This window comes from Coenobita brevimanus, chromosome 64 (genome assembly GCF_032717465.1).
Source record: "Coenobita brevimanus isolate Jiangsu-jjx chromosome 64, ASM3271746v2, whole genome shotgun sequence".
NCBI classification, from domain to species: Eukaryota; Metazoa; Arthropoda; class Malacostraca; order Decapoda; family Coenobitidae; genus Coenobita; species Coenobita brevimanus.
The window spans coordinates 903,828-1,040,849 of record NC_137017.1 but is presented as its reverse complement, the minus strand read 5'-3'; the positions used below and the strand labels follow the sequence as shown (position 1 = coordinate 1,040,849).

The 137,022-nt window shown below is 42.6% G+C and overlaps 2 protein-coding genes across 2 annotated transcripts in view; one reads left to right on the top strand and one right to left on the bottom strand.

Moving 5' to 3' along the window:
* LOC145404608 (uncharacterized) overlaps positions 1-1,746 on the top strand; it is a 3,267-nt gene extending 1,521 nt beyond the window's left edge. Inside the window, exons 2-3 of the mRNA XM_080276127.1 lie at positions 160-336; positions 1,566-1,746. Coding sequence (XP_080132253.1) covers positions 160-336; positions 1,566-1,703 — 315 coding nt within the window. The 3' untranslated portion in view covers positions 1,704-1,746. The remainder of the gene's footprint in view (positions 1-159; positions 337-1,565) is intronic.
* Positions 1,747-16,183: 14,437 nt separating this feature from the next.
* Positions 16,184-88,514, bottom strand: LOC145404607 (uncharacterized). The gene is made up of 17 exons (XM_080276125.1): positions 88,435-88,514; positions 87,647-87,704; positions 87,264-87,337; positions 86,822-87,016; positions 39,887-40,044; positions 37,722-37,760; positions 35,933-36,074; positions 34,849-34,985; positions 30,862-30,990; positions 30,242-30,358; positions 27,621-27,722; positions 22,331-22,440; positions 20,627-20,772; positions 19,205-19,422; positions 18,146-18,288; positions 17,449-17,562; positions 16,184-16,339 (listed from the first exon to the last, which is right to left on the bottom strand). Exons 1-17 carry the CDS (start codon positions 88,512-88,514, stop codon positions 16,184-16,186), a joined length of 2,118 nt encoding a protein of 705 aa, XP_080132251.1.
* Between the last annotated feature and the right edge of the window lie 48,508 nt (positions 88,515-137,022).

Below are 137,022 nucleotides of genomic sequence, written 5' to 3'. Positions count from 1 at the left end.
ACTAACACACCGTGGTGGGGGAAAAATGCACTGATGTTTCTGAATGGTACCTCACTCTGTCCTTAAGGGAAAAAAAAAATAATAATAATAATGTGCAATGCGTCATAATGAAGGTGTGGTGCTAACGTTGATAACACATTTTCTCTTACCTCTCATCAGATGTACAGCTGCGGTCGTATGATGGTGTTGGTGATGGCGGTGATGGTGGCTGTGGCGGCCCTGGGGGAGGCAGCTCCCTCACTGCAGGGTGACGGGGGACGGGGTATGGCCGCCTTCAGGAGGAGCCTCTACGGTTCCGGCACGCAACGCAGAGCAAACAACCAGTGTACCGCAGACGTGAGTGAGGCCTTGTACCGGGTGTACCTGTGGGAGTGTGGACTTGTACCGGACGTAGGTGTATGAGGGAGTATAATAGGGATGTGAGTAAGGCTTGTTCCAGGTGCAGCTGTAAGAGGGGGATGAGAAGGACTTTGTACTAGATGCAGCTGTATAACTGTACTAGGGATCTCCGAAGGATTTCTGTACCAGGCGTAATCGTATGAAAGGCTGTACTTGGGATGTGAGGACTTTGTACCGGGTGTAGGAGTATGAAGGGGTGTACGTGGGTCGGGGGTGTATCAGAATGATCCAAATTATCACACTGTACTCGTGGCAATGCAAAGTCAGCAACCACAGCACAGATATGAGTGGCAAATGCAGTGCAATTCTTCAACCATTTATGTGTTCACTTGTGTAAACTCAAACTATGTATTATGAGTAAGAGTAACGCAGACCTACAGAGTGAAACATTGTAATTCATAGAGAGGATAATGTTGGTTGAGACAACATCCAGTAAATTATGGGTAAAGCTGAGCTGGAGGTAGGCATGTTTGACTGAGCTGATTAATTTAACACTTCACGTAATATATTTGTTCTAGTGAAAAACGTAGCAGCATGAGGACAGAATATAATACTGTACATCTGCTCTCAGCACATCATACATATATTACCATGTTGAAATAATCCTAAGTAAAGACATCCACATTACCTTGGGGCCGCCTCCACGACTGATCTGTTTGCATCTTAGCAGAAAAGGAAATAAGAAACATGATAAGCTTCAGTGGACAGGTATACAGGTACAGCTCAATTCTGATTCCATGGTAACCGTTCTAATAATGATTTAAAGGTTCGTGCGATCACCGACGTCATCTCAAAAGGTGAACGTGGAAGCACAAACAGATTAGTGAAGCTTTCTGAATCAGTATTTTAACAACAAAGCAGCAACTGTGTAGGCTGTCATAACTCTCACACTTATGGTCGTATACTACAAATCTAGGGAAGGCGTCGGCAAGTCTCATTACTGACGGCTATTTATGAAACACATACGGTATTATATCTGATCACCCGGCACCTCATGTAACACACACTATCCATTTTTCAAGTATTTTATAAATTATCGTCAAAAATTTGAGTCTTGCCTTTCCCTTCGTGAATTAAGATTTGAGTATGCGGCTCTTTAGGTTAGCATTTTGTCTGCTAAGCACCCTTCAGAAAGCTACCCTCTCCCTCTCCTCTCCCCCCTACAGCCCCAGCGACAATACCTGTGTGAGATGTGCGCCAAGGAGACCAAGTCCCTGCAGGTGTACACGCTCTGCTGCAACGGGGCCGACGACGCGCAGGCATGGTGTCAGAGTTTCCTCGTCTACGGTATCAACGGTGTCTGAACCTACTGACACTTTATTTGACACCAGTCTGCCACCATCCATCTTCTCTAATGTTGAATCGTGACTGACTGCTTGCACATCGAAAAGGAAATTTGTTTTTCTTCAGTTTTCAGTGGCAAGTTGTTCACCACCTCCGTGGTCTGGATTCGAAACAGGAAACCAGTGTTGATGCCAGTCTGTAAATGGAAGTACGTTACTGTTTGTCGTTCCAATACTGCATCAGATTTGAAAAAAAATGTGCACGTTATAAAAATCATGGTATTTTAAAAACTCAAGAATAAAGTATTACTTAAGTTTTGTGCCATAAAAAAACTAGTCAGCCAAGTCATATACGTTTGCCAGACACTGTACTTGGAGATGTTTTGATGTTAGACGTTCCAATATTATTTTCCTGGATGCTAAAAGAAAACGAGGCACACGTTACTGACATCAGGGTAAACGTTCTAAAACTGGAGATTAAGGCTGGATTGACTCGACCGCTTCGATCCGGTGATGCAATTTTTTTGTCGTTTTTTCTTGTTCCTACCAGGCGATTTTAAGTATATGAAAGTACCATGTCACTGAAGGGATTAATTAAATCTATCCCTTTATTCCAATACGAAAAAAATAAAAAATAATAAGGAATAAAAGTGTCTGGGGGCAGCAATACACCAGAAAATACATCATCGGAGTGAAGGGTCCTGTCTCTATATGCCATAGAAATACTAGTCAGGAATGTAATTTTACGTGAGCGTCGTGTTGCCATGGTGACTTAAATGTTGATCTTCGGCCTAGGAGGCTCCCCAGCACCTCTGCCTTACCTGTTTATGTCTGGATTGGCACATCAATAGTCTCGTTTAGGCTATTGATGGAAATTTTATCAGTAAATGAAAGAGCAGAACAGAATAAATGTATATCGTTACTAGACTGATTTAAAAATAATAAATTTATATCGATGCTGAAGGTTTAAACAGAATATACCTATATCGGAATTAGATTTAGAGTAAAAACCTATATCGGTATTTAAGACGTGCTTAATTCATATTTGTATATCGGTTTTAAACAGCATAATTGTAGATCAGTGTTTTAAAAATACAAATAGCATAAATCTATATCGGCATTAAAATATATAAATAGTACAAATCTGTATCGGTGTCAATATTATATACATCAAAACTTATATCGGTGTTTAAAGGATTTAAATAACGTAAATCTATAGAGGTGTCAATACAAGATATTAATATATAAACAGCATAGATCTGTATCGGCATTTAACAGAAATAAATATACAGACGAAATGAGATGTAGTATTCAGGATAAACTGCTAAGAAAGAGGTGCTACGGAGCCTCCTAAACTGACAAGAATACGTCCTTAGGCAACACACACACACTTCACTCATATTCCATCCCTCATTGTACTGGATAATATTTTTTAGTTATATTAAAGAGTTGTAAGTTATGTTCCCATTATTATATAAGACATTTGTTATAGTCAATATATTTATCCCAGAGCTGTTTAAAGGATTACATCTGTGAGGACGATGCTAGTGTTATTTTCTTAATTATGTTCCAACAGTTGGTGGTTAAATCCTCAGTGCTCCTCCGTCCCTCCATCCACACTATCTGATGTTCCTCCTGATCCCTTCACTCCTTTTCTTTCTTTTTTTCTTCCATTCGTGCAACTTCCTGATGGCTTTTTGAACTACCTTCATCAATCCTTTCTATATGAGACGCCTTGTAAATTACGAAGCCGCATAAAGATCTCCAAAAATAGCAAGAAACTTAAAAACACCGCCAGATTCAAGGTGTTATCCCCTCCCCCTCCCCGCCCGAATATCATCCTCGAAGATTAATTTTGATGATTTCACAACAGTATTCTATTCATGTTAAATGTTTTTTTTTTTTTTAAACGACGTAGATTATACAAGCACGTTTTCTAGTGTAGCGCATGAAAGTGCTTGCCCTGACGGGATCGTGCAGGCTTCACCGTCACCTGCAAGGGCGGATCTGTCGCAAAGTAAAACAGTGACCAAAACATAAACCTCAGAGGACATCAGTCTAGTCTCTCCCCCTCCCCCACACACACTAGTCTACCCCCCTCCCCCACACACACTAGTCTCCCCCCCTCCCCCACACACACTAGTCTCTCCCCCTCCCCCACACACACATGAACACCGACTAAGTCCATAGTTTGTTTGCAAAACTGTCCTCCCTGGCACCCATATTTCACTCTTGAGCTCCGTCACTGGAGCACTAAATTAGCTAAACACACACCCTCAGAGGTCATCAGTTTGGACCAAGCTCGGTAACTCAACTATTGGGCCCCCAACGATTGTGTTCGCGTTTTCATTAAAAAACGTTTTTCAGTTTGGAGTTTTGTTACAAACTGTACATATAAACCGAAAGTCAAAAGTACAGCTGCTATATACATAAGTACGGCCGACAGCACAAATTCGTTTCAAAGAACCCTTTATATAAGACTGCTAGGGTTACTGCAAAGAAATTCATGCCTCTCAGTAATAATTACATACGGTTATTGAGAGCATATACATCCAACTTTTGCCATATAGTGTTACCAGAGCACGGGTTCCCATCATAAGCAGTGAGCTGAATCGGTTTTTTGCTGTTGTCTGTACGCTAGAATATTAATGTCCCATATTCAGAAACAGACTGACAGGAGCCTCCTTAACCTACAAGAAAAAGACCTCTCTATTCACCATCCTCCCTTGTCCCCCTTCCCACCCCCAAGGCTGGTGTGGGCTGGAGTGGGCGGAGCGGCTGAGGCAGTGCTGACTTATTTTACATTAGTACTTGTCTTCAGCACATCATCTCATGACACATGTCAGCAAGCCGGCCGTAGCTCAGTGCCCACAGGTCTGCCCCATCCAATCTCTCTCTCTCTCTTTCTCTCTCTCTCCACTTAACACCACCGGCCAATTTTAGTTCCACATTACCCTCGCTTCATCATCTTAGAAGTTTCATAACGTAAATTTTCCTGATAAAATTACTGCTTGGCAGGTAGTTCAGGTTGTGCCATTCAGGTTTACGTTACACGATATTAGCATTTATAACTGTTACAAAAAAACAGAAATGCAACTCTGCCAGCTTCTGTTACCTTGCTCTCCTCTGTCCCAACTAGCGAGCACCACACAGAATAAACATGGAGAAAAATTAACGTATATTATCTGTAACTAAAGGCTAAAACAATTTGCACGCAGCAGTGCGACAGTATACATATATACAAGTACATACCTATCAGGTGTGGAATCTATCATGAGAATGCCGCTGAGAAAGTCAAAAACTTTGGAAAAAATAAATAAAAACAGATACCTTGATCAGGTGCTTCTTAATTTCCGAGAAGCACTAATCCTCCACTTAGTTTATACGATATGTTACAAAGTATTTACTCTTTATTACGCTGATGTACAAAATAGGTTCCTAATTTCGTAAATATCGTAGAGTAGTATTTATTTGAGGTTGTATTTATTTCGTGAGGTCTCCGGTGTACGCATGCGCCATGAGATGTCGCGAGGACTAGTTTATAACCCATCATTTACTAATAAAAGACGGACTTCCTGTGTGTATCTTGTATGGTCAACTCTGAAACATCTCTCTCTCTCTCTCTCTCTCTCTCTCTCCTGACCATCATCCTCCACGCTATCCATAATATCCACTTTAACTTTCTATACACCTACCAATTAATCTGCAATTATAGAGGCACAGACTCCTGAGAGGGTGAGAGGAAGTTCCCTCAAACATTTTCTCCACTAAAAGTCTCTATTAAGCTGAACAAAGGTCACATGAGGCTGTACGAATAAGTGAAGAAGTCATATTACTGAGAGTTAATGGATTATTTTTAAACCAAAGGAGCTAATGGATTTTTATTTTGCGATTTCACTGCGAGAGGTTTTCCTTGTGCTAATTATATTCCCCTGACGGTAAGAATAAAAAGTAATTAAAAAGTACTGGTGCGGATGTGGCTGTAGGAGGCCGCACATAACCCTGCCACAAGGAGGGATATTTCCTGAACTTCAATAAAATCACCCGGGAGTATGAAGAATAACAGGAAAAACTCTGTACTGAAAAGGTAAAACACACACACACACACACACACACACACACACACACACAGTATTCAAAGGAAGGCTTCGGAAGAGTAATTATATCATACATATAAAAGGAGGTCAGGTCCTTCACCGAAAAAGACCTCGTACAGACAACTAAAGAAGAAATATAAGTGACAACCTCGAGATGCAAAAAAGAGAATTGGATGGGCAGGGAACAAGGTGGAGGGATGACGCCTGTACACCGGTTAGGCTTGAATGGCATCTCAAGAAGCAACAAAGTGGAGACGTTTGGGAGAGGCTGTTCGTCGTGCAGTGGATCGACAGGTTGTTGAAGATGGTGATGATGCTGTTGGAATGGATGATATATACAAGAACGAAAGTAGCAGACAACACGGAAGGGAAAAGCAGGACTAACTAGATCGAAAAGTTGTTGTTGTTGTTGATGATGATGATGATGACGATGATAATGATGATGATGATGATGTCAACAACAATGAAAGTTGCAGATAACACAGAGGAGACAACCGGAAATAACCAGAGCAAAAGGTTGATGATGATGATGATGATGATGATAATGATGATGATGGTGGTGATGACATACAACAGTCACCACCGAGGAAAGAGTCCGAAATAACTAAACATTCATTGTGGTTAGATGTAAAAAAAAAAAAATGAATGAAAATAATGTGGAGTGGGGGGGGGGAGGAGGAGGTGGGTGGAAGGCACAGGTTGGAATGGTGGTAGGTAGAGGGTCATAACAGGGACACTACACCCTGCTAAGATGTGTGTTGTAGGTTGGGTAGTATGGCCATATTAAAGCTTAACCTCATGACTGTGTTGTGTTTACTGTACAGAGTCGAACAGCTGAACAGCATCGTTCCTTGTAAGCTAGAAGAAAATACGAAGTTATACATTTTATGACAAAACGTTGATACTGAGCTTCAAGTATTTTGAGTGCCCTAGGTTTTAACTGAACATAGTAAAATCGCTTGATGTTATCCGAAATTTAATGTAAAGTACGTATCTCGCTGGTAAAAGATTTAGTTAATGTTTTCTCCATCAACCACGACAAAAATAAAATAAGCACGCAAGACTCATAACTCGTGTCATGTGATACAGGTAAATGACTGACCTGTACCTGATGAGTGGGATGAAAGGTCACAGTCAAGTCACAAGTGTCAAAGGTCACCTAAGACGCTGGGAGGGAGGAGGAAAAGTGAGGGAGAAGGAAAGGTGAGGGAGGGAGAAAAGGAAGTTTACCGATCTGTCTGTCGCATCCATAAAATGAGTGAATTTTTTATATATTTGTTCTTTTTTGAAGGAGGGAAGGGGAAACAGACCCCTAACGATGTCACCAATGCTTAAAAATAAATGCTAATGGCCACTCAAGGGAGCAGGTCACATGTCAACCGAAAACCAGGTCGGCTGAAAATAAGTGAGTGGAGGAAAAGGAGGAAGTGAAGGAGTAAATTATAACAGAGTACTTCTAGGGTCACTGGGCCTATAAGGATACCTGGAAGAGAAAGGCAAACAGAGAAGAGGAGGGAGGTGACCACACAGGGAAGTAAATACAGGGTGATATGGGAGAATGAGGGGGGAGGGGGCTGCACAAGGACGGGGATAAGGATGGGGAAGGTGGGCTGTACCAAGGCCATGTAGATGACCTTGGTTGTACGCGGAAGAGTATGATAGGGTGAGATGGGAGGCTAAAATAGGAGAGGGTGATGTTCATGGCATCGGATGGGGCGGTATGGGTGAGGACTCTGAACGGGAAAGTTCCTTCTAGTACAGTATGCTTGCACCTTGACAGTTTATATCGATGCACACACACACACATACACACACACACAAGCCCTCCCTTTCACATGCACTACTCTCACTAGACGCCCTTTCCCCGATTCGTACTGTAAGTAGCCAACCTGGGAAACGGTTAATTCTGCCTGTTTCTCGCTCGCCACAAAATACGGTCATGTAGTGAACCTTACACAGACCGATACAGATACGCGACCATAATTTTCTCTTTTTACGATAACTCTTTCCTTGTGGTTTCTGAACTGAATAAAATCTTCCATTCCAGATCAGAACAAAGACGCGATTATTACTGGGAAAACAATTAGCCGTGAGTTTTTTTAGATTCTGGGTATCTTAGACTTATCATGAGCACTGTAAATTCGTCTAACGTTAACCTTAATGTGCAAAGTAGGTATTTCGTGGCCAAATGGTTAACTGCAACTAATTAAGGTAAATGCCAGTAATTATCACCATTGCCAAGAACTCTCCCTCCTGGCCAACCCACCCACAACCCGCTTTCTATATGGGTCGGGAAACAGGAGGGGGGTGACTGAACTACTTCCTGGCATTCTTGAAACAGCACCAACCAATCAGCTCACCGCACCGCCAATGGGCAATCTCGGCTTAATTGTTTACTAGGGCTAAACAATTTCGGGGCCCCGATAACTCTCCGCGTGGGTCGTAATTAGGTAAGGTCATGGGAGGTCACGAGGTTAACGAGAGGTGCTTTGAGATTATTATAAGGTCAATGATACAGATGGATGGAGGCGATGGTGTCAGCAATTTTGTCCTGACCTTACAAAGATCCCTAGCTCCTCTCACTTCAGTTGATGACCAAGTGTTGTCAGATGGAATGGGCGATCTGACTAGTAACCAAGGAGATTAATTCTTACCTTATAACCAGGGTTCATCCAATATCAGGCAACGACGATTTAGTGGGCCAATTAAAGCAGCAGGAATACCGCAGTTCCGTCAGGTGAAAACCAACCCGGTAACGTACTGTCACGCATAACAATTTTGGACGAGTCTCTGGAAACTTGACAACGCAAACACGAAAGAGTTCTGTCCTCTGTGTGTGTGTGTGTGTGTGTGTGTGTGTGTGTGTGTGTGTGTGTGTGTGTGTGTGTGTGTGTGTGTGTGTGTGTGTGTGTGTGTGTGTGTGTGTGTGTGTGTGTGTGTGTGTGTGTGTGTGTGTGTGTGTGTGTGTGTGTGTGTGTGTGTGTGTGTGTGTGTGTGTGTGTGTGTGTGTGTGTGTGTGTGTGTGTGGTCACGTCGTTATTCAGACGGCGTCAAGAACGGGGTGCGGTTTGGATTCACCCTCACTAACAGTATATATATATATATATATATATATATATATATATATATATATATATATATATATATATATATATATATATATATATACAAGAGAGAGAGAGAGAGAGAGAGAGAGAGAGAGAGAGAGAGAATGTGAAAGGGCCAGACGGATGTGGAAGAGCGTGAGATGTGTAGGTGTGAAATGCGACAGACGTGGTGTGGTAGGGAAGCTAAGTGTGGTAGTATGCTGAGGCGGTGAATGTTGGGACAGTGCGAAGTGTTACAGAGTGAGATGTGGTAGTGTGAGGTGCTGTAGTGCGTGGTGTGGCCCTGTGAGGAATGATAGCGCTTGGTATGGTAGTGTGAATGGTAGAAGTGAGTGAAGTGAAGGCGAGAGGAGTAGTGTGTGGTGTGGCAGTGTGACATTTCAAACACCCTGTACAAGGATCCATCATCGCGCCAATCAGCGAGAATTTGGAAGGCTTAAGTGTTAAATGAATGGCTTTATGACCAGCTTCATTAAGCCCTATCATCACAGGCTGCCCTACTTACGTGCTTTCAGCTTCCTGTTTCTGCACCTCCCCCAACCCATTTATACTAACAGAAAAAAGGTTAGTGGCGGTGATGATGATGATGATGGTGGTGATGGTGGTGGTGGTGGCAGACGAGTATATTCATCCCATGAAAACCTTTACCAGTCAAAAGGTTAAATTAATAACTCTCATTGCATACGCCGGACGAGTATATTCAGCCGGAAAACTTTAAGTATTCACACACCTAATACTGTTCCATTCAGCTTTTAATCGCGATGACCTCCGTAATTGCTTCTTGCCATCGCCGGACGATTCTAGTCAGATAACCCCTTCGACATTTTTTTCCCCTATCTTCGAACGATATATTTAACTCGAGGGACTTTTTGAACTGAAGGGGTAGGCTACGATACAGCCATCATCAGCCCCTTTACTCCTAGGGTACTCTCTTCAGCTGAATGAAATCGTCTAGATACGGCAAAACTAAAATACGATATACAATACGTCAACACGAAAAAGCGGATGATTTGACTCAGCCGAGGTAGTCTACACTAGTCAAAGGGTTAACTTCCTCAACCTGAAAAAGTCTTATATATTTACTGCAACTACAACCACACGATTTCACTCACCTTAGGATGGACGTCCGCTAATTAAAGGATAACAAAGTCCATTACTTTTTTTCCTCAAAATTTACCCGTAGCTTAATTTAGTCACCTAGGAGTAGCAAGCATGATCTTAACAAACAAACCCTTGACCTGAACGATTAAAACTTATTGTTCCCTTGAAACTAAATTATTTTCGTTTCCACCATCCTAAAAATGACTGCGCTGATTATAAGTTTGTCGATATTTCCATGCCGACTGTGGCAGTGGAAGACAGTATACGAAACATCTTTATGCAACACCAATGTGAATCGCTCCATAAGCTTAAGAGGGAAAGGTCGATTCGACGTCTACGGAGGAATGAGAGACATGGAAGCAAGGACAGTGCTGCCAGAGGATAGTCAGCGAATTTTTGCTCGTGACCGAACAGTAGGACAACAATTTACACGCAAACACGCAAAAGAGGGCGAGATGAATGCAGCTAATCTCCCCAAGCCTTACACACACACACACACACACACACACAAAGATAATAAGTTTTGTGTTTGTAACCTTAATCCCTTTAGCACATGTAGTCTTCCTAGACACACGATTCTATTCACCTTAAGGGATATCTATCGAACCGACTTTATTAGAAATATGAATAAATCCTGTCGCTGACATCCTTTTTTTATTCCTGACTTATCCAAAAGATTATATGTAGAACTGGGAAGATTTCTGGAAGTTAAGTACCTGTAGTTAACACAAATTCCATGAAGCCTTTCAGCACAGTGACGTCTTACTCCATCTTTTTTTTGCAAAACCCTGAAGGAGAAACAGTATGAGGGAGGAAACTGGCGAAATCTGGTAGGTTGTAGTCAGGCCTTTCACCAGCAACTATCCTGGCACCCTGGCAGAGAAGATCCCAACGGGCATTCCCGCGAATAAAGGCCGTTAGATCATTGTAGCACACAAGGTGGCGTGAACAGAAACGTCCATGGCTGGTAGACGGTGCAAGCAGAGAAAAACGAGGGATACAGTGAGAGAGGGGACAGAGGGAAAGGATGGCAGCGTTTAGTCAGGTCCCTCGCAAACCAGTTATCACGCACGCGGCACCCAGACAGGCATTCCGTTGCTGGGTCACAGGGGCGCGCAAGCTCCCCCTGGCTCCCCCCCCCCCACACACACACCACCTCCACGACAAGGTGGCTGCCAAGGGGGTGGGAGGGGGAATGTCAATAAGAGAAGCATCACTAGCCAGAAGTTCCATGAAAATGAACCTGAGCAATACCTATCCTTAAATTTTCGTGTATCTGATACTTTCGAAAAACAATGAAATCACACTGATACCAGATAATAAATTTTCGCGTGGCACAATGCGAAATACTGTAATATGGTTATGATACAGGACTAACACAGGTGTATATTCAAACCTATAAACCCCTTCAAAATTATTATCTTTATTTTATTCTGGCTACATCCGGACGATTTACTGCAGCTCAAGACGGACCTCCCTGATTGAAAGGATTCTTAAAAATCCATTAACCTCTTCACCATGATTATTTTACTTCCATTTTAACGTTACAACCACTACACAATTTTATTACGCTCCGGTAGGACCTCTCGAAGCTGAAGTGCTGATCCTGGGTCAATAAGAGAGAGTAATACTTTTTTTAATCTATTCATTTTTGTAATACTTCAGCCTCAGGGCTTCAGCTGAGCATGAAGGATTCCTCTTCAACGCAAGGACTTCATTCTTGTATCATGTGTTTGTTACTAACCGGCTATTTGACTTACATGAACCCCCAAGTAGCGAGAGTTAATAAAGGCCATGTCAATCCCTTCCATTTCCAAAAGTCTCTACAGTGCTGAATAAATTGTTTGAAAATATGAAAAAATACAGTATATATATACCGTACATCCACACATACGAGTATATAGTCATCGAACTAAAGCGACTACCGCGTTTATCGGGGATATCTTTAATCATTTTATTCGTGCGATCTCATCAAATTCTCTCAGCTTAGAGATTTTCCGAAGTAGGTGTGATAGATGTTTCCTTCATTATAAGAGAGGTCGTTCATTAACTTATTAAAAATCATCCGGAGGTAGCACGAGTAAACCCTAACATATCTTGAGCACATGGGAATTCATGTTACAGCTCTGTACATTTCAGTCAAGCCAGGCAGAATAGTTTACCATAACCCCTTCACTGTGAGGACATCTTTTATATACTTCCTGCCGATATACGATGCAGCTGAGGAGGGGGGGGGGAGCTCTCGAAACGACGGAAATAGAAACTAAATCCATTAATGCTGTCAAAGCCATGACGTTATAACTTTGCTAACACTGACGATTTCATTCAGCTTTGGGAAGTGACATGATTGAAAGTTGGATCGTTTAAATTACTTTTAACTTTTAGTATTTACCCTACTCGCTCTACATCGTCATCCACCCTCTCGTGGTCGAAACAACTCTTTATTGCATTCCTGTGACGCCACATCATTGCATACACCTGAGGGGTTACAGGGGTTCGACTATTAAGCAACGTTAATCAGCTTCCTTGGCTCAGGTGTAGGTGTTGAACAGTGATCAATGGGGAGTGTATTGCTGGCTTAGGAGGATTTAGCGCACTTGTCGCTAATTACATAACTGGAAGTGTCAACATCCCTGTATGACGGGTTAAGCAATGTTCAATAATCGCAGAGCTGGTGTTTATCTTTTATCGCTATCTTCCAGATCATCTTTCTAAACCCCACTATGATGCTTAATCATCTTCATGATTATCTTCATTAGTCATCATCATCATCATTCTAACCTTGCCTCTGACATTAGCCTATGTTATTTCAACCTTCACTATCGACGCACTTTGGGTATTTTGTTTCAGAAGTAATATCAGAATTTTTCTTTTTTCCAGCTAATAAGAACTCTAGCAATCAAAGGGTTCAGTACTAAACCAACCATTAACGAACCGTTTCTTATATTGCTTAATCAACATCGTCAAACCAACCTTCGCTTCCCATATCCTGTCACAGAAATCACCCTCTTCATTATCATTCACCCTTTCATTTATTTCACTTACCAAATACAACACAGGGAGAAAAAAACAAAAACACTACTTTCACCATCGCGTTCTGCAGGTTCACCGTTACAGTTAATCAAGCACTGTTAACAAAAATAATGTAACAAAAATTAAATAACAATCTTACACGTTACATTTCTTATAAAAAAAAAAAGAACCCATATGTTAAGTTTCTAACAGTATAAAAAATAAATATAACAACAAATATATAACAAGAGACCCAGACATACTGAATTACACCAAAACAAACACATTAAAAAACAAAAACGATCACAAGTAAACGTTTTGGCATTAATATTGTACTTTTTTAAATACAAACATAACAGGTAGAAATGTTTTAGTCTTGCCACCGTCAGATGATAATCCTCGGCTTAAAGTGAGACATCTCGTAACCTCTTGAATCCGAGGTCTCTTTTATCTTGCTATTTCCAGACATATTTACCTTAGAGGAGGTTTGTCATACTAGAGGAGTTAGTTATAAATCTCATTTTCCCATTCACTGCAAAAGGCCTCTCCTAAAGGATAAATAAAATCGCCTGGAGGGAGCAAGTATACAATAAAAAGAGCATCAACGTAGTGAATGGATTAAGTCGAGCAGCAATGATACGAAATGAGCCCAACAACACATGGATCCCCTGGTAAACATGTGGACTGAAGGAATTTATGAACTATTTATTGCCCACACCAGACTGGTATGACGCAGGTCTCCCTTAACACTTTCACTTCGAAGGTTTCATCTTTATTCTTATTCAGCTTGGGAGATACGCTCACCAAACTGGATTGGTTTGATATAACCTGTGTTTTTCTCTAAGAATCAGGAAGCCCCTGAGGTTAAATAAAAATAATCCGGCAACATCAAATATAAAATAAAAATGACGTAGACTGGTTCAAGGGGCTAGTTTTTCAACTATTACCATCAAGACTCAGTAACCGTGTCAGGCATATGTAGAGGAAATCTGTTATGGCAAAATGCATGTACCTGGACCAACGAACGTCTTATTCATTATATTCATTAATTATGGTTAACAGTAGAGAATTTTATCCACCTTAGAAAGGAAGTTACCATTAGCTCCTTTGTTTCGAAAGGTTTACCCTTGCTGAATCAAACTGTCAGCACGAAGCAAGAAAAGATGTTAAATCAAAGTGATCTACCTTTCTGCACATCACCCCCAGCGAAGGGGGTTCATTCTAATCTTTGTGATCCCAAATTTTCAGCCTGTCACTGTGTCAAGCAGAATGAGACGGAGAAACCTAAAGGAACATACGACCAACTTTAACCTGTCATAACCAGCTCATGTCAATTGGCACGATCTCATTACACTGCCCTGCAGTAAGGCTGACGTTCCAATGTACCGTTAGCTAAACATCTGGCGTGAAATTTCCACAGCAGTTCTGTTTACGAATGATTCGGCAGTGAGTCTGGTGTAATTACTAACTGCCTATCTCTATTTAATGAATAAAACGTATTAAACTTAAACAATTTAGGGTCGTACTTAAATTCCGTCCTATTGTAACACCTTATATCTAGCTGATGCTGTACTACGGTGTATGTAGTTCTTATATGTATTTAAAAAATCGACAAGCCTATTAGTCAAACTTCAAATTTCATTTATCATCTCTGACAACTCTGTCCCCATGTTATCCACCCCCAATTAAATACAAATACAACTGTCTGAGGACACACTCAGCATCTACAATAAAAGGTACAGTCAGCGAAGAATGCTTGGGCGTTCAGCAGCTACAGAACCTAAGTTAATGTGGAAGGTGAGGACAGGTACAGGCGGGTTACGTGTCGCTGGCAGTAGAAGTTTTGAAGCAATGTGATGAAGGCACGGTGTTATGGGGCAACTTTTTCAATGTCCTTCCCTCTTCCTTCTGTGATATCTTTTGTATTTTAGTTCTCCTGCCACAGGACGATGTTTGCCAGTTTATGGGGCACATTTAAAACTGGAGGGATTACTTACAGACATCATTAATCCTTAAATTCATTTCATTCATTGCCAGACGCCATGTATCCCAAACGGGGTGGCCAAGGGCTCAGAGTTAATTGTTTTACAGGGAGGGGCACTAATCCTCCACCAACCCCACTTGACACGTAGGGAAAAAATTAAGGAAGCAAAATCATCTATCTGTAGTAAAAATAAACAGTGAATATTGTGAAGGTAACACAACATGTGGTAGGTCCAAGAGCTGAAAGGGTTAAGGTATCTGGTTCGGGGCATGGGTTTGGTGGCCATTCACAGGGATCCAGTATAATCTCCCACGTTATACCAGCAGGCGTCACACACCACTGCATGCCACCACTTGGCTACTATATGAAATAGGGCTATGCTGGTACTGTTTCATTCTGGACTGATGTGACTGTATTAGTGGGGTGCTTGTATGACATGTCGGTGAGTCTAGAAAGTTCCCTATGTGATGGCGATGTTTGAAAATTGTATACATGTCGGTGAGTCTAGAAAGTTCTCTATGTAATGGCGATGTTTGAAAAATGATATCCAGGTGGTCGTGAGGTGCATGATACATAGGCTGTGTGGCGATGGCAAGGTGTAAGAGAAAGGTTGTTTACATAGTGATGCGCTAGAGATGATGTTCCTGTGATGATGAGGAGGTGGAGAGATAACTTTCCGGTGAGAGGAATTTATTATATGGTGTTCAGGTGGTGGTAATGTGCTGAAGTGAGTTTGTTAACATGTTGATGGTGATGTGCTGTTAGAGGTTAAATTGAGGTTGTACTGAGGTGTCAGAGATGACGTCTATGAGATGGTGATATTTTGGACAAGCAATATTCTGGTGATGTGGTAGTGGAAAGATGATGTTCAAGTGATGTCGAGGTGTTACAGAGACGTTATCCATGAACTGAAATTGTGAGGTTCATCCCGTGGGTGTCAGTAATTGGATTCTAAATGTGTAAGTAGGACTAGAATTGATTAGGGTCTGATTTCATGCAAGTTAGATTTTAACTGTACAAGTGAGACTGACGTCTAGTGGGGTGTGGTATTAGTCTACAGGTACAGTATGTGTGTTGCTAAATAGAACTGTAAGTGTACAAAATGGATGCTAATTAGGACTACGATTACAAAAGGGACTCAAGGTGCATAAAGTGGCATTCTACGTTTACAACCGGCATTCTATGAGTACGAGGAACCTCTCAAGAGGTGGCCAGTGCGATGAAGGAGGATTGAGGTGTGACTGCCGTGAAGAGGTCCGGGAAATCGAGGTCGCAGCGTCCCCCGCCCCCCAGCACCCCCACCAAGTGGTACGCCCCAGTGCGGTCCCTCCTGATTAGCGGGGAGCCAGGCCCAAACTGGGGAAGAAAGAGTGGAGTCGACGTGTATAGAAAACGCTTTGTTCTTGCTACTGTCAAACGATTTTATTAATCAGTCTGTTACATCAATATCCACATTTTGTTCCTTTACAGATTAAGTGGACTCTATCGGATACGTTTGTGTGAAGCTACAGAACAAGGTGAATGTTTTTGGCCTTATCAGACAGAGCCAGGATTCCAGGGGCTTGAATGGTGAGCGAATGGAAGCGTGACCCATTGGACTGGGCAAATTTGGGCTGTCTGGACATTGCTACTACTGTACTCATCCTGGCCAAGGGTGGGAAAGGAAGTCCGATGATGATGATGATGATGATACTGATTAAGTTGAACATTCTAACTTAACCCTTTGAATATCAAATGTTTCTCTCTGCCTAATACACTCGTCTGGGATTGGGCTGAAATACCTTTGAATATCATATGTTTCTGCCAAATAAACTCGACTGGGGTTGGGCTGAAATAACTAAGTATTTTTACTTTTGTCATTTGACTGTTAGATGTTTCCCTCAACTGAACCAACCGAATTAGAAAAAAAAAAAAACACGCCCACAGAAAACGTTCAAATCAAAGCGTATTAAAGAGGAAATTAAATTCTGGAAAGAAGTGGGTAGGTGAAGTGGAGGAGCTGTTCAAAAGGTCTCTCCTAAGCTGTCTGGAGATAAAAGGAATACAGCATAAAAGACGTCCTCTGACTGAACGGATCAAGGAAGGAAAAGAAGTAATGGAGAGTGGCGAAAGAGATGGTTGGAGAAGCTTTTGCTGCAGCCACCTTTGATGAATCTGTGAATGGGCAATACTCAGATTAATCAACACCCTCAGGGTCATATACTCACTCCCAGTTCAATTAAATCGTCTGGGGTTAGATGAACTACAATGCTACTGTTGTCCCGACCATGAAGTTTGATGGTGACCGTATTAACACTGTTATCTTATGAATCTCACTCAGATGAATAAAATCGCCTGACGTTTGCTGGTTTACAGTACTACGCAAGACGCAGTCATGAAATGTTTAAGGTAAATAAAGTCGTCTCACTGATGGCCAGATAAAAAAAAAAAGTTATAAGTGAAACGGTTAAGGAATATAAGCTTACCTGACATGCTGGTGATGTAGTGCCGGTCGCCATTGCCCTCGTGCACGTAAGCTTCTCCGTCTGGAAGGAGTTCTTGAGCCGTTGTGTAGGGAACGGCACTCTGGCGAGGGTATCCTGCCGGTACGATTCACAGTTTAATGATTTTATAGTTTACTCACATCTATATAGTATGCTATTACGTTTACTTCACCATTTATTTCCCCATAACGAATGTGGAAGGCCGGGGCCAGGCTTCTCAGTCAGACATTTAGGACAAGAGTGATTAGTCTGTCCACTAAGAGGTATTATGCGTGTATTAAACCCACACCTTCCTCGGATTTAAACCCTTATGGACCAGCTAGAAATTTCCAACCAACTAGTGACTATAGATTACCAGGCGCCCTTCCGTTATCTATATAATTACCACCCAACGTATTAAATGGTTTCCCCAGTTACGAGAAAACATTCTGGTTTGTCACTCCGTGCAGTTGCCAAAGGGTTGACCAACATCAAGTGAGTGGAGTATGGTCGCTTCCATGTACCATCGTAAACCACTTAGTTTTATTTGGCAAAACTTTCTTCAAGGACCTTTACCAAGTTGTAGCATTTTTAGTTTATAACTTAGCAACTTTCAAGGGATTTTTGTGCCGAGCAACTTTCAAATACCCTTTGAGAATAAGTTTGGCGACCCCACCCCCCTCTCTCTCTTTAACTTTACCTGGCAGGTATTGCTGGTGAGCACATCCAGGTCAGCCCTAGCCAAAACGCTGAGTGGGCCCGTTTCTGCTGACTTGGCGACGCCCCCTGGCTGAGAAACTCTCCACCCCGTCACGAACCCGTTGTGCCGGGAGAAGGAGTTGTCTGGAATAATCGGAGCAATTATCATCATCATCATCATCACCACCATCTTCACTGTTCACCATCAGTCATCGTTACCTAGAATTCAAAATCGGAATACCATCATTATCGTCGTTACTAAGCTTTACCCAGAAGTGGAACATGAACATCATCATACATTACTGTTATCTAAAACTGAAAATCGGAACTTCATCATCATCACACCCGAAAAACATGACCCCAGTCGGCCTGAACGACATATACATGGTGAAACTCCTCACACATATGACTTGTACTCCACACGACAGGCGAATTAGGCCATAGTACGTAGTTGCAACTACGCTCGTATGAAACGGGTACAGTCTCCCTTTTCCACAAGCAGTCTTTAAATCCAAAACGTTTGTTTAGTAACGTCTTAATTTCCTAGACTCAATATCATGTCTCCAATCAAGACGTCTATCTGGTGGAATATACTGTACGGATACACAACGTTGCCACACTACTACTCGAAAACCGATGCCTGTTTGTAAACGCTATGGTGAGTGGGAGGGGGGGGGGTGATTGTACAGTTGGCAAAGCACATATAACCCGTGACACAATAGTTGTGCAAGATATGCAGTGTAACTGCTGATAAGGAAAAGCACGAGGAACAAAGAAGCAAGGATTCAATATTAAATTTTGTGCCAGACTCGATCAAAAGGTCTGTAGAAATGAGGACGACCAGATTTTAGAGCGAAAAAAAAAAATATCGCCAGTCAGCAAAGATACTGCATTTGAAAAGGTAACTAACCGACAGTCATGCTATTCTAGAGAAACTAATGCACTTTGTGAACTTATGATATTACACCAACTGGGCGATAAGTTTGAGGGTCGGAGGTAGACTGATAGTTATTTCAAGTGCAGGCTGAATGAAAGCAAAACCCCTGCCTACTGTACTTACACTCCACAGGCAGACATATAGGACGGGCTGTATCTGAGAACTTTATGGGCTTTTCGAGAGTGAGTATGGCCATATCGTCCGTGGTGGCCGTGGGAGTGTAGGTGAGGGGGAAGGTGACTTTTGCCACGGTCAGGTTCTGAGTCTCCGCCTCGTCCTGTCGTCCGTAGTCATATTCGCCCAACACAGCACGTATGTCATAGGACCGCACCGATCCTACGCTGCAGTAAAAAGTGGGGAGAGAGATAGGACATAAAAATCGTTACATCATCATCAATATTATCATCAGCATTAATATCATCATCATCATTTTCATCTTTGTGGTAGGTGGTGGCGACCATCATCCACTCACTTGATGTAGTGCTGCCTACTTCTTCCTTAGCCTGTATCATTCTTTTTCTGTGCCTACCCTCCTCACTTCCTATTTCTCCCATCTTTCCTGTCACTTCTTATTGCTCTTCTTTCCTTTACAGGTGGCTTTACATTGAGTGACAAGCCAAATGGTTTCCTGTAAGCCAAGAAACCATTTACAACGCTGGGTGGTAACCATATAACCAAACCATACGTGTTCCCTACGTGTCAACAAGTGGGTTGGTGGAGGGTTAGTGCCCCTCCCCGTAAAACTACTAACTCAAAGTCAAGTGGCCACCCCTTATGGGATTATGGCGTCTGGCAATAGATAGATAGATAGATAGATAGATCATTTTCATCCACCTCCTCATCGGCGTCGCTACCATCACCATTACCGTCATCATCACCGTCCTGACCCTCTCTTTCCCACCTAAAGATCAAATGAGGTAGTCCAGAAGCAAGGATAGACGTATAAGTTGGGTGAACTACCAACAACATGCCCAGTGATGAGAATAACGATTAAAATAATGAGAATGTAGTACGGTACTTCACAAGTCTCAGCTAACCCTACAACTCTAGTATGCCTTTCCAAGCTGAAATAAATCGACCTGCAAACTAAAGGTCCCAGGTTCAATTCCTAGGCCAGCCATGATATTTTAGCCAACTTCTTTATATCAGCTTGTTCATACCAAGAACTGAATAGGGACCTGGACAGGGAACTCAACGGTTGTGAGTCACTGTCGGGGGAAGACTGGGACTTGGTAAAAATTGAATGTCTGTCTTTAAGACCCCCGCTTGGTCGACAGGCATTTACCTCTCCACTCCGGCTACGAATTATTCATTATATTCTTGCTACCTACAGACAATCTAATTTAACTTAGGAGTGACTTTTTTAACTGGACGGGTTACATAGTGCCTTAGTACCTTCACTGCTAGAGGTCTTTCTAGAGCTGAAGAGAATTGTCTGCTGGCGGACAAGGTGAATAATACGTCCGCGGATTGGAGACATTAAACTAAGACTTCTTCTCAAGCCAAATAACTACATCTGAAGCAACTGAGGTATTGTCTGTGTACCTGCGGGTAGGGAAGACACATTTGGCTGAGGTGATGATGTGTCTGTCGTCTAGTAAGGCCCCCGTGCAGGGCGTAGCGGACTCCTCAGCCACCATCTGCAGTCTCGACAGCCCGGAGTTCACAAGGATCTTACGCTGGATGGCAACCTTGGGATGGAGGGGGGGGGGGAGATGAGGTAAATGATCGATAATTGATGGTGAGGGATATGTGAGTAAAGGGCGGAGGTAAGTGACTGTGGGTAGGTAAGTAAAAGGCGGAGGCAAGTGACTGTGGGTGATGGTGATGGTTAGGTAAGTAACTGAGGGCTGTGAGGTAAGTGACACAGGGGATGAGGAGGGGTAGGTAAATAAAAGAGGATAGTGAGGTATGTGATTAAGAGGTGATGGTGGGGATTAGACAAGTAAAAGGGAGTGGTGTGGTAAGTGACCGACAGATGATGGTGACAGCTATAATGGTGAGAGATAGGTAAGTAATAGAAACATGATGTTTAGAGAATTTAAAGATTGCCATCATTATCAAGGGAATGCAAGATGGTATCCATAAAGGAATCTCTACTAAAAAAAATCTCGTAAAAGCTGATAAACAGTTGTATCAGTTCACGATATATATATATATATATATATATATATATATATATATATATATATATATATATATATATATATATATATATATATATATATATATATATATATATATATATATATCTGGCCTTAATGACCAGGGGCTGTGTCCCAGTGGTCGATGGGCCAAAAAAAAAAAATTGCATGTATTCCAGTTTGCGTGTGTGCGATGTGTTAACAAGTGTGTAAATGAGAGTGACTGGGGTGATATGGCGTGCTTGTGAGGAATGACCGTCAGATCCATATTGGTGTCAAGGCTTCACACGAGGATTGGGTACAGGCTCAGCATGGGGCCAAAGGTTGGAAAAGTAGCCTAAGCACAAACTGGGAATGCTGTTAATTTCTTATGGGCAACAAAGGAAACGAGATAAATGGTCGTGTTCTCAGTGAATCTGGAGACTTCGTAACACTTCCCCTTTGCGACTTATTCTACACAAGTAACCTCAATATCCTCTTGAAATGTTACTGATACAAAGTATGTCTATACTCAGAGAGAGAGAGAGAGAGAGAGAGAGAGAATAAATTGCTAGGTTAAGATTATGTTACATAAATCGCTCAGAAAGAGGTAGCACGAAGCTTCCTATGCCCCCTGCCACTCAGAATACTGCCCTTGCTGTTAATCACCTATCGCCTCTTGAGGATTCGAATCGACGCGCAACCTGACAATACTTGTCCTGCAGAAGGCCCAGCATGTCCTCTAATGAGGGTCTGTGTGAAAATTATGAACAAATATGAACATACTGTGTGACACCCATCACTTCAATCAATAGGAAGAAACTGCCCTAGCCAATTTGAGGCAACTGTTCAGACAGGGTCTGGATATGCAAAGTTGGTTGGTCTGGAACACAGCACTTCAGAGCTCGGGTCCTTCAGTCCCATGACGTACTACTTTGTTTCTGCCACCGTCAGACAACTTCATTTAATTTAGAACACATCTTTGGTAGTGAACAAGTTAATGAAGGCTGTATCTAACTCCCCCACTTCCAAAAGCCTCAGTAAAATCATCTGGTGGTAATAAAATTCAAATTCAGTAAACGACATCAGACTGAGAGGGCCCACTCAAATCACTCACACCACTTACCATCCACGGCCACTCGGCGACGTTGGGAAGATTGAGGTGTTGGTCTACGTAGCGTTGTTTCTCAAGGGGTATCACGTTGTACAGGCCAGACTCCACGCCAAAGGCCAAGGCTGTTCGGGCAGAGGGGAGAGGATAAGTGTTGGGGATTAGGGCAAGGAAAGGAAGGAAGAGAGCTGTCGGGAGACGGTCAATGTTGGGGGTAAGGAAGGGGTAGAAGAGGGGAGAAAGCCAGGGTTGTAAAGGGAAGGGGGAAGAGAGTCAGTGCTGTGACGTAAGGCGAGATAGAATTGGGGAGAATACAGGCTTTGATGGATGAGAATCCCATTTTCATTACGACCGTGCTAGTGTGACGCTGTTATGGCTAGATTGCATCCCTGCTTTGCAATCCTCAGGGAGCCATATCGCAATCATCTAGAAAAAAACAATCTAGGCCACAACTAGCTGTGAACATACAGAGAAAGGCTTGGCACAACGCATGACATCTGACAGTGCTGGATAGTAATCCCCAAGATAAGTGGGTCAGCTGCCTGCTGCTACCTGTTAAGACCTGTCATTCCCTGTACTACCAAAGAGGCGTTAACTTTACGGCGCTTGCCCTCCTAGCAAGCCTCCCGCCAACTGTCCAGTGTTTTTCTGTGCATCCAGATATCGTTTGTAAAGGCCCAGTTCCGGTGTCCAGCACGCTGCTTGGCGCCGTAACCCTCGTGTGGGCGATCCTGTTGCCAGTTTTCCTCGTCACTCTTTTGCAGCTTACAGATTGGTGTTTTGTGACATTAACGCCCTCTTTCGGGAGTGCCATGTTTCTCCTTACTCTGTTTTTTTTTTTCTCCTTTCCACCCGTTCTTGGCTCCCTGCTCCACCTCAGTGATGTATGAGTTCTAGAGTTCGGGGCTATGTTGCCCCTTTGCAGAGCTGGTGTGCAGGCTGTTTCTCTTTTCTCCTGCTCTCCTCCCTTTGTCTTCTTGTGTCTCCTGACGGAGGTAGTTCTTCCCCACCCCCCCTCTCTTGTATTCAGTCACTGGAGTCTTGGAGGGGAAGGGGACAGACTATGTCGGCAACGCAGCACAGCTTCTTATCTTGTTTTTTTCTACGACGCAGCTGAGCCTGTTCTATCTAGTCCTTCGTGGCTCCTCTCTCTCCCTCCCACACACACCTTCGGGGTGGGGGTCTCCTGTACTCTTTCCTGTTTTTTTTTTTTTTTCTCTCGTCCCTTCCTCTCTAGCTTCTCCCATCCTCCCGGTGGAGCCGGGGTGGGGGGTAAGAGGTAGGGGTCGTGGCCTTGGGGTTGCTTGAGACTCTTTCCTCTTCGCTCCTACTCCCTCTTTCTTCCCAGCGGCGTTTTCACCGCGGGGCGCCAAGTGTGATGAAAAAAATTTCCAATTGTTTCACTCTTTTTGCATGTTCTGTATAATGCCCATCTCTTTTCCGAGCGACTTCTTTTATAAGAGTCCCCCCCCCCTTTTTTTTCCCTAGTGTGGTCCTGCTTCTTGTTGGGCCTTTGGGGACCCAGTCTCATTTGGTCTCCCCCCCCTTCCAGGCTGTTGCTACCAAGGATGTCGGAAAGACTCCGATATGCCCTTATCCAGGTATTTAGCCCGTGTACCGGGGAAATGTAAGAACGGAGACATGGGATGAGACGAATGTAGTTTAAAAGGAAGACTGAAGGGAGGGGGACCGGGGCAGATTTATGAGTAGAAACGGAGGGAGGGGTAATGTAATAGGGAGAAGAGAATGAGGGGTAAAAGAAAGGAAAGGTTGGGGCAAGGAGAAAAAGGGTATAATGTAAGGGAAGGAGTTGAATGAAAACAGGAGAAAATGAATGTTGGGGGAAAAATGTAATCTGGGAGGGAGACTATACTGGGAAGAGGGAGAGAATGTAATGAGAAAAGCAGGGAACGTAAGGCGGAGGGGAGAAGATGGGATAATGTAAGAAAATGAGAGAATGCAGGTGACGAGATGCTAGGAGAAGAGAGAAAATAGGTAGGAGTCTACCTTGAATCTCAGTTTACCCACCAACCCATCTCTCTATTTATTTATCAAGTTACCCCTTCCTGAATTTTAATCCATCCAACTATTTATCTCTCCATCTATCCACTGTATATGCGATTTTACCATGAGCCCAATCTCTAATCAACAACGAACCCTCCAGTAACAAAAATATAAATATATAAATGAATGTAATACAAAATTCCCCCATTCTGTGATTCCGCCTGAACAGTTTTCATCACTGCATTTTGGTATTATATTCCCAAGTAGTCACTGTAAGTAAATAATAAGAGGAAACATTTTCAACTGACCACTGGGGAATTTTGGGCTACAAGGAAAATAAAAATATAAACACTGATAATTTTCGTAGTATCAACATAAACTGCGTGTCGAATAAATAGCATGAGAAAATAACTTTGGCATAATATCAAGTACTTGCTGAACATTGTTAAGCTTCCACTTAGCCGTATATAAGGCAAGTACAATACCGAAGACTGTCCATCCTTTCACACTGTTCGAGAGCTTGTTACTATTATCCTTAATTACGGTTTAACAGAAACGTGACACTGTAAAGCAAGAATATAATACACTGCCAGAGTTATTTTCACGCGACATTTATCCATGCTACACACAATTTATGCTAACAGTGCGAAAATTATCGATGTCGATAACGAAATTTCCCTGTGGCTCAAAGCTGGAGACTAATTACTAAGCCTGATAATGTGGAGGGAGAGAGGAGTGGAATTTAGCACGAACCTGTGAGTCTTCCATGACATTCAGTAAGTTTCTACAAGTCGGTTCGTAAAATACAATACGATGAAGAAGAAGAAGAGAGAGAGAGAGAGAGAGAGAGAGAGAGAGAGAGAGAGAGAGAGAGAGAGAGAGAGAGAGAGAGAGAGAGAGAATTATTAAACATTTCTCAAAGCATTAAGACATCATTATTTTGTAATTCCTTGAACATCACTGAATCCTGAACAATTCTTTTACTTCCGTATTATCCACTAAACCAAAAATATCCAAAAGTATTTCATTTTATACTGTTCATACTAGACTTCTGTACTATCCCTTAAAGTACTATACAGCCTAAGTAATTCATTTTAAATATTCCCGTAATGTTTCCTAACCAATAACAGACCATAAACATGTCACTCTATGCATTTCTTTGGTATATCCCTCGAACTAGCATATTACTACTACTACTACTACTACTACAACTACAGCACACACACATACACACACACACACACACACACACACACACACACACACACACACCACCTTTTGCAGCTCATACACATCCTTAATCACCCTTCAACCGATCTGCTCGTTTATCGTGGTGTCCAAGGCTTACGGGTGACCTTGTGGACTCAATCACTCTCAGAGGCAATTCATTAAGAGGCTGCAGATGCTGTGGGTGTCAATATGGTTAAGAGCTCCAGTGCGTTGAGTAAATTCTCTTTCTCCATCACTTCAGTACCGGGTCACATAATTATCCCCTTTACTATGATTTGCTCCGAGGCTTCTTGTTCGTAATTTTAGTTTGTTGTTTTCCGGAGAGGGGACACCAACCCACTTGTTGTCACGTAGGGAACACGTGTTGGTTAGTTACAAGACTACGCCCCGCGTTGTAAATGATGATTTCCTGGTTTATAGGAGAGGGAGGGGGAGGCCAAGGATGAGATGGAGGGATAGGGTGGAGAGGTATATAAGAGAGAAGGGGGTGTGAGCTGGGAGCAAGGCAGTGAAATGACGGGGGACAGGGCGACATGGAGGCGATTTGTTTGTGGCCATCTCTTACGGGATTAAGGCGTTTAACGATAGATAGACTACGATTTGGTGTTGTTTCCTCGCCACGAGTCGAACCTTCTGGGTACTCCTTGTATTTCTCTCTCTCTCTCTCTCTCTCTCTCTCTCACACACACACACACACACACACACACACACAAAACATCCTATGCATACCTATCATTCACAACCACTAACTCATCACGGCTCCCTATCTCCTAACGACAACTACATCACTCACTTTCACGTCTCCAAACATGACACAAATTAACCCTTTCAGTACTACTTTAGATCCTACATTGCATTCATTCAACCACCAGACGACTGTATTCACGTGCGAGAGGTTGGAATCGTTTCTCAATAAATCAGATTTATCGATGTACCCAAGCCAAACTGTATTTGATAGTCCAGGAAACCAATTACTGTACTACGCTTGGTGGTAACCATATAACCAAAAAGAGGCGTGGTGGTCTATGGTAACCATATAACCAAACAGAGGTTTGGTGGTCTAGTCATTCAAGGTGCTCCAGACAGATGTTGCCAATACAACTTTACATCCAAGTTGTAGCTGCATATATTACTCATATAGGCTGGTGCTACTCAGGGAAGGGCGAATGATCACTAGCCTTAAAGGCTCAGGGCCATTTCGCTCCTGATGATATAGTAAGGACTGGATGATAGGTGCAGCAGACACACAGCCAAGTCAATGTTGTCATAACAGGATTACCCACCGCGCCTAAAAAACGTAATTCATATTTCATTCTTGCTGCTATCGGTATGTGCTCCGGTAATTAAAGAGTTAATGAAGGTGCATCTAACCCCTTCAGTACAGAAAGCCCCTCCCAAGCAGAATAAGGTCAATACAGCAAATAAGAAAAAAATATCATGGGGGTGAAGGCGTTAATCACCTCTGACATACTACTGTACCACCTTTCTACACTGGACACCAAAATACTATCCCTCCCGCACATCACAAAACCATGCCATACCCTTCTCTCTCTTGGCTCGTTCTTTCCTTCTCATCTCCTTCCCTTCCTATCCTTCCCTCCCCCTCCACTCCCCGGCTTACGCTGAGTAAGAACGTCTTTCCCTTCCCTCTCCTCTTCTCCCTCCATCCCAAGCTTTCCTGCCCTCTCCCCCTTCTATTCCCTCCTGCTTCATCTCCTTCCCTGCTTCCCCTCTCCCCTGTTTACATTGACTGAGAACGTCTGACTTCCTCCTAAGCCTCTTCACTATATCCCTCTTGCGTTCTCTTGCCTTCCTTCTCTTCTCTTCTGTCAGCTCCTACTCTTCCCGGTCGTCATCCCTCCACTTGATTCTTCTCCTTCCCTCCCTCTCTTTTCACTTCCTTCCCCTTCCCCCTCCCTCCTTCCCCTTTTTCATTTTACATCCTTACCTCCCATCCTGTTTTTTTTTTTTTTCCGCCCCTCCTGACATTAAGAGAGAAGTCTGCCCTACTTCGATTTTCCCTTCCCTTCCCTTCCTTTTCGAACCCTTCTCCCCCTTTCCCCTTCCTTACACTGAGACAGAGCGTCAGACTTCCTCCTGAGCCTCTTCACTACGTCCCTCTTGCGGTGAAGATTAATCTTGTTCCACCTCTTGCGTCCACGACCCTCCCTAGCACTTCCCTCCTCTTCTTCTTCTACCTCCTCTTCCTCCTCCGCTTCCTCCCCCAACTGGGTCGATCTTCCCATGGTCTCCATGTTTGTCTCGGCTTCTGAAAAACAAATATGACAGAGGTTATGTCTGATGATTTATTTTTCACTTGAACAGCTGGATACGAGTATATAAAGACGTCTCATTTTTGTATATTCTTGCCACTTCCAAACCATTTTACTCAGCACAGGAAGAATCACCTAGTGTTGGAAGTGTTAATGAAGGCCATAACACATCCCTCCACTTGAGAAAGTCACTTCTAAAGTAAATGAACGAGTGTAGAAGTTGCACGAGTACAATTTAAAGAAGATATCGTTCTTAGAGTTGAAAAGATACTTCTACGTTTTCTTCTCCTTGCATTTCGTGTTCTGCTCCTTGAATTCAAAGATGTATATATCATTAGCCTGCTGGTTGAATTCCAAGATGCAGATATAATTACAGTATTTTCCTGGAAATATTCAACCACGTATTCCTAATGATTCCGCTCTTAGTATTCAGAGATGTATACTACGTGTTGTTAGATATATTCAAACACATTACTTCCGTCACGTTTGGTGATATATTTCCAAACCCTTCGGCCTGAAGACGTTTTTATTTTTATTATCTTCAGGTGTTCTCAAGCTAGCAGGATCAGATTGGCCTCACTTGACCCCTTCACTACTAATGGCCTCTCCTAAGCTTAACAGACTAGCAGCATCAATCATAAACTATAAAATGCGTCCGTGGGTTGAATGAGTAATATTGGACGTACAAGCTAACGGAATGATGGAAGAAAATAAATTATAAAGTACGGCAAAGTTAACATAGAAGAAAATTTATAAACAAAGAGAATGGTAGAAAAAATGGAAAAGTGGCAATAAACAACAATTTATTCCGTTAAAATGTGCAATAAAAAAAAAAAGCCACGCAAAGGTTAATGAATTACAAAGGAAAAATATGAATATTTTGTAGTGACCGGCCTGTAATAAACACTTTCCAATTTATATTTTGTTAACAATATTTCACTCCCTTGAACTTATCAAAGCGCAGAGAACACTGCGTTTATATCTAATGGCTTCATTTACACCTGGCAATTTGACGGGGGTAAACTGCTGACGGCATGATGACTGACGACATTTGATGGCTTTTTCGCGCATTACAGTTCATATTTCTGCTAATTACATTCTCAGCACCCGGAAAGCAGCGCACGTGTTGGATGTGTTGATGTCATGCAAGCTAAACACGAGAATCAACATGACATTATTCTGCAATCTGTGTGGGAATATACACAACTATCCCGGAAATTCAGTAATTTCTTCTTCACTATCAATGGCCTATATTCTCTAAAACATATACATTTTAAACGTCTTCTGCCCGAGGACGTTTTCTCTAAGCTGAATAACATCATCTGGGGTATACTGCAATTGAATATAAACATGAGCGTTCGTTGACTGTGTGACCTGCGTCGCGTTATGATGCCATTAAAAAATGTGGAGGTAAAGAAAGTGTCAAGCAAGTCTATCCTGTGAAAATGAGTGTTGTGTGATTTGTTTTGAGCACGGTGAGTTTACTTCAAAATATCCTCCAAGAATCAGTGTCGGGGAGAAGGTAAGAAATGGACCTGGGAGACAAAGGGATATGTGAGATAAACTTGCACTGTGATGGGAGGTGGGGAGGAGCCATATGAGTATACCCTGTGAAATAGGTGCTAAAGAGTTAATGGTCTGAGTGTTGTGATGGTTTATTTCAAGGTGTTACCCAACAAGAGAATAAGTTCGCGTTGTTTAACATACAAATGGCGTTTTGCATCAAAGCAAACACGTCCTCGGATTTAAGTGGTTAAGCTGCAACACGTCCACACATTTGGTTGTGTGATATTTACTAATTTCACCTTAACTTTACCCAGATATTCATTCTTTTCTAAATTACTGTTCGTTGATTAGTGGTAGAAAAAGACAATACTACGGTTCTACATCCTCTTCATAACACTTCTTCATGACTAGCACCATATTACACTGTTAATCTATTGTTTCATTCCTGCATTCCAGATGGAGAGATGGAAATTTTAGGCTAAGTTAGAGTAAAAACTGCACAGTGCGTATCCACGGTCCGTACTCTCGTGGACTTGGAAGACTTCTTGGTGCCCCTTCTTTCCTGTCTTAGCATGTTACACCTTCATATTCTCTTGTATGTCGTGTATATTTACGGTTGGAAGTTTTATAGGTCTCATGCCGAGTTAACACACACGAGAACATTAACGTGCCATATGGGGAAGTATCTGGGAAGGAAAAGGTGACTCCAAAGCCCAATAGAATAACGCTCATTTATTTGTCTCATAGGCTTGCACTGATTCCTTATACTCTAAATACACTTTGTTTAACCCTCTTATGGATGAGACACATGATCGGCCTATTCTGTTCCGGCTAACACCATACTATATCATACATCTGAATGCCACAGGAGCCTTAGAGTGTTAATGTCTCTATCTGTTATGACTGGCCTTACCTGCGTCCGTGTGGGTGTGGTCCCCGTTGTCTCTCCCCGAGGTGTGGGCGGGGATAGCTGCTTGAGGGTTCGGCGGGGGCGGAGTGCCGAGGTTCTTGATCCCACACACTCGAGGCGCTGTGGGGAGGGGTGAAAGGGTTAAGATAATTATAGTTAGATACACATCAGAGTTACATTAGGCTACAACTCACACCCTTCCACATCTGGCTGTAGGCTACTCCTGCACTCTAACTCCATCACCTATAACTTTACCACTAATTTGGAATGGACTATAATTACAGGTGATGGAGTGAGAGGGAGAGAGCATGGGTAGGTGTGGAAAGGTGCAGAGTGGTCAAGTGTAATTCTAATATGGAATGGTGTATTCAATAGTCTGGTCTTGCAAAATACAGCTCACAAACAGTTCACTATGCCATCAATGTAACGCAACCTCTCACACCATAAAATATCTGCTCATTTTGTGCACTGCTCTCATAACACAGCCAATCCTTCAACATAAGAAAAAGATCTCTGGGAGCTCCAATCTGAAGTGACCCGTTTCATGCAATCCTGAGGAGTCACAAGAGAACACAATGCTCTCTCTTCCCCTCCCCCCCTCCTCTCTCTCTCTCTCTACTCACATCGAAGTGATCTGACGCTGTCACAAGGAACGGTGGTGATGTTAACTCTGAATCTGAAGTCCATGGCAGGATCAATCTGCAGTAGGAAGGTCAGTTGGTCTTGGCTTCTCGAGGGCAGCTCCAGGACCCCTACCGTGCCGAAGAGAAGAAGGGAGGAAATATTTGAGATGGATGTGTGCAATCGGCCATAGTTCGGCCCGATTCGAAAGGCAACATAATTGAAAGCTCCTACGAAATGGTAATGGCCGATTAAAATACTGGCTCACGTATTCAGATGATGATAACGATGAAGTTACGGAACTAACAGCAACTCATAACCACAGACACATAAGCTATTCTGTAAATAATTGTGAGATCAGTCATTAAGCTCACATTTTTTCTCACCTCATGTAAGATTCCTAACAAGATGTGTCACTGGAAAACAGAAAACAGTAAATGGCTGAGACTTTAATGGCATAAGTGATTCAACACCAAACATGTGAAAAGATCTGACATGAGAATGAGATTAATTGAAGAAAATTCATTAGAGTTTTAAAAAAAATGGTTAAAACGACTGAGATGGAAGTGGGATTGGTGACTCATCATCATAACCATCCATCACCACCACCATCATTATTCTCACACTCGGATAGGAGGAGTAAGAGCCAGGAACAAAAAGAAAAAAAAAAAAAAAAAAAAAAAAAAAGAGAGATATCATTAGTGTCCTGGCAATACCTGAGAAATAAAGAAGCAATTAACTCTGCCCCAAATTCTGCTCTTTCAAATAACCTATAGAAGAAAAAAAATGAAAACTCGAGATGGATGTGAGTTCATCCACTGGGCTCCCGTTTCCACTTGTCTCACATTCACCAAAACGTGTGAAAGTTTATTAAAAAAAAATAAATAAATAATCGGGTCAGTAAGATCACGTTGCAGCAGGTGATGGTTTAGGAAATACAAGTTACACGAGGAGTGAAAAAAAAAATACTGAAGAAAGTTCGTCAATACTGCTCTCCCTAGTATTAAAAAAAAATCTGATGTGAAAGTTGTAGCCACTGATCATGTGTGTGTGTGTGTGTGTGTGTGTGTGTGTGTGTGTGTGTGTGTGTGTGTGTGTGTGTGTGTGTGTGTGTGTGTGTGTGTGTGTGTGTGTGTGTGTGTGTGTGTGTGTGTGTGTGTGAGAGAGAGAGAGAGAGAGAGAGAGAGAGAGAGAGAGAGAGAGAGAGAGAGAGAGAGAGAGAGGGAGGGAGGGAGGGAATATAGACTTTAAGATGAGAATTTGCCCATGTGTTCACGTTTACCTTCGCAACCACATAAAAATATTAAAATACATAATTTTTCTTTAATGAAAAGTCTGCATACCGAATGGTGGAAGTGCGATCTATTTTGGCTGGGCTTCCTGATAAGGGATTCAATTCCCTTGTGTTTCTCTTCCTGTTTCTATTTCCTACTAATTAAATCCATGCGATGATAATAATAATAATAATAATAATAATAATAATAATAATAATGATAATGACGATGATAATGATGATGACGATGATAAAAGATGAGGCCATAAATGTTACCGAATTAGAGTTAACTCGTTTAGCCTGAGTATATCTTCTAGTTATACTCTTCTATCTCCTGACGATTTAATTCATCTGAAGTTTTCGCTTTACCAGAACTAAACACAACCTTCATTAACCCTTTGACTAACAAGGTGCTTTCATATGTTAAATTGCTAGGTAGAAAAATGAAAAGCACAGAAAATACGTCAGCTTAATGATGAGGTGTTACTGGAAACGTATACCCTCTGACCTTACGCGGGCTGACGAAATGAAATGAACACTGAACACAAGAGATAGAAAGTGAATGTGTGAGAAAACGGCTTAATTAATGAATGGGGGAACGGCGTTTGACCTAACACGTGTCAGAGAGAGAGAGAGAGAGAGAGAGAGAGAGAGAGAGAGAAGAGAGAGAGAGAGAATAAAATGTAATAAAGCTTAGTTAAAAGAGACAGCTTTAACCTTGAACGCATCGTCCTCTCCTTGACACAAACAGCTCGACACAACCCTATAGCAAAGAAAAACTACAGAAAAAAATGGAAAATAAAACTCATTCAATGGGAAAAGTAAGCAGAAGTATGCAGAGACGAGGAAATATACAAAATGAATAACTACATAAATAAAATGAGGAAAGAGAAATGCAGGATGAGACAGAAGAATAGATTTAAGAATAAGAAAAAAAAACATGCGGGAATACATTTTATACATCTATATCTAACTGTATGTATATCTATCTATTTGTATGCATGTATGTAAGTATGAGAGAGAGAGAGAGAGAGAGAGAGAGAGAGAGAGAGAGAGAGAGAGAGAGAGAGAGAGAGAGAGAGAGAGAGAGAGAGAGAGAGAGAGAGAGAGAGAGAGAGAGAGAGAGAGAGATTTGTTTTAATACAATATTAAAGGAGTCAAGCACATCAAAACTGTGCAGCTCCACTCCAAGGCATGAAACCCCCGGGGGCCACCCCCATATGGTGGCCTGCCCTGGGGGGTCTCACCCCACCTAAAACCAGGCATGATTGGAGGTGTGCTACTGTGCAATATTTCGTGTTCCTAAGAACATATATATATATATATATATATATATATATATATATATATATATATATATATATATATATATATATATATATATATATATATTTTAAACATTAGGGACACATAAACTTTCGCGTACTATTTTAAAAAGAGCTGTGAATCTCAATGGAGTGAAGAGGTGCTGGGGAGCCTCATAAGCCCACGAGAATACGACTCCAGGTGAGGAGGAATCAGCTTGCTTTCAAGTCGATCCGGGACCCAAGGCCATTCCGTCTCCAGTTCTCTCGTCCTCACTAACCTAACCAGATCTAATCTTAATGTAAGCTGACCTAACATAAATTAATCTAACCTAACCTGACCTAATAGTCTTACCTTACTTAACCTAACAATCTAACTTAATCTGACCAAAATCTAACCTAGCCTATTCTTACCTAACCGAACGGACTTGAAAGCAGATGGGTTTTGGGGTTGGGTCGACCTGTTATCAGTTAGCTTAACCGTGACGTGGACTGGCACTGTGAGGTTATCAGGGGAAGGCTGAGTAACCCCTTCAGTACGAATTGTCTCAACCACGTCAGCCAGAGGACGCATTTTTTTCTTCCTTTCTTGCTGCCTCCGGACGACTTTATTCAATTTAGAGGAAATAATTTTAACTGCAAAGGCGTGACAGATTTCGTTAATACTCGCACTGCTAGGGAACTCTCCTACGAAACAGTCTGGTAGTAGCAAGAATACACTAATACACTGCCGGTACGTCATCGTGTTGAAGTGCTTCATTTGAACAAAATCGTTTGGCAAGGGCAAGAATAAAAAATAAAAACATCATCGTACTGAAAAGGTCAACAGGGACCGTTTCTTGCCCTTTCACTATTTTGGGGTCTCTCCGAAGCTGAATTAGTCTGGCAGAGCAAAAACCATTACAATACTACTTCTACTACTCCTCTTCCTACTCCTACTACGGCTACTACTACTACTACTAATAATAACAACAATAAAGAATCAAATTAAAAACTGTAATATAAAAATACAAATCGTAATCGAGCAGAAATTATTAGGGAGACTGTCGTAGCTCTCCAGTAATAGCAGTGCGGTATCTCTTAACCAAAATAAAAGTGCCGGCTGGTCCCAAGGATAAAGCACACCAGACGCCATCGTATTCGAGGTATTAACAGTATGGCGGTAAAAAGAACGTGTGTGCCAAGCCGGTATTTGGGTTGGATTGTCGTGTGTGTGTGTGTGTGTGTGTGTGTGTGTGTGTGTGTGTGTGTGTGTGTGTGTGTGTGTGTGTGTGTGTGTGTGTGTGTGTGTGTGTGTGTGTGTTCAATCACCAATCTTTTCTTCATCTTTGTCTTCCTTTCATGCTTCCCTCCCTCCCTCTCTCTCCTCATGCACCTATCTATCTGTCTATTAAATCATCTATTTCCCTGACCTTGGTACCCGGTGAGGTCAGAACAGAGTGCCGGCGTGACCCCCTCGGAATAGGCCATCTTGAAGGAGGGGGCGCCGTGAGGGCAGTCGTACAGGATCGGTACCGCCGAAGTCAGGTCAAGGTTATCGAAGTTCAATCTGTGGGGGGATGAGAGATAGTGGCTGTTGTCAAAATTATTCAAGGTCATCAGAGGTTAGTTTGTCGAAGGTCAAGGTCAAGCTGTGGAGTAAAAAAGGTTATGTCAAGGTCTTAGTATGGTAAATCAGTCTGTGGAGATAAGGTCAGGTTCAGGTCATCGAAGGTCAGGCTGTGGAAAACAAAAGGGCAGGTCAAGGTCATCAAAAGTCAGTCTGTGGAAAGGAAAGGTGGGGGTCAGGTCATAGTCAGACTGTGGAGATATTTCTGGAGCATCGACTGAAAAAACAAACAAAACTGTCTCTTTTAGGACCATGTTAACTTGCCGACAGTCTGTCTCGTTATACTCTCAATTCTGGCTGACAACCATATTTATATTTACTCCTGTAGTGCATTTAATCTGACGTGCTCTGTGCTCATATATATGCCTCACCGTACTCTCGCAAATGTTTTTGTCATAAAGTGTAAAGTAGGTGACAAAACTAAGTCACTGAAGTATTAATATAAGAGCCGCATCACTTAAAACACATGACGTCTTTCGCATTTGATTCTTGCGATCTCGAGGATAAAATATTTCAAACTTAGGGTGTAATCTAGAGCCTTCGTTAACCCCTTCACTACTAGGCTACTATCTTAAGCTGAATAACATCGCCTGTAGCAACAAGAATTAAATAATAATAATGTCCTCCCAAGATCCTTCACCGTACATGCTACCACTCTAATAATGGTACCCGAGAGCACACGTGTTCTGGGGGGTGTGAGTCTGAGGGTGCAGAGGGAAGGTATGTTGGGCTGTTAAACTTTACAGATCCCACACACAACACTACCTAACCTAATCCAACGTACCGTAAATTCACCTAATATAACCTACCCTAATCAACCCAACCCAACCTAACCTACTATAATGTTATCTAATCTAACCTAACTTAACAAATCTAACTCAACTTACCTGAGAGCGCACGTGTTCTGTGGGGGTGTGAGGTCAAGAGTGCAAAGGGCTGGTAAGTTTCGCTGCCACTGGGGAAAGAGCTTATTCTGCCACACCGCACTGCTCGCCTCAGTTGAGTCCCCACACGACACTACCGCAGCTGCTGCACATACCAAGCTCGAGTGAATAGGAGTGATGAGTGACTGATGAACGACACGAGTGGTGGCTGACTAGTGTGTGGAGAACAGGAGTGGCAACTGACTAGTATGTGGAGAAGAGCAGGAGTGGTAATGTTTGTGATGAATGACAGGAATGGTGACTATGTGGAGAGTTACGAAAGTGGCGAATATGTGATGAAAGACAGGAGTGGTGACAGTTTAGCCAGTGAAGAAGAGCAGGAGTAATGGATATATGGTGAATGAATTAAGTGGGGAATAAACAATATGTGGAGAGTAACGAGTGAACATCTGATGAATAACGAAGATGATAAATAAAAATGTGTTGGGGGAATGAAATGCTTTAATATTCAATACGTCAGATTTATCTCTGCTGAAAAAAGTATGTGTGAATAAACAAGGACAATAACAACATCAGGGTCACTCTCGTCTACCTGGTTTCTCACGACACAGGTAATAAAATATGGGTATACAAGATATCGTTCCCATACTCTTCGTCCCATGTTTCAAAATGTTTAAAGCACCTTGTAACTTTTTTTTTTTTTTTTTTGAGCTTGCACTTACATTCTGAGTCCAGTTTTCATCAATGTGACTCCAATAACACGGCAAGTGAGAGATATACACCTGTGATGTGACACCTGGTAGTTAGGCAAACTTGACCCCGTACCTTATTCTGTCCTTCAAAACTATAGTAAGGCGTGTATTATATTACAGTTCTCTCTCCCTCTCTGGATGTGTGTGAGTGAGTGCGCTTGCTTACTTGTTCATCAGTCACCTCTGACCCTGGCTGTTTCTTCATTTGTCTGCCTACAGTCTTTGTCCCCATTTATTAATGTTATATATATTCATGTCCACACACACCATACTTTATGACCAATATATACTTTCTTAGGATAATTAGAGCAGAGAATGGAAAATTACGTTCAACATACTGAACTGTGTTGAAACTTAAATTCACTACACCTATTTGGTTCTAACATAAGGATCCTGGACCCTTTCAGCCCTATTGAAGGCCGAATGTAGCAAGACCGTAGGGCTGATTTAAATGGTAACCAAGGAGATTCATTCCTAACTAGCACCTAAGGCTAAAGGAAGGATATTGCTTTAGCCCGAGGACCTCCCCCCCCCCCTCTCTCTCTCTCTCTTTCTTGCTTTCTCCAAATATTTGTATTCAACTTCTGTTAGGCTGTTCGAACTGGAGGAGATAAATATAGCATTCGATCACCACGTCATTACCAGGGTATTCTTCTCAACTGAACATAATACATTTCGAAGAAGCAAGAATACACTAAGAAAAGACCATCTTACTAAGCAGGTTAACGTGTCAGCTGCGGAAATACATTGGTGGTGAGGAACAGGTGTCAGGATGCCGATGAAGTCCACAAGAATATGTTCCAAAGTGACTGTACTAGTGTGTTTTCACCTGACGGGACTAGGTCACTCTCAAACCTTCTTTAGTAAGACATGGTTGCAAGAAATTCGATGAGCATTATTAAAGGTATGGATGAGGCTCCTCGGTTACTACTTAAACCAACCTTCCAATCTAACTACAACTGACCACCAACCAAGCTGAAGGGCGTTAAGGATGGTCATCGGATTAAGGCACAAACGCTAAAGTTGGCTTCAAGTCTCACCTGTAGAAAGCGATCGCGTCAGGTAGCTGGTGATGAGTTCTGCGGAAGATATAAAACTCAGATTAGTCTCCTAATACAACACCTTTTTCTACAACATTACAAGGCTTCAACAGTAGTGTCTGACATTTGATAACCTATCATACAGTGCATAACTACTAATTACATGCCGCTTTTTTACAGTTTAAATCATAACCAATTAATATTCTTTATCTTTCACTAGAATCCTCAACACTGTGAGAACGATGGGTGGGTCCTGTGCACATAAAAATATACTGGGTATGAATGAAAAAAAAAAACGAAGTTATACACGTCCAGGAACAAAACGACTGAAATCTAATCCAGGTGTTATGGAAGCATGAAACCAAGAACTAACACGATCAGGAAAAAAGGTCAGAATATTATACAAAACACTGTATGAGCGATAAACGATGATTACTTCCAAAAGGATAAAGTCTGTCTTTGACTCAAACTACTACTGTCATTTTCGGTAAATTCTTGTCTATCACATCCATTTCTAGTTATTTCACTATTTCACTGGTTCATCTTCCCTCTCCTTGTTCCAATAATACATTCTTTTTCACTGTTTCCGTTTGATCTTTCTTCTTTTGTCACGCCCTCCTCCCTCCTGGATTAATATACCTTCTTCCTCATTGATCTCTCGCTCCCCTCCTTTCATCTTTGTTCTCCCTTACTTTTAACCTTCAATTTTCTCTGCTTTCTTCACCCCACATTAAATCGTATCCGCCTTCCTAATTCCACGTCCGGTTGAGCTCAAAAGTTTCTGGAGAAAATGCTTAAATTATCATGTAACCTATACTGAAAGAATACTTAACCCCTTCATTCCGGAGGCTTTTTTTTCTTTCCTTTTCAACTTCCACATGATTGTATTACTTTTGAGTAGACTTTTCGATCTGGAGACGTCATGTACAGCTTTCAGTAACCCCTTTACTGGTACGAACTCTAAGATGAATAAGTTCGTTCTGGCAGTGCAAGAATAAACTACAGTATAAAAGACGTCACTACCTTGAAGGTAGTTATTTACAGTCTTAATTAGCCCCTTCACAAACAGGGACCCTGCTAAGCTAAAAAAATAAATCAATAAATAAATAAACAATACATGAAACTTATAATAAACAGCAAAAACATACAAAAAGATGAAAAAAGTTATGGGATAAAAGAGGTTACGTAATACAATAAATTTCACCATTTCGAAGTTGTTTCATGGCGTTTAGCTTGATGCTCGTTAAATTACAGACGCACAATTATCACCCCACATCACACACACCACCACCCATTGTATCGTGGACTTCTGACCAACTTTACCTATCTCAATGGTTCCCACTCCGATTTCTTCTCCTCTCCTCCTTCTCTCTTTCCCCCTACTTTATTCTTCCAGTTATTCTCCCATTCCTTACCTGCCCCATCTTCTGCCACAACAAATTTCCCTCTTGGCCTCGCATCTTTTATTTACCCCTCGCCCATTTTTTTATCTACGCCAAAGCATCTCTCCCATCCTTTTGTAATTACCATTTAATTCATCCTTATCCTATTCTCCGTCGCCTTTTACCCGTCCTACTTCTCCTCGACTCCTTATTTTCTCCTCCCAATATATATATATATATATAGTTTTCACTCTCATCTTTTAATGTCGGGACCAACTGCCTAGCCCCGGGTTCCTACGCTCCTCATGGGGCAATGTATGTAGGATTGGATGATGGATGGATGGATATAGGGTTCTTCTCCCCTCTCCTCTACCTCTTGTCTACTTTTACACGGCTTTTCCTTCGTATCGCCTCACATCATTCCCCTATTTATTCTCTCTTCCAACCTATATTTCACAGACTCCTCCTCCTCCACCTTCTCCCTCACATGTATCTCATTCCTTTCTTCTCCGTTTCCTACACCAGTTATCTCCCTTCCCCCTATCTTTATTCTTTCATCTGTATCTTATTTTCGTTCTTCTCCCTTTCCATCTACCTTTCACCTACCTCCCCTCTCCCCTATACCGTTCTCTCTTCTCCTCTCCCTCATTTTCTTCCTTCTACCTCTTCTCAATTCCTCTTTCAGCTTTTACGTACTCTCTCTCTCTCTCTCTCTCTCTCTCTCACACACACACACACACACACACACACACACACACACACACACATACCACCAGTACTCACGTCTGTTAGGTAATTGTGGTAGTTGTGGTAATTGCGGTAGCTGTGGCACGGGTAACTGTATAGTTGGCAGCTGCAGGTTTGGAAAGCCCGGCACCTGCCTCTCCTGCCCGGCTACCGAAGCAAGAAGCACCGCCGTCAGCAGCCAACGTACTACCGACCTGGGGATAAGGTTAGATTAGATTAAGTTAGGTTAGGTTAGGTTAGTTCAGTTTACATTAGTTTACGCTTTGAAAATCCACCGTTCCCTTCATCAGCAGCCATCTTAGGAGCCCATCTGAGGAGGTTAGGTTAGGACTGGATTGAGTAACTTATAATGAGAGAGAGAGAGAGAGAGAGAGAGACTAAGGGACTGTTGGAATCGTATGAGTTGCTGTGGGTGTGCTACATTAGGAAAGGAGGTGCAAAGGGGTGCTGAAGAGAGTGGTGGACGACGCTGATAAGGGTGCAAGAGAAGAGGAAGAAGGTGGGAGTAAGTCCTGATGAGGAGACGGAGAGATGTAATAATATGCCTGAATGAGTAAAAGAAGGGAGAAAGTGCCAACAGGATATCTTGAAAAATGGCAAGGGTAAACTGAATGTATGGTTAGTTCCTTGACAACGAATGGTCTTCCCAAACCTGAGTGAAGTGAAAAGGTGGGGTGAAGGTGGTTGGCAACGTGTTGTGTACTGAAGGAAACTCTGTACCTGTATCTCACTTTTCATCTTGATTGCCTTCTCTGTCTCTGTCTGCACACGGAAGAGGAGAGTATTTTGCGCTACCACATTAGAAAGTTTGTCTCGTTTACTCTCTCAAGGCGGGGATACCTCTAGTAGGCTAGTCTATTATAGTCAACACAACTTCTTTTAACAGATAAGTTATGAAATCTCAATGCTATTATATTACAACTACAGCATCTATCACTCTCATGTCTACTTACCTCTCCGTCTCATGACTTCGTAGATCTACCTCCTCCCTCCCTCTCAAGTTCCATCCATCAAATTTCATTCCTCTATTTCGTTTACTCCTCTCTCTCTCTCTCTCTCTCTCTCTCTCTCTCTCTCTCTCTCTCACACACACACACACACACACACACACACACACACACACACAACAACAAAAAATACTCTTCCAAAATTATTAGCACTAAAAATTTCTCTGTGACTGCACCTCCCATCATTTCTCATCTAAATCACCGCTCCTCCCAGCTGCAACAAATCGTGCCATACTTACGACCGCCGACTTTCACCGTTTTCGGCCATTTTTTCTTCAGTCAGGCGGTCTTGTTTTTACCTGTGTTCCTTGATGATATTTGTGGAATCGATGCTATAAATAAACTTCCTTCAGCCCCACGACGTGTGTAATATTATTTCCCAATTAACTTACTGATTTTCTTATCTTTTCTTATCTTTTTCGTTTAGCAGAGATATCTTACAACGATAGGGAAAGCTGGGTGAGGCCAGTGAGTATCTAGCTGATGACGATGATGGTTGATGATGATGATGATGATTACAAAAAACTCCAAATTTCAGAACGTTTCCCCTAAGCTAAAGACTCATCTGGCAATACTAAAAATATTTAAAACTCCAGTAAATCAGACGTCATAGTAATGAAGGGGTATGAGGTATTAGGATGAGGCTGGGGAGTACCTGGGAAGTATCTGAAGGTGGGTGGGGTACAGGGTGGAGTGAAAGGCAGCAACTGAGTGAAAATAAGACTACAATTGTGAAAAAAGTTGCAACTGTGTGAAAATTTGTCTGCGGATATGTGAGAAAATGTTTGATTTGAAGTTGCTTTCGTCGCGGCCACTTTAGAAGAGACCGAGAGAGAGAGAGAGAGAGAGAGAGAGAGAGAGCAGCACAAGTCACCAAGGAACGTTAAAGCGCGTACCGGACATAAATGTGGTAGTGCGATAGAAACACAAACAAGAGCAAAGCTAGGATGTTCACAAGCCTAGCACTGCATGAACCTACAGAGAGCAGTTCGTTAATCTAATATGACACGTTTCAAAGTTCTGGCAAAGAGAGTTAGAGGGAGAGAGAGAGAGGATCTGTGAGTGCGTGAGGCAAGTGTCTCGGATAAAGGGAAAGGTGTGGAGGTGTAGGTGCGAGATAGGTTTGTGGGTGTGTGAGGTGTGTTGGTATGAAAGCGCGTGCGCGCGCGTAGTTGTGCGTGTGTGAGCAGAGGGAGGGGGGGAGGGGGCAGGAGCAGATGATACAGATGAGGCAGGAACGCTGCACGTGGTGAGGCACAGGTGATGATCGTGGTAAGTTAGGTGTGGTTAGAGGCCTGAACACATCACACCCGAGCACATTACAGTGCCAGTCGCCACCAGTACTACAAATACTAACACAACGCAAAGAGGGTTTAGACACACCTACCATCACACCTGGTTCAATACTTTCAGTCATCGATTCCACTATCATCCCTGAGTCCTTCGCCATTTATGGGGTGGGTTACATTCAGAATATAGGCTTATAATTATTACTACATCAAGTTTTCATGGAAACAAGAGTTATTCAAACGAAGAATTTTACCTACCTATTGAAACCGAGCATAATTATAGTAGGAGGGTGTAACTTTTCCATCATCATTATTATCATCACCATCCCAGATTATAATTACCGAAAGATTCAGGCCTGACCTAACTAGCAACAACGTGGTTCAGTGGTAAAACTGTCAGTGAACATTTCCACTACCCTAACCACTTTCCTAAACTTACAAGCATTCTATCTTGAATACTCCCCAATCCTGCCATCTTCCTAATCTTAGAGTATACCTAACCTAAACAATTTCCTACCTTTACCGCCTTCCTTATTTCATCACCTTTTTAACACAACCATCCTGCAAACCTCACCACTTTACTAACCTAATCACCTTCCTAACCCGCCATCAAGCTCGGTTAGGTATCGTGAGGTCCGTTCATACCACTGTACTCCAAATATGCCATTTCAGGTCCCTTCATATTCATGCACATCCAATCAGGTTAAATAAATCCCATTCAGGTCCGGTAAAGGTCAGTCATGTCAGTTCGCATCCAATAACATCCAGTCAGGTCATTTCAGGTCCATTGTCTGTTCCCCCTGCCCACAACCTCCACTCTTTTAAAAGCAACACTTCTAGGTATCGCGAAATGAACGGACCTTGATTTAGGCTATATCTTGCTTGACGCTCATTATAAGCTACCTTCCTCTGATTTACTCTTTTTCATTAAAGAGAAATCAGGTCAAATCAATGTATATCAAGCTAATCCAAGACCATTCACATCCATTCAGACCAAATCGAGTCAATTCTGGTCTGCTCAGTTTACTTCCAAGTCCAATGACATCAATTCTGGTTCATCCATGTAAATTTGGTCAGTTCAATTACTTCAGTTCCTGTTAGTCAGATCAGGTATAATAAAGTCCATTGAGGCAATTTCAACTTCATTCAATCATCTTATATCCACTGAGGCCACCTTTGGTTCATTCTGGTCAGTTCTGTCCTAGTCAAGTCCTCTCAATTTACCTTATGTTCTATGGGCCACAAAAGTATCGGTGCACAACATGCGTGAAACATTTGGGACCACAGAACGAAGGTCACTGAAATATTAGTGTTCGACCAATCACACGTTGGTAGCCCTGATGTAGGAAGGTGTTATATATCGCCAACTGGCAATATCCTCTTGGAAACACACAACATATGTTATGTTTATATAAACAGACACTGTTCATACACAATGAGACGTTGTTAATGTCAGCAATTGATCGAATGTGTTCGGTATGCATCAGACCCCCCATGCACCAATACTTTTGTGACCCATAGTCCATTTAGATACTCCACTCCTACTCTAGCCCAGTCGGATGTATTTCGCTCCCTCCAGCTCATTTCAGGCTGTTTAGGACACAGATAAGTTCATTTAAGACAGATTCCTTCACGTCACGCCACATCTTTTTACGAGCAAGCGACATTTACTCTCAGTTATGTTTGGAAATATGGGGCCCGGCCCGATCCGACCGTCACGCTAAGCAGAAGCTAGTAAATCTACTATGTGAAGTAGAGCTGAAATTCTTTCTGCATGTGATACATTCGTTCAATAAATTTTATCAACTAAAAACTAACCCATTATGCGCAGCAACTCCTTGGAATCTCGGGTTTTTCAAGGGAGTGTTCGGTTCTAATCAGTGAACGCCTCAATTACGAAATCAAATCAAAAATAATTTTTCGTCGTAATACGGTGTTTTTCTCGCATCAGCTCTGGCAATGAGATATCGGAGATTCCGCCTTTAATTTTACATCAGTGGGAAACTGACAACATGGAGCTCGTTCGCTTGTCAGGGGCTCACAAGGCGCACTTTACTGGTTTATTTATTTTGTACTCGCAATGCCCTAGATGAGGTGTGCCCTGCATAAGGAGTTCCTTGAGGTCTCGTCTTTTTTTTCTTCTTTTTTCTTTTATTCAGAATGTCCTTGTAAATAGTGTCCCACTTTAGTAGATTTTTTCGGTTAATGTTGATTAATAAATGTTATATTCACATGAATCCAATTCCCAACCGTTACGGGGCTAGTTACCGAGGATCTTATAGGCAAGAATGTCCGCCTCCCTGATATTCAACCCATAAGGTCATCACTAACTGCAGCCTACGGCTAAGAATTGGACACATGCTGATATGACAATAAACTTAAAATTATCCCAAGACACTCCCTGAAAGCGTGGCACACTTTTCCCTAGACACCCTTAATGGCAAGCACTGGACAAATGCCAGGGTGTTTACGGGACCGCCAGGCACGGAGCGCTTGAAGCCTGTGTTTTCACCGACTCGCAGCAGGTGATGGACGTTGTTAAGCGTCGTTTCGCCTGTTCAGTTTCTAACACTGTAATCGTCTCGCCTACTCAGTTTCTACTACTATCATCGTCTCGCCTACTCAGTTTCTACAACTATCATCGTCTCGCCTACTCAGTTTCTAGTACTATCATCGTCTCGCCTACTCAGTTTCAATCACTATCATCCTTTCCAACTGATACATCTTTCTCTAATCTTCCCCCTTCCTGTTATCGCTTAATCAGTTTGTGCTTTCTTCCTTTTCAACTAGTATCCCTTCCCTCTCTAATCTTCTTCCATCCTTTTAAACACACACACACACACACACACACACACACACACACACACACACACACACACCATTCAAGGTCCATTTACGCACACTCTTCTAGGTCCAGTAGGGCGACTGTATGTTCTGACACATAAATTCAATCTGCATCTCTATCATTCTTAACTTTTATAATTACCCAACCCATCATTTTATTCCATAACATTCCCGTTGGCATTAACACACTTTTATGCAATCCTCTTACATCCTAAGTTACGTGGAAATTGGTTCTATCCTGACAATGTTTCAGGAATATGAAGCTATTATATCATCGTTACCATTATGATGATGATGATGATGATGATGATGATATTATTTTGGGAAAGGGAATGAGAACAAAATGAGAGGGTACAAAGGAGCAAGCGGGATGGACTGACAAAGAGTTGAGTGCTGAGTCGCTGGGGATATAGAGATGGGCATTATATGTTCGGAGAAAGAGGCAAGGAAAATGTCTCTTTCAATATTTCACCAAGAACGAAAACCAAGGGGGAAGTAAGCACGCGACTCTCACATACCAGGCGGTGAGACACTGATCAATGACAAGGGGAAAGCACAGGAGGAGGTCACGGGAGCGAGGTGGTGATGTGTGGAGCAGCGGTACACATGACTCCCAGGCCCCACACCCCATCTCTCTCTCTCTCTCTCTCTCTCTCTCTCTCTCTCTCTCTCTCTCACACACTCTCTCTCTCTCTCACACACACACACACACACACACGTATTTTCTAAGTTCCATTACTTCTGTTCTTCCTCTCATTCTCTCCCTCTCTCATTCTGAAGGTTCCATTACTTATATCATTCCTCTCTCTCTCTCTCTCTCTCTCTCTCTAGGTGCTCCTGGGTACGCGTGCGGTACGCCAGGTATGTCAAGGGTACAATTACCCCCTCCCTCCCTCCCTTACACGGTGCTGCACTCACTGACATCACGCGAGAAAGTTGGTAGGGTGCTTTTTCACTCTCTCACTCTCCTGTGCAAGTAGCCTCATTTCCTTTGCACTCTCTCGCTCCCTAAACTACTAATCCTTCTTCACTCTCTCACTCCTCTATACAGTTAGCCTCACTTGCACTCTCTCTCACATTATACTCCCACTCCATTCCTATTTCACTCTTACTCCCTTATTTTCTCTTCCTTTATCATTTTCTCATCCCTTCCTTATTTTTCACCCCTCTTCCACTGTCTACTTTCCCTTCCTTCACTTTTGCTCTTTTCATATTCTCATTCCACTTATTTCACTCTCTCTCCCTTTCCATTCTCTCATCCCCCATCCTTCACTCTCAGCTCTTCTTTCACACTCTCAGTCCTTAACTTTTAATCTCTCTCTCTCTCATACGTCTTCATTTCCTGTCAGTTTTAAAGTCAGCCTCTCATTGCGGCACTATCCCTCTCACGCTATTGCATTTCTCACTCCCCAAACATACAAAACCATGAATTACCAGCTAGGAGGAATGAAGTTCTCAGAAGATACTCTTTTTCCTATTTCTCTCTCTCTCTTTTTCTTTTCCTGTGCCAGTAATGTCACATATTAGCGCGTCACAAGGTGCTTCCCACACCTTCTTGACCAGATGAAGGAGTCATCTTGTTTCTTTATACCTGTTATTTCTCTTGTCACTATACTTATGTTTTCCTCTGATATTCCTCCTCGTCTTCTTTCCCTCCCCTCCTTTTTCTTTCCTTTCTCCTTTCCTTCCTTTCTTATCTTCTTTCTCCCTTGTCTTCATCTTTATTTATCTTTCCTTTTCCATCCTTACAGGTAGGCGTAAAAAAATATGACGTATGTAATCCCTGTATTGACGACTAAAAGAGAAGGAAATGCAGGTGTGGAGTGGGCCCCCTCTCCTATCCTCCTCCTCCTTAGAACATGCACTGCCAACACCCTTGTACTTCCTACGGCATAGCAGGAGGGTATACTGTACAAATGTGAAAATAAATAACGATTCACTTTATGTTATGTATGTATATGTACTGTGGTGGCCGGCTTACACGACTGATATACACATTCAAGCCGTGTTTTACTGGTCTTGAAGGGCGACTGATTTATCATGCCGAGAAAAACCATACTGTCGCTGAAGAACTACGATAAATAACGATGCGGTGAACAATGACCTGAAACCCAGTGAAACGATTTTCGGAACCCAGAACATTATGTGAGAGGTTCTCGCTCGTTCTGCTAAAAAATGGTGAGATATTACTGTACCATCGACACATTTACCTGGGGTTTGCTTTCTCCTTTGATATGTGTCTTCTGGATCTGGCCACCCTATATGAGCGTGAGAAACTGGGTTACACTGATGAACTTGATTAATGATGTTTCCTCTTCGTTTTATTCTGTTATCTCTTTGTCCTTTGTGTGTGGAAGATTATGTTACATTTCTCATGATGGATGATGATCCTTCCATTTCTTTCTTTTCCTCTCTTTTATTCTTGTTCTTTCTAGCTACGAAAATATAACAATGATGAAGATAACTGATAATCTTCCTTTTTTCTCTCTTCCCTCTTATTATCTTCTTTACTGATCCTAACTTTCTACATGGGAAAGTGGGTTACACTAACGATGATGAATGAGCTGCCTTCTGCCTCTTTCTCTCACTTCTTTAGTCTCCACTTTTCCTTCTTCTTCTTCTTCTTCCCTCCATATATAAAAATGAATTAATCTGTTGATGATGAATGATGATCGTTTCACTTCTCAGTCCTTATCATTACCTCTGTTTACATTAAAATGACCTATCTCCCTGTTCTCTTGTACTCTTCCTGGTTTCTTTTATACCCCTCTTCATTTCCTCGTGTTATTCACCCCCTTGTCTAACATCTGTTCCACCCTTCCAAACATTCTTGAGTTTGGCTACAAGATTGCTTGTTCGTAGTTTTTGTCTTCACTCACATTCTTACCATATAAATAGCAACTTAACCGCTGCAGAGTGAATACTGATTAAAAGAAAATCCGATAACAGTAAACTGCTTTGAAGTTATTTACCCTGAATACAGGCTGATATACAGGCTCCTATGACTCATTCTCAGCTATATAAAACAGTCTGGCGCTACCCGTCACGCACGTGTCCAGATAGCAGTGGGAACTACAATGGATTATATTCTGGAGGGGTCAGGAGGCTTTCCGGCACCTCTTCCTTCACGATCACATTTGAATACTAGTTGCACCTCAGCGTTACCTCGAAGTATATATTAACCCATTCAGTCCGATGACGCCCTATTCACTGTGATCTTATTAACACCAGACGATTTCAGGGGCTTTATTATAACATGAGGTTAGTGAGGGCTATTAAATAACCCATTTCAGTGAGTCTCCCCTAAAATAAATAAAACTGCCTACAGACAGTTAGAATAAAGTAAGAACCTTCTCGTTGCTCATAGGTGATTAGTTTATATGAACAGCTTACACGACAATATAAGCGTGCCATTATGCAGCAATGAAAAGGTATGGATGACATGCCAGGATGTCTTCTAAGGCCCCGTCCACACGAACCTGAAACAGGTTTGGGGATAAGCAGGTCGGCAAGTTTACGAACACGTTTGTGGCATGTTTGGAAGCAAGTATCCTTCATGTTTCTAACATGTTCCTAGCATTGTTTCGGCAATGTTTTATGCACCGCGTGCACGGGGCCTAACCCCACGAGACTCAGAGGTCATGAAGTAAACCTCTGATTAAGGGTGGTTTCCCATGGCTGAAGGAAATCCTCAAGGGTTGGCTAGAATAAAAGCCTCAAAGTTGGCGATCTCGGCAAAGGTTTAAGCGACATAGTTTTCAACCCGATGACCGCATGTGATTTCTCGGAGTTGAATAAAGTTGTTTGAGGTTGGTTATAAAAACTGTCCATGTTTGACAGTCACTGTGAAACGGTTAACGCATTCTCGCAGTAAAGAAAACAGAGGAGTTTGCTTAAAATTCCTTAAGTACGGTACCAGACATCTATACTAAAATTAAGAGATCCTTTGGTTCTATCAAAAGCAAAATAAAACAATTCTTCCCCTGGAGGAGTTAATAACATTCAAGAGATTATTGATGTGGAATAGAGAAATAACACAACCTCTAGAGAATAAAGTTTGGTGTTGCTTCTTACTATGTTTTTCCTTCCTCTGTGTGTGTGTGTGTGTGTGTGTGTGTGTGTGTGTGTGTGTGTGTGTGTGTGTGTGTGTGTGTGTGTGTGTGTGTGTGTGTGTGTGTGACGAGCCCAAGTAAAGATAACAAATTACCTCTATCACCGGGAACGTTTCTGATAGCAAATAACATCGCTTCGAACGTTTCTGACATTAACATTTACATTATGAGTCACACTTGAGGAGCAATGATGTGCATGATACAAGGGCCCGTATTCTCGCTGGTTAAGAAGGCTTCCACCCACTTCTTCCTTTGCGATTTATTTTGGATATGGGGATATGGTTGGTTAATATCCCTTTCTACGTTATTTATGTAGCGCATGGCGATACTGAAAGGATATACGCAACACAGAAGAAAGCATTAAGGTGTCATGAAAATCGCTTAGGAAGAGGTGTTATGGAACTTCCGCAACTGTCGTGAATAAGGTCGTGTTCTAGTACTGTCCCGCACTTGAGTTATGGACAAATTAAGAATTTAGGTCAGCCAATCCCTTACGTTGAACTACTATCTTATTGGTGTACGAGTATGAGACGAGGCGCTTGTCCGTATTCTACTTCTAAGAATCTAAGTGATAATGTCTATTTCCAAGTGACATGGGAGAATTAATCTTCCTTAGCGATACATTTAACACAATGCATATCAACGTCCTCTTTTAGGATATCCGTTTGGTCTTAATAATGACATAGTTTGGAAAAATAACAAACAGAAGAATAATAAGGTGCAGCTAATGGGCAGAGTAAATGGCAAGGGAAGAGGTATTACGAACTCTCCAGAGTCACTTACAATACGAACCTTTTTCCTTAGCGATATATTTGTACATAATACACTTCAATGCTGTCGTCTATGGTATCACGTCTTTGTTAACACTGACATAAATTTTGAGTCAAAATAAATGAATAGGGATGATTTTCTTCTTTAACGCAAAACGAAAGAACCCAGGACTGAAAACTACCCCAACCTGTCACTTCAAAAGAAAACTAAACAAGAAGGAAAGCCAAATTCAAGATCTGCTCCTTTCTAGATGCCTGGGCACAATGCATTTCAAAGCTTGGAAATCATAGGCACTGGGAAAGGCAGACAGAGAAAGACAGTTCCAGAGTTCGCCAGATGCATGATGATCAGCTCAGGACAACTTTACAGTTACATCTATTATATCTTAAGCCCGAGAATACGGCTCATTGCAAACATAAGATCTTGTCAAAACACAAGATCTTGCGAAACTATTAAGAAATCATCAAGTAGTGTAGAATTTCACTTTACTCTACTCGGTGTGTTCACCTGTAATTGATCTCAAACTCCTTTCAGTTAAACTGATGGCTAAATGTAGTAAGATTGGAGAGTTGATTTGTCTAGTAACAAAGGAAACTCATTCCTGCCTCATAAGTAAGGTTCATCGAATTTCACGTAAACACGAAAAATGTATTTAAGTTGTACGTGACCCAGTTCTGTCAGAGGAAGACAAACCAGCAATAACTAAGAACGTATAAAGAGGGTTACAGCCGCGACTGTATGTGTGGCTGGTGCATTAATCTGTACAATATTTTCGAAAGGTTCGTTTACGTCACCATAAGCGTAGGATACTTGGCTTTTAATCCCTTCGGTACGACGACAGCTTGTTTATTTCTGCTACTGTCTGACTTGAGATTTCTCGTGGTGAAGGTGAAAAAATTTTCTCCATTACTCCCTTCACACCACGCACTGTTCACTTACTACTTGTTTCAGCCAGACGATTTCATTAAATTTTCCAAAACCACCAACCCCCAAACCATACCATCAGTTCCAAAATCACACCACCAACCCCCCCAAACCATATCATGAATACCAAAACTACAACCACTCCATCAATCCCAAAACCACCCCTACCGTCCCGACACCAATCACTTTAAATTAACCCCATCACACTACCATTCCCACAGAAATTCAAACTAAAATAAAAAACAAAACAGCTCTAAATACCACCAAGCCACTCTTAAAACCACAGTGTCACTCCCAAAACCGCCACGTTATTCCAAAACGCCACTTTACAAATCCTAACACCCTGCTAAGAATTTTAAAAAAAACACCCAATCAATATATAAACCCAGGCTATTAGACATTAAAAATCAAAACCAATCAGTCAACCTCAAAACATCTATCAGTTCCAATGCCACACAGTCAAAGCCAATCACTCTTTAACTCTCAGGTTCCTGTGACTCACTCAGCTGATACATTCGCTTTTCATTAGTTGAATAAAATACTAGTGTTGTCCCGACCATGAGTGTTTATTAGCCCCCACACTACTTGCAAGTCTCTCTCTCTCTCTCTCTCTCTCTCTCTCTCTCTCTCTCTCTCTCTCTCTCTCTCTCACCTGGTGTCCATGTTGCCCCCACAGCGTCTTCAGGTGAAATGTCCTTCGAGCCACACCCGACCCCCTTTTTTATAAGTTAGGTGGCCGAGGAGAGAAGGGGGTGCCACATGTCGCCTGCTGACCACCCTCGATGTTTTCCTCGCAGCAGCCTCACCCACCCTTTCCTGTGCAACAAATTCACCTTTGATTAACCACCTTATCTTTTATGAACCCTCTGTCAACAACCGGTATCACTAGTTTTTCTTTCTTAATATCAACTTCACCTTCTCTTTCTGCAACAATATCAACTCATCCCTTCCTGTGTAACACATCCTTTCTTCTGGCACATTTTAACCCTTTAACAATGATGACGTCTCTGCTATTCCGTACTTGCTGCGGCCATACTGTTTAGCCAAGTGAAGTCCTCTCTTAATTAAAGAAGATAGCAACAAACTCCATTAGCACTTACAGTCAGAGGAGGGTCACTTAACTTTTCATTTGATACAGCCATACTTTAGTTTGCAAGTTAAGAAACTCTGGTTAAGATTCCTTTTAAGTTAACGGCGGTATTGGACTGACCAGGCAGAATTTCTGATATTTTATCTTTTGCTAAGCATTATACTAACCCGCAGCATTTTTTTAAAACAAATTGACGACAGTAAAGGTAAAAAAGTTGGGTTTAAAGGATACTGTGGTTAGGTATGACGGATGCTAGAAATTTGATCCGCAGAACGTAGCTTTCATCGTTGGTTTAAATTGGTTAGATTTGGTTTGCGTGTTTTCTCCAATCTCTTTCCTTTCAGAGATTGGAAAATATTACTTTCGAACGGCGTCAACATGCAACTCAAAGAATGGTAAGTTTATACCAAAATATGCCCAGGTATGGTTCGAAAGAAATTAAGGTTAGGTCCTAGCTAAGGTCATTTTCCGGTAATGATCGCAATTCTTGGATAACATGCCAGATAAAAAAAAAAAAAAGGGGGGGGGAGAATTTTTACTTTGAAATGAAGGTCATATTTACACGCAAGCCAGTAGGGGAAAGCAACCTTGTAGATGAAAAAGAATTTACCAATTCATGCATCTTGCAACTGCTTGTACGGTCAAGGAGGAGGGGGGGGGGGCAGCATCAACAGAAGGTGGTGCTGGAGACGATGATGGGGTTCGAAATAGGTGGAGCTGCGCATCATATGTCACGTCAGTTGCCCTTGATCGTGAAACAGCGCCACCATCTTCCCGGTAGTTGGTCAAATTTCACCCCAACAGGTGGTGTGACTTTCTCCGACCACAGGCACAACACCAGCAGCGAGGAGTAAGCACGATGGGGTCCGGTGCCGCGAAGGGTGTGGGGGAGGGGAGGGGGAAGTGTGGCAGAGTATAACAACCGTATTTTCAGGACGAAGCATGCGAAGATGGAGGCAAGCTCTACCTGTATGACAGACAATTTCAAAATACCTGGTAAGAAATGGAAATACTGCATTCTGTTCTACATAACACTATTTACAACGACGTAAAGGGTTAAGCTTCTTGTATTCCAACGTAAGTTTCAATCACGATGCAACAAAAAATAAAATTTGGCATTCCCCTGTGCGATGACTGATTTAATGGCACGGGTGTGGGGGAGAACAGTTGATGGGGGGTGGGAGGTGTAGGGGTGCCAAGGATAATGGTCGGAGGGGGAACAGGGCGGAAGGTGATAGGATATATAATGTTAAAGAGCACGGAAAGGGTGGAGGAAGATACAGTGTGTAAAGGAAGGTTAAACGCGGGTAAGAATTCGGGCACAGAAAGTGCGGAAGGATTTACGAGTAAGATGTGAGGGAGGAGGGGGGGGGGGACTGGGGGGGTGTAGAGGATGCGAGATACTGAAGAGGATGTGGGATAAGGCAGAGGATGTGGGATAAGGCAGAGGTGTGGGGAAGGATTGAGAATATGGGGGAAAGAACGGCACATGATCTTCGGAAGGGTAAGAATGTGGAGGGGATTAGTGAAAGTATGGGAAGGTATGTGGTTGGAAGGGTGGGGGACGCAAGTGGTGGGGGAAGTGGGGAGAGGGTAAGTAGGGGACGGTGTAAATGAGGTAAAGTCCGTAGCCACAAAGGGAATAGAAAGAGTAGGGGAGGGGAGGGGGATGTGTGGGAAATTAAAGGGTTGCAAGGAAGGAGACAGGAGAGGAGGGTAGACGAGTGTAAATGAAATGAAGTCCGTGCCCACAAGAATAGTGCTGTGGAGGAGGACTGAGGCAGGTGCGAGATGAGATTAAGGGCGTGGGGGAAATACGGATGATGTAGGGGGTGGCGGGAGGTGCTGGAGAAATGAGAAAGTGTGTGTGGGGCGGGTAGAAGGGATGATATGACACGTTGGGAAGAATCTTTTAAAAAACGTAGCGGAGGGCAAGGGGCAGAACAGCATATATAGGAATGGATGCAGGCCCCCCAGATCCTGAAAGAAAAGTATTGTAATGAGGGTGGCAATGAGCTTAACCAACGTGGTCCCGATGACTGGCAAATAACGTACACAGAATGAAAAATTACAATATGCCATAGGAATGACAGATTAACATGGCGACGAAAAAAATACGAAATAATAATAATAATAATTACAATAATAAGGAAGAGGAGGAGAAGAAGAAGGAGAATGCAAAGGATAAGGGGGAAAAAATAGCATATCCAGAAGGTAGCAGTGTCTGTGTTCCAATGAAAAGCTTTGAGACATCAATAACGATTCCATTCGCATCAGTCCTTTCAGCTAACGTCGTTCATTATCTTAAACGATGTATATATCTTCCTTAGGCGCTTTTAATGAGGTGCATGTTCACAACAGTGGTCGATGATTGTACTCGTTACTAGAGCAGTTGTTGCTTTTTTTTTTTGGCCCAAAAATGCGAACACACACACACACACACACACACACACACACACACACACACACACACACACACACACACACACACAAAGAGAGAGAGAGAATGTCGTTCCCATTCCACCTCTCCTCCCAAAGTCGACCGATTTCTAAAAGCATCTCTCTCTTCCTTATTACTTTTATGACGCGGTTGACAAGCTGGTTGAGCCAACACGTATAACTCGTTACTACAACTACTGCTGTTACGTTAGCCTCGTCTCGTTAGCATTCCGGGGGCGAGCAAGGGTACGAGAGGGAATTAGCGAGGCAAGAACGCGGATCTCCAACATGGGTATATTGGGGATCGATCTTCTGTTTGCGTGATGAATTATGGGACTGAATAATAAAGCTGGGCAACACGATATACTCTCTCTCTCTCTCTCTCTCATTTATCTATTCAAATCCTTGGGTCGCTTCGCGGTAAGTCCGATAAGTCCACATAAAGGCAACTAAATGCAGGGAGCTAAGCAAACCATACTCTACTCACTCTAACTGGGCGTAAAACTGCCATCTCTCTGGTTTTAATACTGAGCTAGAACAAGAGATCAGTACCAGAATTGGGTGCTAGTCATGAAAAAGTGCTAGGAAAAGAATGCGGAGCCGTAGCACTGCCCTGTTCTGCCACCGAGCTACGAATAATAGGCTGAAAAATGAAAAAAATAAAATAAAAAATACAAATCTCGGCCAAGTAAGGGTGAATGAACTGCGCTTAGTAGTATATCGAAGGGCCGCTGAAAATACTATAAAGAATCCAATAATCTGATCTGATCTAATTCTCCTTTTAACTCCAGCCCCCTTCTCCCTACACACACACACTCACTTTCTCCCACATACTCCCTCTCGCCTGATGCAGAGAACACCACCACCGGGACATGACTATATCCCCTCCCTCACACTTTCCATCATTCCACTCCTTCCCCACTCTCTCCATCATCAATAATACTTTCTCCATCATAATTACCAATACCTTCCCCATTCTCCCATCACCACCATTACCTCTCCTCACCTTCTCCATCACCACCCTCAACATTACCTTCCCCAGCGTCTCCATCAACACCACTAATATCTCCATCCTCTCCATCATCACCACGACTAATGCCTTGTCTCTCCTCTCCACCACCACCACCACCACATACATTCTCCATCCTCCTCCACATCACCACCACCACCACGATTACTACCTTCCAGGCCCTCTCCATCACCAAAACTATTTCTCTCCACTCCACCACCACCACTGCCACCTAAACCCTCTCCATACCCATCACTGCCACCAACACCTTCCCCTCTCCCCTCAACACCAACACTCTCTCCCTCTCCATCCCCAACACTACCAGCAATACCTTCCCCTCCCCTCTCAACACCAACACTCTCTCCCATCCACTTACGCACCCCCTCCCTCCCCTCAATTATACCATCTGGTGTAGGTGCTGATCACTGGCTGGTGTGACGGGGGTTGGGGTGTAGGATCTTATCTTCCTGCACCAAGTCTCAGTTCCAAAGCATGTTCACTTTTGTTTCACCTTTTTCTATATAAACATCGGTGATCACTTGACTCTCTCGGGTTCGTGGGAAAAAAATCTGCGGAAAACGCACAGGGGAAAAAAAGGAAATAGAAAGTAGGATGCGATCTGTGGAAATGACAAAACGATGAAACCCCACCACAGAGGAGAAGAGAGTAAACCTAAAAGGAAAAAAAAGTGGGTGGTGGAGCCGTCATCTCATGATATATTAAACGACTAAAAGGCAAAAAATGTTCAAAAAGAAAAAGTAAAGGAAAACACGAAGCCAGAGAAGGATGAGAAAGGTATCGGTAAAGGAGCGGGAAACTGTGTGTGTGTGTGTGTGTGTGTGTGTGTGTGTGTGTGTGTGTGAAAGAGAGAGAGAGAGAGAGAGAGAGAGAGAGAGAGAGAGAGAGAGGACGATGCGGGGGATATGAAACAAACACGAGATAAGTAAAGACAGTCAGCACACAAAAATGCACTGATTATTTTCTTCCTTCTGATGAATACAAGGAATTACGGTCAGGAAAATTAATTAGTTTTTATCCGATTTCGTGATGCTACGTGCTATGTACGGTGGCAGACGAACTTCCACTCATAACGGTAAATAACGAATAAACACTGACCCACTTCATAACGGTAAATAACGCATAAATACTGATCCACATCATTACGGTAAATAACGCATAAATACTGATTCACTTCATAACGGTAAATAACGCATAAATACTGATCCATTCATAACGGTAAATAACGCATAAATACCGATCCACTTCATAACGATAAATAACGCATAAATACTGATCCATTCATAACGGTAAATAACGCATAAATACTGATTCACTTCATAACGGTAAATAACGCATAAATACTGATCCATTTCAAAACGGTAAATAACGCATAAATACTGATCCACTTCATGAAGGTAAATAACGCATAAATACTGATCCACTTCATAACGGTAAATAAAGAATGCGGATCCACTTAACAGTAAACATCGAATAAATTAATACTGATCTTCATAACGGGAAATATCGATCCATTTTATAATGGTAAATAACGAATAAATACTGATCCACTTCATAAATATTTGGTGGAGAAGGACGCCTTCATGTGGTGGCACCAACATGACTGAGCGGTGGAGCTTCCCAGTTATACAAACGTCCCTTCTTCCCCTCCCTATCCCCCAGGAAGAGGATGGTGAACTAAGCAAGAGGTAACTTTGGCCTGCAGTCTGCTGGGTTCACATTAAGATGAGCCTGGGACTGCGCCTACTACTACTACTCCGGTAAATATCGACACTGTGAGTAGTGACTTTCCAAACGCAGTGATGCAATCTTCGGAACACAACCAGGTTCTCTGAATATTCTGTGCAAGTTTCATATCTGCTCGATTACTGACAAAAAACACACACACACACACACAAAAACACTTTCAGTGATGAAAATAGTTCTGTATGTCTTCCCTGTCATCATCACCGCCATCGTCTTCATGAGCAACAGCATCCAAGCCCTAATTCCCATCTAAGAAATGGCACAGTAGGATTAAGAAACCGAGAGAAAAAAAAATCAGGACGATAAAATAGTATGTTTAAAAACTGTGTAACTAATATTCATCCTGATGTCATCAAATTTAATAAGTGAAAGCTGAAACTACACGTCATGACTGAAACGGTAAACTTCTGCCTTGTACTTCAGAGTTTATGCCACAATGAAGACTGTGATCCATTTATTTTTATTTTTTTATGGGTTTATGGTGATGTGACCAATTATCACTGAGAACTTTAACGACAGCCATTCTATTATTGTGTTATCCCTCTCCATTTTTCTGGACCCTGACTATCCCGTATAGAACTGCGTGAAAATAATGATGATGATGATAATGATGATGATGATGATGAGTCGTTTTCATTAAGTGACTAGTTCCGGTAGGCATCTGTTCTCACCCTTCCTCTACTTAACTTTCGTTCCGACCACATCACACAAAGCCGCCACCATACATTTGACACACACACACACACACACACACACACACACACACACACACACACACACACACACACACACACACACACAAAGAATGGATAAATGTAGATATGGAGGTGAGACCACATGCCTTGCTCAGATTCTGTATACTAAGACTATGTAAACACACACACACACACACACACACACACACACACACACACACACACACACACACACACACACACACACACACACCTCCATCCCATCTCTCTCTCTCTCTCTCTGACCAACCAAATCGGCCATTCAATTATCATGCAAATTTCCAGCGATCATAAATTACAAAGGCAAAAAACCACCTGAACTAATTAATGCAGAAAGTTTGGTCTGGTGATGGTCAAACTTATGCCGTATGCTAGTGAGCTTTGGATGACTTTTAGCACCCCATACGGATCTTACTATTAACCCCTTCAATCCGATGACTTCTTTTATTCTTGCTACTATTACGCGATTTAACTTTACTTCTGAAGGGCTTTTCGAACTGGACAGGTGTGATACCGTATACCTATCATCTTCGCCAATGCAGTAGGTGTCTTCCCAAAACTGAATAAAATCGTCTGTAGTTGGCAAATATAAAATGTCATCTGACTGAAAGGATTAAAACTGAGAGAGCGAAGGCGTGGAGAAGCCCCCTTTTTTTTGACGAAAATCTCTGAAGCACGTGACGACCACTGAGTACCGTATGTCTGATGTCTGTACCATTACTGATGACACTATAATATGGGATGCTGGTTTATCACATCTAACAACATGTTCCATAAATAACCATGTGAATTTAAAGGCCTGATTACTCCCTAAGGCTCTAAACTTTAATAAAGTAGCCGTTAGCGCGCTGTATTTTGTATATCATGCCATATTATTGCCTTAAATGATATGCCTGTTAAATGGGTAGTGTATCGCATAAATGACATTTCGGTACAAGAGATTACGAACCCGTCACACACACATTATACTAGAAAGGAAGCCGGACTAATGAGTCTCCTTTGTCAAGAGAATACGGCATCTTGTGACTACTGCTTGTATTCGTCATATTATAAGTTTTCTGGCCCCACTCCCTTACTATACTGTTCTTCGTTCAACAACCTGGTCCAGTATTTTATCATTTGCAGCTTGTTTCACAAAGTCAGGCAACTGGAAAAGACAGTGCTACAACCCTACAACCTTTCCATGTCTCCTTTTCGTGACTAGCATCGTATTCCGTATTAATATATTGTCACAACTCAGTAAATCAAGACAGAGATGGGAATTTTAGGTCAAATTACTTGTGCAAAACTTTAACGATATTAAGAACGCATGAATAACGTATGAGAAATAAGAGATAATAGAAAACCTAATTCACAAAGGCTTACATTAATACTTATCGACTACATAAGTCATTCAAGTCTCAGTCTTTCCCCTTGAATACCCCCCGCACGGTCGATGTCATATCTCGGATAGCCCAGTACCCAAGTATACTGTTGAGTGAAGAGGGACAATGCCAAAAAAGCACAAATCCGGACCTCGTAACTATCGCTTTCTTCCCCACGGCAGCCACCCTCGTACAGGTTTATCTATCATCCTGACTTGCGACACCACATGCTGCTGTTTTCCATTTATGCTGTTAGGGAGGCTTAATAGTTTAATGTGTAAAGAGTGTATGAGGGTGGGAAGCGTGAGTGGCGGGAGAAAGCGAGGGTAAGTCTGTGGTGGGAAGAAGTGGTGCTGAGTGATGAGAGAGAGACTTGGAGTAGGGGAGTGGTGACTAAATGTGACATACTTAATGCTGTGAGGGACATATGAAGTGTGATGACAGACAGGCCTGGAGGATATCGGCCACGCTGGATGAACTTTGGAATTTGGTGGCTAGCGATATACAGAGAGATCAGTTTCCAACTTCCCAGGCATCGCCCTGCAGGAAAGCTCTTGTGAACTAAAATTAAGTGTTATACAAGGGAGGGCGATTGGTAAAGGCGGAAGGTGGCTGGTGATAAGTGGTGCTGAAAAGCCTTCAGGCGTTCCAGTGACAGCTAGCCTGTATAAACGCCAGGCTGTGGCGTCTATTAATAGTCATTTCCAACGGCAACTTCTTAGTTTGCATGACAAGGTAGTGCAAAAATGTACAACGTGTTAATAACTACATTTAAATGCAATTTAAATAATCATCTATCTACAAATCTATCTGTCTATCAATCGCTTGACGCAGCATCCTGTGAGACGGGGGAGGGGGGGGAGTGTTTTCAGTGAAAAAACTCATCTTGACCCTAATCTGCGACAATGACTCCTAACTCCTACACACAACCATCACCACATGACCCTCTCTTACCACATCGCACTACTTTCTCTCACCACACTACACCAACCTGACCACAGCATATTCCTCTCACCACACCACCCTCCCACAACCAAGTCCCTTCCTTATCCCTCTACTTTATCCTAGAAGCTAATATCACCGACTTTCTACACTGCAGCCATTTCTTACATAAGTGACGCCATCCTCCTTCATAAATTTCCCCATCTTGTCCCTACACCTCATCCTACCATCTGAAATCGGTGATGTAAAATGGGACTATATTACCCCTAAGAACTTCACCAACCTCTCATACTCTCCTCCATATTGTTCCATTTCGTTCTCGTATCTAAAATCGTAAACATGGCGAAGCGTTACTATCCTCTAGATCTGCGCCACCACGACACCCTCCCTCAACGCCGTGAGAGCCAGGGTACCGTAGATAAGCATGGTTAGTTCCGTGGTCCTTGCTGGGTACTCCTTAACAAATCTGGCATCCGGACAGAAAATGCCGGTGTTGCTACTGATGCCAACTCTCTCTCTCTCTCTCTCTCTCTCTCTCACACACACACACACACACACACACACACACACACACACACACACACACCAGGAAATGAGTTTTCTCTCAGTCAGACTTGAGGCATCCTGAGGACCGTAGAACCTATTAATTTCTGCCTAGCCTCAAGGTCAAAGAATACTACCTACAAATTCCTATGGGTCATAAAAGAAAGCTAAAAGGTGTGTGTGTGTGTGTGTGTGTGTGTGTGTGTGTGTGTGTGTGTGTGTGTGTGTGTGTGTGTAATGGAAGGCTGGAACCTCCTCCTTAACCCATTCCACCTAAGCCACTTTCATTCATGCTGCCTTCAGACGGTTTAGTTCAGCTTAGGAGAGGGTGTTTGAACGTGCTTGGATTAACCTCTTCATACCTATCGATCTCTAAGTAAAACCGTCCGGATGCAGCAAGAAAAAAATCCGCCATTAAAGAGATAGGTACTGACGCAAGGGGTAAGACAATAATACCGTCCAGTATTGGTGTTGTAAGAAACCTTGCACCTCCTAGGACGCAAGGGGAGATCGTTACTGGGGCTCTCTTTTCTCCTCTGATTGATGTCCCCAGTGAGATCAAAGGCCTTGCTTTATATCCCTGCATCCCATGAGAACAAGGGATAGTAGGCTGGGATACTAGATACATACATTACCTGTTGGTACACTGTCGTATGTTATATGCTGCTCTCCTAAAGTGTCCACAAGAGTGAGGGTGCTCTGCATATTTTGATGAGTGGCCGAACTTTAAATTCAGCAAGATAGTAGCCCTTATTATTCCTCCGAGGCATGGATGCAAAAGACACATGGGCACGGATAGCAAACCAAAAGCAATATGACTCACGATCTGTTACACTGGTACTCTTGTAACTGATTCAAGATCCTTATTTTACTAACCATAAGAGCAATGAGAGGAAAATCATGAAAGCAATACTGTACTGGCATAAATGCGAACCAAAATATTTATTAATACACACACACAAACACACACGTATAACAGATATAAATGGTACTCACTTCATTTACGCAATGGTGCTGGACCGAAATTGCAAGCAGCCCTTATTCGGCTCCCTGGCCAATGGGTGGACACATTTTTATCCGAGCTCTGCAACTGTTTTCAGGCCGAGGCGAGGACATCACTAACGTCTGAAATAAACAAAGTAATGTTGGCTTACCTACTGTTTGTCAAATATCTGGCTGTGATTCTAACATAGGCTGAATCAACGACAATACAATGGTCTCCAGTTTCCGAAGCGTGTCTGACTGACTGCATGGTTGACAGACATTATCGTCCTTGTGTGTGTGTGTGTGTGTGTGTGTGTGTGTGTGTGTGTGTGTGTGTGTGTGTGTGTGTACATTATGTATCTATCTATGTACTGTATATATCTATACATATTTACGATGTGCAAATAGATAGATTGATTCACAGATAGGCAAACAGATACAGATATATATACCCGTAGATATTCAAACCTCGTACTTAAGCAGGAAGAAAGGTTAGGATGTTGATGATGATGAATTAATACCACGAACGCAGACTCGCTTGTAGCCGCAAATTCTGTATGTCTGATGTATTCACCTCTCTCTCTCTCTCTCTCTCTCTCTCCTCGCCAGCTGACCCCCGCGCACACACACGAGAGAAAGCCACCACCACGAAGGAACTTTCTGACCTGATTCTGGTGCGCCACTCACTCTCTCGCTCTCCCAGTGATAATGTCCAGAGCCACCCCCTCCCAGCCACCCCTCACCAGGCCCCGCATTGCTCAGGGACGGCATCTCATTATAAGGAACATTATCATAATACGAAGGGGACAGGAAGGGGCACATAGCCTTTCACTATTACAGGAATGGGCACATCCTCAATTCTCACATCTCATATGCAAGTGTTCAACTCCAACTAGACACTTTACATCGCAGACGCTGATTTTTGCAACTCATAAAATAATACCTTACATTCTACCTGCCACCTCATTCCTCACATTTAGCACTTCACAGCTTTCACCTGATCTCTAAACTGACACCATCCATTTCGCACCTCACACACAACACATATTCTGTTACGTGGGTACAATTCACCTTTCACATGACACATGCTGTACACCTTACCTCTCTTTTTCATGCTTCAAATATTGTACAACTCATATGTCTCGTCTTGTATCTCCGAATCAACACCACACACCTCACATCACGATCCTGGTGATGATGTGCACTCACCCTACCTCCACAATCCTGAAATGACGCAACTCGCCATAACTGTGGAGCCTATCACTCCCATGCAACATCCACTGCGTCGCACAATTCATATTCAACACCTCCCATCCCATCCCACACACAAAGCATCCCACACCATATAACTACACCTCATACCGTTCAATAACATGACAGTTTTTATTAATGTCACCATTAGGCAATGTTTTTAAATTTCAATGAAAACCTCTCGTAGTGATGGGGCTGATGAGCTATACGAACACGGAAACTCCCAATGGTTAGAGGACTGTATTCATTATAATGACCTCATGACCAAACCATTGATAATAAATTAGTATGACGCATGACTGTTTTTCGAAAACCGTTTATGAGCCTGATTATTATTCTGGCTGACCGGCTTACATATATATTACTCATCCCTTTGACAGGCAAACACATGCTGTGGTAATGGGTGAATGTGCTGATGAAGGCGGTAACGATGATGATGATGATGATGATGATGATGATGATGATGATGATGATAATGATAAGTAAGTGGGCCGTTAAATCACTACCCACACCACGGAGCTTCCGGGGATCTGAATTATAATGATAATGATCATCATCATCAATATCTTTGCACAGTGGGATGTATATGGTTATTACTGACGACGACGACGATGACGATGACGATGACGATGATGATGATGATGATGACGACGACGACGACGTCTTCAGTAAAAGGCGGTTCATCTTGTGAACGAAATCGCCTGACAGTATAACGGAAAGAAAAAAAAAATGTTTCATCGTACATCAGAGGTTAATTTAGAACAAGCCAACACCTTCAATTTGCTGATGTGTTTTATATATATATATATATATATATATATATATATATATATATATATATATATATATATATATATATATATATATATATATATGGAAGTGTGCATGGAAATATTTGACAGGAATGATTGTTTTTGATTGGTGATATGAATGGTAAAGTAAGGAATGTGAAGGTGGATGGAGTAGTTGGTGAGTGGGGTGTGCCTGCTGAGATAGATGAGAATGGCAGTGCTTCAGTGGACATTTGTGCCGGGAGGGGGTTGGTGATAGCCAATACCTTCTTCAGGCACAAGATGATCCACAGGTATACATGGCGAGTGACAGGAGGGATGGGTGGTGAACTGAATGAAAGGAAGACAATGATTGATTATGTGTGTGTGGATGAAAGGATGCGAAGATGTGTAATGGATGCAGGAGCATACAGAGGTTGGAGAAGTGGACTTTCTGACCACCACCAAGTGGAGGTCAGAATCAAGGTCCAAGTAAAATGGAGAAATAGAAGAAGGGAAGGACGGGAGGAAGGAGTTGATGTAAGGAGAGTGGAAAAGTTACAAGAGGATGAGAAAAAGACAGAGTATAAGAGAGAAGTGGAGGAACGATTGGGTATATATGAATTGGAGCAGATGGGGGACGTGGAAGGTGTGTGCAAGATATTCACAGAGGAAATATGTGCAGCATGTGAGGTGGTGTGTGGGGTGAAGAGAAGACGAAAGGGGGTGCAAGGAACAGCATGGTGGAATGAAGAGGTGAGACAGGCTGTGGCACAAAAGAAGAAAGCATAAAATGAATGGATGAGAAATAGGGGCGTGGAAGAAGTTGAGAGACGGACGAGAGAGAGAGAGTTATATGTAGGAAGAGAGAGCTGAAAAGATTAGTAAGAGAGAGTAAGAAGAGAGTGGATGAGGAATTTGGACGGACTTTGAGTGTAATGTGGAGAGAATGTATGAAAATGTTCTGGAATGAGGTAAAGAGAGTCAGACAGGATGAAAATGAAGTTAGTAGGGGAGTGAAAGATAAAAATGGTAGATTACTAGTTGAGAAGGGAGAAAAAGTGAGCAGATGGAGAGAACACTTTATAGAAATGCTGAACACAGAAAATGAAAGTAATGCGAGTATAAGTGGCTGAGGAATGGCTGGGAGAAGGAGGGAGGTGAGAAGACAGGAAGGAATCAGTACGATGGAAGTTGTGGAAGCATTGAAGAAAGTCAAAATGGGGAAAGCCCCAGGAATTGATGGAGTGTGTGGTGAAATGCTGAAGCATGGGGGAGATATAGTTGTAGAATGGATGTGGAAGACGTGCAGATTGGCCTGGGAGGAAGGTAAAGTCCCGGATGATTGGAAGTCAGGTATAATCATTCCCTTGTACAAACGGAAAGGGGAAAAAGAAGTGTGTGGTAATCATAGAGGTATTTGTCTTCTTAGTGTAATAGGAAAAGTATACGGTAGGATACTTACTGACAGAGTTAGGGAAATAAGAGAGGAATTAATTGGAGAAGAACAGGGAGGCCTTCGGAAGGGAAGAGGTTGTGTAGATCACATAGTCACTCTTAGATCTTTAGTGGAAAAGTGTCTAGAGAAGGGAAAGAAGTTGTATGCGGCCTTCATGGATTTGGAGAAAGCATATGACAGGGTGGATAGACAAGGATTGTGGAAAGTATTAAGAATATATGGAGTAGATGGGAAGTTGTTGAAAGCTGTGAAGAGTATATATGAGGGTGCTAAGGCTGCAGTGTGTGTGGATAGTGAACTGAGTGAGTTTTTCTATTTGAAGGTTGGGTTGAAACAGGGATGTGTCATGTCTCCATGGTTGTTCAATCTGTATATGGATGGGATTATAAAAGAGATACAAGGTAGGGTAGTGGATGTTGGAGTGGCCCTAATGAGAGAGGGCAGTATTTGGAAACTTCCTGTACTGTTATTTTCAGATGATAATGTGTTGTGAAGTGAAGACGAAGGGGAGCTGCAAGGCTTGGTGGATGAGTTTGGGAGAGTGTGTAAGAAACAGAATCTAAAGGTGAATGTAGGGAAGCGTAAAGTGAGGGTCTTCGAGAGAGGAGAAGTCAGTGAATATACAGTGAGGTTGGATGATGAGGAGATGGAAAATGTGAGTACGTTTAAGTACTTAGGTAGTGTGATGAGTAAGGATGGAAGTTTGGAGGGTGAAGTGCTTGAAAGGGTACAACAAGGAAGAAAGGTTGCTGGTTCCTTGAAGGCAGTGATAAGAAATATGGAAGTGAAAAAGTTATTACATGACAGTATTGTGATACCGACTCTGACGTATGGAAGTGAAGCTTGGACGTTGTTGGAGGGACACAAGTCAAGAGTGAGAGCAGTGGAAATGAGTTATCTGAGAGGAGCGTGTGGAGTCACATGGAGTGACAGACTGACAATAAGGATGTGGAGGAGCGTTGTGGTGTGGATGTCGATGTAATAGGAAGCATTAACAGAAACAATGAGGTGGTTTGGCCATGTGGAGAGGATGGAGAGTGAGAGACTGACGAGGAGAGTGTATGTGAGTGAGATGGAGGGATAGAGAGGGAGGGGAAGGCCAAGGACGGGATGGAGGGATGGAGTGGAGAGGTATATGAGAGAGGGGATGTGAATTGGGAGCAGGGCAGCGAAATGGCGGGGGATAGGGTGACTTGGAGGCGATTTGTTTGTGGCCACCCCGTATAAGGGATTAAGGCGTCAGGCAAAAAATATATATATATATATATATATATATATATATATATATATATATATGTGTGTGTGTGTGTGTGTGTGTGTGTGTGTGTGTGTGTGTGTGTGTGTGTGTGTTTGTGTGTAAGATAATAAAGAGGTTAGAACAATTATTAACACCCATGCTACAAGTGCTCATCCCTTCGCAAGACGGAATCGGTTGGTGTTGGCAAGAAATTGAAAAAAAAAAAAAAGTGTCGATGTGATTCCCTTTAGCTATTACCACCTGTGGTTACCAGGAAATATATAAAAAAAAAAATAGTGAACATCGTCTTAGCTAAATATAACAGTATGGCGTTAGAAGGCATAAAATAAACAGTGTGGCATGGCTGTGAATCTCCTCTCAGCAAAATGAAATCGTCTGGCGTTAGCAGGAATAGAAACTCATAGTAGTGAAGGGGTTAAAAATATACTGTGACAAAATTCTTCACGAATTCTGGGTTTAAATACTTGGGAAAACTTACGGGGAGAAAACAATGCTTTGGTTCCACTCTGTTGAGGAGGGTCTCTCTCTCTCTCTCTCTCTCTCTCTCTCTCTCTCTCTCCATACCTACGGTTTATAGCATGCAATACGCATTATTAACATACAAGAGGATACAGACAGTCAGGCTCAGATGACTCGGCTGAATAATATGCCTGGCGTTAGTTGGAATATACTGTGATGCTACTGCAGAGTTGTCCCTACCATGAGAGGTTAATGGTAACAATACTAACACTCTTATGGTCCTTTGAATCACTCTCGGCAAAATAAAATCACTTGGCGTTACCCTGGTCCAGCAGCCAGGTATGCAGACATCAATGTCACCATATCCAGAAAAATCTGCGGTGGACCCAACGTCGCTCCCTGTGTACTCTGCCCCACCCTCACCCTACTTCATCCTCTCCGATCCATGCCTCGCCTCAGTCTGCCTTAACCATGCTTTCCATCTACCTCACCATGTCTCTACCACTCCTGTTTCCAATCCGCCCCCCTTCTACCTATCCACACTCTGCCTCTTCACCTCTGTCCCTACCATTTCTTCGCTCTCCTCCTGCCTCACCCTCATCCCTTACCGCCATTTTACTTCTGTCTACTGTAACCCTTCTTAATATATGCCATCTTCGACCCTTCCTCACCCCCACCTGCCTCACACTGTTCCACCCGCACCCTGCCTAACATCTACATCTACTGTCCTCCTCTCCCCTCCCACTAATCACTCTGCTTCACCTGTGCTTTCCACTACCCTGACCACCCTCCCTGTGAACTCCCCTCCTCCCTTCTTTCCACATTCTCCCCCTCTTCCATATCATTCTCTCGCTCTCTCTCTCTCTCTCTCTCTCAGGTCCTCTTCTCCCTCCGACCCTTGCATGTCATAAAACTGCTCCTCCACACCTTAAATTCCTTCAAGCCATAACTTTCTTTTCCTAGTATATCCCAAACCCTTTTTCTCTCTCTCTCTTACAGCATCTGTCACATGCTTTCTCTTCAGCCATCTTCCCCCCCCCTTCTCTCTCTCTCTCTCTCTCTCTCTCTCTCTCTCTCTCTCTCTCACTCACTCGCTCACTATTTCTCTATTTTTTTCCTCCGTCTTGCGCCCTAGTTACTTTCATTTAACTTTGCCTGTAAATTCCTCTGGTGGAGGGGAGACAGAGAGAGAGAGCAAAGTTTCACCTAGCCCTGCCCACACCTCAGAAGGACTGTATCTTTGGCCTTAGGATCTTACGGAGATTTTGGGGTATGGATTCCACTTAAGGGGAGAGAGATGCCCCGAATAATCTTTTCCACATGCCGGCCAAGTACGAATGGGAAGGAGTAAGTAGCAAAAGTATTGTGGGTGAGACTGTGTTGTACTGGTTTCGTGTGTCAGTCTATATCATCGGTATGAAGTGACAGGGGGTCAACAAGTCTCGTATACGGGTGAACATACAGCACCCGCGTAAATGATCGCCGAGGCTGATATCTGAACTCACGACCAACGCATATGCACTGACAGACAGGCAAACATGGTAACCAGTAGGAATAATTTTGCTAACCACGCTTTTATCCTCCCCCTTCCTCTCCCTCTCTTAAATTATCAAGCAGATTAACTCTCTCCGTTCCCGCCCTGGCCCTGTCGCATCCGCCAGTTTATCAATGTTTTTACCCTCGTCCACGCTGACGTTGTGTCGTGGCCACAAAAACCTGTGTGAACGATACTGGAATAGGATTTTTGCTCCTTCACACACACACACACACACACACACACACACACACACACACACACACACACCTCTCTGTGTCACTGAAAATTCTAGCTGTTGCCAACCGCTTAGCAGCAAAGTAACTGCAAAATATTCATGATTATTTTTTCAAACTCACACAGCTTGCAACCTAATCTTCGCTGACCTGGGTAAAATCGTCTAGCTACTGCCACTCGCCAAATCCCAAACTTCATCCATGGAGGCCAGAACAAGAGAACAAAACAGAATATGAATTTTGCTAATTCACACACCTTGCCATATCTTTTGAATATGCATTAAGCCACTCTAGAAATCTTTCATACAGGTAGTTACAGTCAAACGCCTTTAACCCAGAGTTCATCTAAGGATGCCATGACAAAATACTGAAATATTTTTACTCACGCTCACAAACAGCACTCAACCGCTATAACACCTTCGCTGAACATGTACCTCAAAATCGTCTACCTGCTGCCAAGCGCCCTATCCCAGAGTTCATCTAAGGCAATCACGGTTAGATAATGGAATATGTTTTTTCGTGCACATGTACAGCCTGTCACATCGTAGGATCCCCTTAGAATCTGTCTGGCGTTCGTCGACTTTAGCTGTTGCCAAACGCCTTAACCCAAACTCCATGCCACAACGAGGTACTAAAATAGAATTTTCGGACAAACAGTTAGTCACCGTCTTTGAATCTCCACGGAATATAGTGTGTGCGTGTCTGGAAACTGTTTGAATATCCACTGCTTGAGTCCTACATCCCTGAATTCATTCAAGATGGCCGCAACAACAACGTCTTCTAGCCTCTCCAACACCACTAATACTTATACAGACTTCCCCAGTCTTTCTGTCACCACTTATCACCACTCCTCCTGACCACCCAAAGCATCCATCTCCCATGTATTCCTCAATCAGATATCCATCTCCTCAGTACTATTCCCCTGAACCACCCTAACCTTCCTTTCTCATATACTGCTCCACTAAAGTTAGCACTCAACGATGATCCAAGTTTCCTTATACCTCCAGTCTATCGTATCAAGGGAGAGGTTATGCGCTCCAAGCACATCAAGCCCCCCTCCCCTCCCTTCCTGTCATATGCTCCACCATTAGGGAACGTACTCCAGGTGTAACTAACGGCAGAAGTGGCAGGCCTTCATCCTGCATTGGACTGTCTAGGGCTGATGACGATCACATGACTGTGCTGGTGGAAAACGCAAGTGTTATTTTCCACTTTCCCCGTACAATTCATTCCAAGCCATATGTAGACAGCATCAGTATTACTGTCAGGTGGCTTTCAAGTAATAACTGGATGAAATCCTCCTGAAATCTGTAATAGTATACTGTTCCATAAACATGGAAAGATCCAGTGTTGTGGGAGCTGCCACCAGGCCGGATGGAAGGAAGGGGACAAGGAAAGGAATAGGTGATGAAGTAAAACTTCAGGATAAGGAACTAGCCTAGTGTGAGGATTTAATTTAATCTAACATGCTCAGTCAATAACTTGTGCATACGGAACTATTACAAGCATATACCGGCGCATGTGACAAGGAAAACTTCCACGCATTCCCCAAGACTACCACACCCACCCACAGAACTACCTGCTCTTGATTCTTGGTATGGCACAGACTAGGGTATAATGAAAGTTTAGGTTTATATCAATCAAAAACGAGCGGGTCATCACGGCAGACAATCAAGTTTTGCTAAGTCGCAATCTTCCCTTGGAACACGACCCGCTGTAGTCAGCTTATATCCAAGTCCCTTACAGTACTGCTGGTCAAACAAGGACGATGTGACCAGTCCGAATACCGAACTCAGATTCCTCTAGTTGCAACCTGGAAGTCTTAACCAATGCACCACCGGCTTCCCTACCGTGATGATATTTCTCTCTCTCTCTCTCTCTCTCTCTCTCTCTCTCTCTCCTACACACTGCAGTACTGACGATGCGGTTATGCAAATTAGGCCACTCTGACCTCTTGCCTGTCAATCTCCACTTTTGGCATGCATACTTCCTTAGGTCAGACAGGCTTCGTGATGAACTGTAGTTACCTTATGTCAAATGAATCTAGTACCACCATAACTCTGACAAATTGGTATCAGGAGGGAGATTAGCTGAGAGGCCAACATGGGTAACATCTACCGCATATTTTAACTTCTGTGTTTTGGAGTGCAAAGTGATATTAACCTACTTACTTTTTAACACACATCTCAGCCCAATTCCATCATGATCACACACACACACACACACACACACACACACACACACACACACACACACACACACACTCTCTCTCTCTCTCTCTCTCTCTCTCGCTCTCTCTCTCTGCAAGTTTACCACAGCTAAAAATAACAACACAAATTCCAGTTCGCTCAATAAATGCACTGCGATCATTTCTCAGACTGAAACTATCAAAAAATAAGGGTATCTTAGAAAGTACATCACCTCGTACTATTGATGTTTTCATTCTCTTTCCTTTCTATAATTATGCACCCTCCAGTATCAAGACCACCACATCCTGACTGCTGGCGTGGGTTCTCGTGATTAATGGCAGCAAGAAGAAGATCCTGCTGCGAACTTGACGTTAGGAAAGACTTTGAGTAAATATTTGTTTGACTTTCGGCGACAAATGTGTTTTCATAATATTCTCCACTTCCTGTGACAAACATGCTTTTTACAGGCTCGACTTTCTACAAAATTTATGAATTGTAATATTTTTAGTTTTTAAGATCAACACTGCATTATACCTGATAAACAATTTTTACAACTTTCTTCTACTCTATATAAAAATACTGCATTTTCGTTACTGGCAATTATATAAAAGTATTTTAATCTTCAGACTATTTTCTTTGAGAAAACCAAATAAATATATTATTATTTTTTTTTTTTGCGATAATAATTTTCACAATCATTTTAGTTATTATGAAATCTCTCTCTCTCTCTCTCTCTCTCTCTCTCTCTCTGTATCTCATGCATGTGGCCACACTCGATCAAACTTCTTCGCCCACTTTTCCCGCACATCCCGTAATCCGTCGTTCTATCCCATCCCGCTTCCTACATTATGCTCATAAACTTTCTTCTCCCTCAGCTGAATCGCTAAGCCACTTCGGTATGACGGCGTCTTTAATGATGAATACTTGCCACCACCACTTGATTTTCGTCTGGTTAAGGGAGATCTATTGCAGTGAATACGCTTCAAATAAGATCCATTTCTCCCTGCAATGCGGTGGAGTGGTTAGGTTTGTTACCAGAGGGCATTTTCTTCATCTTAAAGAGGGACCTCAAGTACTAAAGGGGTTTAAACACTATGGTCTCCTTCCCATACTCCCCTTTCATTCCATTCCACTCTGCTCATATAAATACATACCCCATTTACTTCAACCCACTCCGCCCTCTTACATATCCTTCCACTTTCATTCCATCCCTTTTAACAACGCTATTTCTTATACACCTTTCATATCATTCCACTCACCCCTCTTACACATATGACCATTTCATTCCACATCTTTCAGCCCACATATTCCCCCTATTTCATCCCTTCTATTATTAATCTCTTTTTCCATTCTATCCAACTTATTCCTCCTTCATATTCCATGCATTTTATTCCAACCATCCCTCCTTCATTCCATCCCAATCATCCCTAATACGGACACTCTGCTTTCATTGTATCCAACTCATTCTTCTTACATATACTTCCCTCTTCTTTAATCCCACTTTCATCCCTCCTTTGTATACACTTCCTTTTCATCCCATTCCACTCAGTCCTCACCACTACATATGCTCTACTTTTCAGCCAAACCACCAGCAATCCTTCAAGCATCCCACTCCACTCTTTACGCCTACACTCCTTCATCACACCCTCCTCCACCACCATCCTGCATATAGTTACTTCCCGATCATCTCATCCCACTCCGTCATCCAACACTTCTCTTCCATTCCATTCCACTCCACCCTCCAACATAATATAAATACTTAAAACTCACTCAACTGTAGTCCTTCCATATACCCCCAAAACACTCACCTGATTCACCTTGCACTCCTCTCATCCACCTCACACTTCTCCTCCGCATCAACTCCCCTCCCCTCTTTTTTTTTTTTTTATCCTACTCCACTCTTCTGCATATGGTACTTCTTCCCAACACACTTCGCCATCCTGCAATATACTGCATTCCTTCCGTATAATCCTCAACCTTTCCTGATTCAACGTGCAATCCTTTAGTCCATTCCTAATCCTGCAAATCCACACCAATATCCCTCCATCTCACTCTCTGTCTGCCTCTCCGTCTGGAATCCGCCCCACGGTTGTAAACTCATTTTAGACAATCCCAGCTTTTCCATGTAACAAACTGCCATGGTGAAATTGCTCTAGTTACTCCCTCCAGATCGGACTGTGTGTGTGTGTGTGTGTGTGTGTGTGTGTGTGTGTGTGTGTGTGTGTGTGTGTGTGTGTGTGTGTGTGTGTGTGTGCGTGCGATGAGTGGTGCGATCATGAGCGAAAGTTTAGTAGATGTAAGGTGGGAGCACAATAGCTTCCATACTTAAAAAAACAAAAACAAAAAACTATGCATCGTGGTCGTCGCCGTCATTGCCCAAACCCTCTTCCCCACTTTCATGAGGTGGGAATATCCAAAAACAGAAAGACGAATAAAAACAAAAGTTATATGACTGACGGACAGACTGGTGTAACTGTTCCTGGCATCACAAAAAGTTGGAGGACTGTCAACTGAGTGCCGAGCGAAAAAGAGCTAAACTCCACGCACTCTTAAACAAAATTAAAGTATCAGTAACTGTCCAAACGTTCTGAAATAAAGAGGAATGTTGAAATGTTGGTGTTTGGTGCGGGGAATGGACGGAAATTATGTTGTGGTGGTGGTATGCGGGTGTGGGTGTGTAGTGGTGGTATTGTGGGCATGATGGTGGTGTGTGTTTGGCATGAAAGTGCTTGGCGTCATGGTGAGTGAGAGTGTGTGGGTGTGACTGACTGATGGTGGGTGAGTGTGTGGGTGTGACAGACTGATGGTGGTAATGGGTGTGGCTCGCTTAACGGCAAGTGGGTGGGCTGGCTGGGGAGGGGTAAAGGGGAATGAAGAGAACTAGGACAGGAGTTAAGTAAGCACTTCAATACGCTGGCTTTTATTTATATTTTATTCTTGATGCAGCCAGATGACTTTATTAAATTTAGAGACTTTCTGAACTGGTGGTATTTGGTATTGTCTTAAACTCCATCAACACGGGAGACTTTTTGTACGCTAAATAAAATTATGTGAAGGTAGCACGTATAAAACAAAACTACGTTACCTCAGTCCAGGGGTTAAGGTCAGTCAGAACTCTATACTGGTAACATATGACCCTATTTTATGGATAATATTACCTATTAAATTTCATAACTTTATTACCTAACCCTCATTTTCAACCCTGGTATTTGTCTACTTATTAACCCTTTGGATCCAGTGACGCCTTTTTTGAAGTTCCTGTAGACGATTATAATAATTTTAAGGGGAAACATTTCAAACCCCAGTAATAAGACATCCACACTCAATTCCTTAAGTACTTCAAGTGAATAAATACGTGTAGTTGGATAAAACAGACTGTTGGCCCTGTGATTAAAATGTATAACTCGACACTGTAATGATGAGGTTAATCGCTTCCGCCCATTACCATTGATTCTCATAAAATTTGTCCTGTTACTCTCAGGCTGTCTTATTCAACTTACGAAAGACAGCCCACAGTGAAGGGGTTTATCTTGCTCATTTCCTTACGTCTGTGGAGTGTCTTGTCTCATTTATAATACTAACTTATGTTTTCATTCATACTTTCTACCATATATATATTAGAGGATAATTCCGGGAAGTATGATTCTCTCTCTCTCTCTCTCTCTCTCTCTCTCTCTCTCTCTCTCTCTCTCTCTCTCTCTCTCTCAGCATGTGTGGCTATTATCAAGCCTCGCCACACAGCTCTCCACTTAGCTATTGTTCCCTCCATTTTCTTTTGCTTCTACAGTACGTTGAACCCTATATCTTAAAACACACACACACACACACACACACACACACACACACACACACACACACACACACACTCCAAAGTATCGCCGATGTTGTTATAAACTTTTCCATAGACTTTCTCTCTCTCTCTCTGACAATGCCCTGTCGGATTGACGTTCCTGTCTTCATAAATAAAAGCAAAGACAAAACTCTCAAACAGCAGCTATTACTTTGTTTCTGCACCTAGTAAATACGGTTCTGATTGTCTTTCTTTTCTATACAACTCTCCACTTATTTTTTTTTCTTTTCCGTTTCCTTTCCTTTGTTTTTCTTTCTGGAATTATATTCTTGGAATGATGTTCGGTGTGGAATATCTATGAACAATTCTTTATGTTTCCCTTTCCTCACCAGCATAAGCTGTTATATTAATTTCCCCGTTTTATCGTGTTATCAACTAGGTACTATTATTTTCAATTATATGCATGCACCATCATTTTATTTTCATCTTTAAATTTATCCTTTGAATTTTTTTGTGCCATGATAAAAGTTGACATTTTTTTTGTTTGTTTTTAAATACAGGCGTGTGTTATTTTACCGGTACCCCAGGATTTTCTTATTTCGAAGGCTTTTCATTTTGTAGGCACGTATCTAATTCTAGGAACACTTACCCAGATTACGACGCCTTCACTCTTCGTTATCTCTCATTTTCACTTTACCCTCTCCTTCCTTCGTCATGTATATAGAGATTCCTTGCCTATTCTTACGATAACCAACTCGCCATGAAAGTGCATGATGACCAGGAATTGATGTTTTGTCTTTTTCACGTTACTATCTACTCTGGTTTGGTTCAAGACGTATTTGGCAGATGAAGTTAATAAACGCATAAACAAACGCAGCAGTGACTTAAGAAAGCTTATGCATACGGCCCCCTGCTCGTCGGTTAGATTGTCCGTCGTCAAACGCCTAATCCCAGAGTTTATCGAGCAATAAAAACTCCACCTCCACGCCTATCATAACGCAAACCACTCCCCCCCCCACCACCACCACCCCCGCGGCACACCCTGCCACCCGGACTCACGTACTCCATTTTTCTTCCTTCCACCTCGTTCTCATACTTTCCCCCATTTATTCTCCCATCGCCTGCGCCTCTATACATTCTCTTGTTAACCTTTGACCCCGTTGCATTTTTCTCTTTCTGTTACGGAATCCTTCTTCTCCCTTCATTCCCCCTCTCCTCTCTCTCTCTCTCTCTCTCTCTCTTTCTCTCTCACACACACACACACACACCTCACCAGACACAAACTTTCACTCCACCTTTCCCTCTCTCAAACTCACACCTCACAACACCCACAGAGACCCTCCCCCTCCCGCCTCAAACACACACACTTTCCCCCAACACAAAAACGGCGCAGTGACCACAAGGAAGTCCAGTGTCGGGAAAGCCTAAGTGCGGCACAGTAACATCCTCGGGGCCGAGTTCTCATGGCCTTAGAAGACTCACTGCCAACTCTTCCGTATCACTTCATTTCTTAGTATGGGAACGTTAAAATAAAAACGTCTCTCAGCTGCTTCCCAATCCCCCGAAAGGATGATGGTGGAATATAGGAGAGGAACAGTCTAGGCATGCAGTCCATCAGCTTCACATTTCGCACGAATCAACAACAACAACCCCTTGAATCAATGTGACGTCTTTCATACTTAATTCCTGCTGCTACCAGACGATTTTACTGAACATACGAGTAAGAAAGGCCTCACATATTGCAGGACATTACTTAAAGCTAAGAGTAACCCCCTCCAATTCGAAAAATCTATCCTGAATTGAATCGTCCAGAGATGGCCAGCATATATAAAATGAAAGAGAGGCCTTGGTGTCACTGGAATATTAATCATCTGTGTGTGTGTGTGTGTGTGTGTGTGTGTGTGTGTGTGTGTGTGTGTGTGTGTGTGTGTGTGTGTGTGTGTGTGTGTGTGTGTGTGTGTGTGTGTGTGTGTGTGTGTGTGTGTGTGTGATTTAAGCAAAGTACGTAGATACTGTAAAAGATATTTAACACTTCAGAATATGAAGGTGAAATACGCAAAAAGGTGTTAGAAAGCCACCTAAGCCTGCAAGAATACGAACCAGCTTCTACACTACCTAAGGAACAGAGGGAACATCACACCCACACAACATATAATGCCCTTTCATCTTAACGAGTAACAAAACAATAATAATAATAATAATAATAATAATAAATAAATAATAATAATAATAAATAATAATAATAATAATAATAACAACAGCAACTACAAATCCCTATTCATCATCCACCAATACCCCATAATTGGTATGATCTCCAAATAACGTTGGGTCTGGTTAGTACTTGGATGGGTGACCACCTGGGAACACCAGATGCTGTTGGCATCCCTACGTGTCAAGTGGGGTTGGTGGAGGATTAGTGCCCCTCCCTGTAAAACAATTAACTCTAAGCCCTTGGCCACCCCGTTTGGGATACATGGCATCTGGCAATGGATGGATGGATGGATCTCCAAATAATTCGAAAATCATATTAAATATTATAACCCTATTTCCCCTTTTCACAAACAAGGTGGTGACTGGTGAGTATCCGAAGTTTTATCACCCAAACCCTATACTCCAATCATATAGCAAATGCTCTGGGTAGGTACTAAAAAGCGACACACACACACACACACACACACACACACACACACACACACACACACACACACGAGCTATCAGGTTGCATATAGTGAACTGGGTCACTGAATCTCACATTTTAACCATCGAAATAAAACACAACTGCATCGTAAGGAGGTACACGTTCAAATAAAACTGATACCATCCAGATACAGTTACAGGCTGCCATGATACACTGACATAACGCAGTGCAAAGTTGCAAAACCTGTATGATGAATAATGAACATACAAGAACATGGATCCCCAACTTTATATATTTGTGCGATTTGGCCCTGACCGCCATAAATCGCGTTACAAAGCCTACATAGTCTCTGGGATTACTGTGCAAATGAACAGCTGTACGAAGTCTGAAGCGAATGAGCAATAAATGAATGGCGCTAAAAAAAAAAAAAAAAAAAAAAAGGGAAACAAAAAGAAGAAACCGAGTAAATGTTGTCGGCAGAAAGAAGAAAGTAGGAGGAAATGAAGGCAAAGTTTTTTTTTTTTTTTTATCTCAAGTACTACGGTACTTAACCATCTGCTGCTCCTAGTACGTGCCAGCTTACACACGGACGCGCACTTTTTTTAGTCACTCACACACACACACACACACACACACACACACACACACAAAGTGGGGGAGAGGTGAATAAGCAAAAAGGAAAAACGAAACATGAAGCATATACTGCACATCACAATACAACACATTATAGGTCATATAAATAGAATATGACATGAATCTGATTAATTAATTACTCGATATTTCCAATTATATTGAAAGGTACTAGACACCAGACACAAAGCTCTCCCATCGAATCAATGTGAAATTTGCCTATTACCGTACCTTGTTGACCGTAAAACGTAAATCGGAAATGAAGGTAAATCTAGTTAAATAATGTGCCATGGACACAACAGCAGCAGCAAAAGAAAATGTATAGAGCTTGGACTGTCTCCTTAAATGTCAGTTTAGTCCTTGTACTTGAAGAAAACTGAAGTCACGCTTATGTCCTATAGTTCAGTTACTTTATTCTCCATTCTTACTGTTCATACACAGAGCCATACCTCCAGTGTAACCTAAGCACTTTATTATTTTTTTTCCAGGCCCCCAAATCACTGCGGGTATTGCTTTCCTTTAAGGTCTACCTCAAACATAATTTTCTTTCACTCCTACTAGTACGAAGAAAACGGGTTTTCTAGACAAACCATTGTACTGCTTAAGAAGTCGATTATACTGCTTTCACTCTAACCTGGCTCAGATTTTCGTCCCTTTGCAGCTTACTTCACAAAGCTCAATAGCAGAAGCCAATACTATAGCTTTACATCCTGTCCACAGCACTTCTTGACTAGCATCATATTCTAATGTTAATCTATCGTACCAACACGGCATTCAAGGTGGAACAATGGCAATTTTAGTCTGTCAGAGTAAAATGGGTATAGTTTATCCGACTCTGCCGAACAGTCCTTCTTCGCCTAATGCATCATCCTGAGAAGTGATCTAAAAAATGACCTAGAATTATTCCTACTCCCCCACTCCATAACACCTATACACTCACTCAACTCGTCCCTCATTTGTTTTCATTTTACTGAGTGACTACTGACTATGCTTTGGCGGAAAATCGCTAATGATGACCATGGCAATCATGATTATAAATCATTACAACTGAAGAAAGTGTGTGTGTGTTTTGGGGTGGGGGGGTGGCGGCGCAAGAATTAATTTTTGTCACACCACAGGGGGACCTCCTGGTATTAATTAACTGTTTTTCTATAGTTTACAAGTCATTTTGGTTTCATTTGCTGTTACTGACGCATTACATGAAATACACTTTCCACTGTCCTGATAAACCACTTAATATTTCAGAAGGTTACAGCGACTTGGAATATGGATGTAAAAACTGCAAGTGTGCTTTTTTTTTTTTTTTTTTTTTTTTTTAAAATCCCACATCCCTCCTCTCACTGGATATAACAAATTTAATAATAATCTCTTTATGACATTTTGAGTAATGTATTAACACATTTTCGAGAGGGTCCCTGCAATTATAATTCTATTTTTTCATAACTACCCCGTCCTCCCTCTCAACAAACTGAGTTGAGGACGTTTACGCAGTGGAAACTACCTTTCAAGATTCCTAAATACGCCCTTAATGGATGGGGGAGGGGGCACTTTTATTCAGTAACTTTTTTATCTGGGATAAACTGTTACATAGTGCACTTGGCGAATCCACTGTTGAAATAAACTATGCAACTGCAAAATCCAAATAATACAATAAGCGTAACAGTTGCTGGTACCGGACTGTTTTTTTTTTTTTTTTAACTGATTTCGAGGAGAGTGGGGATGGAGGGGGGACAAAGGTGTATGCATGGATAAGAGTAGTGTTTTAAGGATAGGGAGAGATGAGAGGGAGGGATTCACAGTTTCGTAGCTGGGAGAGGGTTAAATTTAGGTTACGGCCGTCTACTTTCAATCTACCCATTTTTTTATATATATAATTATACACCTCTGACGAAGCATTTTGGTGGTATTTGAACCACGCAGTGCAACTAACCATCAGACAGATGAGAGTAATACTTGTGTTATCATACTTGCACAATTTTATGAGATCGTAATGAGGGTGTGTGTGACCCTGTCTCTCCCTGCACTTCCACCCCCTGGCCTATACCAATATGAAAATCTATAAATGGAAAACTCGATGGAATGGGTCACACTTGCATTCACTTCCCACTCATGTTTTCGCAATTCATGGCACAAGACCACATCAACTCATTCAGGGATCACCTGTAGCTCAGGTTTCGTTTGTTATTAAGCATCACTAGAGTTCATGTTGTTAACTATCAGTATCTTATTGAAGAACGTCTATATATCTGTTCAGGATGCTGGTGCTCCCCTTTTACATTTACGGTTGTATGAACAGTACACAAGGAAGAGTAACTACTGCTATTGTGCAACAGTGCTAGATTTTAAGAACAATGAAACAAGGAGTCTACTTCGTCACTGCCATCCCCTGTTGGATAATTCGAGGTGTCAAACCATTAAAGATGGATGACGATGATGATGGAATAGTCAGCCTAATCGAAATGAATGACGATTTATTTAAAACTTCACGAATTCGCTGTTGACGGGTCTACATTAGATTCTTTAGATATCACGTAAAATAACGTGTATAAAGGCAAAGCCAGCGGAAGAAAAATGAGACGATGACCGAGAAACGGAGTGAAAGATGAAGCAGAGTAGCACTTCATCCACTGAGCACCACGGCCTGTACGCAAGCAAGGGAAACTCATTTTCGTTTGTATGAGTCCGTGGCATTTCCTGGCCGATTTGTTTTGCTTAGCTCATCTCTATATACCGTACTGTCTTGTACGTTATTTATACCTTTTTTATAAAGACACAGTTGACATCAGTAACACAATAGTATATATTAATCCCATCACTCCGATGACGCCTTTTATATTTTATTTTTGCTACCTCCAGACGGTTTTATTCAGTTTAGGAGGGAAATTTCGAACTGGTGGGTTTCCAATAAGCCTTCATTAGTTTCCTCTCACCAAGGAGGCTGTCCACAGCTGAATGAAAGTGTAATGGCATCAAAAATATAATATACTTCATCGGACTGACTGGACAGATTATTGGACAAAATAAATCGCTGAGGAAGGGGTGTTGCGAAATGTAAACCAAGAATACGACCCGCATACTCAGAGGAAGGGAAAGAGGCTTGAAGTGGCGGGAGGGAGCAATGACGAGTGACGACAGAAGGGCTTGGAGAGGCTTGCTAATCAATCAAGGTTACCCTGTAGGAACATTAGGATGGGCAGAAAGGTGGTGTAGAGGAGTTCTTTACCCCTTCTGCCAGAGGACGTAATTTTTGTTTTATTATTGCTTCCTCTTCAAGGTCATTTTCAGCTTCAGGGAGAGTATAGTAGTGAAATGGTTAAAAGGCTGTATCTAATCTCGCCTGTTCGAAAAATCTTTCTTAGGCAGTCAGAATCGTTGGGGGTAACAAAAACAAAAAGTAGCTATCGGATATCATCGGTTTGAATGGGTTATGACTGTGAGCTTGTCAGGTCTTTCTAACACCTCTTTCACAACGATATATCTTGAATATTGCACCTCGGTATTCTCTCCAACCTCTTCACTAAGACAGATTTCCATAAAGTAAAAAAAAAAAAGTCTAGAGGAAGCAAGGATAAAAATATGAACGACGTCCTTGGGCTAAAGAGGATAACTGGACCAAAGTAATCTGTCTTCTCAAGAGGTTAAATAAAAACGTCTAGAGGAAGCAAGATCCAAAAAAATGTCCTAGGGTTGAAGGAGTTAACTGGGACAAGCTAATCCGTCTTCTCGAGAGCCACTTAGGGTTATATTCTCGTCAGCTTAGAAGTTCCCTTACGGTACCTCTTCATTTGAAAATTTACTTTGCTTGTTGCCCACTGACATTCCCATGAGGTATGGAATATAAAGCAAAGCAACATACGAGGGGATGTTAGCTACAATATGCAAAATTTTCATCCATCCATCCATTATCCAATCCTTTACTGTCCCACCAGGAGCGCAGGGACTACGTTACTCAGTCCAGACATTTTAGGCACGAGTGACCAGTCGCTAACATCAGAGCAGCACTGTGAACACTATACCCCTATCACAACTCAAGAAATATAAAAGCCACATTCGTTGGAACCCCTCACCCACTACACAACCAAGTGACGAAAGAACATTTGCTGATTACATGGTTACCACACAATGCAGGAAATAGTCTTCTGGATTATAGGAAATCACTTGGCTTAACACTCTGTGGAGTCACTTGTACGTACCGATACAGTGAGTAAGTAGATGGTGCGGGCCCCCATCTACCAAAAAGAAACTGATCAGAAGCTAAGAAGTCCCTGATCTTATGATACAACAATCCTTCGAATGGAGCACCTGCTACTCCTCTGGGGTATGAACCGTCTATTTGATCTAGCTGTCTGGCAATCATTCAATCAACCAATAAAACTATGTACCTATCTAATACAAAACAAATGTCATCCTTGTGAAGCGGTTCACTCCTCTTTTACTGCCATGATAAGCTCGCAGAACAAGAGAAAAATATAATGCAAGAAAAATAAGGCTTAGCCCTGACACCATGAATGATGGTTGGGAGGAAATAAAAACCCGAAAGGATGATCCTTCATACCAGATAAGCGACGTTCAAGCCCAGGCCTCCCTCCTCCATTCTGCCTTCTTTAGCAACCTCCAGGCCTCTCTCTTGGCGCCACAAGGCAATATGAAACTAAAATATTGTCCTCTCTTCTTCCCTTCCTCTCACGGCATTCGCACGATAGATTAAACGAAAATAGTGCCGTCTCTTTCTTTTTTCGTTTCCCTTTCCTTTCCTCTCTCACAGCTTATCTTGGCGATCTGTGTTGGTAAAGAAATGAGAAAGTTTCCTTCTCTTCCTATCACTCCATTCCCATTTCCTTTCCTTTCCTTCCAATCTCACTGCCACTTTGCGCAACCTGGTTACGATACTGAAATACCGCTTTCTCTCTTCCTTTCGCCTTCCACTGATGCCGTCGTCATGAACTTGTTTAAGACCAATTCGATTTGTCAGAGCTTTTGAAAAACGTTTGCATAAAATGTACAGGTTCATCGATCGTTAATTTTTAATCGTAAATAACCCCTTTTGCGTGAACTACCACAACAAATGAATTCTTCCATGATGTTGATATTGCTTTGATATAATGTGTTTTGTTAATGATTCTGCTGGTAATCGATCCGGAGACCATATTCAATTCCTGCTTGACATTTTTCGTTCATTTCAGCTTTAGTTAATTCAAATGTAGTGCTTGGAAAAATACAAAATCACCGACATAAACACACACACACACACACACACACACACACACACACACACACACACACACACACAAATAAAGTGCTCTACAACTACGGTATAACCTCCGGGTTTCAGTTCTGAGAATGTCAAACACTCCAAAACTGTCCCCCCCTTTCGCAGGACCCACAGCCACAATAACACAAAACTACCCAACTTCAGGCACAAGCACACACAAACACCAAGGCACAAAACCACCAAATATGTTCTGGCATTTTGGGGGTAATTAGTTTCAAATTATGGTATGCATGAAGTGAGAAAAAACTAGCACCAAGCCTAGAAAGGCCATGTGGCACTAAGGCGGCAAAGAACGGAGATCAATTAAATCAGATACAGAACACGCAGGGCAGGAAGAAAAAGCTTCTCTTTACAATGTTCCGCCGTGAGAATACCCACACAGAAAGGCTGCATGCATCTTCCTCAAAGTGAATTTTGTATGGAGTGCATGACAAGGGTCTGGTACTCCATTATAAGTGACAGACGTCCGATTGACTGTCTGATAGGTATTAGTTATACGTGTGGAGTCAGGATTCCGTAGTCTTTAATGGTAAATGAATGAATGTGTCCAAATTCACTGGGCATGCTGCGAACTGACATCATATTGTACAGGAAAGCCACAATACCCTGATCTGATATCCGAATATTCCCTTGCACGAACTGAATAATCGAACACCAATTCTCACAATACAACTGTATGGCCATTTACAGTATACGAATCCTCATTATAGAAAATATCCACATGTAAGAGTATTCCCCCTTGTATAAAGCGCTCAACAATACAGTACTCAGCAGACACGCTGGTGTGGCTTTCTGGACGTTGCACATCCAGAGTTTCGTTTGATAATCTCTCATGCTCCTCTGTTTATCATTCTGTTTGTCACCTACATTCTACCTGCCGTTCACTTCCAAGCCACAACCGTGTCAAGTCCATCCAGGTTACGATATCCCCTACATAGTATTTTTTGAGATGCGCAATGATCATTAGTGCATGAATTAAAGAACTACTTTAACTACAGGTGCACTGCTTTCCAATGATGATGGATAATAATAATGGATAACGATGATGGATAATAATAACGATGATGGATAATGATAATGATGATGGATAATGATAATGATGATGATGACAATGATAGTGATGATGATGATGATGATAAACAATGTAAGCAACATTATCATCGTACCAAAAGACCTTACTTGCATTGATCAGCACACTCCCTGTTCAAGATGACTTATATCCGTATGTTTATCAGAAAATCGTACTTTCCAACCGGCCCTCCATCATTACAAAGGTAACTTGAAAAGATGAATGATGCACCACTGCCGTCCTGAAAATATTATCTGATAAATGACGCAGCACTACCGTCCTGCAAAACATATCTGTATAAAAAAATCACACTTTACTTAATTAAGCAACTAATTTACGGAACTACCCCTGGACATAAGTGCAAAAGTACCTCTCAAGTTTTCTCCATACTGAGCTTTGCCCCAGTACAGTACCCGATACTTTGGACAGTGCTAAATAAAATGCCAAAACCACCTCACTGTTTTTCAACAGAATCCTTCAAATGTTTGGGGAAAAAAATCTCTTACATGTAATAATTTGCAACAATGAGTCACTGCTTGGACTTTCTGGGTTAATGTACCACTTCAGGGTAACCAAGGCTATTTTACTTCGCTTCAACCCACATATGGCCATGGTAGTACCCGGTACTACCCGAGTCTATGTTGTCACAATATACTAACTCCAAACTAACGTTTGCACCCAGAGCTGAATACGGTAATTTATGGTGAATGACAATCACCACACAATGAAAACCAATTCTAAGAACAGTAGTAAAATATCATTTTAATCTACATTTGAACAAATACCGGTATACTTAATGTAAAAAGCATTTAACATTGCTGGCCAACTTAGTTGACTTTGAAAAAAATCAACCAACTGAACTTGTCATAACCCCTACTCACCCTTCAATGAATATATTGCCTATTCTCAACAACAGATACCTCAAGAAAAGTTTTATGCCCTCATCAAATTATTTCTAGTCCAGTGATGCTGCATAACAATACATAACTGCAATACCGGTACTGTACTGAACTTCACTAACATATGACACTACAATGGCAACGCTTTTACTAACCAAATTTCTACTGATACCAAAAAAGAACCTTGGTACCAAAGTATGCAACAAACATCTATGTAAAAATTATTTTCTCACCTGAAGTCAAGTGGGCAAATCTAGCAGATGATGCATCTCCCCCATCAGTACCTCGTCAGTGGTCTGGTAGCTGGCTGATTCACACCTCATCGGAACCATGAACTGTACCTGCTACTTAGCCAGAAATAACCATACTGTAGTACTTAACCTGTAACTTAACCTGTATCTTCCACAATGACACTTCAATTTTCTGTACCGTACTAGCCTGCTTATTATTCTAAATGCCTAAACTTAGACTACTATTAATCCTCCCCTCCACCATAGACTCACTGTCCTTTCGTTCTGAGTTCCTACATCATCGCCATACCTTCCCTCTGCCACCTTGTCTCGTAAGCCGCTCCCTCTGCCACCCCCACTCGCAAACCGTTCCCTCTGCCACCCAGTCTCGCAGGCCCTTCCCTCTGCCACCCCGTCTCGCAAGCCCTTCCCTCTGCCACCCCGTCTAGCAAGCCCTTCCCTCTGCCACCCCGCCTGCAGTCCCCTCTGCCGCAGTCTTGCAAGCTGTTCCTCTGCACCTGTCTCAGTGTTTTCCCTCCATCCACCTCCATCATACTATCACTCCTTCCTTCTATCCTGTGCCATCACATTTTTATTTTCAGTGCAATCTTAACCATCCTTTCCTTCTGCTATCCCATCTAAATCCCCGCTGCTATCACATCCCACTGTCCTTCCCGCTGCTATCACATCCCACCGTCCTTTCCCTTTGTTATCACATCCCAGTCTTTTCCCTTTGCTATCACATCCAACTGTCTTTTCCCTCTGCTATCACATCTCGCTTTCCTTTCTCTGGGCTATCACATCTCGCCTTCCTCTGCTATCACATCTCGCCTTCCTTTCCCTCTGCCATCATACCTCGCCTTCCTTTCCCTCTGCTTACCTTCCTTTCGCTTTGCTATCGCATCTCGCCTTCCTTTCCCTCCGCTATCACATATCGCCTCCCTTTTCCTCTGCTATCCCATCTCGCCTTTCTTTCCCTTTGCTGTCACATCTCATCCTCCTTTCCCTCTACCATGTTTCACCTGCATTTCCCTCTGCTACCATGTCTCGCCTTCCTTTCCCTCTGCTACATGTCTCGCCTTCCTTTCCCTCTGCTATCATGTCTTGCTTTCATTTCCCTCTCCTACCCTGTCTTGTTCATTCTTTCCCCCCTGCTGATCTGTCTGCTTTCTCGTATTCATTTCCTTGACAGTTCTACATAACCACACCAGCCCTTCCAGGTCTCTACATAACCATATCCCATCCAGATCAGCATTCCATCCCTTCCAACTTTACAGCACCACGCCATCCTTTCCACCTCTACATCACCACTATCCCTTAAAGCTCTACAACTCGCCTTCCAATCTGGTTTACAACCTGGTTCTCAATACACCACCCGATCCGGCAACGCCCGTAACACGCCACCCCACCCAACACTGCCGCCCCCGCCTCGCGACCCCCACCATGCCATCCTACTCGACGACTACCTCACCACGCCGTCCCCACCATGTTCCCGCCCGAAGTCACCGCCCCGACAGCCCGCTCTGCGACCTGTCTGTCACGGACCTGAGAGCCCTCTCCACCACCTGTCACGGGCCCGAAACCCCACTCCGCCACCTGTCTGTCACGGGCCCGAGAGGCCGCTCCACCATCTGTGAGCAACCAGCCTGAGAGCCCGCTCCGCCACCTGTTAATCACAGGCCCCAGAGCTCGTTCCATTACCAGTTAGTTACGGGCCATTAAGCCCACTCCACCACCTGTTTTCATGGGTCCAAGTGGCTACTCCGCCATACGCAATCACAGACGCACTGCTGCCTCATCCAGGACAATGAACCTGGAAAGAAATTAAGTGTTTTTATTTGTTCAGGATTTTTTTTTATAATCCTACCTCCCAGCAGTCCTAGCATCCTAGCAAAATGTAATTTAACACTCACCATCTGCGACGCTGTCGATGCTTTGTGAAACGAAGATGTGAAGAGGCAGTGATGACGCCAATAGCAAAGCTTACCTGCAAGGAGAAAATGAAATCATTGCAACCAAAAGGAAAATTAAGCCACTGAAACCAATAAAAATTTCCCAATATATTAAAATTACAGATCTCATTTACAGAGAAGAATTAACCAGCACAGTCAACAAAATATGTGTTCTCATCAGGTCTGTTATTACCATTCTACAATCCCACTACAAAGCTGTCTGTCCAACAGATATAGCAACAGTTCTTCACAGCCTACTCTAATGCACTCACAGCATGTAACCACATCAATTGAATTAATACAATATTCTTGCTTATACATCTTCTTACTTGAAAATGACAAACCTGAGCCACGGTCAATACAGTAATGTCGCTTGTAAAGCTTGTTTTCACTGGCTTTGGTCTGTGGAACAAGTAACCATAAATTTTGAAAGATAAGTGCCCCACATAATTCTGATTCATACGTGTAGGAGGAAATAGGAGCACCTATAAATCTGATAGGCACAAACATGTATGCATATTCACTAAAATGAAATGCATTTCAAAACTTGCCTACAATCATTTCTTAAGGTACTTTTTTCAGCAATTTACAAATGAAATCTTTCAGAACTACTCTGATACTGTGTTATACATCTAAAACGAGTCATGACATTCTAAAGACGGTTGAAAAGTCCTATTCTTTAATATGCTCTTTTGGTTTCAGGGCAATAGTAACAATACATCAATGCATCACATTCTGACGTTCATTGTAAACTAAAGGAACACAATTATATTTGGGGGTTAAGTTTCCCTGGGTAGGGCTATATATAAAAGCTCTGAAAACTATGTTCCAACCTTTAGAACAGACCAATTTACTTCACTGCTACGGAAAATGCCATGATTAGAACTAGATATGATTACAGTCTGATCCTGTACTGCTAAATTTTATTTTCTTGATCTAACATCTTCCTCTACGCTAACAAATACAAGCTAACTCATTTCCAATTTTTCCTTCTGCCACTCTGTAGAATGCTTTCCCTGGGCAAAGTAATCCCAATGTTAACTCCCATACAGTGTCCCATTCCCTTATCACATATGTTAGTTTGCTCATTTCAAGATTTTCCTTCAGCAATTTCTACTGTGCCAATTATTACCCCACACTGTTCGTGTTCAACTTCTTTTCTACAGTCTGCAGTTTCTTAATCTGAAGCAAATACCATATACAGTACGGCATGCAGCTTCCCCCATAATAAATGCAAGCTCATTTTTTTTTTTTTTTTTTTTTTTGCAATTCTTTATCGTTTCAAAGGTTAACACATACCCTAAGAAAACAGGTCCCCCCAAAGTAACGCCCAGTCAAATCACTGCAAGACAAAGGTTTCTCAGTCTCCACTCAGAACAATTTGCTGTTAGCCTTATCCCAGCGATTTTTAATTTCATCACGTTCTCCCTACGTGTGTGGGGTTGGTGGAGCATTAGTGCCCTCCCTGTAAAACAATTAACTCTAAGCCCTTGGCCACCCCGTTTGGGATACATGGCGTCTGGCAAATGAATGAATGTTCTCTACTTGTCCTTATCCCTGCTATTCTGGTGCAGGCAGCTGCTGCCACAACTATCCATCTACCCCTTGTGGGGTGGTAAAAGTAGTACGAAGGTTAACCAGGAAAGTTTACTGTGGCAATCTGGATAACAGTGGCCTTGTATCCCAGGTTATGAGCAATTAATCCACCAATGCGATATAAGCACCGGAAGTTACTTGGCAGAATTCTAGTCAAATACCCTGTTTCTTCTGGTCATGCTTAATCAGTGTTGCCAATAATACAGTAATCAGTTTTTAATTGCTCATTACTGTCATTTCCACTTAAGCTTTTTTTTTTTTTTTTCATGAAATTTTAAAAGTGGTTTTGTGAATCCACAACAAACGACACTGATGACAATGATCTGTGGATGTAATAATAATAATTAAAAACTGTCGCTTGCTTCTGAATACCCACGCTTTTTTTCGAAATCCATAGAGACTGAAGCTGGAAGGGACGACACGACATTCGGTGCCAACTCTTCAGGCTAACGCTGGACGATTTTACTCACTACTGTATATAGAAACCAACACAGCCCGAGTCAAAATTATATCGATTAAGCGCGGCGAGGTACGTCTTAAAGCGTCTTGGTGTTGATGTAATCTCTTAGAATGTAGGCCTATAACAAGGATGATAACACGATAACAGCTCCGATATACGATCCGGTACACTGATAGCCTGTTTAATAGAGGTTACTGAGTCCGGGGTGTACTGTGGTCTGCTGGGCGAGGTCCTTCAATTCTTTGTACACATTATGTAAATAGTTTATACCATATTGTTCAAGTTGTGCTACTTAGGGCCGACAGCTGACGTATATGGAAATGTTCCTGACTCGTCTGGTTCCCTTTCATATACTGATGTCCCCTACATTAGATTGTGCCTCGACTGATAGTCACCAGGTGATGAGTGCAGGTATGTAATGTAGAATGGCATTACATATCTGCAGTCGATGGTGTTCTGTTAGTCGAGGTATTTTTACCATTAGTGTAGGTCTAGCTATTTGTCTCCGTAGGATTTAGTATAGGACAGCGATTTGTCTGTTAGGTGATTAGTTTTAGGATCTTTAGATTAGTTTGTCTTTATAATATAAGGTATAAAAAAATATAAAACCAAGAAAAAAATAAAAAATAAAAATACCAAAAAATAATTAAAATAAAATTTATTATATATATATGTACGTGTGCATGAAAGTGTGTCTGTATATATGCATGAAAGCGTGTGAATGTATGTATGTATATATATGTGTTTGTATATATATGTATATATGTTTATAAGTATATACATATCTATATCTATCTATCTATCTACCTATCTATCTATCTATCTATCTATCTATCTATCTATATATATATATATATATATATATATATATATATATATATATATATATACGGCCTTAATGACCAGGGGATTTGGCCCCAATGGTAGATAGGCCGAAAAAAAAAAGAGAAAAAAAAGGGGGGGTGTATTTCGCCTTAACTACTTCACTCCCATGACGTATTTCTCATCACTGCTACACGGTGACAATCTAATTAATCTTAGGAGTGACATTCTGGAGCCTCTCATGGTAGGAACATCTTCTAGTATATTTTCAGCTAACAGTAAGTGTGGAAGCCTAAGTTTTAATGATGTGCTGAAGCGGAGACAAACGGACGGATGGATGGATAAGAAGATAGACACATGGATTGATGGATGGATGGATGAAGAGATAGAAGGATGAGATGATAGACGGATGGATGGATCGATAAGAGGATAGACTGATAGACACATATATGGATGGACGGATGGATGGATGGATAAGTAGACAGGCAGATAGACAAACTGATAGACTGATACACATACACAGAGAAAAACAGACAGAGAGAAAGAGCAACCACCACATCAACACTCCTACCACACAATCCAAAACTCAAAATCGCAAATGAACAAAACTGCATAATAAGCAACATGATACTGTCTCGCTCGCTGTTACTACCACTCCTCAACAACTAGCTCTTATGTGTAATCCTTAGACAGACAAACAGCCAGACAGGCAGACACAGATATAGACAGACAGAAAGATGGACAGATGGATGGACAGACAGTGGCAGAGATAGATCAACAGACAGACAGGCAGACAGATGGATTGATAGACAGACAGACAGACAGATGGATTGATAGACAGACAGACAGGCTGACAGATACATAGACCGACAGACAGATAGACACAGATAAATTTAGGTACAAGCAGAATGAGGTTGATAAAATACTGTAAAGAACTAAAGACAAACAGACAATCCTCTACCACCACATCTACCACTCGGTCACCACCTCCACCCCCACCAATGGACTAAATCGCATAATAACCCACGTCAACCGCCAGTCTCGGGAGCTGTTACTGTACTTCTTTTATCTGAACTTGAGCCAGGTTTTTGTCCATTTGCATCTTCATCTCAGGTAGCTCCATGGAGGAACAAGACGATGTCCTTTCCATGGCACTTCTTCATGATTAGCATAATACTCTACTTCCCACACCTCGAGGGCAGTATAAGACAATGCTGTAGCTCCACGTCATTTCCACTGCACTTCTTCGTGACTACACTCATATTCTAGTGTTAATCTATTGCTAAAACTCGGTATTCAAGATGAAGAGAGAGCAATATTAGGCCAAGTTAGAGCAACAGAAGTATACAATTCCTCCACAACCAGCTCCTACTCGTGATTTTTTTTTTTTTTTGACTGATGAATTTTCTTTGACATGTAGACGATTTATATATTCGATCCTTCACTACGAGGACGTCTTAGCTAACAGTAATCTAGCTACCGGTACTTCCAAACGATTTTATTAAACTTAGGAAATAGTTAAAGCTATACCTGACCCCCTCCTGTTCGAAATATCTCCTGAGCTGAATCAAATCGTCTGGAGGGAATAAAACATAAATGATATCCTCGGACTGAAGGTGTTATTACTTATTAATCACTACTAACAAACACACACACACACACACACACACACACACACACACACACACACACACACACACACAAACTCTATTCACTTAAACTCCCGTCACCATTTCCTTCATTCAAGTAGAAAGTGGAACTCAGGTGCGAAAGTCCGCATAAAGTTTTCCCTTCACAAAAGAAAGAGGGATAAAAGAATGCCACTATCCAAAATAGTTCAAGGTACCTTAACACACTGCAATCAGCCTCTCTCTCTCTCTCTCTCTCTCTCTCTCTAATTACACCCACACGCCACCACCACCGGGCCGACAACGAGCTCGAGTGATATACAACGGGAAAAAGCCGCGCTAAGTTTTCTGACACGTTGTTTTCCTTGTAATTAGTTCAGATGTCAGACACCTCCTTCATAACTCTGTCCGACTCGTGTTCTCTCTCTCTCTCTCTCTCTCTCTCTCTATTTATCTCTACCTCTATCCTTCTATCTATTTTCTGTTAATCTCTCTACCTATCAATCTATTCATTCCTTTCGTTTTTTCCGTCTTTCATTTTTCTCATTTTCTATTACTAATCTGCTCTCATTACCTCGGACTTACCTCTCATCATATTTCCTTTTCTTTTGACTCTCTCTCTCTCTCTCTCTCTCTCTTCCTCACACAGTTTCCCAGCATGCGCCATTCATTTATATTCACTAATTTTTAAGCCAGTCACGAAACTGCTCACCTCCTAAATGAGGCAATAACTTGGCCTTTCTTAAAACCTTACAATTTTGCCTCCAATTAAGGTGAAACAAAGATGTGTAGTTTTACTAATTCGATACCTGATCAAAATAACAAAATCATCCTTGGACACATTCATTACCTCCGCCAAGGAGGTTATATTTTTGCCGGCTTTGGTTGTTTGTCTGTCTGTTTGTTAGCAGGATTACGCAAAAAGTTATGAACGGATTTTGATGAAATTTTGTGTAATGGTGGGCGATGGGCCAAGAAAGAAATTACTAAATTTTGGGGCGGATCCGGAGTAACCCGCACAATATCTCCCAAAGTTCTCAATGAATTTCAATGAAATTTTGTGGAGGTGTGTGCCATGGACCAAGACAGAATTTATTAAATTTTAAGCCGGATCCGGATCCGGATCCTATAATCACGGATCTGTTACCAGGATTACTCAAAAAGTTATGAACGGATTCTGATTAAATTTTGTGGAAGGGTGGGCCATGGGCCAAGGAAGAAATGATTAAATTTGATCCGGATCCGGAGTACCCCGCACAATATCTCCAAAAGTTCTCCATGAATTTCAATGAAATTGTGGAAAGGTGGGCCATGGACCAAGAGAGAATCAATTAAATTTGGGGGCGGGTCTGGATCCGAATCGGGATCCTATATCTACGGATCAGGATCCTTTTTATTGGCATTGGCGGGGGTTTGCGCTTTGTGAGTGTTTTCTAGTTTATTTATTTATTTACTTATTTATTCTCTTATCTATTTATTACTATCATTATGACGATGATGATGATGACGATGATGATGATGATGATGATGATGATGATGATGATGATCATTATTATTATTATTTTGGAGGGGGTGGCGGGCCTAAGCAGGGACAAGGAAGGGGGGGGGGAATATATAGTACACCTCTGACGGCTACTCTGGTTCTAATAATCACATCCCACCTTTACTTTTAGTGTGGCCAGTTCTGTAGGAGGAATTTGATGACACAGACAGAAAGATCAACAGACAGAAAGAGATAAACTGATATACAGTATACGAGTAGGCAACCACACACGCACACGCACACAGACACAGACTGACAGAAAGACAGACAGACAAGGATGAACAGATTCAGAGAGAGAGAGAGAGAGAGAGAAGCACAGACTCAAACGAATAAGCAAACAGGTAAACAACTTGATTCGGTGATGAAAGGACACAATTAAAGAGATTCTGAAGTGTCTGACTTTTCTTTGAGCACCTTTTTTAATTCTGAGCTTCCACGAACCAAGAATTGCGCGCACGTGTGTGTGTGTGTGTGTGTGTGTGTGTGTGTGTGTGTGTGTGTGTGTGTGTGTGTGTGTGTGTGTGTGTGTGTGTGTGTGTGTGTGTGTGTGTGTGTGTGAGTAAATTACTGTACATACTGATGTTTTATTCATGTACGTCCATATGAATGACCTACTTACAAAAACACACATACACTGAGAGGTGTGCACATAAACGTACATGAATACATTACACAAGCACCCACTCACCCTTCCGCCGTGTGTACGCTTGTAATTACGTAAGCTAATATACACGTACGTCTGAGGTGAATACATACATACATATATACATCCACATATAAAAGTACATACATACATCCATATATAAAAACACATACATACATACATACATACACACACATACATAAATACATACATACACATACTATATATAAATACACAAATACATACATATATAGAATGGCTAACTCAATACACATTCCATGCTTTACACACACACACACACACACACACACACACACACACACACACACACACACACACACTGAGAGAGAGAGAGAGAGAGAGAGAGAGAGAGAGAGAGAGAAATATTGTGGTACAGTTCCTTGTTTCGTCATAGTCCTCTCTCTCTTTCTCTCTCTCTCTCTCTCTCTCTCTCTCTCTCTCTCTCTCTCTCTCTCTCTCTCTCATTCCTGGCATCATATTAATAAATTCACTTAACCCGTTCTTACGAGCGACAAGTCCCCAGATGCCAATTATTTCAAGGATGCGTGTTGCTTTGTTGTATTTTTCATTATTATTATTATTATTATTATTAGTAGTAGTAGTAGTAGTAGTAGTAGTAGTATTGTGTTACTACTACTACTCCTACTACTATTATTTTTGTTACTGCTTGTGTTATTATTATTATTATTATATTTATTCATTTATTTTTACTATTCACCCCAATTTGGTTTTCAAATATTTGCCGGACATACGAGTAAAGACAAACGAAAAACAATCTTTATACAAAACTTATACTTAAGAATATTTATGAACACGTCCCTTGGTTCTTTATGCCCTCTCCCCTCCTTCTCCCCCCCCCCTCTACTACTATCTTCCTTCCTCCCCCACCCTCACCCATTCTCTCCCCCTCCTTCCGTCTTTTCATCACCCTTCCTCCCTCCTCCCCGCTCCTTCCCAACCCCTTTCTTTATCCTATTCATTCTTTCTTCTGTCATAAGCAGGGGTGCCAGGTGCGCGCGTTTCGCGCCAGATTGGGCGACTTTGGAAGATGATTTGCGCTTGAATTTGAACGGCTGCGCGTTGCGCTTTTTTGGGCGCTTTTTGAAATGACTGAGAGAGTATTGGGCGATTTTGTGTTATGGATACGATGTTCATCAAAATAAGAAAAAAAGTAAGAAGACACAACGTATGCCTGATGTACTAATACTCGTATGACTCAGTACTCCTTACCCTGCCTCTCCCCAAACGCATTGTGAAGCCTCAGCCAATTAGCATCTCTACCTGACCTGCCTCTCCATGACCCCAAGTGTGTGTGTGTGTGTGTGTGTGTGTGTGTGTGTGGTAGCCTTTTGTTTTAATCCTGAATCCTCAAGACTCAAGGCTATGCCTTTCTAGTGAGTGTAAATTTAGTCTTCTTAGTCTCTCTTCATATGAAAAGTTCTGAATATCAATGTAAATTTTTGTCATTCTTCACTGTGTATTTTCGAACGAATTTAAGTCCATCCCTATACGTTGCTACTACAGCGCTAATGTCCATCACTTATGTGTAGTACAATTAGCACCAGAGTCATAATGACCACCCTGTTCCTCCCCTACATCTACCTCTTTGTCTGAACGCCTCACACCCTTTACCAAGCCTGCCCATCCAACCCTGATCCCATAATTACTGACGACGCAAAGCTATCCCTCTGCCCCATCTGCCACTCCATACCTTCTGTATTATCCTTCTCTCTCTCTCTCTCTCTCTCTCTCTCTCTCTCTCATCCAGATTAAAGTCCACTGTCTCCACTTATCCTGTTATCCCCCTACCACCTCCTTGTAAATGTTTCACAGGCGCAGCCGTCTGACCCTCTCTCACCTGACCCCACTCCTCTGGTCTGACTTTTCGACCGCCACCTATTACAACTACTACTACAACTACCAACACACACACACACACACACACACACACGCTACGGGTTAATAATAGAGAAGAATGACAATAACTGGCTCTCACCACTCCCAAGACTGATGGAGGAGAGGTGTGTGTGTGTGTGTGTCATTTGCTGTCTGCGCTTTTTGGGCGCGTTTTCGGGATGGATTGGGCGCCAACAGCACCCACCGACCTGGCAACACTGGTCATAAGAGAGGGAGGGATGGAAGGATGAAGACAGGAGGGAGGGAAGGATGAAGACAGGAGGGAGGGAAGGATGAAGGCAGGAGGGAGGGAAGGATGAAGGCAGGAGGGAGGGAAGGATGAAGGCAGGAAGGAGGGAAGGATGAAGGCAGGAGGGAGGGAAGGATGAAGGCAGGAGGGGGGGAAGGATGAAGAGAGGAGGGAGGGAGGGATGAAGACAGGAGGGAGGGAAGGAGAGGAAGGGAGAAAGGGAAGGGCTGGGATGGGATGATGAGGGAATGAAAGAGGGAGGTTAGTAATCATGGATAATAATTAAGGAAAGTAGTAAGCAAGAAAAAAGGAAGGAAGGGAATAAGGAAGGAAGGGAGAAGGAACAAATATCGGTGATTGAGGGAAGTAATAAGAACGTGAGAGAGGGCTTAAATAACAGAGGAAGACTGATGAGAGAGAGAGAGAGAGAGAGAGAGAGAGAGAGAGAGAGAGAGAGAGAGAGAGAGAGAGAGACAGACAGACAGACACAGACAGACAGACAGAATGTGGCTGAGAGGAGGGAGGGGGAGAGCAAATGTGGTTCGGCAATTCATTCGGTTTGGCACTAGCCTCCTATTTGGGAGAGGCTTTGACGTAGGTATGTGCCCCACTGACTGACGCTTTGTAGGGTGGACACACTTAAACTAACGCCTGTCAGCAATATTTAAATACCTAAACATACACCATTCCACTATTTAACATCACCTTTTCCTTTTTCACATTCTGCATCACTTTAACACATCGCTGTCTACTAACACTATCATCCTTTTCACAACTACCTGTTATTACTACAATTTGTTTCACAGTCTGAGCCTTGTACGTCTACCACACCACTGGCTACTATCTTCATCATCTGTTTCCACCATTTGTGCCATGAGTCAGTTCTACCCCACTTCTGACCCCTCTCCGACTTTTTAATAGGGGGTAGTGGATAGGGGTAGGGAAGGGGGATGTGAGGGTCAGGGATAAGGGGAGGGAGGGTAAGGAGTGTAGGTTAGGTTATTGGGGAAGGATAGGGAATGAGAAGAAAGAAGGAAAGGAAAGAAGGCGGTTGTACTGGGAAGGAGAATAAGGAATGATGGCAGGAAGCAAGGCGATGGTGAAGATGGCTAGCTGGAAGTAAGTCATGGTAGGAGGGAAAGTCAGGTAGGAAGGGAGACTGGATAGGGAACGAGGCTAGGGAACAGGGAAGGGAGAATGGGTGGAGAGTTGGATAGTAAGGGAAAGTAGGGATTTCGTAGGAAGGCTGAATAGGGATAGGAGTTGTTGGATAGGAGTACAAAAGACTGGGGAAAAGGGCAGGCAGTGAGGGGTCAGGGGAGAAGAGTAAGGAACTGAGTGAGGTGTTCGGGGTAGGAGAGAGGGAGGATGGATGAAGGAAGGATGGGGGATAAGGAGGCAGGAAGGGAGGCTGGTAGGGAGTACCATTACTACAGTATTTTCTGTTTCAGATTCAGAACTCTTTCCTTCCCACTGACCTCCCTATTTAAACGGAAGGAGAGAAGGAGGTGGACTGGTGGGGAGGGAGGATGGCAGAAAGGGAGGGAGGACGGACATGTGGACGGAGGGGGCAAGGACGAAATAAAGGTAAGGAATAAGGAATGAAGGCTAGTACAGTAATAGCGAATGGAGTTAAGTGGGTAGGGTTGGTAGTGGAGTCAAGGAGGAAGTGTCAAGGGATAGGTCAGGGGAGGGGATAGGGCCAGGAAAGGAGTGAGAATGACGCAGGGAGGGTTGGAAGTGAGGTTGGTCGGAAATGAAGAAAGGAAGTAAAAGTCAGGGAGATGGAGAGGGAGGATCAAGGAGGGAGCTTGGTATGCAATGAAAGTCAAGGAGAAACAGGAAGGGAGACTGACAGGGAGTGAAAATCTGGGAGTATCAGGCGGGAGGGAGGCAGGCAGACATGGAGGGAGGGAGGGAGAAAGAATCAGGGTAGGGAGGGAGGAAAGGGGAAGGGGGAGGAAGGCAAGACCAAGGGAGGGTACTGAGGGAGGGAGGGAGCCAGGAGCCAGACCAACACAGCTACACAGTCAGTCTTTCGCCTCGCCGTACTGGGGTCGGTCGGTCGGTAGGGCAGGGGCACTGGTGGGTCTAGTGACTCGCTCCACCCCTCTCACACGCTCCACTTCAGCTATCAGGGAAAGACTTGTTGCGCCCCACCTACCGCTACCAACAGTCTCCTCCTCCACCACCAACATCACTCAAGCATCGGACCCGCAGGAGCCACTACAAGTAAACCACATGGATTTTTACATGCATTTATCGTCTGGCCCAGATGTGCGTGTGTGGTGTGTACTTGTTTTCTCAATGTGCTGTTGGTCCTGTTATCTTGGAATAACCACACTCAACGTGCGTGGTCTGTGGCAAAAGATGTTCGCGTGATGTGCTTTCATTTTTTTTTTCAACCTGTGTGTCGTGAGACAAAGATCTTCCTGTCATGTATAGCTGTTTCGATGTAATAGCAGTTCCGCTCTCTAGGAATGATGTATACTGAACTAGTGTGCTGTGTGGCAAGATGTTCGTGTGTTTTCATTCTCTCAACCTGCGTATCGTGCAATAAATTCTAGTATGATGTATATTTGCTTCGAGGTGTTGTTTATTAAGCTAGTCATACGAGTAAATATCAGTATTCACTGTCAATACTGTGTACCATTTTCTTTTCACCAACCACAGCCACCACATGTAGAGCACTGGGCTCTTACTATTTACAGCTTAGTCCAAATGTTAATAAGATGTGTGTGTTCTCACTTCGCTGTGCTGGTCATCCCGTTTATCCCGTGGCGTACTGTGTGGCAGATATTCGCATGATGTGTTCTATTATCCCGTAACTTAGGATTAACTTCACGAAACCTGCCTGTACTGTGACATGTTACCCTTTCTCTATACTGTTGTTTCCGTCATCCTGAGCTCACGACACTAAACCTGCGTGAATAAGTGGCAAAGATATTCGTGTAGTGTGTTCGTATTTCGTTGCCCTCTTCATCCCGTTCTCCAGCATTATCTATACTCAGCCTCTGTGTACTGTGTGGCCCGGATGTTTGTGTGCTGTGTTCTTTCGCTGTCCCTTTATTCCGCAGCCTAAGACTAATCCTGTTCAACTTGTGTATTGTGTGGTTAAAACTATCGTGTGCTGGGATGGTGAAGGTCGAGTGCTGGGATGATGAAAGTTATGTGCTGGGATGGTGAAGTTTATGCGTTGGGATGGTGATGTTCGTGTGCTGGGATGGTGATGTTCGTGTGCTGGGATGGTGATGTTCGTGTGTTGGGATGATGAAATGTGCTGTGTCTGTGTTTACCTGTCATGTGCAAACCCTTCCTTACGAGAATTCTGAAGGACATCATTGACTCTCCCAAAACCATTCTGTGCAGAAGAAAAAAAATCGTGTGCTCGTGTGTTGGTGTTCTGTGTTGTGTACAGTATGTGTTTCGTCGTGATGTGCTACCCCTTCCCCACGAGAACCTCTAAGTATAATTCAATGGCTATCCTCAAACTATTATGCTGTGTGTGTGTGTGTGTGTGTGTATGTGTGTGTGTGCAACTTCTTCCTTCAGAGGACTTTTGGCTATACAACTCTGGCTCTCATATAAGAACAAGTCTACTGTTTAATTTTCATGTCCTGTAATGTTTGTGTGTTGTGTTTTGTGTTTTCCTGTGATGTGTTATTCGCTTCCAGGAATTATGTCCCTGTGTTATGTGTTGTGTATCCTAGTGATGTGCTACTCCTTCCCTACAAAAGGCTTTATACATAATTTTGGCTAAGATTCAAGGAAATTTTTGTGTGCTATGGGAGTGATGATGTGTGAGTTGCATCTGCGTTTCCTTGTGTTGTGCAACCCATTCTCTACGAGGAATTTTACGTACGATTGTGGGTATTCTACGACGATTAGGTTCTGGTCATTTTCGTGTGTGTGTGTGTGTGTGTGTGTGTGTGTGTGTGTGTGTGTGTGTGTGTGTGTGTGTGTGTGTGTGTGTGTGTGTATTCTTGTGCACTATGCGCGTCCACAATATGTATATCATCTACCTTTAGCTGGAATCAAATACACAGTTCTTCTCCCCGTAAGCTGTAGGACTTCTCTCGGCTGAATAAAATCGTCTATGGTCAGCCTGAATATAATACCTAAGTGCCTTTGTACGAACGAAAACGTCAAATGCGATAGGTTTGAAGTCCTTGTCCAGCGTGACGTAATTGTTAACTTATTCCTGCTGCTGTCAGACTATTTTATTCACGTTCGGAAAATACTCTCATTATGATAGGGTTTATTAATGTTAGGTATATGTATCATCTCTCCAATTCGAAAGTCCTTCCAATGCTGAGTCAAAGTTAGACTACAATGACTAAGGCATCCGCGGTATCAGTGGGTTAATTCTCTGACTGGTGGGATGTTCAGTATACAATGAACCAAATTACCTTATGTTAGTCTGAACGAAGTACCTCAATCCGTAACACCAGCGAAAGGGTTAATTCTCTGCCAAAACGTTAATCAAGAGAGTTTTTACTACGGTGCCTCATATTTTCCTGATCTGAATACACTCCTCTGACATGGGCCGAAATAAAATACTGTATAAATCAAGGTTGATAATTCAGCAACCCTTCTACAAGAGCTATTCAGATTTTATTCATTCTTCTGTGGGATAATGTTCTTTCTGGAGGAAGAACAAGACACACGGGCAGATTCTACGCCGTCCTTGTGAATGCTGCCAAAAACAATGGTGAGTTACGAGAGGGAGACGACTGCAAATCTGTTCGGTAAATCCCGCCCCAATTCTTCGTATGATTACCGTACGACAGAATTATTTTTAACACACTCACTACACTGACGCCTATTATATTTCCTTTTTGTTACCCCAGGACGATTTCATTCAGATTAAGAGCCTCACTGTTGTGAGGGGATTAATGAAGGGTTTATGTAATCAATTCGAAAAGACTCGTAAGCTGAATAAAATCGTCTGGAGATAGCACGACTAGGATCAACACTGCTTGGGTTCTATAGCATTCTGGAAACATGTAAGGGCAGATCTATTGGATTCAAGGAGTTCTCTCTCTCTCTCTCTCTCTCTCAACCCCTGCCCTACCCCGACAACTTCTTCACTGCATTCTTACCACACTGAGACCTTCCATTCACCTTAGTCTCTCGTAACCTGCTGACCTCAAGTGGGTAAGAATTATGTGTTAATCAGTGAATCTTTCTGTGGAGGCAATTTTGTGGTGAGAATTGGAACTAATGGGAAACAGGGCTGGGATGATGATGATGATGATGATGATGATGATGATGATGATGATGATGATGATGGTCGTCGTCGCAGTGTTCTTGGTAGTGATGATAAAGATGATGATGATGATGATGATGATGATGATGATGATGGTCGTCAATGCAGTGTTCTTGGTAGTGATGATAAAGATGATGATGATAATGATGATAATGGTCGTCAACGCAGTGTTCTTGGTAGTGATGATGATGATGATGATGATGATGATGATGATGATGATGATGAATGATTGGGATGTGACGGGGGTGATTGTGATGATGTTAATAATGGACTACGATTGATAACTACTGTGATATGAAGTTATTGTGTGTGTGTGTGTGTGTGTGTGTGTGTGTGTGTGTGTGTGTGTGTGTGTGTGTGTGTGTGTGTGTGTGTGTGTGTGTGTGTGTGTGTGTGTGTGTGTGTGTGTGCGTGCGTTATGGCAAGCACAGATATTTCTCACCAAACCCTTTCACCTTAAGACAGTTTTACCCATTTATTCTACCAACCTATTGACGTTTTTGTTCAACTCATGACGAAACTCTTCCCGTGGAGGAATTAATGAAGCTTCTGGTTAACTCCCAAATCGAAAATTCTCCCTTAACATGAATAACACTGACTGGAGATAACGGGAATGAACTAATTAATGACGTGACCGTATTGAGGAGGTTAACGAGCCGGAGATGTGTAGGCAAAACCCCAGCTTCAGGTAGAGACAGGTTGAAGTGAGGCAATACCGGCACCGTAACCTACTGTCCAAGGCCCGTACTCTCGTCGGTCAAGGAAACTCCCTAACGCCTTTTCCTAAGCGATTTATTCTGCTCATTACACCTTTCCATCCTCTTCTCTGTCATTTAAGATTTCTTTTGCTTATTACTCCTAATTGTTCTCTTCCGTCTCATTTTAAATCATTCATATACGACTATACTCATCACAAAAGACATGGAAATTAATATTAACCTGCCGTATCCAAAAATAAATCGCTAGGGATGAGGTGTTAGGGAGCCTCCTTAACCGATGAGAATACGTACCTCATTGTACGTAGTGTGTCCAGGCATCTCAAAATGATCGGATCTTGAATTTGGCTCTCTATTGTATTTTGTTTTTCTCTTGGATGGAACTGTTACTGCGGGCTCATGGCCTTTGGTTCCTTCTTCCTCGCATTAAAAAAAAAAAAAAAAAAAAAAAGAAAACGAAAGCTCGACACTTGTCTCTTACCCATGACTTTCACTGCCTCGCCACCTGATTCTTCCTCTGCCCCCCTCTCTCCTTCTGCCTTGGTGGTAAACGCAACCCTTCCATCCACCCACTCATAAAAAATAAATAAATAAATAAATAAACCTACTATTTTTCATCATTTTCTTCCTCCTCCTCCTCCTCTTCCTCCCTCTTCTTCTTCTTCTTCTTCTTCTCCTCCTCCTCCTCCTCCTCCTCTACCTCCTCCTCCTCCTCCTCCTCCTCCTCCTCTACCTCCTCCTCCTCCTCCTCCTCTTCCTCCTCCTCCTCCTCCTCCTCCTCCTCATCATCATCATCATCATCATCATCGTCATCATCATTGTTACCATCATCATCACCATCATCCAACACGATCCCCATTTCCGCTCAAGGATGAAGTAACTTACGATCCAGAAACAACGAAAGAGAACGTACGAAAGCGGGAGAACCATCAGCAGCATGGCCAGTGAAGTACATGGGCCACACAGTCATTCACACATCATTCTAGCCCCTAAAATCCTGACGCTATTTCAAAAGCCAGACCTAGACGAGACTGAAGATTTATTTGTGTTAGGCTACATAAAATTACACTAAAAATCATATGCAGCTCTAAGTGATAATATTTGGTAATGCGTAACAAACTTCATAATGACATAACTTCAGTCTAAGCCATTATTTTAATCCTCTGGGGACTAAGATTTCTCAAGATCGTAAAAAATCATGTGGTGTTAGTTTCTGGGATTCTCAAACATATTTACGATATATTCCCTGTCGTAACTAAGATATATTTTTACAGGAGGAACTAGACGAGGGATGATATTAAGATTTTGCACTCCTTTCCCTAGCCGTCCTGCAGAAAACAACTGTACCCTGCAGTGATTTTCGTCTCGCACCTATGATTTACCTATGAAGTTAGAACAGGAGACAGGGAAAGATTTGACAGCCTCCTTGTTCTTCCTGCAAATCAAAGTCTGAGTTACGACAGGAAACTGATCGTAAATTTGCATATCCCGATCCTGAATGCTAAGTCCAGGTGAATGCATATCAGCTCAAGAATTACTCACAAATATTTTTAACTTTTTTTCTTGGACACCTCTAAGTTAAATACAATCGCCTGGTGTCTGCCTGAATAAAATAATAAAATACCGCCAGCGACAAGGTTAAAACATATTTTTCTTCCAACTTTTGACTCCTACGATTCGTTTCAGCTGTACTAAATAATCTTACGTTAGCCTGAATAACAAAGAAATAACTATCTTACCAAGTTCCCTCTGAAGAAAAATTACAACTGGCGAAATACAATGAAAACCCTATCTTTATTAGTGCGTGTTTCAAATGGTTCGACTTTTTCGCGCTACATTCGTCAAACCTTAGGAAGATGCAGTACTTGCGTCTCTGTACACTATTCCTCTGCAGCTAAAAGGCTAATCGATACATGAATATTAATAATTTTGGACAGATGGATGAATATTAACAATGGAAACAGAACTAAAGAGTAAGTTTTTTTTTTACTGACGCTTCTCTTGAGTTTTGTTACCAGCCGCGATGGCGAAGCTGATATTGTTATCAGTTTGTCTGTGTGTCTGTTAGCATGATAGGCTAACTTCGCAACCGCTCAAGATATCATCAAAAAATTATACAGGTGTGTAGTAGGGGAAAAAATCGATCACAAGTTCGGAATTGGTGAAAGTAGGTCAAGGTCTGTGTGTCTGTTACCACGATAACTTCGCAACCGCTCAAGATATCATCACAAAATTTTACAGGTGTGTAGTAGGGATGAAAATCTGCAGTTCGAAATTGGTGAACGCTGGTCGAGGTCATATTCCGAGCCGCGCTAGATATGTATCGGCTAGTGTGATTCATTTTCCCCCTTGAGGGGCCTCTAATTTCCTTTGTTACCATATAATAACTGATAAAGTTGAATCACGTGATATAATATAGTTTTTTAACATTCTATAAATTCCATGAATCCTCACAGCTGACAAAAAAACCCTGACTGTATGTCGATAAAATAACCAAGCTCAATTATTCCTCTCAGGTGGACAAATTTATCTAACTATAGTATGCAATAAGAAAAACAAAAAAAAAAGAAAAAAAGGAATGAAAAAGGGAAAAATGCAAATGATTCAGACAAAAAAAAGCCTGTACAAGTTTATCTGTGACGGGCATGGAGGGGGACTGGAAACTTATCCCTATTTTCATCATTTCTGTCTGGCCGTCACCCCTCACAGCATGCAGAGGCAGGCAAAAGCATCATCAGTTTGGCTCGTGTGTGTGTGTGTGTGTGTGTGTGTGTGTGTGTGTGTGTGTGTGTGTGTGTGTGTGTGTGTGTGTGTGTGTGTGTGTGTGTGTGTGTGTGTGTGTGTGTGTGTGTGTGTGTGAGGACATTTGTATTTGCTTGTTCACATGTGCGTTTGTACGTATGTGAGAGTGTCTGCCATCCCTCAGCCACTCACTCACAGGATGCGGCGTTGGGTAAAAGCATAATCAACGCCTTCTCGTTTGCGTCGAGGCCTTCGTAAACTAGCACGGGGAAAGTGTTGCGTCAGAGAGATGTGTGTGTGTGTGTGTGTGTGTGTGTGTGTGTGTGTGTGTGTGTGTGTGTGTGTGTGTGTGTGTGTGTGTGTACTTTATCACATACTTCTTCCTGGTTAACAAATTTGATAATACTGGTAGCTGTCAGTCTCTCTCTCTCTCTCTCTCTCTCTCTCTCTCGTGATGAATTAGCAGCTGTCAATTGGCTGTCTCGTTTCTCTCCTTCTTCTTTCTTTTTCCTCCTCCTACTCTCTCTCTTTTTATTTCCACCTCGTCATTATCTCAGTACCCTATCTTTGTTTTCCTGTCTTTCCTCCATCCATTTCTGTCTCTTCTCTCTTTTTCCTTTTTCTTTATATCCCTGTCTTCCTGTCCCTATCTCTTTTTCCAGCTTCACTCCCTTTCTCCCTCTCTCTCTCTCTCTCTCTCTCTCTCTCTCTAAAACTCCCTGTCTTTCTCTCCCTGTCTCAATTTCCTCTGTCCTTCTCGCCCCTCTATCTCCTCTCCACCTTCTTCCTCCATCCTCTGTCTCCCTTCCTTTCCCCTCCCCTGTCCCTCCCCCCTTCCCTTTACCCATGCCCCCCCCTTCTCCCTACCCCTTCTCCCTCTTCCTTCTACCTCCCTTCCCTCCTTATCCCTGTTACCCCAGCAGTGCAGTTGGGGACCTGGATGTAACAATGATGGTTGTGGGTCATATTCTAAAGGAAGACTGGAACTTAGAAAAACAGATTGTCTTCCTTCAGAACCCTCGTGTAGTCGAAATGTATTAATTTGAATTTTCTGCATTATCACGATCATCATCATCATCATCATCATCATCATCATCTTTTTCTTCCTCTTTTCTTGTTGTTGTTGTTGTTGTGTTGTTGTCATTGTGCTGTTGTTGTTGCTCTTCTCCTCTTCTTCTTCTACTTCCTCCTCCTCTTCTTCCTCCTAATCTTCTTCCTCCTCCTCCTCCTCCTCCTCTTCTTTCTCCTCCTCCTCAATCCCTTTCCTCTATTCCCTCCCTCCCTCCTCCCCCTCCACCTCTTTTCCTTCCTCAAATGAACGCACTACCTTCTATACCAACTCAAACAAACCTATACACACACGCAGGCTATTTGCACACACAATAAAAAGGGGAGTGTGTAGATGTTTAAGAAAAGCTCGTATAAGACGTGGAGTACTTTTCAATCTCTCTCTCTCTCTCTAATCTGCACAAACAAACAAACAAAACCTCAAGGGCGTAAATATCAAAACAAAACAAATTTCCGGTATAAGATGTGGTTTGTTTGTTTGTTTGTTTTAACCCCTATAGGAGCATCTTTTTTTTATTTATTCTATTCTAATAAACAACAGACGATTTTATTCAGCCTTTGTAAGATGTTCTAGGGATTGTGACTGATTCTCTCCTCTCCCCCACTTTTTAATCCTTCCTTCTTCCGTCAACACTCTCTCTCTCTCTCTCTCTCTCTCTCTCTCTCTCTCTCTCTTCAAGCAGGCATTCATTCTCCCATCAAAATAAGTACATACGCACATTTCACCCGACAACCTCCTGCCAACGGCTGATGAGCACTTCCCACTCCTTCATGAGAGACAACGCAAGAGGAGGGGAGGGGGAGAGGGAAAAGAGGGGAGGGGAGGAGGGGAGGACGAAGAGATACGAGGCTGTAATTCCATGGACGGAAGGTAGGGGCGGGTTGGGGGGGGAAGAGTGGGGAGGGGGATGAAAAGATAGGGGGGAGGGAAGGGAAGTAAGAGGAGAGGGGAGAGGGAGGGAGGGGGACAGAGAAAGGAAGGTGCGTGTCCGGGTGTATGGTGGGGGGGAGGGGGAAGGGAAGAGAGACGTAAGGGTGAGGAGTGTGTGAGCTGAGGGTGGGTGGCGGGCACTGAGGGTAGGGAAGGGGAGGGTGGGGGGCATTGATGGTTGTAGGGGAGGGGAGGGTGAGGACACTGAGGGTGTGTGGGGGACATAGAGGGTAGGGGAGGGGAGGGGGAGGTGTAAAGGTGTGGATCCAGTCAAACCTGTTTTTCCTGGCGGTGGGGAAACGCTTAAGACCTTTGCCGCCTCTAAGATAAAAAAGAAAGAAAGAAAGAAAGATTAAAGAAAAAAAAGATAAATACCGTACATTCACAAACTCACAAGAAAATTAAAAAATGAATGAAGACAAAACTGTTATAACAGCCATAAAAACACGCACACAAAGGTAAACGCTCACGGCAAGGATGAATGCTCACACAGAGAGTAAAGTACATCCACAAACACGATAAAAAAAAAACACACACACACACAGAAAACAAAACAGCACGCACACACATACATACACACAAGCACGCATACCTACCCACCCTTCAACTCACACCATTATCCAGTTGTCGAAAGTGCACACACACACACACACACACACACACACACACACACACACACACACACACACACACACACAAGGCCGCCAACCCTACTGACCAAGACTACCCAAGTTTAGTCACCTTCCTGTACGATGACGATTTATAATGCTCCTCTTGCTACTACCAGACGATTTTATACAGCTTAGGAGAGGCTTTTTGGAATGGGGTGTCGCTGATTAGAAAGAGCCTGCGTTACCTTCACTACTGTGTGTTCTCAAGCTGAAAAAAATCGTCTGGAGATGGTGAAAATGAACTGAAAACCACGTCCTCGCGTTGAAAGGATTAATCTGTTACCACCAGAGGATTTAATACGGTTCAGGAGTGACTTTTCAAACTGGAGGGGTTAGATGCATCCTCCATTAACCCCTTCACAACTAGGCGACCCCCTAACTCTGAATGAAATGGTCTGTTAGTAGCAAGATCAACCCTTTCACCACGATGACGCCCTACCGTGGTATATACACGCTACCTACAGACGGTTTTATTGAATTTGTGGAAGAAATTATGACTCCCTACGTGTCAAGTGGGGTTGGTGGGGGATTAGTGTCCCTCCCTGTAAAACAATTAACTCTAAGCCCTTGGCCACCCCGTTTGGGATACATGGCGTCTGGCAATGAATGATGAATGAATGAATTATGACAGTAGCTGAAAAACCGTCTTGGTGTATCCGGTAAATAAATTTTCGTAGCGATGGAGTCAGTGCTCTCTCTCTCTCTCTCTCTCTCTCTCTCTCTCTCTCTCTCTCTCAGGGCCGTATTTGTAGACGGCCTCGGAGAACTCGCAACGCCACTTCCTTAGCGATTTATACTGCACATTGCACCTCGGAAATCCTTTTGTATGTTGCTGGTTAAAACTATGTCGTACACATTAACTTCTATACGGCCAACGCTTACGGGGTTATGGGGTCTGGCAATAGATAAAGATAGACTGACAGAGATAGAGAGAGACAGATAGACAGATATAGATAAACAGATAGACAGATATAGACAGACAACATGGGCGACACTGTGGTGTATGATGCAAAATACATTGCTAAGGAAGACGAACCACAAAGTCTCCTAAACCCGTCTCTATGAGGGTCAGAATAAGAGTAATATCTAGGATCAACTCTTCCGCATGCTGACCAAGAACGAATGCAGGGAGGAATTGACGTAATGGGAGCAGGGCGCATGAAAGCTGGAGTTGTAACGACGATGCTGATGTATGTCAATTTGTGTATGTCGCTCGGGGGTGGGGAGGGTTGGGAACATGTGCTAGTAGGGGAAATGCCACGTGTTACCAATTCCACCTCATTTAAATGTATGCCATGCCTGAAATCGAACCCAGTTGATGTAACCTAATTGGTTTAAACGGAGAGAACATTCTGAGCTTAACATTCATTCTCTGTATTTCTTTCTGTCTTCTATGATTGTATTTTAGTTATTTCTTCACTGGTCCTTGTATCTCCTCAACTTCCATTCCTTACCCTTTCAAGCATTTCATTTACCACACCCAGTCTTTCACGCCTCCCCCCACACTCAGTCTCACTCACAAGCACCCTTTTCACAGCCCTATGTATATCCGCTTATCTCTGTGTGACCATACCGTCAACGCGCTATTTTCATCTTTTTCCTCTTTTTTTTTTTTAACTCAATGGATTTTCTTACTATACACCTTTCACGAATCTCTGTTTCTTGTTTTATCCAACTTAAGCAACCCATATAAATATCTTAGGATTCCCATTTCTTGCCATACTTTTAAGATTCACGTCATCATTAAGGGTTGTATGGGTAAACAAAAACCTACATCGTTCCGTATTTGTGCGGCCGGTGCGTTCCACAAGAGGACTCCACAATTTATTTAGGCATATTACTTTGTGTCGAGCGCGGTGTCCACATTTTCGTTTAAGTATACGACCATAAATCTTACACTCACACAACTACGTACATGTGGTCACTAACACCCCACCATGCAACCCTCCTTCAGTCCCTGTACTTTGTGGTTTCGTTTCAAGGCCTTCTTGGTATCACCTATTTTTTTTTTTCCTCCTTGCGCCACTCTACTCTCCATTTCCATTCAACATTTATTTATTTATTTTGCCAGTGCAATCAGGTACTTAATATTTACCATCATTTCAAGTTTCCATTCACTGCAATATTTAAATCGGATTCTCTCCCCCCCCCCTCTCTCTCTCTCTCTCTCTCTCTCTCTCAAAAATCATTATTATATCACCTCTTACCAATGCTCGGACAAATGTGTGGAGACCTAGAGTCGCACTAGACACTGGTCGATATGCTTAAACACAATGTGGAATCCACACCTGTGGGACGCCACATCTGTGCTACCTTTCAATCCTAAAATTACTGGAAAATGTGAAGCTCAAGAAAGTGTCTTCACAACAGTTCTCAGACACATACAAAATAATGATGTACTATAAAACCACATCTCTTATGCCATTCTATTTACCACTATCACCCCATTCCACTGCTGTGACTACTCATTTGGACAAATTGTGGAATCCACTTGGGGTGCGCGACTGCTGCACAAATGTGCCATGCCACAATTTTGGTTTAAGCATATCACCATTACAGTCACATCTCGCCACTCAAAGACATCCACAAAACTCTGAGCCATTCTGCAGAGATCCCACCCACTATCAGCAAAGCAGCACAGCACCATCCGCATACAGCATATCTAAACTATATCCCATCCCACACCATGCATCACCGACCTCACCACCTTATCCCTGACTCCCAGTTCTGATGTCTAATAGCTCCATCCACCTACAGGGCATATACAGTACACTCGTGCAGCAGTGCCGATTGCTCTGTATAGGCGTGAAGCGAAGCATCCTACACGCCAGGGACCGAAAAGGAATGAAAATATTGGAAATGAAGTGCTTATGGTCTTCATGTGGTGTGAGGGATGGTCTGACAGTGGGTAATGACACGGTATAAGAGAGATGTGGAAGTGGAGCTTGTATAATGGAAAGAGCTGACAAAGATGTGTTAAAATGGTACGGCCACAGGGAAAGAGCTGTTGACGAGAGACTGCTGATGACGATATACAAGGACACAAATATCTTCCCAAAGACTGACGTATACATAGCGGAAAAAAATGAACCATATGACACACTCACTAGTTGAGATACGGTTTTTATTGTATTTCGCCAGCTGTAAATTTCGTCCTTCTGGGAAGATAGTTGTTTCTCTGAATGTACAAGTGAATAAAGACATAAGGAGCTGACAACCTTAGAGGCATCACACACTCGCCCCACTACAACACTGTCCTAGAACCACTCACCCAAGCATTCATCACCCTAATCCACGATCATACTTTATAAGATCAGCTCTATGGTTCAACTCCACAGTGCTCTTACCCTAACAAGTCCACAACCTAGACCCTTATTTAGTTTACTGTCTTTAGTAACAGGGCAGGAAAAAGCAGAAAAACACCGTAGCCTTGAATAACATCGGACCTGCCCTGTAGATCATCACCAACACTACATAATTCATTCATCCCCGCTCCACCACTGATAATGAACCGTTCGCTCAGACATCCACCTACCCTTATCTACACACACACACAGACACAGACACACACACACACACACACACACACACACACACACACACACACAACAAAAACAACAACAACAGTATGAGGGTATAATATTAATCCTTCCGTCACCACCACACATAACTGATTCTCCGCTTACCCCATACACATCCATCTACCCTTACCTAATATTACCCACAAATAGAAAAGGAAAACAAAGTAGCGGCCTATCCCAATTCATTATCCAACTTGTCCTCTCCATCACCGCCTCCCATGATCGACTATCGAAACATTTATTCCCACACCAACAAAGATGGTGAACTTCCTACCCAAACCTCCCGCTACTCTTATACACTAATTTGAAAGGAAAACATTATCGAAATTCTGTGCTGTACGTATCACCACCCATTTAATCCTACAACATAATGGCCTTTGAATGGGAGAAAATTAAATTATTATTATTATTACTATTATTACTAATTACTGTTATTACTATTCTTATTCTTATTCTTCATCATCTTCTTCCTCTTCGCCTTGTAATTAATACCACTAGTACTATTACTACTACTACTGCTACTACTACTACTACTATTATCATCATCATCCTTTACAAATACATAAGGCAAGCCCTATCAACCTTTACTTTATATATCACCACCTCACATGATCTGCTACTATATCATCATCGCCTGACGCCTAACACAGCATTAGGGCATCTGCGGACGTGCGTGGAGTAGGGAGAGCGTGATTTGGGGGCTACGAGGCTATTGGTAGTCCGGGTAGGCTCTTTATCCCTCCATGTGTGGCCTGTGAATGAACGGTGTGGGGAAGGGTGGAATGCTGGCTACCTGGTCTGTCTGTCAGTCTCTGTTTCTGTCTCTCTTCTCTCTCTCTCTCTCTCTCTCTCTCTAAACCACCCCAGGCTAAACCATGTGTGTGTACCTTCACGTGGTGGCATGCCGTGCGTAGAGATGGAATCGAATATTAACCCCTTTCAGCTGTCAGAAGATTACTCCTATCTCTGTTAGCTGTCAGTTATAGGCTACGCTAAATGCGGACTGTCGCTTTGAATACTACAGTTCTTTTACACAAACTTGGTCCAAAATTTCGTCCTTTTGCAGATTATGTTAAGTGGCAGAGTAAAGACAATGCCACGGCTCTGTATCCTTGATATAGCCCTTCTTCGTGACTAGCATTATAATCTAATCTTAATCTACTGCTACGAGAGATGGCAATTTTAGGCCACGTTGAAGAAGGAAAAGGTAGGGTCATTTTCTCTGCTCTCATTTACTGCTAGTCAAATTACTGCATGCCTTGCTAAATGGTTGTGAATCTGCTGTCAGTCTGGTTGTAGCCACTCTGTGTATTGGGTGTTGCACTGAAAGCTCATAAATTTCCTGTCATTTCCCTGCTACTCTAATTACTTGCTGTCCTGTTGAATATTAGGTGGAACAAAAAATACGTTAGTTGTCAAGTTGAATGTTATGCAGATCAACTAATGTCAGTTTTTTAATATTCTAAGTTGTGTGAGTCTTGCTGAATGTTGGATAGGGCATTCAATTTGTCACTTTTGTGGTGCTCAGACTATGGGGTGCGTTAGGCTAGTGTGCGTGCTTGGTGTTGTGTCAAAGGTACGCAGGTCTTTAAATCTGCCGTCTGTGTGTGTTTGTGTGTGTGTGTGTGTGTGTGTGTGTGTGTTAATGTGAGCGAGGGCGTCGAAAAATGCTACGTACGTCTTTATTATATATATATATTTTTTTTTGCGTGAGTGCTGGGTGTCGTGATGAATGCCAGAAAGGTAATTACATCTGGCCACAGCATCCCATTATCACGTCACAATATATCCCCAGTTGGGTTATTTATGACGATGCTTTTCTTTTTCTTTCTTTTTCTCACACTCGCCAATACGGAGGAGTACGATAAACCATTTCTGCCCCGGGGTGACTCCTTTATCCCTAACATCTCGGGAGGATTTTCACTGGTGAGGAAAATCGTCTGAAATTAGTTTGAGAAAGATGCGTGAATCGTCCCTTGAGGTTTAAATGTTAAGATGAAGGTAATCGTCTAGAGGTAGCAAAAAATAAATACATAAAATGGAGAGAGAGAGAGAGAGAGAGAAACATGGTATTGCACGGATATTACGACACTGGATAAGTCAAGGTGAATGTGTGGGACGATGCAGTCTCAATATATAGCTAATTGTGGGTGTGGCTGGGGATGAACTGGCAGCACTCGTACTGTTATCCTTGCTCACACACACACACACACACACACACACACACACACACACACACACACACACACACAGCACCAGAGTACCGGTAGTTCACGTGTTTCATCCATTCACCACGAGAGGTGTGTGTGTGTTGGGAGAGGGGGACAAGAGAGAAGGCGCTTACCCCTACCTGGAGATATTGCACCTTTTTTTTACACCAGTCTGGCCCAGATTTTTCCCTTCTGTAGATTATTCCACATAGCACAGTGGCAGCAAGATACACTACTACGGCTCTATGTCCTTTCCACTGAACTTTTTCATGACTAGCATCGTACTCTTTTGTAAATCTAATGTTTCAACTCGGCACTGAAGAGAGAAATATGGCAATTTTAGGCCAAGGAAGTGGAGAATAGCAGAGGTATAAGGGGAGAAGGGGGCAGGAGAGAAGTACTTATTCCTCCCTGGATAAACTAGTCATGTGGTATACTAAATTTACACTAATAATCTGTCAGCAATCGGATATTTAACCTTGTGATGCATGAAATTAGGAGTGTGTCTGTCGTATCATAAGCCATAATACATGTCTACGCCTCGGTCCTGACGGCACTGTGATATCATGTCCAGCCACACACACACACACACACACACACACACACACACACACACACACACACACACACACAATTATGAGTAGTGATGGCGCCGCTGGGGACAAGACGCTCGACATGACATGAAGGAATCTGGACAAGCGAGCCTCTACTGCTGTTGGTAGGTAGTTTCTCTCTCTCTCTCTCTCTCTCTCTCTCCGCCGCATCCTGTAAGGGGATGGTCACGACGGAGGGACCTCCAGGCGTTTCAGTCCCTACGCAGTAACATCTCCCTCTTCCCTATAGCGCACACACACACACCACGGTCCTTTACACAATACACCCTCCCTTACACACTCTCCTCTTTATCCTCCTCCTCTACACTCCCTCTCATCCTTCTCCCAACCACCTCCCATACTCTTCTAGTCAATATCTCACTATACATTCTGGTATACCCTGGTGAATATACTGTAGATAATAAGGGTTACGCAGGCAATGTTCTGACACTAGTCCTGCCTTCAAAGATTCAGTAGTATTTAGACGGATCAATTACCTTCCATACGTACACTACATAGCTTAGTAAATTATCCCTAACTTTGATTATATTGCTTTATTATCTTTACTCAGAATATTATTTGTGATTTCACAGTCGTACACGCAGGCTTTCAATATAATAACTCAAATACCGCCAGCATTAGCTCTACTGTATCCTCTTCTTTCAGAATACAAAGAAAACCTGCTTATTCCTCAAACCTTACGGGACATTTTACTCTCTCTCTCTGACCTTTTCCTCATCCAACTATTTCCCTCCCACCAACAGAGTTATTATATATATATATATATATATATATATATATATATATATATATAAACGCGATTAACTCGGAGCAATAACAGGCACCCCCCCCACCCCCCCACACACACACAACCCACACCCACCCACCCACACACACACACACACACACACACACAACCCACACCCACACACACACACACACACACACAAAGCGCATTACGAACACTGAGCTAATTATATGCATACCATTTTTCACTTTTTTCACTTAGATAAAAATAAGCACAACACAAAAATACACAGACTCCTGCAGATAAATGACCTTAATTATTTGTTCAGTGTTATTTTATTCGGAGGGGGAAAAATGAGATTCTTAAATGGGTGTAAATTATTTGATGCTTTATTTAGGGGACAGTGATGAAGCGCCATGTCAGGGGTTATTTATAAAACGGTGTGATCAGGTAAATGCCCACACTAAGTTCAGACGTTATGTCCCGCGCGCGCACCCACCCACACCCACACCCACACACACACACACACACACACCCACACACCCACGGGGGTAAAGTTGCTGCATCCATTCTACCGGGCCTGCATCCTCGTGGGCCTCGGAGCCTCCCTGCCACCTCTTCCCTACATACAGTACAGTATTATTTTCTCCGTATGACACATTAACATTCCCTTTTATATTCTTTGCAGTAATTTTTTTGAGAATATAGAAGACTTAAATAATGTACAGAAGAACGCTTTCCTTTTAATCCCTAAATAACATACAAGAGAACATTAATCCCCTGAATCCCCAAATAACATACAAAAGAACACTAATCCCTTGAATCACTAAATAACATATAAAAGAACATTAATCTCCTGAATCCCTAAGTAACGTGTAAAAGAACGTTAATCCCTTTCGTCTTTGTTCTTATCCTTGGAATCCCTAAATAACATACATGGGAACATTAATCCCTTAAATCCCTAAATACCATACATGAGAACATTAATCCCTGAAACTCTAAATAACATACAAGGGAACATTAATTCCTTAAATCCCAAAAAGCATACAAAAGAACATTAATCCCTAAATAACATACAGGAGAACATTACTCCCTGACCCGTAAATAACATACAAGAAATCGTTAATCCCTGAATAACATACAAGAGAACATTAATCCCTAAATCCCTAAATAGCAAATATGAGAAAATTAATCCTCTTAATCCCTAAACCCTAAACATTAATCCCTAAACTCCTAAATAACATACAAGAGAACATTAATCCCTTAAATCCACTGACATTTTTTACTTTATTTCTGCTGCTTCCAGACAATCTTATCTTTTTTTCTTTTTTTCCCCCCAAATTTAGCAAAGGTCTCTCCCAAAAAGTGGGTTAGTAAATTTCATAGCTAATCCATCCAGTATCGAAAAGTCTCTCCTGAGCTGATGAGAGAGAGAGAGAGAGAGAGAGGTTTAACTCGTCTAGCTCAAAATCTCTCCCCAGCTCTATACATCTCTCCGGTGGCAGGAAGAATAAAAACAAAGGCAATAAAGGAAAATACACAGAAAGTAAAGTTCCAGTCAGCCGTGTCAACTTATGCCGTGCCTGGTGTCATTTCTGCCACCCCCCACCCCCTCACGTGTGCCACTGCAATAAATCCTCCGTGCTTCCCCCCCGGCCAGTTTGTTCAAGGGCTGAAGTGAGGTAGACGGTTTTAGGTACCATTATTCCTGATGGCTGGGGTAGTTTGATGCTTTTAGTGCTATCGGGTCGTTCTAGATTGGGGCCCTGTTAAAGCCAGACGATTTTATTCAGCTCGGCCTATTAGAAGTGAAAGGGTTGGAGAATGACGCTATAAACAGTTTCAGTAAGATTGATTTCTGAAGCTAAAAAGAAAAAAAGAAGAAAAATCGTCTCCAGCTGTCAAAATAATAACAAGTATCACCGCACTGAATGACTTATATTATCAGGTCGACGATATTTTTTTCACTGTTCCCTTCATCAGACCTTTTTACTCAGCCTGTGACCCTTCCGTAATGCAGGGATTGTCTCGTACCGCGTTGTTTTGTCTACAGAACTTTGCATTTAGCCGAGGACAGGTCTCTTACGTGAGGGTGTTAAGCTGATGTGTAGGTTTCACTTAAATAAGCCGTATTTTTTGTTTTAAATCCTATAACACGTCTATGGTCAATGAAAGGATTTATATGTACAAGTATACCCTACTTTTTAACCCACTAACTGCTGCTTCTCTGTGTGTGTGTGTGTGTGTGTGTGTGTGTGTGTGTGTGTGTGTGTGTGTGTGTGTGTGTGTGTGTGTGTGTGTGTGTGTGTGTGTGTGTGTGTGAGAGAGAGAGAGAGAGAGAGAGAGAGAGAGAGAGAGAGAGAGAGAGAGAGAGAGAATAACACGTAACAAGATGACAGGCCAAGTGACACGTGGCAAAGACATCGGTTCACTCCTGTCACCCCTCCCACGTCACCCGCGCCTCGTAAATGCCCCACACTAAGGTAAACAAACACACACACGTGGCGTCCCATGTCAAGAGCACACCAACTTTATCAGCACAGCAATCAAAACTACTGCCTTTGATGACTGTGGGAACTTTCTTTTCTTCCTTTCACGGCCAGTTAGCGATAAGTACTCCGTGATACTAAATTCCTTGCACTGCGATGGCGTATACATGCAAAGCGCTGGGGGTACGAATATTCTCAGGCTCCCGCGACTCATTCTCAGCGGAATAAAATCGTCTGGCTTTAGACGGATTAGAACACCAGCCTTATCCCGAGCATGTAAAGCTTAATGGTAACAATATCAACACTCCTGGACTCCCGCGACTCACTGATCAGCTGAATAAAATCGTCTGCCGGAATATAAACACGCGAGGCGGCCATAAGAGAGTATGAGCATTTCAAAGCATGTCATTAGAGTCTTGCCAGTGGCCTGTATTTTCGTCGGACATGGGGAATCCCGAATACCTGTTCCTTAGTGGTTTATTTTTGGATATGGCTGGTTAATATCCTTTTCCACGTTATCTGTGCAGAGTATGGCAATGTTATGGTGAATTATGCAGCGCGGAGACGGGCAGTAAGGTGTAATAAGCAAAATACGTTGGTTTGGAAAAGGTGTTAGGGAGCTTCCTTAACCGACAGGATGCCAAAGACGAAGATAATCAACCCCTTCAGCCCGAGTTTGATTTTCTTGCTATTTCGTCCTTGCCGCCTCCAGACGATTTTTCCCAGATTAAAGGATTTTCTTGTCGCGATGGGGTTTTACTGATGGTCATATCTAACCTCTCCTAAGTCTCCCCTCAGCTGATTATACACGTCTGGCAGTAACATAAGAATTGCAGTGAAGGAGTTAACGTTGGGCAGAATAAAGTGTGTAACAGGTGACGCTCCAGGTGGAAAGGTCAGAGGTCAGAGTTTACGTGTGTGTTTAAATTACTAAGGTCAGAAAATAGAGTTTACAGATATATTTAGATTAATAAGAGGTGGAAATTTGCAGGTGTATAAATTACTTAGAAATATGTTAGATATTTTTCCAGCCTTAATCAAGTTAGTAATTTAATTCAGTATTTATGGGAAAACACCGAAAAATGTGCCTAGACCAGAAAATTTAAGGTTAAGAAAAAAACCGTATAGACTTTTTCATACTGATGTACTGGGCCTAGTTTTCCCTAAAGGTCTTTGTCCTTCAGAAATGATGGCAATGTCGTGTCTTAGCTGAACTGGATAACACCTTCACTCCTATTTTTTTAGTTTATTTTTGTTTTTCCCGCCGGTTCTAGTCACATCAGGGGAGACTTTTCGCACTGGAGAGGGTAGATATGACCTCCCTTGACCCCGCCACTACAAGGCAACTCTCGAAAGCTACATACAGACGTTTGGATGAGAAAATACTACTACTGCTGCTACTACTACTAATAATAACAACAACAACAACAACAGCAGCAGCTTCAACAATAACAGCATCAATAACCACAATAATGACAAATAAACAGATAAATATAAACGTTCAGAAAGCCACTTTATTAAGACGATAAGCAGAAAGTAACTTGATCTAAAACGAGCTTGATGATATGTCGGGCCAATCAAGTGACCAAGCAAGCAAATCGACAAATAAACAAGATGAATAAACGACCGCTCCTTAACCCTCTGAGCGCAGGATGTCTTCTTCACTTATTCTTGCTTTTTCCTGCCGACTTTTTTTTCAGATCGAATTGGATGGGTTAGACAGAGCCTTAATAAGTCTCTTCAATACCCAAGGCCTTTCTTAAGCTGAAAAAAATCGTCCGGTAGCAGGAAGAATATGCCCAAAAGTGGTTAAGGTTTGTGGAGGAGGGATGGAGATGGGACTGAGGCGAGAAGTGCTCCTGTAGAAAGGAAAAAGGAAGAGGTGGAAGCTTGGAATACCGCGAGTTGAGGCTTAGGATACTAACACATGCACACACAGGCAAATGCACTCATAAATACGAGCAGCCTACACACACACACACACACACACACACACACACACACACACACACACACACACACACACACAAAACAGTCACTTGTATATCTCTCTCTCTCTCTCTCTCTCTCTCTCTCTCTCTCTCTCACACACACACACACACACACACACACACACACACACACACACACACACACACACACACACGGAGTCACTTATATATCCTCTCTCTCTCTCTCTCTCTCTCTGTCACACACACACACACACACACACACACACACACACACACACACACACACACACACACACACGCACAAAACAGTCACTTGTATATTCTCTCTCTCTCTCTCTCCTTCTCTCTCGCACACCCACCCACCCACCCACCCACACACACACACACACACACACACACACACACACACACACACACACACACACACACACACATCAACGCCTTCTTCCCCCAGCCCACGTAATTTACGAGCGGTTTTGCTTGGTTAAGAATGAGGGTAGAGCGAACTGCAGGCATAGGGGAGAAGATCAGAGTGCCACACCATCACGCTACCATACATCACGCACCTGTACACCACACTACCACTACCATACCACCACTATACCACTACCATACCATCATACTACCACACACCACACTACCACACCATTCTAGATGACAAGACTACTGTAACATTTCACTGTAAGTCCTACCGCAGAAATGAACTAATACACTACACTACACCGACTCCACACCACACCACACCACACCACATCACACACTGCTCTACTCTACCACACCACACACCATACCACACACAGTCCCACTCCAACACACCACACCATATCACATTACACACTACCCTATTCCACGCCACACCACACAGTAACCCACTCCACCACACCACACTACTGTACACACTACCGCACTCCACCACACCACAACACAAACCACCTCACTCCACCAAACCATACCACACCACACCACACTACACGACACACTGCCCCACTCCACCACACCACAATACACATTACCTTATTCCATCACACCACATCACACACCACCTCACTTCACCACACACACACACACACACACACACACACACACACATCAATCTCGCCACACTCCACGGGTCTAGGCCAAGAAGAGAGGGAACCCTGTGTGTGTGTAAGTGTCACAGCAAGAATTAACTCCAAGAACACTTATGTCTCTACTTAAAATGCTAGAAAAACTTGAGATATCTGTTCATCTGTCTGTCTGGTTGTGTGAACGTGTATATATTTATCTGTTTGTCTGTCTGTCTGCCCGTCTGTCTAAATTCACCCATCAATCCGTCTATCTATCCATCTATTTATCTATCTGTATACATGGCTGGACGATCTGCGTATGTCGGTCTGTCAATCTATCTACCTATCTATTTATCTATCTATCTCTCTATCTACACATCACCAGACATCCAAGACCAGAATACTGAATGTCCAGGGTGGCCAAGGGGAAAACATCAAATCACCCCGCCTCCTTCCCCTCCCCGCCTCCTTCCCTCAGTCAAATTATATTACACTTCTATGAGAGAGAGAGAGAGAGAGAGAGAGAGAGAGAGAGAGAGAGAGAGAGAGAGAGAGAGAGAGAGAGAGAGAGAGAGAGAGAGAGAGAGAGAGTTAATATTCGAATACAACCTTGTCATAAACGAAATACTTTATTTTCGCGACACACGTAATAAACAAAATTAGCGTTTCAAAAAAGAACAATTTAGACTTGCTCCTCTATGGCAGGGGATGGCTTTTAATAAACAAATGGAAGCTGGAATTTCATATTAAAACTTATATAAACATTCCTCTTGGCGCTAAGACTCAGATTTTACAACACCCTCCCTAATATTTTGATTCACACTGAGGGCAAACAGTTTTATATCAACTTTCCTTTAGACTTTATAAGGATTTTAATTTTTTCTGCTCTCTCTCTCTCTCTCTCTCTCTCTCTCTCTTTTACGGAAGGTCAGGGTTATGATGGTTGATATGCTGGGAATATTACTCACGGCTTATAAATAAAACTGAGTCCGCGAGGGTGTAAGAGAGCCTCTAACTTTACCTGGATATTTATGGCTCACCTGTAATTAAGAGATGGCCAGGTAGTCAGCAACGATAAAGGTCAGGTATTTTCTATCTTCATTACGTTTCAAAATTTATCGCCCAAAAGGGATATTTAGAGGTGTGTGTGTGTGTGTGTGTGTGTGTGTGTGTGTGTGTGTGTGTGTGTGTGTGTGTGTGTGTGTGTGTGTGTGTGTGTGTGTGTGTGTGTGTGTGTGTGTGTGAATGAATGACAGTGTACAAGAGCAAGGCCCGCACAGCTGAACGAAACATTTTAGGAACAAGACTAGTACAGGTGTGACGTCCTCGGGCTGAAGGTGTTAATCTCAGGTAATTTTTATACTTAGGTTCATGGGATCTATTCTAAGGTCATAACCACTTCAGTAAGAGGACGTATTCTCTCTCTCTCTCTCTCTCTCTCTCTCTTGTTGTCTGTCTGTGTCTATCTATCTATATGTCTATCTAGTTACCTATCTTTCTGTTTATCTATCATTCTATCTATCTGTCAGACACACACACACACACACACAAACGTTAAGAAATGAGGTAGTGGAGGAGAGACTGAAGCTAATCACCTCAACTGACCAATTACCAGGGATTTTAGCAGGTAATGCGTTGAGATGAAAGTGACCTGATTACTGAACTTGTTGAACAGCCACGCAACCCAAGGTCATGTAAATTGTGTGTGTGTGTGTGTGTGTGTGTGTGTGTGTGTGTGTGTGTGTGTGTGTGTGTGTGTGTGTGTGTGTGTGTGTGTGTGTGTGAATAAGTGTACAAGAGCAAGGCCTACACAGCTATACACACACATACAATAACCTTTCTATCTTCCGCCTCAGCAAAATCACTGAGTGCAATATCCAGCATCCATTTCAATGCCAGACACTTTCTCTAGCTATCACGGACTCTGAGCACGGGTAAATAAAACTCCTGTGACGACTAATATATATGTCAAGCACTTCATATACCTCGTTACCACATTATAAAAGGACAATATTAGACTGACTCTCTCTCTCTCTCTCTCTCTCTCTCTCTCGCTAGTTCCTATGAAGCAGCTTTTGTCTTTTTTCTTCAATATCAACGTCGTCTGGATACACAATACATAAAGGACTATAAACCTGCCGATTAAAGATCAAACTTATAAAGAAGAACTGCTAGGAGGACATCGTAAACCCATCACCCAAATTACGTAATGTTAAGTAAGTTCCCTCCGCCTCCCAGACAACATTATTCAGCTTAAGAAGAATCCCTAAGTCAAGGTGGGGGTAAAGAAGACTGTATAGGGTCCTTCCAATTCAATGTCTTCTTCTAATCAGGAAAAAAAAAAAAGTCTTGAGGCTATAGTAACAGAATATATAATACGTCATCGCGTTAAAGAGTTAATTCCACAACAGCCTCCCCCATAGATATAATTTCAGTATAATAACTTCAGCATAATAACTTCTATAAATTACAACAACAGGTTTAAATCAGGGTAAAGTTTCCATAAAATAACAGGCTTCGACACCAGACACAAAAACCAGTTATCATTCCATTACGCCTAAAACTATCACTGTTCTGCCCTGCCCTGCTGAAGCTTACCATGATAGGGACTCTCTTCGTTGAGATATAAATAAAGAGAAAAGGAGAGAAAGGAAGAAAAAATTAAAGAAAGAAAGAAGGAAGGAACAAGAAGAGGAAGACGAAGACGAAGAAGATCTGTGGAACCAACCCCTTGCGCTTCCTTTACGTAACCTAACTTTCTAAGACGGCAACCACAGGGACAATTAGGCTTCTATTATGGTACTATTACGTCTAAAGCCATTCTGAGACAGCCATCGCCAACACAAATAGATGGCAATTCCGGCTAAAGGTCCCGCTTCAACCCAGCCATTTGTCAACTAGATAACCTCCCCCTCCCTCCCACCTCTCCCCAATCACTTTCCTCCCTCCTATCTCCTCTCACTCACTCACTCACTCACTCCTCTTCCTTCTCCTCACTCATTCACTCCCTCCCTCATCTACTTACCCACTCATTCATTAGGAGTTTTCACCTCGCTCACTCACTCCTCTCCCGCCGCCTCATTCACTCATTCTGGCGGCGGTTAGACTGGGTGGGGGTCAGGGATGGACTGGGTGTAGTTGGGCTGATATGGGCTGGTTCAGAGGTTGACAAAATGGTCTCGAGATGCGCATATTCCCAGTGTCTAAGGTTCGAACACCAAGCCCCGGCAGGCACTTCAAGTAGGTGCCAGTAGTATGTCCTTTCATATCCTTTCATACCGAGATGTGTTAGCACCCTGTCTGTTCTATCAGCGACGTGGACAAATTCTGACACACACACACACACACACACACGCACACGCACACGCACACACACACACACACACACACAGCTACTACATCACTTGGCCAGTCACATTTATCATTCACCCTACGGACAAACATTTCTTTTCCAATTCGTACTCCACTAGCATGAGGAAGGGTTAATTTTGGCTGTCACTCTCCCTTCGGTTGGCTGGGTTGGGTTAGGTTAGATTTGGTTGGCGGCGTGGATTAGGATGTTACGCTGCTTAGATTAGGTCAGGCTAGGCTGGGTTGGATTAAACTGAGCTAGCACAGGTTGAACTGGGTTAGTCTGAATTAGCTTAGGTTGCGATGGGGTATGATGGTTTAAGCAAGGCTGGGGTTGGGTTAGGTTTTGCTTGGTTAGATTATATTGGGAAAGATAATTTGTTTGGGCAGAATTATACATCAAATCAGAACATAACCTTCATAATACTTTACACCATATCGTTATCTTAAGCAGTATCTTCTTTATGACTTAAGACGCTAGAGGAGAATATTAAAGACGTACGCGAACACCATCTCTCAACTTCCCCACTATGATCCCCACAGAATTACCCTTGAAGATACACCATGCAATGGCTCTATCTCTAATACAGGGATATAAATGCACTCATGACGCCTGAATGGACGGGCCAGTTTTAGACGCGAGGCGGTGATGATGTTTGTGGAGTGGTGAGTTGGATATCAAGAGGGTCTTCGTGTTGGAGTTACTTCTACCGGGAATCATGGTGACGTAAAGGGGGATATCACCTGCCACACCCCTAACCCCTTGCACATACATACATACACACATACACGTAAATACTTTGGATCCATACACATATACAAGAAAGTATATTGCATACATACACACATGCACGGAAATACTCTACATCCACATACATATACACGGAAATATACTGCCTACGAACACACATACACGGAAATACTTTGCATACACAAACATACACAAAGGAAGACACCTAATACATTATAAAAATAGCTCATACACACACACAACTACACCTCACGCACACACAGGCTATATATATACGTGCGTGCTCATGAACTGACAAACGTTCAGCACACACACACACACACACACACACACACACACACACACACACACACACACACACACACACACGGATCGACATGATTACCCTCACACACACGAGAGAGAGAGAGAGAGAGAGAGAGAGAGAGAGAGAGAGAGAGAGAGAGAGAGAGAGAGAGTGAAATTTTGTGGAGAAAGTTTTATTTACTCTTTAACCTGAAGCTTTAAAAATTCAGGTTTCGTAATGGTGGAATATATACAATGTTTTCTCAAGGCATTAATAATCTTGTATTTAGGGAAGTGGGACAACACATAGGGCGGATGAGTATATTTAACACCACCTCCCACTGTCTCGCCCTCCTCTCTCTCTCTCTCTCTTATACACCACCTTGATCTTTACCCTTCCCCGAATTTCACCCTATCTCACCCCACCATTGCCTCTCTTCACTGTCCTGTCTTACCCCACCCTCCTTCCTACCATGCCCCATAATCTCACCCTGCTTTTCCACACCCTACCCTCCTCTCTCCTCCTTCACCCTGTCCTGGCCTTCCCTGTCTCACACCTTACTTAACCCTGTAACTTGCTTGCCTCGTCTCTTACCCTGTCTTGCACTTTCCCAGTCGACCCTGCCTCTCCCCCTTCATCTTGTCCAACCCTGTCCTATCACGCCAAGCCTTACCTTTACTTTACCTTGTCGCGCCTCACCTTGCCTCGCCATGAATCTCAGCCCTTCACGCATTGCTCTGAACCACATAATTACACCTCTCTCCCTAGCTCCCTCTCCCTTCTAGCCTCGCTCCCTACCCCTTCCTCACCCCTCTCCCTACCTCCTCCCCACCTATCCTCCCTCGACCCACGTAATCACATTTCACCCCCTTTCCCCTGATTCCGTCTTGTTTTATGGTTCTCTACCTTGTTCTAATCCATCCTAAGCATTCTTACCTCACCTCAGGTTGACTTCATTTGTCTTCAGAATGCTTTTTGGCACTTTCTTTTTTTTCTGGCGATTTAATGTATTGCATCATATTATTCTCGTGAATGCTGTATGTCTTTCATATCGGCACAGATATCATAATTAACATACAACAGAGTACAGTATAAACGTGTCATGGGAAGAACTACAGTGGTAAGGAGGTGTGAAGTAGTCTCCACCAACGAGAATATGGACCCTTGTATTGTCCACTCCAACCATGCTTCTTTGCTACCTCCTGCCTCGCCTTGCTCCCCCTCCCTAACCTGTTGTTCTGTATCCCGTTCTGTATCCCTCAAACTTACCCTACCCTAACTCTTCATTCACAATAAATCATAATATATATATATATAACACGATATTTCGTGTTTCTTTTTTCCCCTGCGGATATCACCATATATATGGTAAGTAGGAAGGTAAGAATTTGATAAAGTCACAGTTTTCTTTGTAACAAACAATCTCGAAAGGCATATTAGGTCTGTTGTTGTTTGCTGTCCTTTGTATCTTCCTCTGTATCTTGTAAAGTACAGTAGGTGAAAGTTCCTCAACGCAAATGTCATCCCAGAATAAAAATAATTCATACGGTCCCTCTCTATGCCTTCATTCACCGGCTCCCTGCACCCCACGCCCCAACCACCTTGCCATACTTTACCATCCTCATCCCTCCCTTAGACCTCTCTGCATACAATGACCTTCCCTGCCCATTCCAACCCTACCCTTCCCTACCATCACACAATCCTGCACGGGAATATGCGCCCCGCCCCAGCCACCTAAACCATACCCTTCCCTCTTCCCCATTCCTTTTTTATCTTATCCTAAGAAACCCGACGCTGCCCTGTCTCCTCCCACCATGCTCCTCTGAGTCCATCCCTGACCTGCTCTACCTTATCTCTCACACGCCCCCTCTCCCCTCTCCTTAACTTACCCTCCCAACCCTACCCTACCCTACACTTACCCTACCTTACCCTACCTTTTCTTACCCTCTTCTACCCTACCCTACCAACTCTACCTTTCCCTCATCCTTCCTACCTTACCTTACCCTCCTATCCTACCGTACCCTACTCTATAATCATCCCATGCAGCACTTCCGAACCCTTCTGCTTACTTCTCCTTGACCTTCTCTTCTCTCCTAGTTCCTACCCTACCGCACCATCCCATCCCGTCTTAACCATTCTAATTACACCCCCCTCTTCCCTATGCCTTTCTCTACTACTCTATCCTACCCTAGCCTATCCTACCCTACCCTACCCTATCCTATCCTATCCTATCCTATCCTACCCTACCATACCATACCATACGCTTTCTCGTTTCGTCCTATCGTTTTCAGCCTGTTCCTGACCTACCCTCCTCCTTTATCGTACCAGCCTATTTCACCTCGCCCACCCTAACGATGCTTCCCTATTCTCCCCCATAGCCCTCCACTCTACTTCCCATAATTCCGAACTCTCTCCCCTCTCTCACTTCTCCCACCAACAGTATCCTTCACTCCCCCCATTACTTCCCTCCTTCTCTCCCCTATAACCCTCACTTCAACTCTTCCCCAAGACTCCCCACTGTCTCCCCTCGCTCCCCAATTCTCTCCCCCGTCTCCCACCAACAATACCCATCACTCCCCATGTCATAAAGACTTTGTAACTCCTTTGTGGTTACTTGTAGCTGAGTTATATATATATTAGACTTGTGGACGAGCGGTTGTTATACTTGAGTAGCTTCGTGAGTAGCTAATCTTCTTTCCCATTTGTCATGTAGTGACAGGAGAGGTAAAGAATAGTATGGGACTATTTTTATTTGTCTTGGAAATATTAACAAGTCTCTCACACAAAGCGAAGTATAGAGTCCCGCTAGCTATCTCTCTGTCTCTCTCTCAAGTTGCTAAGCCCTTCTCCCTGCGACCTGTCTGTTCTATGGCTAGCTTCTTTCTGCCCTCTCTTTCCTAAATTCTGGTGAAACAGGAGACGTATCACGTGTGTTCCTTGTGAGTGGAAAGTTCTAGAAGCCTGTGTGTGAGTATGTGTGTATGTGTGTGTATGGTCACTAGGCGCTGTCGTGTGCCTATAAAGCATTCCTTGAGTTAAGAGTGTGTAAGCATGTTTAGCATTGCTCGATTCTCGTAGACACAATACCTTCTCATCATCTGACTCCCTGCTTCTATCTGTCTCTCTATCTATCTATCTATTATGATTTGTAATTATAATATGGAGTCCTAACACCCACATTTCCCATCCTCTCCCCTACAGCCCTAACTTTCCCCATACCCCTCCATTAATCCGGTCATTGCCCCCAGTCCACCGGCGCTGGATCCTCTCGTGGGCAATGTGATCCCTGCAATCCGGTGCTAAGACATGATGATGAACGTGGATCACCCGGGGGTTGGGGGGGTTGGTGTTGCGCGACGGGTCACTGTGGGTGGGGCGGGGTTATGACAGGAGGGTCACTGCGAATAGATGACTCTGTGGACGGGTCAGTGAGGGTAAGAGGGGTCAGGGTAATGGATGACGGGATATGAAGCGTTAATTGAAAGGTGGGTTAAGTGGAATGAAATATATGAGGGTAATTAATGATGGGTTAATGAGAGGCTAAATATAGGGTGGGTATAAGTGGAATGAAATATAAGCTGGTGTCAGATGATGGGCTATGCAGGAATATTTATAGAGTGGGTTTGAGTGGAATGAGTTGCATATAGACTTACACTCGCTATAGTCGCCTCTCATCACACCAATGAAGTCTATGATGAACACTGGAGCGTATCAATGGACGGGTCACTGTATCCTCTAATTAACTAACCGATATCAATTCAGCACATCAGTTTGGTCCGAGTGGCTGTGTGGATGGTCTGGCGTACTTAGGCACCGCTGACTCAGCCTCACTGATTACACGCACAGAGTAAATTCAATAACTGCCATGTGCATACTGTTCCCAGGCCAGAGTTCTCACCCGATGCTGATGTATTGCGACGTAATATAAATTTCCACAAGGATGTTACGGCGTTATCCCTTCACTGCCCCACCACGAATATAATGGCTTGGGGTTAGGCTATATGGTTCAGACAATGCAAGAATGACTAGTCGCCTATCCTTGAGTGGCATTATGTGACCAATAATCCCTAACCAGTCCTTGGATTGAAACCCTACATGGGACACATTCGATTAGAGTGCGTTTACCCACCAGACCACCGGGTGTCCATTTGTTGGCTACATGGCTACCATAATACGTAGTAAATTGTTTCTTGAGTTACAGGAAATCACGTGCCTTGTCACACACTGGAGTCATTTTAAGGCGGCAATATGCTGACATACCACCCACCTAACAAATTACAACCGTCCAAAGATACAGAGTTGAAAGATGAGTGACAACTTGGGTGAAATTCTCTGGTTAGATACAATACGTAAGAGACACTGAGCGCGTGTTACTTATTTTGACTCAGATTATTTACCATTCAGTACAAGTCCCATCACGTTATCGATGACAGTCAAGCAGGAATGGGGTGTGAATAATATAACATGTGAGTGACCTACTGCATGGAATATCTGAGGGTGATGAGACGCAAATGAGTGTAAGGCCAAGATATGAAAATATTTAAAAACGAAACGAAGAGAGCAAGTTAAAAAGAGTTTGAGGGTGAGAAATCTGTAAAGGATCTAAAGATGTGTACGAGGGTGTTGTAGAAGCTGGAACTGTGACGTTGTGCCCGTGAGTGAAGTGGGCTCTTGTGGTCAATGGGTGGTGATGAGTGGGCCGCATTAGCTGCGATAACGAAAAAAGAAAGAGCTTCGAAGGTGGAAAGACGAGATGGGAAAGGTCTAAACAGTATGAGAGATAATAAGTGGAGAGCACTGAGCGTAATAAAAAATATAAGAGGTGGATGAAGTGGAGAAAGGAGTGGAGTAATATCCAAACAACATGAGAGGTAAAGGAATGGGTATGTGGATAATATCCGGTAAGATGAACAAGATCAGCAAAACTATGCAACCACACTCACAACAGGTGACTATGAAACACAGGGCCTTACAGCAAATGCAAATAATACCACAGGTAACCATGAAAGATGTTCCTAACTATACCATAGTCAGCCCTAATTGTATTTATTTATTTACTTATTTGGGGGGGGAGGACGCTCCCTCTTGTTAAACACCGGTTTCTTCTGAATCCTCCTCTATCCTTCTCCTTTCCCTTGGGAAAAGGAAAAAGAAAAAGAAGGAACATCTTGTCCCACGATTCGTGCACGAGGCTGAATGGGAAAAAATAAGTGGATCGAAGGAGAATTATGTGGAGAGAAGAGCAGAGTGAGAGCCAAAATAGACAGCATCACGTCGGATAAAAATGTAGGTAGGTGAAGTGGACAAAGTAGTGGATCTTAAGGTGAAGGATGATTGACAACTAATAAATAATTGCTGGGAAGAATATGGATTAACCCCTTCACTACGACGAGCTATTTTTTTTTTTACATTTTATTCTTACAACTTTGGACGCTTTAATTAGCTTGGATAAGACATTAACCCCTTCAATACGAGTTTTTTCCTGAGATGAATACAGAGGTCTGGAAGTAGCAACGATATACAGTACTTTACTATAGTTCTTTCACCTCAACTTGGGCCAGATTTTCGTCCTTTTACAGTTTATGTCACATACCTCAGTGATAGAAGACAAATGCTATGAGTTCACATCTTTCCCATGGGGCTTCTTTGTGACCAGCATCATATTCTTGTGTTAATCAACTGTTACAACTAGGCATTCAAGATGGGGGAGACAGCAATTATAGGCCAAGTCAGAGCAAAACAACTATAATACGCCATCGTACTGGAGAGGTTACTGACGTCCTTCTATACTACTTAATTCTGGCCACTTCCGGACGAATTCATTAAAAAGGTCCTCTCAGATTGGAGGGGTGTATAAGCAACCTCCATCAACCCTCTCACTACGAGGATCAATCTTCGGTTTCGTTCTTGCTGACTCCCAACTTTTTTTTTTTTTTTTTTTTTTATCAAGGTCAGGAAGGACCCCTCGTAGTAAAGGGGATAATGGCGAGTGTTACGGAGGTTGCAATAGGATGGATCTGATGGCCGTTGAATTTGGATCTGATGGCCGTTGAATTCGGAGTGATCGTGACGTCTCCCTTTCAGCGACTTATTTCTCACATCACACCTTAATATTGTTTATGTATGCAACTTATGTCGATGTTAAAAAGATACACACAACCTGCAAGAGAACATGGTGGTTGAGGTAAATATAAACGCTGGTTGGTTGACTGGGTGAATGAGTGAGTGATGGAAAGATAAACTGCGTTGGGAAAATCAGTTATCTTTGTATTAGTGTTCTGTTATGTCGCTATATGAGGGACAATGGCCTGAAAATATTGGGAGAATCCAGAAACGAGGACAGGGAGAGCACAAAAGCAGAAGACCTATATATCTGAGCGAATGCGCAGTGAAATGGGCCACAGAGGCATCGTTTTTCTCTTCTTCATAAAGAGAATTAATCCGCCAGAGGAATTTGTGATGCCAGAATAATGTGAAGTGAACGACGATGGCGCTGCATATAAAAAAAAAAAAGAAAAAAATAATAATCCACGGCGAAGAGGGCGGCACACCCATATAATTTTTCCCTTACCTCTTCAGACAACAGATCCACTTAAGGGGTTAGTGATAAATAAGATGGTGAATTGAATGATGACGGGCTTTCACAATGGGACGGACCCGAAAAATGGGGAGGCGGTAGGGAGACGAGAGATGATGATGATGATGATGATGATGGCCATTACTCAAGGGGTCGGCAACCTTTATGAACCATGGCGGTGGTCCATTGAAGAGAGAACCTGTATTTTTACACAGGAAATTTCTCTGGTGGTCCATTGGTTAGCACGTCCAGTTCGCATGTGAAAGAACCCGAGTCCAATTTTCAGCCAATGTTAGTTTTCCTTCTGTCACTCTTCCCCCAGCAACACAACTGGGGACCTGGCTGTTACATCAACTACTGCGGGTCGTGTTCTAGATGATTAGGACTTAGCAAAATGAGCCTCAGGTAGTGGACAGGCATTAATCTAAGCCATCATTTTTCAGTTCTGCCTAAAGGAATTCTTGTATACCCCGAACTGCTTCTCTTTGGAACTCACTTCCGCAGAACAGTTTCCCCTCGAACTTCAACCAACAGCAGCATAAGTCCAACTGTTACATTTTTTTTTTTTTAATGAATGGAGGACACCTGTAATGTGGTGTATGGAATATTATTTTTATTTGTTTTTCTTCTTCAACTTTTACATACACAGTATACAAAAATGTGCCAGCCTACAATTTACCCCTATGGGCCAAGAACGCCTTCCCTAAGTTGAATAAAATTGTATGGAATCAGCAATACCATGGGTAAAAAAAACTTATATACTGATAATGCTAATAGAAACTGTTTGACATTCTTACTATAATGAGTCCCTCCTAAAGCCCTGCAGCTCCGTAAAATAATTTGTGCGTTAATATCCACGGGGTAAAAAGGTTAATGCCAGAGGAATTTGCTTACAACCCTGAATGCTAACAATAATTTCCATTTACAATTTCCAAAACAAGTCTCCCCTCTACCTTCCTTCTCCATACAAATCAATGCTTGTTAGTCATTATATAACGCAAAGGGTTGGATATCCTCACTAAATCGGTCAAAATTACATATATAAATGATTTTGTCCAATCTGTTATAGTAGTTTGACAATATTTACATTCTCTCTCTCTCTCTCTCTCTCTCTCTCTCTCTCTCTCTCTCTCTCTCTCTCTCTCTCTCTCTCTCTCAGGGGCAAATTCACAGCCCCTGACATAATTTTTACACACGATATTGCTCGGCTATGGAGACATTTTTCGAACTGGACAGGTCAAATATATCCTTCAATAACCCTCGTCCCTCCACAGCTTCCCCATCCCCCAAAAGGAGGATGGTAAACAACAGAAGGGAAATTTACGCCTGTCGTCCACTTAGTTCTCATATTATCACACGAACACGAGTCTACAATTACTAGCATTACTAAAAAAAAAAAAAAAAAAAAAAAAAAAGCTTTTTACTGAGTTCAATATAATGTCAGGAATTAGCTGAATAAACTCACTAATTACGTCATCTGATTCATGTTTTAATTATGGGGGTACTTCAAAATTTATACATGAGTTTCGCGACTATGAGCTCGTAAGAGATGGGAGGTACGCAAAGGCCTTCCTCGCAATTATCACGTGCAGCCATTTCAGAGAGCAATGCGTTAATTAGAAAGTTCTAATGAGGGCTCCATTCTCTCTCTCTCTCTCTCTCTCTCTCTCTCTCTCATCAGGCCACCAACGCCCCCTCGCCTCCGCTCGTGGGAATTAATACGCAAATACTGAGTCGCCAGCTGCTCTTAAGTAAGCAATTATGACGGTGAGAGAACTGGATGATTAGAAGTGTGTGTGTGTGTGTGTGTGTGTGTGTGTGTGTGTGTGTGTGTGTGTGTGTGTGTGTGTGTGTGTGTGTTATCCGTGCGCGTGTGTACAGTCGCGGTCATAAACACTAATCCACTCCATTACGATAAATTCCGATACAACGATCAATGCTTTCCGAAATACAGCGATATAATCTATGCATCCCACCAAATTTTTCACAATATTACGCAGGTGTTCCATTATTATTAGATCCCGTAAAAAAAAATGCAGTAATATTTCCGTCCGTACGCGCACATAAAAAGCATAATTCGCGAAGCTCTGAGGGGGCGTAATGAGAGGGGTAATGAAGTGTTGGGTGTAAAAGGTGACACATCTGGGTCAGTGTATTTTAACAGCTGCCTTGCTAATTAGGGGACGAAGAGACGGCTAATCAGGAGGGTAAATAATGATGATGATGATGATGATGATGATGATGATGATGATGATGATGATGGTGGTGGTGGTTTTGGTGATTGTGGTGGTGGTGATAAAAAACAGTAGTAGTAGTAGTAGTAGTAGTAGCAGTAACAATATAAAGCTTGGAAACTGGACGACGACGACGATAACGATGACGAAGGAGGAGGAAGAGGAGGAGGAGGAGGAGGAGGAGGAGGAGGAGAAAAACGAAGAAAAAAAGAAGAAGCATTCAGCGTCTTCAAACCAAAGATGTGTTTTATATTTTACTCTGACCAACGCCAAATTATGTCACTCATTTTTGGAGGGACGTTCTCTGGCTACAAAAGTCTGAAATGTTAACAAAAGTAGGGGAAACGTGGCTTTGTTTTGGTCTGGCAATTATTTAGAAAGGATCCTCCACGTCCAACGAATCCACCAGCAATATTTCAACAACGCATCACACACACACACACACACACACACACACACACACACACACACACACACACACACACACACACACACACACATCTTACTCCAGGCATAAATAAATATGAGGTGGACAAAACCTGTTACTGTCCCGCAACACATTTACAAAAACGAAGTCAGTACCTTTAAAAATATATACAAATCCGGAATCCAAATCGGATTTCGTTTCCTCTTAGACCCACCGGCATACAAAATATAATGGAAAAATAATACTTTCGACCCATCTCCACACTTAAGCAAAAATTTAAGCTGCTTTGAACAACGTGGTCGTACAGAATGGACAGACAGACACATAAACGAAGACAGAGAATGTAAAAAATTTCATTCATTTTTATTCATCTCTTCAGTCGTTGGATGCCTATTTCGTTTTATCCTGCTAACTACTGGGTTTGTTACTCAGCTAATTTGGGACGTTTCTGGATTCGTGGAGTTAGATATACAACATTAATAAAGTAGATGTGCAGAATTCGTGCTTTGAAGTTTGATCAAAACTGTATCCATCCATCCATCATCTAATTCTGTGTTGTCCCATGAGGTTAAGCAGACAAATTAGCATAACCAATCCTCTACACACACACACAATATATATAATAATCAATCTATCTGTCTTATCTCTATCTACGAGTATCTATCTATATAATATACCTGTATATCAATAACAGGATAACATCATACCAATTCACACATGATTCAACCTCTCTGCTCTTATGACAAAAATGATGAATTAAACTTTCCTAACAAACCCTCGTCGATAACTATGAAGTCTGTCCTCATGACTTCACTTCTGCCTTGTTATCCATTACCTGACAACCTTTTTACATTCCTTGGTTCCAATTTGTCCTGTTCGTTACACGCCACTTTGCCCTCGCCTCTGCTCAGTCCTCCATGATTCATAACCTCCTCTGCTCACTCTTTCCTCTGTGCCTCTGGTTGATTCGCTTTGATTAACCGAACACTTTCGATAGAAGGCGGTAAGCTGCTATTACTTAAACGTTTGGATAAGCGAAAGCAGGAATTTGCCAAGGCTGAAGGACGACAAGGTTATGTACAAAGGACGCTAGTTGAACATTTTTATTTTTCTCCGCTGATTGGTTACGCTGTTCAGCTTTGGGTGGGCGGTTTCCCCTTTTACTCGCTTTCAGAAGGCTGCGGAGGTTAGGTCTAGAGGACGCCAAGGTTAGGTTCCAAGGATGGCCAGAGCGGGTCGCAGGGCATATTTCTCCGGTAAAAGACGTCATTCATGTAATCAGATCGTTATTTATTAAAAAGGAGATCGTTAAAAAAAAAGTCTTTAGATGGGAACAAGGGACACCCTAATATGCCAGAGTAAGAAATCAGTGAGTCCTAATACGTGGAGGGGGTTTTCTCATGGGCAGCGCCTTGCAGTTTGTGTGCCCGCCGCCAAGGGCCCAGGGAGGCGCTGATGATGCTTATGCGCTACGCCCGACGCCCGCGCCCTTTCAAATCTGCCAATGAATTCGGAAAATATAGTGCCACGGTCCACTCCTCAGCTTATGTAAGCAACAGCGAAACATAAACAGCAAGCTAAGAACAGTGAGGAGGCGACGAGTGCGGGTGTCTCAATGTGGCGGCCAAGGTCACATGCTAGCTGCAGAGATAGCCCCTTCCCCCATATTACAAAGCTCTGTGGAAAAAGTACTGTATCAAATTAACCCTTTCAGATCGATGCTGTCTTCTCCCTTTGTATCAGGCCACCACCAGACGGTTTTATTCAACCTACGAAGAACTCAAAAAATGAAAGGGTTACTGAAGGCTCTATATCAAAACTGATACTTAAAAAAAAATTCTAAGCTGAATATAATCTCCTGAAGATGGCAATAAAATAAATAAATAAATGAATGAATAAATAATACGTTGACGTAATACATTACGTAAAAATCGAATCTTCACCCCACCTCCTTCTCTCCTCCTCCTCCTCCCTCCCTCCACTTCTGCTGTGTATATCTTCTTTATCAAACCCTCATTATTCATTCTCCCCATTTGGCCACACAGCACTTTAGCACCCCCTGGTCAGCCCTCTCCATGCCTACTTCCACGCCTCTCCCTCACCCTCTCATTAATCACCCCACCAAGCCGTCCTGCCCAACACGCCTGACCTTAACCGCGTCGAGTTCTGTGACGTCCGTATTGTTTCATTCTTACTGCCGTGTGTATATTATAGTCAGTTAAAGAGCGGCCTCGTACACGGAGATCTGAAACTTCAATAATCGTTTTGGTGTGGTATTTTTGTTCTTATTCCTGCTACCACCAAACGATTGTATTTAATTTAGATGAAACCCGTAGTACTGAAGGGAGTAGAAACTGTCCTCGAAGCATTAAGTGTGATGATGATTTTTTTTTTCTCTCTCTCTTTTTAGCTACAACCGATATCGATTAAGTTCAGGTGAGACCCCCATCATAGTGCAGAGATTAATCACTTGAAATTCTCTCTCTCTCTCTCTCCCTCTTCTTCACAGCACTGAGAACCCACGCCCCACATCCACCCAGCACAATCGGCCCCACTATGCCCACACACTGACCTATCTCCATCCGCGGCGAGCAAACACACACACACACACACACACACACACACACACACACACACACACACACACACACACACTGACCTATCTCCACCCACACACACACACTCCTCGCTGACCTCAATACACGCAGTCATCATTAACACTTAAAGGCTCCTATGACTCAATCCTGACTGAATATATCCGTCTCACGTTCGCTGGGCTTTAGGTCAGGATGTGCTCTAAAATATCACATCTTTATCTACACAACTGATGCTCTAAACTGAATGTACTGGCAAATCAGCTTTATAGATAGAATGATAACACTGATAGGGAATTTTACTATCTTTCTTGATTTATGGCTAAAAAGGCAAAAAAAGGCGATTAACAACGTAAGTTTACGGATCTGTTGGTCCTTCTCTCACCACCCTTTGGCTCACCTTAGACACCTGTTTTCTACCTGCTGATATACATAAAGACACTATCCTATTAATCGCACTCTTGCATTGTCACATCCCAGCTTCCTACTAAATAACAAAAAAACATTATTCTCTGAACATCTCTTCCTCGTACATTACACTTTACAAATCTTTACCACTTTCCCTCACTCTCGTACTTTTATATACCACATCACTGTTACATATAATCACACAAGTTTCATGCAC

Bases quoted from the DNA above. Each gene is read 5' to 3' on its own strand.
- LOC145404607 (XM_080276125.1), bottom strand. From the start codon at position 88,514: ATGCCGTACTGTATATGGTATTTGCTTCAGATTAAGAAACTGCAGACT. The intron at 40,045-86,821 runs GTGAGGTAGTCG...CCTTATCCCCAG, and splicing joins AACATGGTGGGGACGGCGTG to GTCGGTAGTACGTTGGCTGC. The intron at 19,423-20,626 runs GTACACAGACAA...TTTTTACTGCAG, and splicing joins TGTGTCTTCCCTACCCGCAG to CGTAGGATCGGTGCGGTCCT.